Source organism: Lepus europaeus, chromosome 1, assembly GCF_033115175.1.
Source record: "Lepus europaeus isolate LE1 chromosome 1, mLepTim1.pri, whole genome shotgun sequence".
NCBI lineage: Eukaryota > Metazoa > Chordata > Mammalia > Lagomorpha > Leporidae > Lepus > Lepus europaeus.
The window spans coordinates 29,708,666-29,852,844 of NC_084827.1; positions in this window are offsets into that span (position 1 = coordinate 29,708,666).

The window sequence follows — 144,179 nt, forward strand, 5'->3', positions numbered from 1 at the left end:
CATTTTCCTTGAAATTTTTGAATGAACTTTCCTAAAGTTAACTACAAATGCCCATATTATAGAAATATTTCAGACAAATATTTTAATATAATCCTAAATACAGAATATAGATGAAAAATAGGTGAAAGTATTGGGCATAAAGTTTATTTTTATTTTAATAAAATAATATTTAATAAAATATCTTAAACATAGTCTTCCCAGTTCATTTAAATGTACAAGTTTAGGAAAAATGTAGGGGCTCAGTACTCCATCTTATCTGCCCTTTCAAATCTGTGATTAAACATATCCTATGCATATTAAAAATCCTACAGTTAATATGTAAGTTAGCAATATGAAGCTTATATGAAAGATTCTCAAGCATTATTTTTAAAGCCAAGATTGCTTTAAATTGTGTATGCTAAGAAAATTATTCAAATAAAGCTATACAGTTTTTATTTTACATTCACACTTCTCAGTGGCTTTGATCATCTATCAATAAAATATTTTTGCACATTATCTCATTTAATCATCACAACTTTTATTAGGTTACAAAACTTTGATCTCACCAAATTTGTTTTGTTAATGAAAACAAAACATAATAAATGCTTCAGATTTATTTTTCTTCTTTGAAACATGTTCATCAAATACAATTTTCAGAGACTAGGAATTTATAGTCTGATTACTTGCCTTTGGTATTTTTTTACAGATATATTTTCCTTTTGAGGATATTTACACTATGATTCATTTTCATATAAATTAAAAATATATAATCCCAAATATATTGGATTATACAAATGTCAAATTAAGTGATATTTAAATTGTAGTGAGCAGCAAAATTTTTCCACTCATGCATAGTCCATTTGGTTACCTAATGTGACTCAGTGTGCAGAAGGAAAGATTTTATACAATGTTTTAACAACAGCATTATTTTTGAGACATTAATTTGTGGTAAAAATATCAGATATCCCAACTATGTCTTTATTTTACTTTAGTTTTAATCAAACATAATTATACATTACAGGTAATTATTAGCAGTAAAATATATTACAAAATTTTTGTTTTAATTTGTTTAATGTTCAATGGTTGGTGAGTTTTCTTTAAATATGTAAGTGGTCTTTTTTTTTCCCAAAGATTTATTTATTTATTTGAGAGATAGAATTACAGATAGACAGAAGGAGAGAGAGAGAGAGACACCAAGCACTTGAGCTATCTTCTATTGCTTTCCACCTACATGAGAGACCCTGAAGAAGCTCCTGGCTCCTGTTTTTGGATCAGCTCAGCTCTGGCCCTTGCCACCATCTGGGGAGTGAACCAGTGGAAGGAAGACCTCTCTTTCAGGCACAGTTACAGAGAGAAATAGAGAGAGACAGAGGGAGAGAGAGAGAAAGAGAGGTCTTTAATCCCTCGATTCACTCCACAGGTGGCCGCAAGGGCCAGAGCTGAGCTGATCCAAAGCCAGGAGCCAAGAGCCAGGAGCTTCTTCCGGGTCTCCCACATGGTACAGGGGCCCAAGGACTTGGGCCATCTTCCACAGTTTTCCCAGGCCATAGCAGAGAGCTGGATCGTAAGTGGAGCAGCTTGGACTCGAACTGGTACCCATATGGGATGCCGGCACTGCATACGGCTGTTTCCCCATCACATCACAGCGCCAGCCTCAATAAAATAAATCTTAAACAAAAAATTATTTTGCAAAACGTTGTGGTCATTGTCAGATTTTCACATGAGACTTTCCTGTGTTTCTGGCTGTAAGATTCTCAATCGCTACTTTCTTGCTTAAATCAACTACTGTCTCTATTTAATGACTTAAGTTTTCAATGCCAAAGTTTCTTTTCATGTCAAGCCTTGTGGCAAAGCTAATGAAGTCACTGCTTTGGAGACTCGCAACCCTTATAAGAGTGCTGGTACAAATCCAAACTCCTTGTAATGTATCCTGAATTTCAATGGATCATGGTTCAAACGGTTGTCTCCCTGTCATTTATGTGGAATTCCATGTGGATGGGGCTCCAGGCTCCTGGCTATTGTGGGCATTTGGGGAGTGAATAAGTAGATGGAAGATCGCTTTCTGTCTTTTTGTCTCTTCCTGTGTCCCTGTGTAACCTTATCTTTCAAATAGACAAAAATAAATATTTCCAGAATTTTATTTTCATAATATGTGTAAAATATATGTTGTATGAAGTCATGCATATATTTGATACATTTTTGTACCCAAAATAACTGTACTTCTAATTCCATCACTACATGAACTTTTTGAAGTGACCCCTTAGTAAAAGAAATTCTTGGCAGATTATGACAACTAAAATCCTGACACCATACTGATAGCAATTGTTAGACAAATTCTATTTTGCAACTGTTAATGATGAAGAAAATCAAAGAAATGTACAAAAAGATCCAAAATAACAAAATGAAAGAAAAGATGGGAAAAGCAGTAAGCACTGTTTAAGAGTTGAACCTATCTATATTTTTTATTTCTAAAAATGTCATTAAGTAAAAAATGACTTGCTCTCTTAAAAATAGTGTCAGGATTAAATGTGAATAAAAGATACTTTGTTTCATTATTAATTAAATTAGAGGGATCAGTTTCGGTGCTGCAGTGAAGATGCTGCTCAAGATGCCTTCATTCTTATTGGGGATTTCCTGATTCAGGGCCCAGCCTCCTATGGATTTCTCGAGATGCAACAGTGATGATTCAAGTACTTGAGTCCCTGCCACCCACATGGAAGACTCAGCTTACATCACCGCCTCCCGCCTTTGGCCTGGCACAGCCCTGAGTTTCACAGGGATTTGGAAGTGAAACATCAGATAGAAGTCCTCTTTCTGCCTGTCTCTATGTCTCTCTCTGTCTCCTTGAATTTCAAATAGCAGGGAAAATAAATATGTAAAAAATATGTAGAAAATATATGAACAACAAACAAACCTATTCCACATATATTCAAATTTTTATAATAAATATTAACTGTAAATAAATGCCTTGCAAAAATGTTGAAATGAATTAACTCAATAAATTAAAATATATTATGACTTGAAATGAAATAGTGTGCTTTGAACGAACTTATTAGAGGGGTGCCTAATTACATTGAAGTTATGGAGCCAGAAAAGTGATTTTATTTCATAATCAGTTGACACATACTTAATGTTTCATGAACTACAAACTGTGTAATAGTCACACATGCATGCTTAACATGTCACTCATAGTGTTGAATCTTATCCAGAAATGACCTTAAATTTTAAAAAGTGAGACCAAGATATTAAATTTATTGCAATTTCCCAAGCCCTCAATAACTTTTCTCTGTTCTATACATTGTTTAACCTTCACGCATAGCATTTTAAAGAATTCATTCTTTTATTAGAAGAAAGGAAGAGGGTTATGAAATACAGAGTCTATTCTTACAAAAGGTTCACGGTCTTGCAGAGGAGAGAGACTAGTAAGCACAATATAATGCATTCTGAAGTAAGCACTAAGATTAAAAACATACCAGATGTATGATAACTATAAAAAGTAACACTTAACATAGCCTGGAGGGAAGGGAAGAAGAATAAAGACACAAGATATGAAAGAGGTGACCTCCAAACAAAATCACTAAGGACATACAGGATTTTAGAACATAAAGAGACAGTTATCCATAACCCAGTGAACAAGAGTGAGTGAGCAGCCATGTTCTGAGAGTTCCCAGATGTAGATATTGCTAAAATAAGCCTAAATCACAAAGTCAAATTGAGAATTCTTTGTATACTTCTAGAACTTGGATTTTTTCTTTTCTTTTTTTTTTTTTTTGACTTAGTTGCTTGTTCTTTGTGTCTTCTAAGAATTCATAGATGTATTTTTTACAAAATGATACTAGGCATTGCCGTCTGTTTTTAATAGAAAGGACATTCCCACAATCAACTAGGTGATAAATAAATCAAGTGTGAGCAGATGATGAAATGGAGAGGAAGAAGTTGCAAGGCTCCAGAATAACTGAGGAGAGAGAGGATAGGAATAAAGTATTCCTCATAAATAGCATGAATGTAGATGAATTTAAATACCAAGTATACTATTTTATAGCAGGTTCAAATTACTTGTGAGATCTCAAGTTTCTATACATAACATTGAAATAATACCATCTACTGCCCAGTATTTTTGAGTATTAATTTAAATAAACCTTAGGGTAGTACAGTATATAAAATTAACATTTGTGAGTAATTAAAAATCCTTTCATTAATCACCATTTACATTTTATTCCTGAAACCTTAAGTATAACCACAACACATATATTATGAGCCAGTGACCTTTCTTAATTATATTAAATCAAATAATTTAATTTACCACACTTTCAAATTATCCTTTAAAGCAATCAGTAAATGTACTGTTCTATATAAATATGTTTCTCGGAACTGTACACTTGATCATTACCTCTAATCCTCACAGGAGTTTGAAATCAGAACAAATGGTATATCACAAATAAATAAGTTGCATAGAAGAAGTATTATACAAATTTAGGCAAAAGAAAGGTGATTAAATATTGAGCTGATGCAGAGGTTAAAGTAAGAATGCATTTAGGAAACATAATAAGCAGCTGTGATGTTCAGAATGCTCATTACAGTGATAAGGGGGGGTACATCAAAACACATTCTTCATCACACAACAAAATTCTAGATTTCTGAGTTGAAGAAGATTCACAATTTCATAACTTAGTGCAAAAAGAAAGAGTATACTATTGAGGAAAATTCATTCTAATGCAAATCCATACTATCATTATAAAATATTTAATAAACATTTTTTCTAATTTTTTCTGCATGTGTTTTTGTGTAGCTAGTTCAGTCAGTTTGGTAAATACAATTACAAATGTTTTACATTTCGCATTATATATTTTTTCTTTGAAATTCTTTATTGTAAAGAATTCCTTAAAAACACATTCTAGGAGAAAATGTATGAGTATAAAATCTAGAAATTTTATCATATGAGATGCACTGAAAAAAAATGGTTGAGAACTTCGGTTTCTGAGTAAAAACCCCATTTTGCATTTACAAGATATATGCCATGGAAATCTCCCATTTCACCACTTTCTCATTTACAAAATCTGTATAATAAGGATATAATATGACTATTATAGTCAGTGAATGTATTGATATTTATAAAATCATAAATAATTCATGACATGTAATAAACACATTACATATACTAGGCATTAATATATAAGTATATTGGATTATATGTAAAGTATATATATTTTTCATGGATAGTCAAATTTTTTTTGGTTCCTCCTTAATCTGAATTGCAAAAAAAATTTCAGGCAGTGAGCATTACAATAAATGTGTACATATTTGTGTATCAATAATATATACATATATACATATATGTGTGTTTATATATATAAATGAGAAACAAGATTATTAGTGTTGTAACCATACTGGCGAAGGCCCCAAATTTGAAGGCAATGCATAATAAAAAGTAAAGTGAATGCAGATCAGAGTTTCTTAGAGTTCAGCATGCTTATTCCTAGCATTGCAGGGTGCATCACAAATACAATATATATGGTCATTCTCTGTATAAAAAATTAAAATGTATCAAAAATATATATGTCCATGGAAAGTATACCAAGTTATCAAAGATGATTTATATCATGGGCAGAGAAGAGGCAGATAAATACTTTACGTTCAATGAAATCAACGGAAGAACCTTTTTGTGTCTGTACATCATCTCTATCTATTGTATTTCCGCACCATCACTCTGTCATTGTATTTTGTAAATGCCATTTTTTTCTGAAAATTAGGGAAACAACAAAATTCTACTCTTAAAAAGACATAATTACCCAAAAATAAAAAAATAATTGTTTAAATATTCACCACTATTCCCAAAAAATCATATTAAAAAACAAAACACATATCACAAGGATATGCATTAATATAAAAATCATTAAAATTCATTTTTATAAATCTATGAAAATATCTAAAGAAGATAAGCCTCTTTTTGTATCTCAATTTTTATGCACATAAGTGGGCTTACATGATGATTTTCTATGTGATGAGATAGTTTATATCAATCACTACCTGTATAGAAAAAGGAATATTGTTGTTATTGGGGTTTTTTCTCATGATTTCATATATTTCAATGTTTAAAGAAATTGAAAGAAAAGTGAAATATATTGTAGTATAAGAGACAGATGGAAAACACTGAGGGAAAGATTAAAGAAAAGAGGAGAACACATGAAATATCATAATATGGTGTTGACAACGATAAGAAAAACCTCTAAAGGGTGCTAAGGTATTCATATTATCAACCACATTTATTAAGAAAGAATTGGCAAAGAAATGGATAATGATTGCCTATCAACTTCTCAAATCATTCTCAAAGCAAACTGCCTCTGAGTTATCTAACTCTATTTCAGGAGAGCATTCTTCCCAGGTACAGTCTTAGAAACGAGGGAGTCAGCAAGTTTTGAGTCACTTGAAAGTATCAATATTGTACATCTCACCTACATTGGCTTATTCAATTTCATAACAATAATTTGCTATGTGCATGTTCTTTATTTTATATATAGGAATCAAGTTATGCATAGGGTGTAAGTCACCCAGATCTTGTAACTATGCATAAGAAGAGTATGGAGCATGTGCTAATCAGACATGTTAGAAAATTTTTCAATACCCCAAGGAAACTGTGAGACCAGGGGAGACAACTGAGGCAGCTGAGTAACTTTGTTTCTCACAGAGGTCCTTCTGTGTTTCTCTCTTTTTTACATGATGTTAAATATTTATTATATCATTACTTTTGAATATTATAAAATTATTAATTAATTTATTTTATTAAAGATATAGAAAATCAGAGACAAAATGACAGAAATCTCTTATCTCTTGGCCCACTCCCCAAATGCCCACAGCAGTGAAGTTTGACAGATCTAATCTGGGAGCCAGGAACTCAATCTTGGTGCCAACAAAGGTGCAGAGTGTCCACCACCAGAGCCATTACCCAGTGCCCCATGACGTGAACGCTAAATGCAAAACTGCAATCAGGAATGGGCTGAGACTTGTTCCCAAGGGAGTCCTAATACAGTGACAAACACCTATGAATTTCATTGAAATTATAGTGTTCTAGCTTCCACATCCCATTGTTTAACAGATTGCGTGCAGTACAATAAGGAGAAACAACTGAGAAAGTAATCTGAGTGCCTTTTAAAAAATGCAAACAAGCCAGCGCAGCGGCTCCATAGGCTAATCCTCCGCCTTGCGGCGCTGGCACACCAGGTTCTAGTCCCGGTTGGGGCGCCGGATTCTGTCCCGGTTGCCCCTCTTCCAGGCCAGCTCTCTGCTATGGCCCGGGAGTGCAATGGATTTGGGCCCTGCACCCCATGGAGACCAGGAGAAGCACCTGGCTCCTGCCATCGGATCACTGTGGTGCGCCAGCAGCAGCGCGGTGCCGTGGCGGCCATTGGAGGGTGAATCAACAGCAAAGGAAGACCTTTCTCTCTCTCACTGTCCACTCTGCCTGTCAAAAAAAAAAAAAAAAAAGCAAACAAAAATCTAAACTTCCTGTACTAATAGTAAAGCTGTAGAAAAACTCCCTCCATGCTCCACACTCCTACCAATCTTGTAATGAGACTAATGGAGTCTTAGAAAATCAATAACCAAAAGAAAATGTTTCTCCACTGGAGATGATCTGGCCTACTAGACTGTGACTAGAACTGAGTTGCTCACTGCAGAACGTCTAGGGATTAGCACAGAGTCCTGGACACATAAACATTTCTTAGTTATTTGTTGAATAAACTGATGAAAGATTAAATAAAACAAAAAAGATTATTTAGTAGAAGTATGATGGATAGCTCATTAAAAGTCAATCTTGACAAAATATAATGTTTTTATTTTCAATGAAAATCAAAATTCTATGAGATAAAAGTAGCTTAAAAGAGAATATCGTCATAGACAGCAGTCACAGAAAAATTCAACAGAGTTGATCCAAGTTTCCGGGAGGCGGACTGAGGCAAAATTTAGTTAAGAAGTGACAAGAATTGCAGACACCTCAGAGAGCTGGATTGGTAGTGGAGCAGCCAGGTCTCGAACTGGCACTCATAAGGGATGCCGGTGCTTCAGGCCAGGGCATTAACCCACTACACTACAGTGCCAGCCCCATTAGTGTATTTCAAAAACATAAAACCACTGTATCAAAGAGATACATGCTTCCCTATGTATGTTACAGTACTGTTAATAATAGAAAAGCCATGTACTCACCAAGGTGACCATCATAGGATGGATAGATAAAGAAAATGTAGTAGATATGCACAACAGAATACTACTCAGTCATATAAAAGAAAAGAATCCTATGATCTTCAGCAAAATGGATGGAACTGGAGGAAATTAAGTTAAGTGAAATCACCCAGACATAGAAAGCCAAAGACAACATGCTTTCCCTCCTATGAGGACTCTAGAAACTAAAACTCACTCTGAACACAGAACATAGATTACTGGAGACCAAGAGCGTTGGGAAGGGCACAGGGTACCTGTATGAATAAAATAGGGCAACCTGGTTGCAGTTCATTAACGGTGAGACATACTAATATAAAATTTTAATGCCATGTTCCTTGTCATTCTGCCTTTCAAATATACAGAACAAATAAATATTTTAATATAAAACTAAGAACTTTTGTTCATATACATATGACATTAAGAAAGTGTATAAGAAAGCCTCAAATAGTGAGAAATATGTACATACAATAATCAAGCTATTTAGAACATGTATAAAGTACTCTAGAAAATAGCTAAGAAACAAAATTTTAAAATAAGATTTTTCAAAATGGGCAAACTGCACTAAAGTGGATATCTAAATGACTAATTGGCATAAATTGAAAAATTTTTCAATATCATTATTCATTCATTCTGTTATTCATTCTAAATTAAAACTACTATATATGCATAGCCCCTTCAGAGTAGATAAAATAAAATAATTGACAATACAAATGACAGGCAAAGATATAATGATTGGAATTCTCATACAGCTCTGGTGAAAACAAAATTAATATAACCACTTCAAAAATGTACTTATATACATTAACTAAAGTACAACATTTTATTCCCCATAAAGTATCAATTCATGAACAGATATAAATGTTTTATATTCACAAAACATGAATGTTCATCGAAGCATTATTGATACTTGTCCCAAAATGGGAAAAATGCAAATGTGTCAATAGAATTGAATGATTTTTATATATTTCCTTTCAATATGAATGAATACTTTGTCATGAGACACATGTTAGCCATATGCATCCTTGCTTTCAAAAAATAACATACATATATATTATTTACATATAAAACAGATATTTCAAATGTTAAAAAATTTAAAATCTAAAAAAAAAGAAGAAAACCAATGATTAACTGCTGTGTAGAGCAGTATAGATAAATTTCACAAAGTTAAATAAAAAAAAAAAAAAACCTCTAAATTAAAGAGCATACATGCAGGGGCTGGAGCTGTTGTGTAGTGGGTAAAGCCGCTGCCTGCAGTTCAGGCATCCCATATGGGAGCCGATTCAAGTCCAGGCTGCTCCATTTCCAATCCAGCTCTCTGCTATGGCATGGGAAATCAGTAAAAGATGGCTCAAGTCCTTGGGCCCCAGCACCCGCGTGGAAGACCCTGGCTACTGGTTCAGATTCGAAGCTCCAGCCATTGCAGCCATTTGGGGAGTGATCCAGCAGATGTAGGACCTCTCTCTCTCTCTCTCTCTCTCTCTGCCCCTGCCTCTCTGTAACTCTGTCTTTCAAATAAATAAATAAATCCTTTAAAAAAGAGCATACACACTTATTATTTCCATTTATATCAATTTCAAATATAAAACAAGTATAATATTTGATAATAAATGTCATAACTGATTATCATTATATATATCATTATATATATATTATATATATTATATATCATTATATATCTACTATGTAGAGACAGTAAGGAGTTGGATGAAGTTTTGGAAATTATTTGAGTATGTGTATATCTGTATGACATTTTCCTAAGATATAAATATAGATAGATATTGAGACTACATTTGAGATGCACATATTTGGGTGAATTTAATTTATAGCCTAATATGTAGAGAGGGAACTAAGCAAAACAAACAAAAATAAATGTCAAAAGCAGATAATATTCATTATGTTTATAATGTCAAAAATAGCTGAATAAAACCTCCTGGAGTAAAGAAGAACGAAATTAAATAAAACGGGAAAGCATTGTTGTGGTGAATTTTAAAAGAATAGCGTTCATTTTAAAATTAGGCTTCAATTATGATAAAAGCATTATATTCCTAAAGAAATTGACAGAAATGTTCTATCACTGTATAAATTAAGCATGCTAGACAGAGATGTTAAAACTACATATTTTGGGGCCTGCACTGTTGTATAACAGGTAGAGACACCACCCACAGTGCCAGCATCCCATATGGGTGCAGGTTTGAGTCCTGGCAACTCCTTCTCCAATCCAGCTCTCTGTTAAGGCTTAGGAAACCAGCATAAGATGGCCCAAGTTCTTGGGCTCCTGCACCCACATAGGAGACCTAGAAAAAACTCCTGGCTCCTGGCTCCAGTCATTGCAGCCATTGGGGAGTGAACCAGTGGATAGAAAATCCATCTCTCTCTCTCTCTCTCTCTCTCTCCCCCACTGTGTGTATGTGTAAATAAATAAATAAATATTAAGAAACTACATATTTTCAGGAATAATAGGTAAATCTAACTTGGATTTTTTTTTTGAGGGCCTACTTACATTTTATTTCAGCATTGAAACATGGGACATCAACTGTCCATTAAATTATCTTATATATTTTACAACAACTTAACTTTTTTCCATTAGACCTTTTATTTAAGGTGCAAAATCTTCTTGCATCTAATAATTACAACTTTAGGAACAGAGTGATTCTTCCCACCCTATTTGTCCTCCCACCCACACTCCTACCTTTCTTCCTCCCACCTCTCCTGTTTCTATTTTTATTTTTTACTAACATCTATTTTCAACTAAATTTATACACATAAGATTATCTCTATACTAACTGAAGATTTCAACAAATAGTATAAAAAAATTCCTCAACAGTTGTGATAAAAACTCTTCAAAGTCATCACATCTCAAACTCTCAATTTCACTTCTATAGATTATCTTTTAGGTGTTTTATGAATTACCACAGATCAGAGAGAACATGTGCTATTTGTCCTTTTTGGACTGGGTATTTCAGTAAGTATAATGTTTTCCAGTTTTCATCCAATTTGCTGCAAATGACAGGATTGCATTTTTTAACACCATATAGTTTTCCATTTTGTTCCATAATTTATTTATCCAGTTTTAAGCTGACAGATATTTGGGTTAACTTCATATCTCAGCCGTTGTGATTTTGCTACTATAAACATTGGGGTACGTAACTCTTTCATATGCTGATTTCATTTCCTTTGTGTAAATTTCCCAGGATGGGATGGCTGGGTCATATTGTAGGTCTATATTCAGATTTCTGAGGTATCTCTATACGCTCTTCCACAGTGGCTATACCAGTTACATTCCCATCAACAGAATAAATTATTGTTTGATTTCTGTTTGAAAACTATTCTAACAGGGGTAAGGTGAAACTTCATTGTGGTCTCAATTTGCATTTCCCTGATTGTAAGTGATTCTGAGCATTTTTTCATGTGTCTGTTGGACAATTGGATTTCCTCTTTTAAAAAATGCCTGTTTAAGTCTTACACCCATTTCTTAACTGGGTTGTTTGTTTTGTTGTTGTTGAGTTTCTTGAGCTCTTTATAGATTCTGAATATTAATCCTTTATCAGTTGCATAGTTTGCAGATGACTTCTCCCATTCTGTCAGTTGCCTCTTCATTTTGCTGAGTGTTTCTTTTGCAGTACAGAAGCTTCTCAATTTGATGTAATCCCATTTAACAATGCTGGTGTTGACTGTCTGTACCTCTAGGTCTTTTTTTTTTTTTATTTGACAGGTAGAGTTACAGACAGTGAGAGAGAGAGAGACAGAGAGAAAGGTCTTCCTTCCATTGGTTCATCCCTCAAATGGCTGCTATGGCCAGCACTCCAAAGCCAGGAGCCAGGTGCTTCTTCCTGATCTCCCATGTGGGTGCAGGTACCCAAGCACTTGGGCCATCCATACTGCCCTCTGGGCCACAGCAGAGAGCTGGACTGGAAGAGGAGCAACCAGGACTAGAACTCAGAGCCCATATGAGATGCTGGTGCCACAAGCAGAGGATTAGCCAAGTGAGCCACAGCACCAGTCACCTAGGGTCTTTTCTAAGAACTTATTGCCTATGCCAATGTCTTCCATGGTTTCCCCAATATTCTCTAATAATTTGATGGTATTGGATCACAGATTAGGTCTTTGATCTATTTTGAGCAGATTTTTGTGTAAGGTGTAAGGTCTACTTCATACTTTTGCATGTGGGGATCCAGTCTTTTCAGTACCATTTGTTGAAGAGACTGTCCTTGCCCCAGGGATTGATTTTAGCTCCTTTGTCAAAGAAAAGTTGATTGTAGATGTGTGGGTTGATTTCTGGAGTTTCTAATCCATTGCAATGGTCTACATGTCTTTTTTTGTGCCAGTACCAGGCTGTTTTGTTCATAACTGTCCTGTAGTATGTCTTGAAATCTGATATTGTGATGCCTCTGGCTTTATTTTTCTTTTATAAAATTGTTTTAGCTATTTGGGGTCTTCTGTGTTTCCATATGAATTTCAGCATTGTTTTTTTTTTCCCTACGTCTGAGAAGAATGTCCTTGACAGTTTGATTGGAATTGCACTAAATCTGTAAATTGCTTTCAATAATATAGACATATTGATGATATTGATTCTTCGAATACATGAACATGGAAGACTTTTCTATTTCTTTGTGTAATCTTCTATTTTTTTATTTAATGTTTTGTAGTTCTCTTTGTATAGATCTTTGATGTCCTTGATAATTTATTTGAAGGTACTGAATTTTTTGTAGCTATTGTGAATGAGATGGATCTTAAAAGTTTTTTCTCAGCCATGGAATTATCTGTGTATTTTTGTGTGTTGCTTTTATATCCTGACGCTTTACCAAACTCTTTTATGAGTTTCATTGGCCTCTTAGTGGAGACTTTGGGTTCACTATATAATGTATTACGTCATCTGAAAATAGGGATATTTTGATTTCCTCCTTCTGATTTGTATCCCTTTGATTCATTTTTCTTGCCCAATAACTCTGGATAAAACTTCCAGGATTACATTGAATAGCAATGGTGAGAGTGGACATCCTTGTCTGATTCTGGACCTTAGTGGGAATGCATCCTACTTTTCCACATTCAATAGAATGCTGACTATGGGCTTGTCATAGATTGCCTTGATTGTGTTGAGGAATGTTCCTTCTTTACCCAATTTTCTTAAAGTTTTCATCATGAAAGATTTTGTATTTGTATCTCTGCATGTATTGAGATAATCATATAGTTTTTGTTCTTAAGTTTGTTAAAGTGATGTATCACATTGATTGATTTGCAAATGTTGAAACATCCATGCTGACCAGGGATAAATCCCACTTGGTCCAGGTGAATGATCTCTCTGATGTATTGTTGGATTCAATAGGCTAGCATTTTGTTGAAAATTTTTGTGTCCAAGTTCATGAGGGAAATTGGTCTCTAGTACTCTTTCTCTGTTGTATCTTTTTCAGTTTTGGGAATTAAGGAATTAATTAATTTAGGAATTAAGGTGATGCTGGCTTCATGGAAATAATTTGGGAGAATTTCCTCTCTTTCAATTGTTTTGAATAGCTTGAGAAAAATTGGAGTTAGTTCTCCTTTAAATGTCTGGTAGAATTCAGCAGTGAATCTATCCAGTCAGTCCTGGAATTTTGTCAGGAGGGTCTTCATTATTTATTAATTATTATTTTATGTTTTAGTTTTTGGTCTGCTTAGATTTTCGGTGTTTATATGATTCAATTTAGGTAGGTCATATGTGTTCAGGAATCTACCCATTTCTTCTAGGTTTCCTGATTTGTTGGCATGCAGCTCTTTGTACTAATTTCTGATGTTCTTTTAATTCCTGTAGATCTGTTATTACATTTCATTTTTCATCTCAATTTTATTGCTTTGGGTCTTCATCCTCTTTTTTTATTAGTTGGGCCAATGGTATGTCAATTTTGTTTATTTTTTCAAACAAGCAGCACTTCATTTCACTGATCTTTTTTATTTATTTGGTTTCAATTTTGTTTATTTATTCTCTAATTTTAATTTTTATTTTCTCCTACCAGTTTTGGGTTTAGTTTGTTGTTGTTTTTCTAGGTCCTTGAGGTGCATTTTTAGCTCATTTATTTGGTACCTTCCAATTTCTTGATGTAGGCACCAGTTGCTAGAAATGTTCCTCTTAACACAGCTTTTACTGTATCCCATATGTTTTGAAATGTTGTATTGTCATCTTCATTCGTTTACAGAATTTTTTTTTTATTTCTCTTTCGATTTCTTCTATGATCCACTGTTCATTCAGGAGCATATTGTTCAGTCTCCATGTGTTTACATATGTTCTAAATACTCAAGTTGTTCATTTTCAGCATCATTTCCTTTTGGTCATAGAAGATACATGGTATGATTTTGATTTTTTAAAATATGTTGAGACATGCTTTATGGCCAAGCATGTGTTCCTTCCTAGAGTAAGTTCCATGCATTGGCGAGAAGAAGGTGTATTCTTCTTAGTTTTTTATCTTTGATGGCTTTTATCTTGGACTATGCCTCTGTGGCTTAACAGAGCGTCTGGTCTTTCAGTGACTCCAGAGGTGTGTGCTTAGAGTGGCCTGCGAGCTCTGTTCAGTGCTCTGGTGTGAGGGAAGTGTCCGTAGTAACACCCTAGTTGGGGATGGTTTGATCAGCTCCATTGGTATAGTCTCATTCTCACCTCCTCTCCTCCAAGGAGACCAATATCCAGGTGCTAGTCCCAGTGGGCACAACATTCATCCGTGCTGCCAGAAGAACCACAGAAAGGATCCATGCAGGCCTCAGTATAAGCATGAATGCTACAGTAATGAGTCTCACTAGGCAATGAGGGAGCCCTTAGCATGTGGAGCTGCCCATAGTGACTGCTCAGAGACCCAGTCACACCAGGCACTCTCCCATGCAACCACAGTATTTTGAGAGTCCATCCCAGTGTACAAGGCTCACACAGTCACAAGTGCCCAGCCCCCTGTCAATTCTCCCAGCCAGACACAGGCATCTCACCTCAGCTGGTTGCTGAACTCACGGGCACAAGCTGGCACAGCTGTTACCTATGTCCAAAATGGCACCAGCCCTCTCTCAGCTAGTTACAGGATTCCAGTGCTGGGTGGTTGGGGAGAGAGAAATGTGCCCCTCTTTTGTTTTTTCTCTAGGTTGGCAGGTACACTGCCCTTCACTGGATCCAAGCTGGACTCATGTCAGGCTCTTCCTGCAGCTTTATCAGCAGTGGCTTGGGATGCTGCAGTCTGATCTTACCTTACTATTCAAAGCTGGTGCTAAGGCACTCAGCTGCTGGGGTCCTGAGTTTTATGTCTCCACACCCTCCACATAGATCCACAGATCAACAGTGTCCCTCTAATTTACAAGGAGTTTCCTCTGCAGTTTTTCTTTTTCTTTTTTTTTTTAAACTATCTTCCCCTAGACTGGAGCAGTAAGCTCCCACCCTATTCTGCCATCTTTTAATTTTTCTTTTTTTTTTTTTTCTTTTTGACAGGCAGAGTTAGACAGTGAAAGAAACAGAGAGAAAGGTCTTTCTTTCCATTGGTTCACTCCTCATATGGCTGCTGCGGCCAGCACACTGTACTGATCAAAGGCCAGGACCCAGGCACCTCCTCCTGGTCTCCCATGCAGGTGCAGGGCCCAAGCACTTGGGCCATCCTCCACTGCCTTCCCGGGCCATAGCAGAGAGCTGGCCTGGAAGAGGAGCAACCGGGACAGAATCCGGCACCCCAACCGGGACTAGAACCTGGTGTGCTGGCGCCGCAGGCAGAAGATTAGCCAAGTGAGCCATGGTACCAACCCTATTCTGCCATCTTGAAATTTTCCTCATTGAGTTTTCATATCTATTTTGCATCACGTATGAGACTTAGCAACTTCCTAAACTGAATTTGTTAACAATGGAAAGAGGTTGACAGGAATCTTTCACTTAAGGAGCAGTGTAATAATTGCAGGAAGAACCCTAAAAAGATGCAATTTAAGTATTCTAAAACTATGTTAAAGTTACAAGCTTAGACAGTACTGGGAAATGTCTAGCCTACAGGCCTTACACAGCCCACAGGGTCATTTGGCGAGGGCCTGCCAAGGCAATCGCAGGCAGGGCACAAAATTCAGTGAATCTATAGCAGGCTAATTTTATGCTGATTTTGTGTGACCAAGGAAAGTTTTTATAAAAATCCAAATGTGCCTTAGCAGAAAAAAAGATACCTTACCCTTAATGGAATATGACAATTTTTGTGTTTTCTGTGTTACTAGAGACATAAAAAATTAAAATGCTCTAAAATGATCTAATAATCACTATAATTTACATATTAGATTAACTGTTTTTTCTTATTTAAAGTAATATAAAAATACCCTAAAACAAGATAGAAAATAAAGCATTTAAATGAACTACTATATTGCTCAAATGAAACTTGAGGTCAACACATACACATTCATTCAATATTTCTACAGTAAAATTGTAGTGATAGTACCCTAACAGCATGAATCAAGTCAAAGGCTTAGTTATGAGCTCTACAGAGCTTTAATTTAGAATTATTTTTACTATGGGATTGACATCATTTTAGGCACTGGGTAATAATAGTTTATTAGTTATGTTTTTATTAGTACAACAAGATACCAGAGGGAAGTTACTCAGAAAAGACAGAGGTTGATTTTGGCTCATGGTTTAGGAGTTTACAGTGCAAGATTAGGTGCACCCATTAGTCTGGCATCTGGTGCTGACATTCGAGTTGGCAAAGGGGGAAGTGTGCATGGGAAGGATCAATGACCAGCCAGGAAGCAGAGAGAGGCTTGACCTAACTCAAGTATTTTTGACCAAACTGCATATGAGAAAATATTTTCCATGGCTAAGGTGCCACCAGTATGCCTGACTCCTAAATACCATCAGTGAATCTTAGCACCATGAATTTAGAACTTTGTGGCTTAAAGTCATACACAAATTCAGAAGCCAAGTTCTGTAGAAATGGCAACAAGCAAAAGAAAAACTTTCCACCCTGTAGAACTCACATAGTAGAGGAATAACACAGATATTAAACAAATACAAATCTACCAAAGTAATGATTTGTACTTTAAACACTTAAGCTAGTTCAGAATGATCTGAAATAGTGGAGTATTTTTTTAAACTTCCTGTATATATACATATATACATATATATGCATACACACACATATATATGCATATATATATGTAAATTGATAGCTTATTTCTCAAAGGAGGGACAGGGATGCTATTAGACCAGTGGAAATCTTTTTCTGTGTAAATAAACCAAGACTCTCAAGAGGTGGGAGAAAGGAGTCCAGTTTGGATAAAGTGAAGTGAGGGAGGTAAATAGTTGCCAAACTGACTTGAGAAATGTAATTGGTTAACCTATATATTAGAGCACTATCTTATATGCCAAAGCAGTATTTTCAATTCTAAAATTTAAATTTTTATATAATATGGGTAAGGTAAGTATGACTTTTCTCCAGAGTGTAACAAATGACATATTTTCATTCACTCCTTCTAAAACTTTTTAGTACTATTGACTACTATGCCCAAAAAAATACATGAATGCTCCTCTCTTAATGGATTTTTTGTCATCAAGTTCAATTTCATTAGAAAAAGAGGAGGTAAAGAAGAAAAAGAAGAACATGAAAGTATTTTATAATTAATCAAATATATCTATATTGACATATCATTCATTCAAAAAAGAATTGATTAAAACTAACAGTACATTAATTATTTCCTTTCATAAATCTTAAGACTCTTTATTCACTCATGCTATGAATATCAAATATGTATTAATGTGCAAATGAAATGATCTGCTGATTCCAGTAATATACTGCATCTTAGTGTCTGTATCATTGGATTATGTCTCATTAATGAAAGCTTTGAATCATATAATACTTCAAATAATTTGATGATCCTAACTGAAAAATTTGCACAGTACTTACCATATAGATTGTACATTGATGTCTGCATTTTAATCACTTTTATTTTAAGTCCTATCCAATTTTACCTTAAATATATATATAATATAAATGAAAATTCAAAACATATTATATTCCATGTAGATAAACCAGGAATATTTTTCCACAGAAATGATATGAAAGAATAATCCAGCTTGAAACACAGTCAGCTATCACTCAAGCTTATGATCACTTATTGCTTGAGAAACCATCATGAAGTAGCAAAAATGATAATCGGAAAAGACAATGATATGTCAGGTTACTGTGCTATACTGCAATCTTATTCTAAACCATCTTTCACGAGGCACTACGCTATTCACTAAATAATTTGACATTTATATATTGTGTTTCATTAAAACAATTCCACATGTTGAAATCTTTATCCATCCATCAATGTCAGGGGCACTTAATGAAATTAATTTATGACAGCTTCAGCATATTTTCTTAAGCTAAAAATCGTTCTAAAGAATTTTCATTTGATGTTTAGAAATAAAATAAACCTGATTCTATTGATAATCAGAAATATGTAATACAATAGATAATATGATCCTAACATCCAATAGGAGCGCCTAGCAAGTATTTCATAGGGAAGCTTTCATAACTGAATCTGTTATTCTTCCTCAGTCTCTGGATCATTTATTACTGAGATAGTAGAGTTGGAAAATAATTTGTCTCAGTCTTATTGAGGGCTAATTAAAAATGCAGAGTACTAGGTAGGTCCCACTCCAACCATACTGAATCATAAGTTTCTGGATCTGGGCCTAAAATATGTGTTTTATTAAGATCTCAATGTGTCTTATATGCACACTAAATTTGAGTAGCAGTCCTTCAGGCAGAAATTTTTCAGAGAAACCATTTCACAAGGGGAGATTGTGCTGCCTTTCAAGAGATTATTTTGTGGGGACCTTACTATTAATTTAATTGGGATGAACCCTAGGGACATATTTAAAGTTATTTAAATCCTGCAAAGCAAGGAGTTTGATGTATGCTGCAGATCAGCACATGGATTTAATTTATTTTGGATGCTATCAGGAGAAAAGGGGACAGAATTAATGGGAAAACTTTTAGCATTTTCTATAAAACTGGCTGAGTTGAAATAATGTTCTTCAGAATAAGATAAGAGCTAGAGAAACTGTTTTGTTCTGCTTAAAAACTTAGTTTAATAAACTAATATTTCCATAAAATAGTACATTGGCTTGTGGGTTGCAACAAAGAACACAAGCAAATTTGACTGAAGCAAAGAGTGGGTGGTGAACCATGATATATGGAATGAGATCAGCATTTGATCTGGAAAGTTGTTCAAAGCCTCAGAGAGTTTCAGCTCAGCCTAGGCTGAACCCTTTCTAGTGTGTGTGTGTGTGTGTGCTTTTTGTATTTGTGTGTCTTATTTTTCACCAGCTCAAGGACGGTTTAATCTTGTAAATGTGTGTTTGCACATGAGCTGTGAAGAGATCTACTGGACTCCCAGTCACGCCATCCCCTATCTTCCAAATGTGAAAAATTCAGTTTTGTTTTTAAAGACTAGTAAGTGATCCTGTACCATTTAACAAAAGTAAAACATGATTTGCAACTTGTACACTATGTGAACTATTAAAACTGCTAGGATTTGTTCTTCAATCTCACAAAACTAAAAAATGAAATTAGAATTTTTTTCTATCTATAAACTAATTTTATTCTCATTGATTGATTTAACAAATATTCATTCATCCTAGTGATTTAATAAGGAGTTATCAGTAATTTGTTACTGTACTTCCTAAATATTATTCTATCTGAATTCTGTACAGACCCAGTGAAAAGATAGGATACAGAGAACAAATGAGCACGCATAACAACAATTTCTTTCTGGGGCATCTGTTATGATTAGTTCTGAGATTCTGGAGTAGGCTGGTGCCAGGACTCACTAGGCTAATCCTCCACCTGCAGCGCCGGCACACCGGGTTCTAGTCCCAGTCGGGGCGCCGGATTCTATCCCGGTTGCCCCTCTTCCAGTCCAGCTCTCTGCTGAGGCCCAGGAGTGCAGTGGAGGATGGCCCAGGTCCCTGGGCTCTGCGCCCGCATGGGAGACCAGGAGAAAGCACCTGGCTCCTGGCCCCAGATTGTTGCAGCGCACTGACCAAAATGCGCCAGCCATAGCGGCCACTTGGGGGGTGAACCAACAGAAAAAGGAAGACCTTTCTCTCTGTCTCTCTCTCTCACTGTCCACTCTGCCTATCAAAAAAAAAAAAAAAGTATCGTTCTTAATCTTAAATAATTCGTAAAAATAAATATGTTATACGATGTTCATTATTGGAGCACAGAAAGAGAAAGATTGCCGATACTATAATTATAAGGAGTAACAGGTTCAACTAACAGTGTTTTTGAGAACATGACAAATGTGTAAACTGAGGCTCAACTTCATGTTAAGGATAAATAATTTAAGTTGGGGTCAAGGCATTTTATATTTGATGTCTAGAGAATGCCTTTCCCAATGGTAGAAAAAATTGGAATTTTTCAGCCCCTTGTAGACCGTCTTACCTAATCTGTTCTCCAAATAATTTATTCCAGGTTTTACATCGTTATCATTACAGCCCTTACCATTACTGTTGTACCTCCATGACAAGCCCCAATACCAATAATACACATTGATTAGCACCACTGCCTCACTACCTATACTGTTACTGCCTCTACAGTCATCATTCTTACCGATGCCATACGATTATTCCATAATCAAACCAACCACCTGGCTACAAACAACTCTGTATTTCTATATTCAAAATCATCTAGAAGCACTAATTTCTACCATGACTTTTGTTACAGTCTCCAATAAACATTGAAATTCCACCTGAAAAATATTCCTGCAATTTTGCTATTATCCTGATTTAGCTTACCTAAGTTGTTTCTCTAACTTTGGGCACTTAGAAGATTTTTTTTTTCCTAAGAGAATAATCACTAGCTGATGGTTGATACCTGGTGATTGATGTAGCTGAGATAATGTTTTACATTTTATTAGCTAACAGAATTCAGATATAATAACAAAGAATTCATGTAACTTCTACCTCTGGTGAATATGGAGTATAATCATATTGGAGTACTCTCTGCAGAAAAGCAACCACAAAACTGTAATAAAATACAGAAGTGACTACCTAAAAGTACTGGAAAATAAAGAAACCCCTGCTGGGTTTATTTAGGAATGACTACATGAAAGACAGTATGTAGGAAGCTGTGTGCCCCTGCCCTTACAAAATTTTAGCCTGTAGCTAGCAGTGTGTGAAATAAGCAAAAATGTGCTGAAGGCACAGATGAAATATTCACAATTTTCCTTTCTGGGATACAGAAAAGATGAAAACCAGGAATATAGAAACAAGTGGAAGACTACAGCAAAGGAAAGAGCTAGATAGGCTAGAACAAAAAGTACCACTGAGGAAAGCAACAATAATGAATCTCCTCAACCTACTATTCAAAATGTCTTAGATCTAATTATAAAGAATGCATTCACATTCACAGATTTTAAAGAATTTTTTTAAATTTTAAAGATTTTAAAGAATTAAAGATTTTAAAGAATCTGTTGTTAAGTATTCCAAGGCAGAATAGTAAAGTTAATAAATGATAACCCCAACAGAAAATGCACTTAAATGGAAGAAAACTAAAACAATTTTAATTCAGCTTGAACTATCAGGAACAATACAGGAAACCTTCTACAGAGAGTAGTAAAATTATAAAAGAGTGAGAACAATGTTGATGACAGTTAATATCTGAGTATGTGCAAAAATATTCCTGTCTTTTGAATTTATCCCTATTTATAATTCTGTTAAGTCATTATAGCTCTTTCTTAATTTTTACCATGACTTATTTTCAATTTACTTTATACTCATAAGGTTAACTCTACACTAAATAAGGAGCTCAACAAATAGTAAGAAGATAAAAACAGTGCTCTTCAACAGTAGAGACAAGGTTATAAACAATCATCAAATTTCAAAATGTCAGTTTCACTTCTATACATTACATTTTTGTACTCTATTAGCTACCCATGATAAGGGAAAACAAACTGTATTTGACTTTTGGGGACTGGCTTATTTCACTAAGCATAATGGTTTCCAGTTGCATCTATTTTGTTACAAAAGACAGGATTCTTTTATGGCTGAGTAGTATTCTATAATATATATATATATATATATATATATATATGCCACAAATTTCTTTATCCAGCCATCAGTTAATAGACATCTGGAATAAGTCTATAAATGAACAATTATGAATTTATTTGCAATAAATATGAAGTAAAGATAACTTTCATCTGCTTATTTCACTTATTGGGGTAAATTCACAGTAGCAGGACTACTGGGTCCTATGGTATATCTATTTTCTACTTTCTGAGGTATCTCCATAACGTCTTCCATAGTAGCTGCGACAGTTTACATTCCCACCACTGGTAGATTAGGGTACTTTTTTATTTTTATTTATTTGACAGAGTTAGACAGTGAGAGAGAGAGACAGAGATAAAGGTATTCCTTCCATTGGTTTACCCCCAAATGGCAGCTATGGCTAGAGTTACACCGATATGAAGCCAGGAGCCAGGTGCTTCCACCTGATCTCTCATGTGAGTGCAGGGCCCAAGCACTTGGGCCATTCTCCACTGTATTCCTTTTTTCCCCACATCCTCACCAGCATTTATTGTTTATTCATTCTATGTGAGAGTCATTCTTCTGGGGTGAGTTGAAACTTCATGTTCATTTTGATTTGCATTTCCCCAAAAACTAGTAATCCTGAATGGTTATTTAGGTGTCTGTTGGCCATTTAAATTTTCTTTTTTTTTTTTTTTGAAAAGTGTCTTTCCAATTCCTTTGCCAATTTCTTAACTGGATTGTTTTCTTTGTTGTTCTTGGAAAGATCCCAGAAGCACAGGCAACCATAGCCAAAATAGACAAATGAGACTACAATGACCTGAGAAGCTTCTGCACTGCAAAGGAAATGATCAGCAAAGTGAAGAGGCAGACACTGACAGAATGGGAAAAAATATTTGCAAACTATCCAAGTGATAAAGGATTAATATCCATAATCTATAAAAAGCTGAAGACACTCAAGAAAAAAAAACAATTTGCTTTTTTTAAAAAAGTCATTTTAATCATTTTTGTAAGAGTTTGACTTCTATATACAGTGTCTATATTAGAAAGATGTTTAATCAAAATTCACAGAAAATCTCATACTTCATAAGAGTAGTTTGAAATTTCACAGGAATGACAAATACCACAAGCTCTGTCTTATCCATGGGAACTAAATTTCAAAAACAACATAAAACGAAGAAGAAATGTCTGTATCAGTATTGCTCAACTATAGTTTTGTAAAAATTAGTTTTATACCTTTTTGGAACCAATGGTTAAGAATGTTATACTACAGGGGCTGGCACTGTCCCATAGCATATGAGTCCTGGCTGCTCCACTTCTGATCTAGCTCTCTGCTATGGTCTGAGAAAGCAGCACAGCATGGCCCAAGTCCTTGGGTCCCTGCATTCACATGGGAGACCTGGAAGAAGGTCCTGGCTCCTGGCTTCAGATCAGCACAGCTCTGGCCATTGGGGCCAATTGGGTAGTGAGCCAGAAGATGGAAGACCCCTCTCTCACTCTCTCTGCCTTTCCTTCTCTCTGTGTAACTCTACCTTTCAAAAACTCAATAAATCTTTAAAAAAAAGAATTTTATAGTATATAGTTTTAATGATCTGTGATTATTTTAAAATTTACTGTATATGTGTGAAATGGTCATTTTTCCATTCAATTGTTGTTTATATCTGTTGTGTATATTCCCACTAAACTAGGATCTTTTTGCTTTTTACTTGTTAAATTTATGTGGTGAAGTATTAAGCTTTATTAGTGTAATGTAAATTTAAAATATGTTGTGTGAAAACTGAAAAAAAAAATAGAAAAGGGGAAGGGAGTCTCCATAAGGCTACTAAAATACAAAATAAAACAAGCTGAGTAATAAATTCATTAAGTTTCATGGAAATGGAATTTAAATACATTAGTGTATATAAAGGGGCTTCAAACACTCATGAAAATAGTTAAGGAAAAACTCTTCATGGATTTCAAAAATGTTTGTTCAAAAATAAAGGTATCTTTGAATTCCATTTTCCACAAACATTTTGAAATACCATCGTATTTGAACCTAAATATTTAAAATAGATTAGAGGTTTCTGAACCATCCTCAACAGAATCCTCTGTACTGACATAAAGGAAGTTGAAGGAAAGATGAAAAGGTTGGAGAAGTTTCAGTGACTTTGTTTGCGCTCCACAAAACATAGACCAATAGATGATCGTGATGATGATGAGAAGTAGCTATTATAATAACACTTATCAATTTCTTATGAAATCATTCCAGTTAAATTAAGGTTTTCAGACTATTGCTTCACTCTGTTTTCTTTAAAGAATGAGTTATGTTCTGTATATTTCCTTGTGAAAACCTACAAGTTTTCATATTTGTGAAAAATCAAATCATCTTATAATCAATACAAAATGCCCAATATTTATTTATTTATTTATTTATTTATTTATTTAATCTGAAAGGTAGACTTACAGAGACATGGAGAGAGAGAGAAAGGTCTTGAACCTAGTGGTTCACTTTCCAAATGGCTGCAATAGCCGGAGCTGAGCCGATCCAAAGCCAGGAGTTCAGAGCTCCTTCTGGGTCTCCCACACAGGTGCAGGAGCCCAAGCATTTCTGCCATCTTGTACTACTTTCACAGGCCATCAGCAGGGAGTTGGATTGGAAGAGGAGCAACCAGGACATGAGCTGGTGCCCATACGGGATGGCAGCATCAAACACGTTATGCTTAGCCTTCTGTGCCACAGTGCCGGGTCCCACTCAATTCTTTTTTATTTTCAGGAATTCCAGTATCCTGACAGTATCCTGTCAGCATCCTGACAGTGTCCTGTCAGCTTGTAATGTTTCCTTACTATCCTGACGGTCTCCGGAAGCCACTCACCAACGGAAGCCATTCACTCTGCTGCTCTCACGTGTGGCTGCCCTCTACCTTCTTCCTGAGATTGTTTTTCACATTTCTGTTTTTAAACAGTCATTTCCTCCACCGTGACTTTCTCTATGCTCATTTCTCCATTTGGTATTTCTGGCTTCTTTGCTCTTAGTGTCGGCATCGCATCAATCTACCTCCTGTATGATGAAGTGACTCATGGCACAGAATCAGGCACAAAGCCACGTAAAACAGTGATCAGGTGATATCAACATATGTTACTATCGCCAATTCAGGATCTGCCCGCTGTCCCTACCATGTAGCACTTTTTTGATTGTGCTGTCTTTTTTATTCACGTAATCTTGTTTTGAAGCTAGGAGAGCAAAGTAAATAGAAATTAAGTACATGAAAGAAATAGGTATTTAAAAATAGTAGAAATAAAGTAGAGATGGTTTTCAAGGTTTTTGAGCAGTGAGGGAAAACCTTTCACCCTTGGAATTGCATAGACAGATAGAAATTGGGCTTCCAAAGCCAAACTATGGTGATATGGGACAGGAAATGGGGCAGACAGTGCTATGGAAATTTAAACCTGGTCACAGATTTTTAAGTGACCTTTACTGTGAAAAATCATTGGAAAAAGCTATTCAGCTCTGCTAGATAATATATACTTCAGGTCTGGAGGACTGTGACTCTCTCAGCACATTGCATCAAACATTTCTAAGACTTACAGAAGCAAAAGAAAACCTGTATTGAGACTCTCCCCCCACCCCCACCTCCGCCAGGCAAGGCAGGCTGAAGACTACTGGTAAGAGTTTCTCAAGTACAGTAGCACCATGCACTGGCATCGTACTTGCAACCCTTCATTGCATGAGGACGTACACTCTGAAAGAGAAAGTAATTTCAAATTAACACAGCTTATATTCTTAGATTTGTGCACGACTGACTCTCAGAATGCAGTCAGTTATAAAATGTCAGTTCAGGGAAGGTTAGCCAAACGAAAGTTTTCAGCCCCGTAATCCGTTTTTCATTTCTATTTTCTGATACTATTGCCAGGTCCTAGGCCTGAGTATGAAGATTGACAAAAGGAATGGTGATTACTTAGTGTTCATAAAAATCCTTTTCTGATACTTAAGTGAAATGGGTGATTTGACAACAGCATTTTTTAAACCAAATAATTCAGATTTTCTTAAAAATCCCATTGTCTATATGCTTTATCTTAAAATGTATTTTTCTTTTAAAAATATGTATGTAGGGGCAAACATTTTGGTTTAGAAGATGAAGCCTCTGCCTGCAGTGTCAGCATCTCATATTGGCGCAAGTTCGAGTCCTAGGTACTGCACTTCCCACCCAGTTCCCTGGTAATGTGCCTGGAAAACCAGTGGAAAGTGACCCAAGAACTTGTGGGAGACATGGAGGAAGCTACAGGATCCTGGCTTCGGCCTGACCCAGCCTTAGTATTGCTGCCATTTAGTTAATGAACCAATGGATAGAAGATTCTCTCTCTCTCTTCTCTCTCTCTCTCTCCTCTCCCATCTCTGCCTTTCGAATAAATAAATAAATATATATATATATATATATATATATATATATATATATTCATTTGTTTTGAAAGGCAGAGTGACAGAAAGAGGGAGAAGAGAGAGACAGATCTCCCATCCTATGTTTCACTCTACAAAGGCCTAAACGGCTGGGACAAGGCCAAAGTGAAGCAAGGAGCTAGGAACAACATCCAGGTCATCCACATAGGAGGCGACATCCCAAGCACTTGAACCATCTTCTGCTGTCCTCTGGGCACATTAGCTGTAACCTGGATCAGAAGCACAGGGTATCTGAGGCCCAACTCATCACCAAAACCTGGGATATAGACATGCAAGCAAAGTTTAACCTGCTGTGCCACAATGCCCACCTTTGTATTTTCTTTCTTTCTTTCTTTCTTTTTTTTTTTTTTTTGTTTGTTTGACAGGAAGAGTGGATAGTGAGAGAGAGAGAGACAGAGAGAAAGGTCTTCCTTTGCCGTTGGTTCACCCTCCAATGGCCGCTGCAGCCGGCGAATCTTACCGATCCGAAGCCAGGAGCCAGGTGCTTCTCTTGGTCTCCCATGCAGGTGCAGGGCCCAAGCACTTGGGCCATCCTCCACTGCCTTCCCGGGCCATAGCAGAGAGCTGGCCTGGAAGAGGGGCAACCGGGATAGAATCCGGTGTGCTGGTGCTGCAAGGTGGAGGATTAGCCTGTTAAGCCACAGCGCCGGCCTCACCTTTGTATTTTCTATAACAATCACCCAGTTTTACTCGTCAGCTACTTCACTCCTAATCAGTGTGCAGGAGAAAGAATCATAAAGAGAGATCAAAGCAGATTTTTTAAAAAGCCATATATGTATTTATGTTCCCAAAACAACTGCCCCCTCACCATTTTTTCTTTAATTCAGTATCCAAGAACATGAAATCTTAACAGAAAAGTCAACCTCAGATGGAAGGATCAATTTTAATATTTACGTATATGCTTTCTTCATGTTAAAAGATAAAATAAATATCTCTAGTATTTTATTTATGATACCTTATAATTCACACTGCTAAACACCAATAAAAAGTATTTCACAAACCTATTTTAATAATTCATCTGACTATGATAAAGGAACAAATTTCTTGCATTTCATATATATAGTTTTATTTTTTTACTTTTATTTAATGAATATAAATTTCCAAAGTACAGCTTATGGATTACAATGGCTTCCCCCCCATAACTTTCCTCCCACCCGCAAACCTCACCTCTCCCGCTCCTTCACCCCTTTCATTCACATCAAGATTCATTTTCGATTATCTTTATATACAGAAGATCAGTTGAGTATATATTAAGTAAAGATTTCAACAGTTTGCACCCACACAGATACACAAAGTGTAAAATACTGTTTGAGTACTAGTTATAGCATTAAATCACAATGTACAGCATATTAAGGACAGAGATACTACATGAGGAATAAGTGAACAGTGACTCCTGTTGTTGATTTAACAAATTGACACTCTTGTTTTTGGCGTCAGTAATCACCCTAGGCTCTAGTCATGAGTTGCCAACGATATGGAAGCCTTTTGAGTTTGCCAACTCTGATCTTATTTAGACAAGGTCATAGTCAAGGTGGAAGTTCTCTCCTCCCTTCAGAGAAAGGTACCTCCTTCTTTGATGACCTGTTCTTTCCACTGGGATCTCACTCACAGAGATCTTTCATTTAGGGTTTTTGTTTGTTTGTTTGTTTGTTTGTTTGTTTTTGCCAGAGTGTCTTGGCTTTCTATGCCTGAAATACCCTCATAGGCTTTTCAGCCGGATCTGAATGCCTTAAGGGCTGATTCTGAGGCCAGAGTGCTGTTTAGGACATCTGCCATTTTATGAGTCTGCTGTGTATCCCACTTCCCATGTTGGATCGTTCTCTCCCCTTTTTATTCTATCAGTTAGTATTTTCAGACACTAGTCTTGTTTATGTGATCCCTTTGACTCCTAGTCTTATCATTATGATCAATTGTGAACATAAATTGATCACTTGGACTAGTGAGATGGCATTGGTACATGCCACCTTGATGGTATTGAATTGGAATCCCCTGGTATGTTTCTAACTCTACCATTTGGGGATTTCATATATACAGTTTTTAAAGCATAATGATACTTAACACCCTACTCTCCCTCCCTCCAACCATTCCTCCTTCTTTTCTCATTTTTCTTTAAAATTTTACCTTGACAAAACCATTTTTAAACCATTATGTTGACTGTATAAAGTTTTCAAATTTAAGAAAAATAAGTGCTGCAGACGTTGAATCAATACAATCCCATATGTAATCTATGATTTGGTGCTTTTTATCATCATATATCATCATAAAAGATAGATTTAGTTGGAAATTTTCTGTTGACAGTTGCAGATCGTCACTGGATAAGAAATATGAGAAAAAAGGTGTTTTCTCAGGACAGTTCTTGTCTTCCCCTTCCACTCCATCAGTTCCACCAAGTCTGAGTGTCTTGACTTTTAAGGCACTCTGCCACCTCCATCTGCTTACTCTCCTATTGGGAGTAAAAGCTGTTTGAGGATGAGATTACTTACTTAGGAATCATTGTATACTTGCTGATTATTTTATGTATGTTGTGTTCACTTGTGTGTGTGCTGTGCACACATTTATTCAGATGCTTAAAAGATGTAAAATGGAATATATTTCTAAAAGGCAGTATCATTTACATTAATTAGTTTGACATATGGTCTGTGAGTCCAGCCAAATCCAAGGTTTTGCTGAACAGCACGTATTCCTCCCTAATGTGAATGAAGGAAATGAGAAAATCTGTCTTTGACTATCGTACAGACTTTTTAAAGTCATTGTATCTTAGTAAGAATTGTACTTTATATGTTTTACTTTGATAGATTGTAAATTTATAATCATGTTACTTTCATACATTATAAGTCCTTTATTTCAAAAAAAAAACAGTCAAAATTATGAAACAGTTATCCAGTTGTTCTTATGAACATACACTTCAGAAATGATGGCCTGTACAATTCTTCAGGTACCTTTGAACTGCACACACTCGTATATACACACACAAATGAACCTTCCAAACTCTTTACAAAATTCAAATGGACAGTGAGAGAGAGAAACAGAGAGAAAGGTCTTCCTTTGCCGTTGGTTCACCCTCCAATGGCCACCGCGGTTGGCGCGCTGCAGCCGGCGTACCGCGCTGATCCGATGGCAGGAGCCAGGTGCTTCTCCTGGTCTCCCATGGGGTGCAGGGCCCAAGTACTTGGGCCATCTTCCACTGCCTTCCCGGGCCACAGCAGAGAGCTGGCCTGGAAGAGGGGCAACCGGGACAGAATCCGGTGCCCTGACTGGGACTAGAACCCGGTGTGCCGGTGCTGCTAGGCGGAGGATTAGCCTATTGAGCCGCGGCGCCGGCCAAAATTCAAATGAAGTTTTAAAATTATATTACAAATCTTAATGGAGGGAAAAGACGTTAAAACTAGGAGATGCACAGTGAAAGGCTCTGATGATAACAGTGCTGCTATGACATTTAGTTCCCATGGCAGTGTAACACTCTTTAGACACAGAAATGCTACAAACAGGCACAACTTCCTTCTGAACACTTAAATTCTACTGTGCTCCTACAATATAAGTGAGAATTCACCAAGATATTGAAAATAATCAAATTGAACTATGGTTAGTCACATACAATTGTATATTTAATAGGTAAGTTACTAAATGTTTTATATAAAGGTGAACCAGCTATAACATACTTTCTGATACACAAAATGAAAGGATTAGGCAAAATAAAATTATTTTATAAAGATGCATTAATTTATTCATAAGACAGAGTGACAAAGAATGGGAGAGAGATTATCTTTCATCCACTAGCTCACTCCACAAATGCTTGCAATTGTAGGGGCTGTGCTAAGCTGAAGGCAGGAGCCAGAAACTCCATCTGAGTCTCACACATAGATTGCAGGAACCTAAGAACTTAGGCCATCATCTGCTGCCACTGTCTCCCAGTACATCAGCAGGAAGTTGGACTGGAAGCACAGAGCAGTCAAGACATGAACAGGCACTCTGACATGGGATACTGACATCCCAAGAAGTGGCTTAACGGGCTGTACCACAATGCCCACCAGTAGGTAATTTTTTTTTTAATTTATTTGACAGGTAGAGTTATAGACAGTGAGAGAGAGACAGAGAAAGGTCTTCCTTCGTTGGTTCACTCCCCAAATGGCTGCTACCGCTAGCGCTTCACTGATCCGAAGCCAGGAGCCAGGTGCTTCTTCATGGTCTCCCATGCGGGTGCATGGGCCCAAGCACCTGGGCCATCCTACACTGCCCTCCTGGGCCACAGCAAAGAGCTGGACTGGAGGAGGAGCAACCAGGACTAGAACCCGGAGCCCATATAGGATGCTGGCAGCACAGGTAGAATATTAACCAAGTGAGCCACGGCACTGGCCCCACCAGTAGGTAAACTGTAATTTAAGGTCCACTTAAATGATGTTATATGTCAGGTGTTAAGAGGTAATATTAGATGTTTGCTTATTTGGGATGTTGAAATGAAGGGTCTATAATCATTCAATCAAAAATAACAAAGTAAAGTTATCTCAAAATATATTTCCAGTAGTTTTCAGATGATCTGATATGATAGAATCCATTGCTTCTCAAATGTGATGTAGCACATCAGGTGCACACTATTGGTAATTTACTCTAGCTTCCTGGTCTTCTATTGTACTTATTTCCAAATTACTAAGTTTAAATCTTCAATTTTACTTTTTTTACATTTCACAGATATTTCATACTTTTATGATAAATATGTAATGATTGTACATATTTATGATGTACAATGTGATATTTGAAGACATGTATATACTATGTCTTGGGGCTGGTGCTGTGGAGCAACAGGTTAAAGCCCCGACCTTCAATGCTGGCATCCCATATGAGCACCGGTTCTAGTCCTGGCTGCTCCAGTTCTGACCTAGTTCCCTCCTAATGTGCCTGGGAAAGCAGTGGAAGATGACCCAAGTCTTTGGGCCCCTACACCTGTGTGGGAGACCTGGAAGAAGCTCCTGGTTCCTGGCTTCAGATCTACTATGCTCTGGTCATTTTGGCTATTTGGGGAGTGAACCAGCAGATGGAAGACCTCTTTCTGTCTCTACCTCTCTCTCTGTAGTTCTGCCTTTCAAATAAATAAAATAAATATTTAAAAAAAAAGACTTATATACACTATGTCTTGATAAAGTTATAGTAATTACACTCTCCACCTTTATTGTTATTATCATTATTATTAGCAAGTAAAGTGAAAATAAGGATGATTGTAAAAGTAATTTTAAATTTATCATTTCCAAAAGATAGGAGCACAAAAGAAGCAACACTCTTCATTGGGAGAAAAACTTCCCATTCCAAGAAAATAAACACCTACATACAGATTAGTAATTTCCAGTGTTTAAAAGTTCTTTGTTGGTAGTGGGGGTTAGTTGAAGACATTTTGCTAGATCACCCTTAAAATGAAAAATAAAAATGTGATGACTGTGAATGTAAGTAACGGATGCCTGTTAGAGTCTCAGTTTCTATTTTAACATATGTCACACTATATCTGAACCTAACTTAATATTTCCCTCATCAGAAGAATATATAGAAACAGAAGCTCTTAAGAATGCCACACGTATCTCCTCTGTTTACCTCACATTGCTTTGCTTCCTTGTTTTTTCTCTTTCCTTATTGATTCTCTCAACTTAGCAGCAGTCTTATAATTGTTGACTGTTTCAGTAGCTCCATGACTCATCAAATAAAATACTCTGCAAAACTGCTTGTCCAGTCAGTCTACACCTTACCTAGAGGTTTCACATGTTAGGGCTGACAAATGGAGACCATTGCAGAGTTAAACTTAGGAGTTTAAACCAAGCTAAAATTCTACTGATAAAATTGCATTTTGTGAACTGAGCTTAGATGAACTAAGGTGATTAATTCCACATTTCTGAGTGTATGCCTTACTTTCAAAATGAGAGGATTAGGTAAAATGTTAGTTAAGGTCATTCTAAGTAAATAACTTGAATCAATCTTTTCATTTAAATGCTTGAATGAGAAAACTGTACATTCCAAAATAAATTTGAAATTAATAATTTTCTAAGATGTTGTAGTCTAATCGTCATCACTTCAAGTTCTATTTATAAATATTTTAACATGATATTTTAGAATACAATATAATTGGAAATGATCCATGCAGGAGAATTAGATTGATGCAAGTAAGTACTTTGTCTTTACCTTTATCAAGGTTCAAAACTCTTACTGTACAACTAATACTGAAACTTTAAGGCATATTTTTATTCATTATAAATACATCCAGTAAAGAAGTTAAAACAGATTCTTTATAAGAACATTACTGATTTGCACTTCCATAAATATCCTCCTAAGTACTGAACAAGGTAGAAAGTTGTGGGGCTGGTGTAGTAGCATAGCCGGTTAAAGCCACAGCCTGCAGCACTGGCATCACATATGGGTGTCAGTTCAAGTCCCATTTGTTCCAGTTCCAATCCGGCTCTCTGCTAATGGCCTGGGAAAGCAGTGGGTGATGGCCTAAGCACTTAACCCCCTGCACCCATGTGGGAGACCTGGAAGATACTTGTGACTCCTGGTTTTGGCCTGGCTCAGCCCCAGCATTTTAAGCCATTTGGGGAGTGAATCAGATGATGGAAGATAAGCTCTCTGTGTGTCCTTCCCTCTCTCTGTAATTCTGCTTTTCAAATAAATAAAATAAATCTTAAAAAAAAAAAAAAGAAAGACAGTTGTACAGGCTCCAACTATGTAACAAAACATAAATGGTTATATTTTAAAAGTGCAAAGCAGAACTAGAGTGAAATATGAATGACTTATGACAGTGTTAATTAAAGCTATTTGTAATCATTTCTTAAAACCCTACATCTGGCGGGCACCACGGCTCATTTGGCTGGTCCTCCGCCTATGGCACCAGCACCCAGGTTCTAGTCCCGGTTGGGGCGCCGGTTCTGTCCCGGTTGCTCCTCTTCCAATCCAGCTCTCTGCTGTGGCCTGGGAGGGCAGTGGAGGATGGCCCAGGTGCTTGGGCCCTGCACCTGCATGGGAGACCAGGAGGAGGCACTTGGCTCCTGGCTTAGGATTGGTGCAGCACACCAGCCATAGTGGCCATTTGAGGAGTGAGCCAACGGAGAGAAGTCCTTTCTCTCTGTCTCTCTCTCTTTCTCTCTCACTGTCTCACTCTGTCTGCCAAAAATAAATAAATAAATAAATAATTTTAAAAAACCCTACATCTAAGGTACTCTATACCAGAAATACACTAATGAGCTTGTATTAGTGATTTTGGAGACAGTTGTTTCATTGTTATTATTTTAAGTTATGGGCCTATTTCTAATATAGAGCTTAAATATTCCCCCAAAAGAAAACTATATGCAGTGTTTAAAGAAAATTGAGTGATACAGAACAAATACAGAGTATTATGATGTTTTCTTTATTTTGTGTTTAACAATGTATTTATTTGAAATGCAGAGAGACAAAGAAAGAGATCTTCCATCTGTTGATTCACTCCCCAAATGGTTGCAATGGCCAGGGCTGTACCAGGCCAAACTCAGGAGGCTGGAACCCCAACCTTGTCCCCTATGTGGATGGCAGAGGCTCAAATTCTTGGGCCATCTCCTCCTGCTTTCCCAGGCATAGTATCAGGGAGTTGGCTGGAAGCAGAATAGCCGGGTCTTGAACCAGTGCTCCATAGAAGAATGCCAGCATGGCAAGAAATGATTCAACCCACTAAACATAACACCAACCCCACAAACTTTAATTCTAATGTTATGTGTACACAAGTGTCTGTCCACTCATTCATATTTTAAGTAAACTATCGTATATGTTCCATAATTATCTGATTACCAAATTTTTTTTACCACCCATGACTTTTACCATAAATTACAAGGAAAATGCTGATTGTGTCATAACTGTTTGACATCTTAACTAGTACAGCATAGTTAAAAAAGCAATAATTTTCATAATGATGCTTTCTATTCAGATAACTGAACTGAGAAACCAATGCAACACATGATTAAATCCTTCTAACAGGATGGCTTAAACTTAATTGACTTGAGTTTTTAAAGGATATTTTGGGCCAGCACCACGGCTCAATAGGCTAATCCTCTGCCTGCGGTGCTGGCACACCAGGTTCTAGTCCCGGTCAGGGCGCCGGTTCTGTCCCGGTTGCCCCTCTTGCAGTCCAGCTCTCTGCTGTGGCCCGAAAGGCAGTGGAGGATGGCCCAAGTGCTTGGGCCCTGCACCCACATGGGACACCAGGAGGAAGCACCTGGCTCCTGGCTTCAGATAGGCGCAGCGCCAGCTGTAGCGGCCATTGGAGGGTGAACCAACGGAAAAGGAAGACCTTTCTCTCTGTCTCTCTCTCTCACTGTCCACTCGGCCTGTCAAAAAAAGAAAAAGATATTTTGATAAATAAGAGCATAGAGAACTCTGAATTTTTACCGTGAACACCTATCCACTATTCTTTAAAATGTCATTTAAACACAACCTACCTTAGTCAATTTAGCAAAAGCTCCAGGTTCTTCAGCATCCACCATTAATGATAATCTCAGCCTGGGCTCAACAAAACTTTTGTTAGCTTATGATTGCATAGAGGAGCTCTCTGTACTATCTCGGTAACTTTTATAAGCATCAAATAATTCCAAAATAAAAAAAAAGTTTATTTAAAAATAAAGCAAAAGGAAAGCAGTCCTTAGTTGGTTGGGGACAAGATACAGCATGATACATACAGTCAGGTCAAGTTCTCTTACTCAAATATCTCTCACTTTTCTGTTTAGATTATTGCTTATTTCCACACAAAATGCATTCCCTGAGGCCTATAACAGGAGAACTCATAACTATGAAAGTATGTCCTCTTTTCCCCACCACTGAAGTTTATGAAAACTAAGTTGTATTTGGCACCAAAACATCATCCAACTTATATTCATTTTGTTGCTTCCATCATCTATTTAACTACTATATATTTTCTGAACATAAAGAGCATTATTGTTTTGCAAACTGGGTTATTTTATAAAGATGCCAACACTAAATTTTTCTGTGAAATTGATCCTGACATTACAACTTTCACCACTGCAGAAAATAATGTTAGAACTGTAGTTTTATCTGTTCTTACTACTTCATAGTTTCAGTTTTCATTATCCCTTGAAGAAAATGAAAATTAAAGTATAGGTGTCACATTTCAGATAAGACAGAGCAAGAACAGTGATTAAATAAAGGATTCCTATCTAGCCCAGCAAGATCAAATTTCATTTAACTTTCTAGCTCGGTGATTGTAAAGCAGTATTAACACTTTCTATGGTTTAGCATCTGTACTTAAATTATTATAGAATCAAACTCAGAGTTTTCTGTAACTCAACTACTTTAATCTGTGCATAATAGTTAAATCAGTAGCAGAAAACATCATCATAATTTTTAGATGTAATTAACTTATTCAAAAAGATTTTGTAGAAATCCAACACAGAATTCTACCCTCAAAGAAACAGTTTCTATTATCACCCACTGACCAAACAATTTAGACTGCAAAGGATAACAAGGTGATTCCATGATAAATGGCTGTAGAAAACATGGCAATCATAATGAATACCAATGAGAAAAATTATAATAGCTATGGGGCATTTGAATTAAATTAATCTCATCTATACTAGGAAACATTTTTCTCAAATAGTATTAAAATAATCTCAAAAAAAGAAGCCTTAAAATTCAAACTATGCAGAAATGATAAAGCATAAAACTATCTACAGTAGTTTTACAATTGAAATATATAATTCAATATTGGAATTAGGTGAGTGGATTTGGTGATTCCAAAGATCTAGGAAGCATTTCACTAGTCTGTGATGACAGGGCTGGGTGGGGCTTCTTTAGTGAAATAATGTGTGAAGCCGCCACCTGCGATGCTGGCATAAGAGCACCAATTTGTGTCTCTACTGCTCCACTTCCGATCCAGCTCCCTGCTAATGTGCCTGTGAAAGCAACAGAAGATGGCCCAAGTCTAAGTGCTTGGGCCCCTGCATCCATGTGGGAAACTCAGATGACACTTGTTAAACCATAGTAAAGCAGGCTTAAGTCAGGACTACTGTGATGGGTGCAGGGACCATGGCAGTCAGGGAAAGGTTGGGCTCAGCTCTAAATACAGCATGGACAATTGGAAATGTGTAGCCAAGGAACTAGTGTGGGTGGTGGCTGCCATTGGGTAGAGCCAAGGACCTGGTGTGGTGGCTGCCAGTGGATAGAAATGACTAAGGGGTAAAATTAGAAGTTTTGGGAATTCTAGTTAATCCAAGCTAACATAAGTTTTGTTGAGCCTAGGCCAGGATTAACAGGAATGGTAAAAGTTGAGAAACCTGGGACTTTGGCTAAACTAAGGGGAGTTTTTGTTTAAATGGCATTTTACAGAGTAGTGCATTGGTGTTCATAAAAAAAAAATCAGGACCTTGACTAAAGTTTGGTCATGCAAAGCATCTTTATCAATATCCCCATGCACTGCCCATTTTTGGTCAATGAAGTGTGAGTGAAAGTAAAAGAAGCCCTTCCTACTATTAGGAACAAAGAATAGTGTTATTCTTTATTAACATTGATCACATGTATCATCCTTACTTAGGAAGTCATTGTAGCACAGTGGGTTAAACCGCTGCTTGGGCTGCCTGTGGCTCTCATCAGACTGCTAGTACGAGTCCTGGTTGCTCTGCTTCCAATTCAATTTTCTACTAATGTGTTTGGAAGGCAGCAGATGATGACACAAGTGCTTGAGTGCTTGCCTCACATGTGGGAGAGAGAGGTGGAGTTCTTAGCTCCTGGTTTTGGCCTGGCCCAGCCCTGACCTTTACAAGCATTTGGGGAGTGAACAAGTTTAAGAAGATTCTCTCACTCTTCTTCCCTCTCTGTCAGTCTGACTTTCAAATAAAAAAATTGTTCAAAAAATTATCCAACATGTACAAAATATATCACATAGTTATGATATTGCCTACTCATGAAATGTACAATCTATTTTCAATATAATTTATTCTTCACAATATGTCATAAAATTTGCAATAAAATCATATTTTCCCAAAGAAAAATATGCTAATTATCTCTTGATATATTTCATATAAAAGCATGTTAAAGGAACTTGTATTAGATATTTGACAAAGTTTCTTTTGAATTTCACATGACTCATATTTAATGAAGTTTATAGTATAAGCAGAGGTTTGCCAAATTAAAACAAGATACAAACACAACAAAAACCAGCACACTCCCACACACATGTACATACAACAAAAATGAGGTACTGTAATAATTTTTAAATGCTCCAACTTCTGTGGAGCATCTTGGTCCACATTCTGTGAATTGATACTTTTTTTTAAGAGATCACCTGATCTTGTTCAATATTTACACATAGTATTCTGAAAAATCATCTCATAAAGAGAGTGACTCGAACAGTATGCACTAGTGAGGCTGAATCCTGGAATTAACAGACAGAAGATGAAGACCAGAAAATAGAGTTGAAAATATTAAGTTATGGAACACATAACTGGAAAAAGAGTTGTGTGATTGAAGAAGAATTAAAATTACCAGAGAATGTTATACTTACTTAAAATACCATTAAGAACATTAGGTAAATGGATATTGGACAATGGGAGCCAGATGTCTCACTGTCGGAATGGAACTATGCAGAGAAGCAATGGACGGAAGCTAGGATAACAATATATTAATGAGTTGGATTTGCAGATATTAAATAAAACTCATGGTTAGTTTAACAATTTCAGATGGTTACATATTTGTATATATGTAAATACACAGTTTAGCATATGCACAAATATGGATAAATCTTTGTCCTGTGAGCTAGGAGGGCTCAAATAGCAATGAGCTCACCTACAGCCAGATTTTGATTTTTCACAAAGCGATTTGTGAACTGAACAAACCAGAGCATTTTGGAGAAAGGATGTTCCAGGACTTCAGTGGGAAATACACAGCATGGGAATGGAATATCTTGTAATACTAAGAAACAAAATGCTAAAAATAAGCAAACACTTACATATATATAAATACCTATATCTTAGAAGATGTCAAATAAAATCTAAGGTAATCAGAATAAAACGTGAATGTATATTAATAATATTAACTACTATGTATCAATGTTGGTTATTTAATTGTGACAAATGTACCATTCAATGTAAGATGCAAATAATAGAGGAAACAGGGGCTGGTGTTGTGGTGCAGTGGGTTAAAGCCCTGGCCTGAAGCACCGGCATCCCATATGGGATCCCATATGGGCTGCTCCTCTTCCGATCCATCTCCCTGCTATGGCCTGGAAAAGCAGTAGAAGATGGCCCAAGTCCTTGGGCCCCCACTCCCATGTTAGAGACCCGGAAGAGATCTGGCTCCTGGCTTCGGATCAGCACAGCTCCGGCCATTGTGGCCATCTGGGGAGTGAACCAGCAGATAGAAGATCTCTCTCTGTGTCTCTACCTCTCTCTGTAACTCTTCTTTCAAATAAATAAAATAAATCTTTAAAAACTAATAGAGGAAACTATGTTTTATATACTAGGGATTCTTGTTTATAGGAACTTAGTGTTTATATATATCTATTGCCACTCTAAAAATAAATACTGTTATAAAACAAAAACAAACTTCCACTTTGACAACATTATAATAGAAATGAATCCACCCTCTCTTTCATTCTATTCCTGTAAATTCCTTCCTGCATGGCTAAGTTTAATAAATTAAGATTGTAAGTGATGAAATTTTCCTAATAATAAATACATACATGTATTTCCTAATAATAAATACAGACAAGAAATAGAGGGCTGAAGTGAAATTTCAAGTAATAATAAATTCAAATGATTGCCTAAAAGTTTATCTTTGAAAATTACAGGTGATATATACCTAGTAGCCTTGCAGAGTTCCTTAAATCTGTATTTTGAATCTTCATAGCATAGATCTATATATTTGGGCAGAAGTTAAATAATCACTCTAACATGAAAAAATATGACTAAACTCCAATGATAAATTCATATAAGGGGGAACAGTAAAATGAAAGTGTGATGTAGGCTCTATCAACATCTGTATTTTAAGTAACTACATATTGAATTCAATTATGACATTGAACTATACAAGGGTAATCAACCAGTGGGAAAAATGTATTATCAATCTGGATCCGAGATGTATGCTCAGAATGGTCATGAAAGAAAAATGAGTAAGAGTCCCAAAGTTAAAAGAACAAATACTAATACATCATTCAGGTAATCTGTGTTATGATAGAAGATTGCAACAATTTTATTTTGCATCAAAAGCTGTATTATTTTTACTACATCAGCATTTTTTATTTTTTTTTAACTTTTATTTAATGAATATAAATTTCCAAAGTACATCTTATGGATTACAATGGATTTCCCCACACCCATAACTTTCCTCCCACCCGCAAGCCTCCCCTCTCCCCTTCCATTCACATCAAGATTCATTTTCAATTATTTTAATATACAGAAGATCAATTTAGCACATATTAAGTAAAGCTTTCAACAGTTTGCACTGACACAGAAACACAAAGTGAAAAATACTGTTTGAGTACTAGTTATAGCATTAAATCACACTGTACAGCACATTAAGACAGGTAGATTATAGACAGTGAGAGAGAGAGAGACAGAGAGAAAGGTCTCCCTTCCATTGGTTCACCCCTCAAATGGCTGCTACGGCAGGAGCTTTGCCAGCCCAAAACCAGGAGCCAGGTGCTGCTTCCTGGTCTCCCATGAGGGTGCAGGGCCCAAGCACTTGGGCCATCCTCTACTGCCCTCCTGGGCCACAGCAGAGAGCTGGAGTGGAAGAGGAGCAACCAGGACTAGAACCCGGAGCCCATATGGGATGCCGGCACCACAGGTGGAACATTAACCAAGTGAGCCACGGCACCGACACCTACATCAGCATTTAAAATCCATATTTCCCCCAAATAGTCTATCTTTTTAAAATTTTTGAGTGGCTATGCAATATGGGCATCCTTTTACCCTTCTATGTTCCGTTTCACAAATCTTCCAAACTGCTTTTGTTGCCAGATCACAGAGGATGAAAATTGTGAATCAGTTACCAATTTGTCATATGAAAACCCCAGTCAAGAAAAAAATTCTGTGCCCATAATAATACTGGCCTATAGAAGTAGCATAAAATTTCTATCATCTCCATAATTTAAGGTCTTTATTTAATACCAGAACAATTTTGCTTTCCCATGTCCACATTCTTCTTAATTTATTAGTTTCCTTACTCATTAGACTTTAGAATGAACTCTCAAATCTAAGAAAAGAGTCAGTGAGCTGAAGTTTATCTAAATAAATCAAGGACATAAGTGACAGAAGTAGTCATTGAATGTCTCTAAAAATAATGGACTTCTTCCTCTGCCACTCTGAGACTAGATAGAAGCTAAACACATTCTGAAATGAACCAACTAAACAAAGTGGCTTTCAGATTAGTGATTTTTCTTTTCTGCAGAATAATGTCTGCCGAAGCTGTTAGAGCAGTATTTAAATCACTGCGAGTGCAGAAATAGCCTGTGATAGCATGATAGGGGGATCTTGAGAAGAAAAGGATCCAGACACAATAAAGAACAGTCAGAAATAACCAATTTGTTGAAAATCTCTCATCTTTCAAAGCCCAGTCCTTGAGTTACTTCTGGGTGGATTATTGTGCTCTGTGTCATTGACATGATGTTTGGTGCAACACCATGGTTACTCTAAGGTACCCCTCCAACATGCTTCCTCTTTTTCACCCCATCTCCATTTTGGGTTGATTTTTTCCTTGGTCAAGACAATCTGTCAGATTCTCCTTTATCTCCTTTTTGTCAAATAATTTAGAAGAAATTTACAATTCCAAGCGGACTTATAAAAACATACACAGAGATAATTTGATTAAGATGGAATAGGGAGCTGGTACTGTGGCATGGAAGGTTAAGTATCTGCCTGAAGAGCTGGCATTCATATTGGCGCTTGTTCTAGTCCCAGCTGCTCCACTCGTGATTCAGCTCTGCCAATTCTCCAGGGAAAGCAGTGAAAGAGGGCCCAAGTATTTGTGCCCCTACACCCATGTGGGATACCTAAAGAAGCTCCTGGCTCCTGGCTTTGGATAAGCCCATCCCTGGCCATTACGGACATTTGAGGAGTGAACCAGAAGATAAAAGATTCTCTCTCTCTCTCATCTCTCTGTATTTCTGCTTTTTCAAGTAAACAAATAAATCTTTTAAAATAGCTGAAATAGGGCAGTGCACAGATATTATAACAAAATGTTCACTCCAAATAAATCTAATGTACCTTTGTTTTTTCATATAAAATATGAGTATTTTATTGAGAGCTTAAGAGTTTATGTTAGAAAGTTTTAAAATAAGTTTCTTTTTTTTTCAGTGTGGCTGAATGAAACCAGTACAGAGAAAATATGTTCAATAAATTAGAGGTAATAGAATAATTAATATTAATTTGCCTAATAAGTGTCCATATCTGGGACTGGCATTGTGATGTAGCAGAGTAAGCTAATGCCTGTGATGCCAGCATCCCATAGGAGCACCAGTTCAAGTCTGGCTGCTTGATTGCCATCTAGACTCCTGGGAAAGAACGTGGCCCATTGCCACAAATGTAGGAGACTGGGATGTTGTTCCAGGCTCCTGCTTTCAGCTTCACCCAGCCCTGGTGGATGTGGCCATTTGAGCAGTAAACCAGCAAATGGAAGGTCTCTCTTTCTCTAGCTTTCTCTCTGTAGCTCTTTCAAATAAATAAGTATAAAAAAAAAAGTCTGCATCATTAATTAAAATATTCCTACAGCAGACAGTTAACATGGGTGTCACAAGTAATAGCCAGCAAAATTAGAGAACATATTATGTTTATTTGCATTTAGAAAACAAAATTTGCTTTATAATATCACAAATCATAATTGCATGTATTTCCTGATCTTCAAAAAGAATGTCAAAGACATATAATGGGGAAGATTTTACTTTTCAAACAACTGATATTGCTAAAACTGGATATGCAAAATAATAAAACAAAGGGCCTGCATTGTGGTGCAGTGGGTTATGTCACCATCTTTGAGCCACTTCTGATCCACGTCCCTGATAATGGGTCTTGCAAAGCAGTAGAAGATGGCTTGAGCACTTGGTCCCCTAGACCTATGTGGGAGAATCAGGTGGAGTTCCAACCTCCTGGCCTCTACCTGGCCCAGCCCCAGCCACTGTGGCCATTTGGACAATGAATGAACAGATGGAAGAACTGTGCATATTTATGTATGTGTGTGTGTGTGTGTGTGTGTCCCCCCTTCTCTCTTTGGAATTCTTCCTTTCAAATTAATTAGTTAATTAAAAAACAAGAATTGGGCCAGTGTTGTGGTATAGCTGGTAAAGAAGTTGCCTGGGACTACGTCTTCCCATATGGGGAACATTTCTGGTTTATATTGTGTCCTTTCTGCTCTCTTTCAATCCAGCTCCTTGTTAATGGCCTGGGAAAAGTAGAAAATAGTCCAAGTATTTGGGCCCCTGGCAACCACATGGGAGATTCAGATGAAGCTCCTGGCTCCTAGTTTCAGCTTGGCTCAGTCTTGGCTTTTGAGGCCATCTGGGAAGTCAACCAACAGATAAAATGTTCTCTCTGTCTCTGTCTCTGTCTCTCTCTCTCTCTCTTGAAACCCTCGCTCCCTCCCAACCTCTCTCTTTCCCTCTCTCTGCTTCTGCCTCTGTGTAACTCTGACTTTCAAATAAATAAATAAATCTTTAAAAAAGTGAAACTAGGTACAACTTGAACTTTACACAAAAATAAACTCAAGCAGAATTAAAGACTTAAACACAAGATCTGAATCTTTTAACTGTCCAGAAAGAAAACATAAAGTTCAATGACATTGATCTGGATAGTGATTTCTCTGATTTGACAACAAACACACAAGCAATAAAAGCAAAGATACGCAGGACTGTTATAGCCTAGGTTAAACCAAAATTACTATTTTGGGCTCTTGATTTTTACTTAGAGAAGAATTCTAAGTACAGGCTCAAACAAGACATGCATCATGGCAAGGTTTAGAATTTATTTAGAAAGTGAGAAGAATACAGAGGATCATGATTGCTTTATTAAGGGTGAAAGGGCTAGGAAGTATAAATGGAGATCTCCTTACTAGCTTTTCCCAGGGCCCACATCACCTGATTATGGTGATGGTATCATGGATATATGCATTTATATGCATTTTTGCATTTAATTACACTTCAACAAAGTTTAAGAATTACCAAAATGATGTTTTATAGAAACAAAACATATTCTTAGACAGAAGGCAATTAGGATTTAGGAATCAAATCAATCTTGGCTTGTAAAGCCTGTGATAGGAGAGGCTGTCCGTCTGCGTTGAGGGGTCCTGGCTGTGTAGGAGGACTATCTAGTATGGGCATTCCTGTCTTTCTCTGCCTATTTCTCTTTGTCATTCTGACTTTCAACATACATACCACTTATAATTTTTAAAAAAGGACTAAACATAAATAAAAGGTGGGTTGAAGAATTGAAGGATGATTCAGGCTTGAAGAATTGAACTTAGTAAAGATATCAGATCTAGCATAATCACAATTTAAATGTCATCAAGAAAAATTTGTCAGCATTATTTGAAAGAATAAGTCCATAGTACTTAAACAAACAAATATTGTGATCTATGATTACTCTGGGACAGGATCTCTGTAAACTTTTTGTAAAGCTTCAATTAGTTCACTATTCTTTTCACCCAAACTTCATAGTAAATTTGATGTTTGTCGCATTTCCACTTTTACAAAATTCCTTTTGCTGTGATAAAGACTAATTTCAAAGTGATATTTTATCATTCTTATTGTCTCAAACTAGATTCTATTCAGACAGGTTATAAGGTAGTAAGTTTATTTTGGTGCAAAAATATTAAAATCTGTTCTTTGCACTTCACATAATATGCATTTTTCATTTACTCTTTGAAGATCCCTCTCATACAGCATTGAGAATGAATAACCTGCAATCACAATTATGTGGATGAATCTGATGGTGAAATGCTGAAAAATGTCTGAACAGAAAATATTGCATTATGACTGTGACTATCTTTATCAAATACAAAAATGGGATAACTGATGGAACTATAAGTTAGAATACTGATTACCTCTGGAGCAGTAGTGATTGGAGAGTAACTAAAGAGGAGCTTTGGTGCGCTCTTAGTTTTCTATTCCTTGATGCAGTTACTGGTTACACAGCATGCTCCATTTCTGAAAACTCACAGAGCTGTTTGCAAGGAAATGTTGAAGTTTCTTTATGTACATTAAACTCTAGATATCTAATCACACAGAAATGAAAAAGTATAGGGATGTAAACAATTCACTGGTGCTACAGAAGGTTTTCACCACAGCCCCCAAGAATTCAAGATCTGTAAGAGTACAGTACTGTGGGATGTTGAAGGAGTGAATGGGTGGGTGAGAATATTGTAGTCACCTCTTACTACAGTAGCCTTCTAAAGAGAACATCAGTTGTATCACTGTCAGCAGTATAAAAATCATCAATAATTCAGGTAAGCATTCCTCAATTATCTCATACTATAAAGCATCCTGCAACAGGCAGTCATAAGAGAAGTGTGGTACCTATTGGGAAGCAGGAAGAGAAATCTTAGAAGAAGAATTCGGGTGTGCTAGTCCAGAGGAAGCCTGCAGGCCTGTTCAGACTTGAAAGAGAAGCATCTCTTCTCAAGCAAAGTTCCTTTATGAAGAGGAAAGGCATGACAAACCTTAAAGGAACAAGCTTCTGTTACATAGCTAAATGCAGTTGAAGCTGTGAAGACACTGTAAAGGGCCTATGATAACAAAATTAGGAGAAGATAAATAATGTAGATGATTCTGTACTCCTACTTTCTTGCTCTAATTATCTAGCTTATTTTCCACATTCTCATCCATAAGATCTCCTAGAATTCTGGATTCACAATGAGGAACTGCAATTTGGCTTCCAGGTACCAAAAGGCACAAACCTTTATCCCTTAAACTTTTCATTCTCTCTTTACTCATTTATTCCAGGGTCTTTATACTCTCATCATGCTGTTTACAAAACCCTATTTTATAAATCCTGAGGTGAAAAACATGCAACGAACACATTCCACAGGAAACAAACGGTGAACAGATGTAAAGGAATGAAGCCAGAAGTACTGGCCGATGCTCATAGTCACGAAGAGTATTTGAATATTGATAAAGCAGAAGGGAAATGCAGATAGTATTCCATTTGTGGTCAGATAGTTCTAACCTTGCAAAGTAGCAAATAGGTTGTGAACAGGGAGAGCAACTAATTACCTACGGGCCTTGGAGATCAGAAAATTGCATTGCTCATTGTTAAGTTTACACGATACAGATACAACTCACAGGGACTAAGACATCTGTCCAATAGTATACCCAACAGTTGCTAAGTCAGCCAGGGAGTCCGTGAGTAATGTTTTACATTAATATATTCAGAAAAGATAAGATTGGAGTCTGACCTTTTGAGAAATGTCCTTGATGATTTTTAGTTCTTAATTATTTGAGAAATTCCTGAGATCAGAAACTCTACTATTTTTGCACAAAATCCTGATACTACTTCTTACATTACTAATGAAAACATAGAATTGAAATTTAACAGATACCTGCCTCATTAAAGAACACTAATGAACATTTTCAACTAATCAGTGTGATGAAAAATATAATGGGTTAGCAAAAGGTTCATTTTATGCTGCCTTTAAATAATTGATCTTTGGAGTGAAATTTATTTAAAGAGATCGCAAAATTTTTGATAATTTTATTCATGATTTTGTTTACAATAGTACTTTTATCAGTCTCTATGTGAAAAATATATTATCTTTAAGACCATATTTTATAAAATATACTAATTAATTAGAAGTATTGCAAGCAGACAGCAGAAAATTCCATCAAAACTATCCAAACATTTATGTAGCTTAAGAGTCATATAAATTGTTGACTAAAGAATTAATGAGATTGCAAAAAATATAGAAACATGCCATGAATTATTTATACATAAACATATATTGTAATATGTAATATATGTGTGTATATGCACACATGTGTATTTGTGTATAAAAGTGCCTGTTCTACTTTTTTTCTTCCTTACAATTTGCAAAGTTCTGATATTTTATTACATACCCATGCGTCTCAAATTTTTCTTCCTTTCCTGTTACAGTTATAAATCAATGTCCTGATTTCTATACTTAGGGTACTCTCAAAATCAATTTGTAGTAATTAAACTTTGTGTTGAGTAACAAGTTTTTATCAGCAGTACTCTTTAATAAATCTCTGACAGTATGCTCCACGAATGCTGCCAGCTGCTAATTATCTAACACCCTTGGAACAGCTGTTCTGTCTGATTTCCGTAATTGAAGCTCTAGATCCCTAGAACTTCACATCCTGTGGAGTTTGCACTCCCCTGCCCTCTTTGTGATCTATCTTTCTACTCTGTGACAGTGGGAAATGTGTCAAGAAAAAGATGCAGAGCTGTACATTGAAAAAGTATCATTTGTTGAGGGATTTTAATATGTCAAGTGCTGTTTTAAGTGCTTAATAAGCAATTGCTTATTTTTTAATTGTATTTTATATAATTTTTTTATTAGAAAAGCAGAGAGACAGACATCTCCCATCTCTAGGTTCACTCCTTAAATGCCTGAACAGCTGGAGCTAGGCCAAGGCAGAACCAGAAACTGGAAACACTGTCTAGGCCTCCCATGTGGGTGGCAGCATCCCAGCTACATGGACCATCACCTGCTGTCTCCCATGGTGTGCATCAACAGGGAGCTTGAATCAGCAGTGGGGCAGGAATTGAAACCTGGCCCTCTGGTTTAGTATGGGGAGGTCACAAGTTGCATTTACACTGCTGTACCAAGTGTCCATCCGAATATTTGCTTAATTAATCATCAAAATAATGATTGAAATATGTTTTCATATTTTGCTAATTAAGAAAATGAGGCATAGGTCAATATGTCTAAGACAAAAGTTGGTTGTGAATGAGTAGACTTTCCCAAGTCGCAAAGAGCTATGCAGTTTCTAGTAGCTTCCTGACTTGATAAATAAATCTAAACTACCTAGAAAAAAGTAATTCCTCTATATCCCTTAAAAACAACAATGGCATTGTCACAATTAACTTGAAAATTATATAAATAAAAATTTTATTTTAATAGGATATTTATTCACTGCTTCCTTATAAAGCAAAATGATAAACATACATGAGCTTTAGTATTTTATTAATATTCACACTGGTTCATTTCTATTGTGCTTATTTTAAAACATTTTAGAGTTGACAAAATATTAATGAACACTCACATATTTCACTATTTATCAGTAAAGAAATCTGAGTAATTCTTCATCAATGGAACATTTCTAAAGGTCTTTGGTTAAAATTTAAAATCTGAAAAAGTTGTTATTTAACTCCATTCAAACATCGTTGCATTTAGTTCACCATTGAAAATCAATCAATGGAACTTTATTGATATTTCTGTTCAGTAGCTTCTATTTTTAATTTTTGTTATATGAAGTAGTGCCTATTTCTGACAGAAGATGGACAAGGTGCTCAGGCTTCCCTTAAGTCTCATTTTCACTTGAAATATTTTGTCATAGAGCAATTAAGATCAATATTTTTGGCTCATGATGTGTTTTGGATACTTTCTGCCATTATTTTGTTTAACAGAAGGCATTGCTTACTGTTTGTTTGTTTTTTTGTTTGTTTGTTTTTTTTGACAGGCAGAGTGGACAGTGAGAGAGAGAGACAAAGAGAAAGGTCTTCCTTTACCATTGGTTCACCCTCCAATGGCCATCGCGGCACCGCGCTGCTGCCAGTGCAACGCACTGATCCGATGGCAGGAGCCAGGTGCTTCTCCTGGTCTCCCATGGGGTGCAGGGCCCAAGCACTTGGGCCATCCTCCACTGCACTCCCGGGCCATACCAGAGAGCTGGCCTGGAAGAGGGGCAACCGGGACAGAATCTGGTGACCCAACCGGGACTAGAACCCGGTGTGCCAGCGCCGCAAGGCGGAGGATTAGCCTATTGAGCCGCGGCGCCGGCCGCTTACTGTTTTGTACATAGCATGTTTAGATTTCATGTGGAACAAGTAAAAGCATTATTCAATAGACTCACACCATCTCTCTCTCTCTCTTTTTTATAAAAAAATTATTAAAATCACAGCAAAAATGTCTCAATACATGGCTTAAAGTGTCATAAAGTAGGCTGTGTTTTAGACCCTTATCGACAGTATTTCAGTATTTCATGAGTTTCTGCCCGAAATTCTATTATGTAGCCTACTTCATGATTGTTGAGAGCCATTGAAGTTTCTTTTTCCGATGATATTGTAATATGTTTCACATATCTGTCACATAAAGATATGCATATTTATTTAAAGTAAAAATCATATTTAGGATATTTAGTTGTTACTTTCTTATAAAATGATAAAATAAATGAGTTTTTATAAATAATTTAATAATATCCACTCTGGTTCAATTCTTCTGTATATACAGAAATAGATATTATTTTTCTTTTCTAACAAGCACAACATAGATTTCTTCATGTCTTATTTATTGGTAAGAGTGCAGGAGTTGTGTGATTTATGTTTTATGGTTTTCATCATCACAACTAATAAAAGTTTCACAACTAGCTGTATTCTATTTACATTTTCCACTTACTACAAATTAGTATATTATAATTTTTTCTAGAAGTGAGCAGAATTTGAATCAGTAATTCAAAGTTTCCCATCGACAAAAGCCCAGGCCCTGATGAGTTCCTTGCTAACTGCTACCCGCATTTAAAGTACAACAGAGAATACTTTCAGATACAAGCAAGCATCACCCTATCACTAACCCCACACAAATTTGCTTGACAAGAAAAGCAAAGCCAGATCCAATAGCACATTACAAAATCTTTCACCATGATCAAGTGGAATGTATCCTAGTGTTAGGATAGCTCAACATACTCAAATCTGTTTTCATGATATACCATGTAAACAGAATGAAAGACAAAAATCAGGGACAAGCATTGTGGCAAAGCAGGTTTAGCTGCCATTTGGCGTGCTGGGTCCAATTTTGGAGCAGCTATTTGAGTATCATCTGCTCTAATTCCCATCCAGTTCTTTACTAATGCACCTGGAAAAGTAGCAGAAGATGGCCTGGGTAATTGGGCCCCTGCTACCCACATGCGTAATCTGGAGTGAGTTCCTGGCTCCTGACCAGTCCCAACTATTGCAGCTGCTTAGGGAGTGAATGAAAAAAGCTAGAAAAGAAATAAATGGGATTACATTAAACTAAGCACTCCTGCACAGCAAAATGTATCATTAATATCTTCCAGTACATACATACACTCTCTCTCTCTCAAAAGTTTCTAGGTATCTAGGTATTTTTTGTCCATATTTTTTTAGCAAAATCTGGAAATTGTGATAGCATGTTGACCATATACATTCTCTGAAATGTGATTTAAGATTTTAAAATTGAGCCTTCTTGTAATATTTTGAATGACATCTACCAACACACTTATGAGAACATTTTTCACAGGCATTTCTACGCATTATTAAAGTTCACATGGCCTTTGCCTAACTTTGTGTGGTTACTTCATTTTACTGTTTGCTTCAAATTATTAAAAGTCACAGGAGTGTTTTTGAGAATCATTTGCTGAATCATTTTTTCAAATTATAAGCAATTTATCAGTTAACATAGTTTAAAAGGATATAAATATCTATAATCAAATAATTTGAAGGTTTGATAAATTTTTAATAAAGTTTATACATGTTTAATGACAGTGACTAGTAATCCTATACTAAGTAGTGCTATGAATTTTTATATTCAATCTCCATACCAAACTTTGCTGTTGAAAAGGTTGTTGGTAATAACTTTATGATGTCCACTTTAAAAAACTCATAATGATAACAGGGATCAACCATTAACTGAGTATATAGTACACAGTTTATGGTTGAGTTAAATATATATATATGTGATAATTGTGTTAACACATTATCGTAATACATTGTCACAAAAACTCTATATATTAGGTATTACTCTTGTTATTTTACAAATGAAGTAATAGTGTGTCATTTTACATGATTTTCCAAAGTCAGAAATGTTGAGAACCAACATTTTATGTTTTTGCTTTTACTATTTAAGTCTATTTTTCTGTAAATTTCTTTTGTGACTCACACACATTGGAAAATGAAGACCAATTGTATTAGGGAGCAGAGTTCCAGATCATGAATACAACAACATTAATCTGTACACCCTATCAATTTTGTTCTTCAGGCTGAAACTGGGTACAGGAAACTAAATCTAGGGCTCCCACATGGGTGGCACAAACTGAATTAATTAAGCCACCTGACTACTTCCCAGTATCTGCATTAACAGGAAGCTTGAATCAACAGCCAGAGCTTGGAGTTCAATACAGTTATTGTGATGTGGGACATGGATGTCTTAATCAACACATAAATCTTTAAGCTAACTTTCAATTCTTCTTGATTACCTCTTCCAACCATCTCCCAACTAAGTGGTATCAACATTCCATGGACACAATCAACTTTTCATTCTCTTTCTATCTTGATGCTCCTTCTCCACACTCCCAACCATAATTTCATACTCAGTCCTTACACCTATACATCATAACAGGACCTACATTCTGTCTTTTCTAATGTATTAATTATTGGTTCATCAGGTCACAACCATGGTGAAAAATAACATACATACAATACTCTCTGCTTTTTTCCTACACCAATAAATTGAATTAAAGCTAGGGAAAACTTTAGAACCATCACAAATGCACAACATTTATACGTATGGCCATGAAACTCAAGGGAAACTGAGTATGGCTGGGAAATGAAAATATACCATCGTAGGTTGCCAACTATTCTAGCAGTCTAGAAAAATATCTAATATCTTCTCCTTAAACATTTTACCTGCCACCGCAACCCTCAGCTACACTCAGATCCCGTTTCACTGAGCAAAGAGGATTTCCTCAAATGCGCACCTAATACATGCCCATCACCGCCATCTAATCCTCACATTCCAACCTTCCTTTCCATTTCCATAAATTGACATGATTTTATCCATGGTCCCATTCCAATTGACTTACTTAAAAGAACCATTCCAGGAACCCCTTCCTTTTTTTAATACATCAGCATTTTCACTATATTCCCTCAAGGACATAAATCTGCTATTGGTTTCATATTTTAAAATAAAGAAGGAGAAAAAAGTCAATGTGCTTTAACCCACTAGCACTCATATTTTTGCTGTTCCTTTTCAGCAAAAATATTCAAAGGTATTTTTTACATTCAGAAGTTTCCTTTCTTATCCCCTTCTCCTTCTATTTGAAACAAAGTAATTTTTCCCCACAGGAGTCCATTGTAGTCTCTTTCTAAATCACCAATGCTGTCCACATTATATAATCTCTAGGAAGCTAAATAATGGCACCCTGGAGATATCCAGGTCATAAGCACTTGAAGCTGTGAATATTTTTACCTTGCATGGTAAAAAGGAATTTGCAGGCATGATTATGTTAAGGGTCTTTAAATAAGATAATTATTCTGGATTATAATTTAAGGTTCATAAGCATATTTCAAAATTTTCTTCAGTCATGATATACTTCTACTTTTGGATATCACACTCCCTATATCTTTAACAGTGCATTTTTGTAGTTATTTCATGAAAGTTTCTCCAGCTTCATAAACTAGCAGAAATGAAAAGAAATAAAAATCTAAGACACAATCACATTTAAAATTATTCAAGAGAATTGAGTATCTGGAAAAAATATATTCAAGCCAGATTCTAATCTATGATAATGTTATATGAATGGTAACTTCCTAAGTTATACAATATGTTAACATTTATTATTGTTGGAGCTGGCATTGTGGTGTAGAAGTTTAAACCTCCTCATGCAGTCCCAGCATGTCATATGGGTACCAGTTCAAATCCTGGCTGCTCCACTTCCAATGCAGCTCCCTGCTAATGCATCTGGGAAGGCAGTGAAAGATGGCCCAAGTTCTTGGGCCTTTGCACTCACCTAAGAAATTCCTGGCTCCTGGCTTCAGCCTGGCCTAGCCCCAGGCACTGAGTCCATTTGGAAAGTAAACCAGTGGATGGGAGATCTTGTATCACTCTCTCTCTCCTTCTTTCTCCATATCTCTGCCATTCAAATAAATAAGTAAATACATTTTTTAAAGATTTATTATTATTTCATAGTTAGCAGAATAATTTTATTATTTAATTCCATTTCTAACATGATAATTGAGAAGTAGAAAAAATATTGTCCTAGATTAAAGGTTTGAGCTAACTGTTAGTGTTACTATTGTTGCTAACACTGAGTCCAGTTCCCCTATTTGATCTGGAGTCAGATGTGCTACCATTGCGCCACAAGGTCTCCAGTTCCGCCTCTATCTGAAAAGTGAAGGATTTATTGAGTCATCCAATGTCACTTAGAGAGATTAGTTAAATTTGTTTCATATAGCTGTATTTCAAGAAAATGATCCTTAAAAGTTGGTAAAGTATATTATTAACAGAACTATATCATTACTGTTGTTTTAACACAAATTTAGTCAATTTTAAAATTTTTTATATATTAACTTTTATTTTATTTGAAAAGCAGAAAGACAAAGAGAAAGAGAAGCAGAGAGAAATCTTTCATCTACTTGCTTACTGCCCCCAACAACCAGGACCAGACTAGGCCAAAGCCAGGAGCCCAGAACTCAATTCAGGCCTCCAGAGGGTAGGCTCCTAAATATCTGAGCCATCACCTGCTCTCTTCCAGACTACGTATAAGCAGGAAGTTAACTCAGAAACGGAGCTGGGACACGAAATCACGCATCCATTCCTCCTGGAGACGCTGGTGTCCTAAACACCAAGCACTCACCACTTATTTAAGTTTTGAGGATTTGAGAAATATAGACAAACAAGGTATGAAATTACTAATGGGTAATTTAAAGTGAGAATATAGCTCGACTTTTCTTGTTTAAATTATTATCAGTTCATGAATTAATAATGGAACTTCAACTGAGATACTTTAACCTCTGTCTGTAGAGGCCTCTAGAAACATTCATTTTTCTAAGAGAAAATGCTGAACTCACAAGGAAGAGATTTTTTAAATCTCATGAAATATTTATGAAGTTAATAAAATCTAAAATGTTGAACATCATTTTATTAAAAATAATGATTACTGAGGAAGCAGTGGAAGGTGAATATAATCAATGTTTTTGTCTTTTTATTTTAAAAGATTTCAAATAATACAGGAGAGTAGAAAGAAGATTTTAATGAGCATACAGTTTCATTAATTTTTAATATTTTGCCATATTTGCTTGACATGTAGCTATTAAATACATACATATGCATATTATTTGCAATTTTAAATGTTGGATTATAATTCTATAAAATGAATGTAAAAACAGTGTGATATTATTACAAGACAGAATATACTTGACCAGAAAACAACACAAATATTTGCAATATTTACAAAGAGTGTAACAAGAGAATATCTTCATAATGTGGAGAAATGCAAGCAACTCATGAGACTTCAAACTAAAGAGGTAAATACAATGATGGATTTGATCACTTCAAAATTAAGGAATTTTATTCCATAAGTCAAACATAGAAATACTAGCAGAAGGATGACAAAATGAAAGAAGATATTTGCAACATCTAAATTAAATATCTAAAACATATTAGAATCTTCTGTAAAGCTGTAACACAGGTACAGTAACTACACATGAGCACAGGGCATGGAGAGCAAGACTTGGAAATTCAAAGACTAACAATCATGGAGAGAGAAATTCAAACTCATTAGCAGTCAGAAATTTAAATAAAGAGGCCAACGTTATGGGGCAACAGGTAAAAACACCAACTGTGATGCCCGCATCCATACAGGTGCCAGTTTGTGCCTCAGCAGCTCAGCTTCCAATGTAGCTCCCTTGTAATGGTCTGGGAAACCCAGCAGAAGATGACCACGTGTTTCACCCCTGCCACCCATGGGGGAGACCAAGAGGAGGCTCTTAGATCTTGGCCTCAGCCTGGCCCACTCCTGGCCATTGAAGCCATCTAGGAAGTAAAGAAGCAGATGGAAGACTCTCCCCTCTGCTGCAACCTTGACTTCCACAATGAATAAATAAATGCTTTTTAAAAAAAATTCAATCAAAACTACAAAATGAATGGATATATATATATATATATATATCATGCTCATATAAAACAATTATATATATATATATATATATATATATATATATATATATGGCTGTATACTATCAACAGTTGACCAGGTATGATGATATGATGATATTGGAATCCTTATTTTCTACTGAGAGAAATTTTTATTTTTGCAAACTTGCTGTAGAGCAACCTGATATAATGGAGTCAAAATTCCTAATTTTAGTCTGCTAGATCAGAAATTGCATTGCAGACACATTGAAAAGAAATTAAACAAATAATTGACAGTGTTTGAAGATGTCCTGGGTTTTTAGCTTAAAATACACAGTAAATGTCATGTATATGAACTATTATAGAGTGCTATACAGCAGTTAAAACAAAGGCATAAATAATAATAAGAAGTTTATTACTGGTAATCATCTTTTCAAAAAAGGAAGAGAAAGTATTATTGATAACCCTGTTTGGTCAGTTTATGACTCAGGAAATACATGATTTCAGGACCTGAATATTTCCTAATGCCATGGGCCCAACAAAATAACTAAATGAAGCCTAGGTTATTGTGACATTTAGCACAAAGTCTTCACAAAATTAATTGCTAGGAGGGCTCTCCTTACTGCCCTATGTCTGTCTGGGTTCCGTCTTCCCTCTTTGGAAAGCCAAGCCCTCTCTTCCTATGCACTCACTTTGTGACAGGTACTCCCAATGTCAGCACAGCCTGAGTGCACCAGATCCAGTTCCTGTGTGGCTATGGCCTCACCAGCTACTGATCAGCAGGAAGTACATCTACATGTTCATATGTCACCACAGTTAATGCATACATGTCATTTTATGTGCCATTCAGGACCCCTTTAGCGAAGGAATAGGCAACTGAATAGAGGATTCATATGAGAAGATTTATGATAAAAATTTAAAGGTATTAGAGTTTTCTGGATTGGAAAATATTAGCAAAGTGTTTGAACAGAGGAGGTACTGAATTACTTCTTTCCTCTTTTCTTAGAAGTGAAAAAAAAAAACAAAAACAACAGTTCAAGTTCCAGTTGTATGATGAAACATTATGTATTTTTCATTAGACCAAAAAAAAAAAAAAAAACCCTCAAGGATGTGAGATGGCTACCTGGAGTTCCACTATATTTTCACTGTTTATCCATTTTCCTAACTCTCATCATTAAAGCATATAGGAGTCTAAGACGGTGCTCCTGTTCGGGAATTCTAATTGCCATAATATTCTGCATGCATGCATGGTTCAGTTCATATTCCTGTTTTACTGAATTCCTCCAATGTGGTCAGTCACAGGAGCAAAATCATGTTGACAAGACAACACAGAAAGGATGTGGGAAATGAGGAAAAATGCACATTTTTCAAGGAATTGCTATAGCAGTTTTGTTTTCCTTCCCCCTTTAGGATTCACTGTGAATTTTACTGCATATTTTAATATTATCTCACAAAGTATGATTTCCACACAGAGCTACTCAGCTCACAAAGGATTTCTCTGCAGCTATTCTTCCAGTGCTAACAATTGCTTCTGCCGAAACTTAATCTAAATTTGTAACAGCCACCTAGGTAACATTTAGCTAGCAGGTGTAAAATCTACCCGCGGAAATTAAGCCTTGGGAACCTGGCAATGCTGGTACAGTTGGCAAGGACTCCAAGCCCAACGTTGTCATTTCCCCCATCCATATTTCAGTGCTCCTAGTGTGAATACGAAGTTGGACACATTTTTATTATTTAATATTTACTAGTGTCCTCCAGCTAACTCCAAGATGCTGAGAGACAGAAACTGCATGCCAAACTATGGTGTTCTCAGGCTGGCCTTAAGCAATACAATGAAAGAAAAGAAATACACCTTTTAGTCACCTCCTCATTTGTATCCATATCTTCTACCTGGAGCTTGAACAGCTATCAAAATCTGGCCTGAAGATATGCTCTATTGTCAGTGTTTTTATTTTAGCTAGAACATGAATTCGTGCTCCCTCTCCGAAGAATACTGGATTTTTAAGTCTTGTTTCCCGTTGAGGGGTCAAATAGTACTCATAATCAAAATTATATCAATTAATAAAAGGTTATTATAAAAATACCATAAAGATCTGCTTCTGTGTAGTTTTTTTGCTTATTCACCAGTACACACATTAAGGAAACTATAACCAAAATCAGAAGTTTATATTAATTCAGGGCCAGCGCCATGGTGCACTAGGTTAATCCTCCGCCTGCGGCGCTGGCATTCCATATGGGCGCCAAGTTCTTGTCCAGGTTGCTCCTCTTCCAGTCCAGCTCTCTGTTGTGGCCCAGGAGGCCAGTGGAGGATGGCCCAAGTGCTTGGGCCCCTGCATCTGCATGGGAGACCAGGAGGAAACATCTGGCTCCTGGCTTAGGGTCAGTGCAGCACTGGCCATAGCAGCCATTTGGGGGGTGAACCAGTGGAAGGAAGACCTTTCTCTCTGTTTCTCTCTCTCACTGTCTAAATCTACTTGTCAAATTAAAAAAAAAAAAAAAAGAAGTCTATGTTAATTCATAAACTGTAGTGGTCAAATTCAAATGGAATTTATCTAACATAAATTATTATTTCTTGCTAAGTATTCATACTTTTTTTATTAAACTTTTATTTAATGAATATAAATTTCCAAAGTATAGCTTATGGGTTACAATGGCTTCCCCCCTCCCATAACTTCCCTCCCGCCCGCAACCCTCCCCTTTCCCGCTCCCTTTCCCCTTCCATTCATGTAAAGATTCATTTTCAATTCTCTTTGTATACAGAAGATCAGTTTAGTATATATTAGGTAAAGGTTTCAACATTTTGCCCATATAGCAACATCAAGTGAAAAAACTACCATTGGATTACTAATTATAGCATTAAATAGCAATGTACAGCACATTAAAGACAGAGATCCTACATAATTTTTTTTCAAATTAATTAATTTTCTATGCCATTTCCATTTTAACACCAGGTTTTTTTTTTTCATTTCCAATTCTCTTTATATACAGAAGATCACTTCAGTATATACTTAGCAAAGACCTCATCAGTCTGCGCCCACACAGAAACGCAAAGTATAAAAATACTGTTTCAGTACCAGTCATAGCATCACTTGGCTTTAGACGACACATTAGGGACAGATCCCACATGGGGTGTAAGTACACAGTGACTCCTGTTGCTGACTTAACAATTTGACACTCCTGTTCATGGCGTCAGTAATCTCTCTAGGCTCTAGTCATGAGTTGCCAGGGCTATGGAAGCCTTTAGAGTTCGCTGATTTTGATCTTATTCCGATAGGGTCATAGTCAAAGTGGAGGTTCTCTCCTCCCTTCGGAGAAGGGTACCTCCTTCTTTGTTGGCCCCGTTCTTTCCACTGGGATCTCACTCACAGAGATCATTCATTTAGGTCTTTTTTTTTTTTTTCCCATGATATCTTGGCTTTCCATGCCTGCTATACTCTCATGGGCTCTTCAGCCAGATCTGAATGCCTTGAGGGCTGATTCTGAGGCCAGAGTGTTGTTTAGGACATCTGCCATCCTATGAGTCTGCTGTGTATCCCACTTCCCATGTTGGATCTTTCTCTCCCTTTTTGATTCTATCAGTTAGTATTAGCAGATACTTGTCTTGTTTGTGTGATCTCTTTGACTCTTAGACCTATCAGAGCTATCAATTGTGAGCTGAAATTGATCACTTGGACTAGTGCGATGGCATTGGTACATGCCATCTTGATGGGATTGTGTTGGAATCCCCTGGCACATTTCTAACTCCACCATTTGCGGCCAGTCCGATTGAGCATGTTCCAAATTGTTCATCTCCTCCCTCTCTTTTTCCACTCTTAGATTTAACAGGGATCACTTTTCAGTTAAAATTTAAACACCTAAGAATAATTGTGTGTTAATTACTGAGTTCAACCAATAGTACTAGAACAACAACAATAACAACAAATACTAAAAAGGATAAAGTATTACATTGTACATCTAAAGTCAGGACAGGAGCTGATCAGTTCATTGTTGCTTATAGTGTCCATTTCATTTAACAGGTTTCCCCTTTTTTAAAAAATAGATTTTGGTATTAAGTACTAATTTCTACTTAACACTAGTTATTTTCACATGGAGACATTTATTATTAAATTATTATATAATTGTTGATGAATAAGAAAACTTTATATTTCCATTTTTTGGTATTTAAAATTGTACAAGATAAAGAGTAGAACTTAATAATTAAAACTTAATTACTTTGTGTCATCCTTCTAACTTAAAATAATTCCTTGACATCTCATATTGGAAATTCTAAGTATTTTCATCTTATGCTAAAAAATAGATACTTACAAGACATATTGCACTTTGATGGCTGCATAATACTAGTATACAATTGTAAAATTACCTCCAACTATATTTCAAAAAGACTACATATTTGTAAAAAGTGAAAACAGTAAATATTTTCTTATATAAAGCCCCTCTAAATCATCTGTGGCATTTGTAGATACTGAAAAATTTAATCAAGATTACATAAGCGCAAAGCAACAGTCATACTATGTTAGCATGCAATTCTGTGATGAACCCTACTGAAGAAGGGCTTAAAGAGAATATCCTAGCTTACCAAAGGGAATGTATGTTTACTATCATCCAAAATCATAAAAAAAGACAACAAAGTTGTACAATTGATATACTGTTACATAAATGCATATGCAGATGCACATATATATGTCACCATGTGTGTATATATTTACTTGTGAAAAAAAATATATATATGTATATATACTTGAATGCATATCTAAGTACCATATTTTAAAAGGACTTCAAAAAGTTCATAGAGAAATGGATATTTGGTCTAGCAGTAAATATTTTACAATTAAAAAGCCTGCATCCCATGTACTCTGAAAAGTGCATCCAGATCCAGATTCTACCTTCCTCCTATAATAGTGTTCCTGCTGATACATATAGGCCTGGAATGAGTCCCTGACTCCTGGCTTCATCCTTGACCCAGCCTCAGCCATCCAGGACATATGGGTAGTGAATCAGCATTGGGAGTGTTACCTCTCTCTCTCTCTCCCTCTCTCATTCTGTCTCTGACTTGCAAATAACTTTAAAATTATATGTTAAAGTTTGTGGAAATGGAATTCAGAGATAAGTTTATTTTGGTGCAAACAATTTTGAAATCCATGCACACAAGAAGTCTTCACAACAGTTAAAGAAAAATAGGCAGTATGAGAAAACTGTGTGGAATTAAAAGAATGTTTTTACACCAAAATAAACACATCTCTTAATTTCATTTTACATTAACTTTTGGATGTTCTCTCACATATTTACATATTTGACTCTATAGTGGAATAAGTGCCAGGTGATGTCCAACCAGACAATTATTGGGCAAGATGCATATGAAGACACAGGAAGCCTCATAGTCACCGGGTGGTTTCAGATTGTTGGGAGGAGAAAGCAACCAGAAAGCCTGGCCTTGACTCTGCTGTTTCTCTTTTATAAATGTGTAGCCTCCCGGAGAATGAATTAGATTCCTTGTGGAATCCAGAAATCATCGTGTACAAAACATTCCCTTAAATGAAGAATTAGATCCATAAATGCAGGGTCTTAGTCCACCGGAACGAGGATGGACTGGGTCCCAAGAAAGGTAAGTGTGCCGCTTGCCTGTTCCTCAGCCTCCTGATCCCGGAGACAATCAGACACAGCAGGGAGTCAAGTCAAGCAAGCAAGAACTCGGTTTATTGCACTTATAGCAAAGCCTTTTAAAGCCCAAGACCACAGGATTACTGGGGCAGGGCATAAGGACCAACCAATTACTTAAAAGGTCATTTTATGGGGCGACTTTTTACAGGACCAGCCATATGTCTGTACACTTGTCATCAGTTGTCGTCACCTCGCCTGATGCTGTGCGGTCAATCAGCTTTGGTGGTAAACGACTTTGGGTTCCACCCCCTTACTTCCTTTGGGTGCCATCTTTGAATTGCCATGTGTGTCTAATTTCCCTGCAGGCACCATCTTTGAATTGCCTCCTGTGCCTAATTTCCCCACACATAAATTGTGTCTTTGTTGAATAATTGTTCAGGCCCTAAGAATGAAAGAACTATGGCACAGCATGCAGTTTGGCTTCTCAGATCCCAGCTAGCTCCATCCTATAAGGACAGCTGTGAGCCCCTTTTCTGGGCTCCGAGGTGGGTTCTGAGGTAACTGCTGATATTAACTGCGTAGGGATTTACACTGTGTGGCCTCTTGTTCTAGAATGATGTCTTACGCTTGGCCAAACGATTCCTTAATGTTGCCTAACTTTGCCATGGAATGCACTAAGGAAAAGTATTTCTGTGCAGAAGGGACTCCTCCTAGCATTCCATAACCCACCAAAATCACCGCAGAAAATAAAAATATGCCCTTTTTTGTACTAAAATGTATTTTTTCTAACATTTTATTTAAAAACAGTTTTAAATTTATCAAACAAAAATTATGAGGTAGTAATACAAAGCATCCCCATATGTGCCTCACTCCATCCCCCCTTTCAACATCTCATTAGTATCTTTTTCACAATTAAACAGCCACACCTAGCTTCCCCTAGTTCAGTACAAGGAAAGGTCTACAGAAAACTTTCAGTATGCCAGTGAGCATCCTAATTAGTTACCATCACCTTAGTCCTATCATCTTGTTGTATTGAAGTTATATATTCATAGTCTTTCTCCTGACCCTTTGACTTTTTTTTCAGGGACACACACATTTGAGTCAACAACAAATTCTACTTCATGAATAATGTTGCAGCCAACCCAATGCATCTAAGAACCTTCATAGTTATACCTTCCTCTGTCTCAAGATGAAGAAGTTTCTACTTTTGAGAAAGTTTATTCAAGTACTCTATTTAAAATACTGTGACGTTTTGAACTTGAAAAAGGACGAGTAATATTTTTTCTATGGGATCAGATAAGGGATATTTGAAGTTTTGTGAGCCATAAGATCTTGGTCACCACTAGTCAATTTTGCAGTTGTTGCGTGAAAGAGGCAGTAGGAAAAAAGCACTAGTAAGTGAGTGTTTATTTATAAACACATGTAGTCAGACAGATTTGAACCTAAGGCTGCAGTTTGCACCTATTACCCAGATTTAACACATGTTGAGAATCACTGTAGTGTCAAGGGCAAGCAAGATTCAGTCCTAAAATAGCAAGACATAACAATCATAGTCATTACTTTGGTTTACTGAAGAAGCTCATTGTTTGAATTTACCTGTGTCAACACTTTAGAAATTATTGAGCAACATTTAAACTTAGACACATTAAACACCATACTCAATCTGGCCTTCAGCCCAATGTATTTACTGGAAGATAAAATAATGAGGAAACCTCACCTTGCCCTTTTACATATAGATCTTGATACATAAATGATCTAGCATCAAGCAGAATAGGGTTGAGTTCTTATTTCCAGGCTAATGACAATTTTTCTTTTTCACACCTTTGAGTCTGGATTTTCTTACCTGAGAAGTGTATGTATAAATAATAGTAAGCACTTAGCTCACAAAATCCTTTCTAATAATAGGGCCACCACTTCAGCAACTATATATAAACAATGTTGAGGTCAACTTTTTGATGATCATCATTGCCACATGTGGCATTACCATAATTCTGAGACCAGTTATGACCAAGGTCAGTTAGTGTTCATATGACCTTTGTTCTAGTAGTATTTCTAGAGAACAATCTAGGAGTCTTTTAAATTTTCTCTTTATTCTATGTGAATAAATTCTGTTCTCAACGATATAATTTTCTTTCTTATAGCTACTTTGGGTTTTTGTTAGATTTCCTTTTTTATTTGTTAAAGTGAAAACTCAATTTTTAAGATTTATTTTGTTTATTTGAAAGGCTGAATGACAGAGAGAGAGGGAAAGGTACAGAGAGGGAGAATCTTATTTTTGCTGGTTCACCCTCTAAAGGATTGCAACAACCAGAGCTGCCTAGGCAAAAATCAGGAGCCAGGAACTTTATTCTGGCTTCCCCTGTGGGGTGACGGAAGTCCAAATACTTTGGCCATCTTCTACTGCTTTCCCAGGCACATTAGTAGGATGCTGGATCAGAAGTAGAGCAGGCAGTGCTTGAACCGACAGGGTGCCAGCACTGCAAGAGAAAACTTAATCTGCCATGCTACAGCACTACCCTGAAACTCAGAATTTTTTTATTTTAACCTTTCCTCCTTCCTATCAAGCATTTAGTGTTTATTTATTTTTATTTATTTGAAAGAGGGAGAGGAGAGGAGAGATTAAAGGAATCTTCTGTTACTCCCCCAACTCTCAAAACAGCCAGGATTGCCCAATGGTGGACCTAGGAGTCAGGAATTTCAGCCAGGTTCCCCATATGAGTGGCAGGGACTCAAGTGCTAAAGCCATCTTCTGCTACCTCCTAGAGTTCATCAACAGAAAATGAATTGGAAACAGAGGCAGGACTCCATCCCAATCACTCTGATATGGGATGTGGGCGACCTAAGTGATGGCCTGGCCCTCTGCACCAAAACTCTCACCTCTCTAACATGAGCATTTAACTGTACTCTAGATATTACTAATTACTGCTTTACCTACAACATAAGTTTTAATATGTTGTGTATTATCATTCCAAAATACTTTGCAATATTTAAATTTATAGTTTCTATTTATTCCTTGACTCAAAACTTATTTAGGACTATGCTGTTTAAATTCTAAATGATTTCCTTGGTACTTTAATTACCCATAATTTTCATTTTAATTACCAAAAATGTTTGATTAATTCTAATGTGGTTACAGAACATTCTCTGAAACATATTATTCTTTAGAAATTGATTTAAACGATTTATGGCCAAAGACATGAAACATATTAATGAATATCCCATGAGCACTTCAAGGAATTACACATTTTATCACAGTGCTGGGTCTTCAAAATGTTAATTAGATCATATTGATCAGTTTGTTGTTCAGATTTTCCCTTAATATTTTCTTTCCAGAAATTTGATTATAATTTGTTTAGGTTTTATTTCTCTGTTTTCATCTCATTTCAGGTTTTATATAATATTTCTTAGTGCTGTGCAATGATGTTTCATTAAAATATGGGGAAATTTTGATAATTATTTCTTCAAATGTATTTTTTTCTGACTCATTCTCTCTTTTTCCTTATGGGGCAAAACTTACCTATATGTTAAGCTACTAGACACTTGCATGGCTATACAGATCTTTCTGTTCATCTGTTTGAAAATTCTATTTGTGTCTTTCAGTTCCCTGATATATATCTTCTTTCATAGTGTCTGATATGCTATTAGCCCACTCAGAGTTTTTTGATTTTTTGCTTCAAATATTGTAGTTTTCTGTTTTTAAATTTTAATTGATATTTTTAGATTCAGTGTGATTTGTAGATACAATTCTAAGAACCTAATGATATCCCTTTCCTCCTTCCATCCCTCCAGCCTCCTCTCCCCTTCCCAAACTCTTTCTCCCATTCTTTTTTTTTTTTTGTCTTTGAGATAAGATATTTTAAAATTATATTACAGTAACATGGCTTAATATTTCACCAATAGTTTTTTTTTATTTTATTTATTTGAGCAGTAGAATTATAGACAGAGAGAGGGAGAGACAGAGAGAAAGGTCTTCTGTCCCCTGGTTCGCTCCCCAAATGACCACAAAAGCAAGAGCTCAGGCAATCCAAAGCCAGGAGCCAAGAGCTTCCTCCGGTTCTCCCATGGAGGAGCAGGGGCCCAGGTTCTTGGGCCATCTTCTATTGCTTCCCCAGGCCATTAGCAGAGAGTTTGAATATGGAGGAGCAGCCAGGGCACAAAAAGGTGCCCAAATGGGATGCTAAGGGGGGGAGGCTTAGCCTAAAACACCACAGTGCTTGCCCCCAGTAGTTTTATTTTCAAGAATAATCCCTATCTTATTTTGATACATCCTCTCCTTGTTTTAGTTGATATTTTCAAGGGGCATTTCAAAAGACATGGGAAAACTGAATAAAGACAGGTTTACTGGGGCCAGTGCTGTGGTGTAGTAGGTTAAGCCTTCGCCTGCAAAGCCAGCATCCCAAGAGGGTGCCAGTTCGAGTCCCAGCTGCTGCACTTCTGATCCAGCTCTCTGCTGATGTGCCTGGGCTAGCAGAGGAGGATGGCCCAAGTGCTTGTGATCCTGCGCCCACGTGTGAGACCCAGAAGAAGCTCCTGGCTCTGGCCTGCCCTGGCCCTGACCCTAGTGGCCTTTTGGGGAGTGATCAGCGGATGGAAAAACCTCTCTCTGTGTCTGTCCCTCTCTGTCTATAACTCTGTCTCTCAAATAAATAAATAAATATTTTAAAATAAGTTTATTTTGGTACAAAAAATGAAATCCATGCAGCTTTCATAATATCCATTTTTCATGGGCTTTTCAAAGACTCTCATACAGCTCTTAACTGACAATATACATTCTGCTTTTTAAATTGCTAAATACATAGTTCTTTGTAGTTTTAATTTCTTGTCTTCTAAGCCAATACCTGGGTCATTGCAGGGTCAATTTATAATGCATTATTTTATTAAATGTCATAGTCCCTGATACTTTGCATATATAATATTTTTATTAATTCCATGCTTGTTATTTTGCAGTATACACTATAATTACATTTTCTTACTTTAAAGAGCATTGCATATGCTTTAGGAGACAGTTTCACTAGTCAATGATCCTACAGTTAATTTCAAAGTTCATTTTCCACTTTGCTAGGACAAGCATATTTTGGCTATTTTTAAACTCCCAAAATTTGGCAAAGACTGTTGGACAGGAGCTAGCAAAATAAAACTACAAGCCAAATGGACTGCTTTGGGTTTATTTTATTTTGTTTTCAAGGTCTTCTGGGTTTTGCCTTTTGCAAATACCTATGCCTATTTGTTTATGTAGTGTGTGCAATTTCTTTTACACTAGGATTGCAAAGTTGAGTAGTAATATTTATTACTTGTCCCTTTATAAAAGCTTGTCCCTTTATAAAAACTCTATCAACTGTCATTTAGGGCACAGTCTTTATCCCTAAAATGAAAATCTTTACTTTCTGAATTGAATGCATAACATCTCAAAGAGTTATCTCAACTCTGTTTAGTTTGGAAGTCTGGAATCTCCAGTAGTATAATCCATAGATGTTTAGCACATAACCCTGTAGCAATAGCTATTTTTCAAAGTTTCTTGGTATCTCACTTTGGTCATGCACAGTATGGCTCACAGCAAAGTCTTTAAGAAGAACCACACAGAGAGGTTAGTGTTTTGTTCCTCTGCAGCTCATGTTTCCAGTATAAAACTCCACAAATTCTAGCCAATTTAGAATCCTTAAATTTTGATCTCTGCTTAGCTCATTAAGAGAACTGTTCTCCACTCAGCTTTGAGATGAAAAGACAGGCTTCTGCCTTCCTTTTTTCTCAAGAACCTTACAAAACCTGGGAAATGTCCTCTGTTGTGGTCTGTTCAGTGCAGTTTTATATCATAAAAATAAACCTAGCACAATTTCCCCATTATGTCTGGAAGTGTAACCAGTAACCGTAATTCGATACTACTTTATGATGTTAAAAAGTGATAAACTTCTATGACAACTAATTAGTGAAATTTTTCAGCATGTTGTAGATAAATTGTGTCCCTAGTTACCATGTGTGAAACTGCTGGCAATCTGTCAAATGAAGAGTCAAATTTTGAATCCAGTCTACAACTAAACTAAACTAAATACACAAACTAGCATAGTAGCTCAAATATATCTCTTTTAAAAGCTATGTCTTGATCATTATATGTTGGAAAGATGCATTCATGAACCATAATTAATTCAAGATGTTAAGTCTGACATTTCTAAAGAGATATGTTTATATTAATAACAACTTTAAATATGATGAATGTCAACACTAACCACTAATAATTACACTCAAAAATGAAGCATTGTTAATTTCCTGAAGAATTGATAACATGGAAAATTACAGCTAATGGAACTAGTAGCACAAATTAATTCTAGATTAAAATGACAGAACAGTGTGTATTTTACATTAGGAAGACCACATTTTCAACTGAATAAACTCATTCTTCAATCTGAGATCACTATAATTAGCCAAGTTTTCCCAATAGCCATGAATCTCAATTAAGCACATTGTATCTATAATTATCTTATTGAATTAGCCTTTGATGCTTCTGGGTGTTATAATCTTTAAAATGTCAAAGTACAAAAATTAATGGTATCTATATTTTAATAATCATTCAGGAGTATTTTAAATTTTAAGAATTATTATTTGATAAGGTTTTCTATGCCATTCAATCACTAATCTGAATATTTAAAAATTTTGTACAATTATTTCTGAACATAAATATTACCAAACTGACAGAGTATTACAGATAATTGGTGAATATTGTCCAAACATTTTTGGTAAGATTTTAGGAAGGCTATTTATTTGTTTACTTATTAGATGATATGTTTCCATGATTTAGGAACAAACTAAAATCTGATAGTAAGGCAATTTTTATTATATTATTAAAGAAGTTAAATAATATACCAATGACTAACTACTTACCATTAAACAATGTTAATTTCAGTGTTTATATTTTAGTGATTTTCATTTACATTTACATTTTTCTCCCTAATATGCAATATAGGAATAAATCACACAAATCATAATCATATTTTATATACACACACCAGATAGCATATACCTCCTTGGTAATTTGAAAGTAACTGTGGTACCAATTATAGACAAAAATAAGAAGATCTGCCATGTGAAAGCTAAAAATTTACTTCCTGACTTTCTACACAAATCACATAGCCAAAGCTCTTCCAAAGCTTTATATAGCACTAGCTTACAAAAAGGCTTGTCAAATTTGACCTCCTAGAGTAGCTTACAAAAACAAACAAAAGAAAACCAATAAAATAAAAAAAAATGTATGGAATCAATGACAATGAGTCAAACATTTAAGTTAGAATGGTAGCACTGGTTTTAGAGTCTCAATCATGGACTGTACGTACTTTCTATCAACATGAAAAACTAATAAAATACATTATAGAAAAATAATTTTTAAATTTTTGTTTATCCATCTTGTCAGGTTAGTAATAAAAAATGGTGTGTCTATGGTCACCTAATATGTAAGAAGTATCCATCTCCTCATATAATGTTTTTTAATCAAAGAGGCAAAAGAAAGGAGAGAGAGAGAGAGAGAGTGAGCAAGTGAGAGATGCAACGAAAGCTCCCATCTGCCAGGTCATTGCTTAAAAGCCCTCAACAGCCAGGACTGGGCTGGCCAAAGCCAGAAAATAAGAACTCAATCAAGATCACCCCCATGGGTAGCAGGGACTCGACCACTGGAGCCATCACCACTGTCCCCCAGGGTCTGCATTGTCAGGAAGCTGGAATCAGGAGCCTGAACTGGGAATCAAACCAAAGCACTCCAATATGGGATGCAGGAGTCTCAACCATTAGGCCAGATACCTGTCCATATTGAATAGAAATGTAGTTAACTGAAAGGTATTTTTTTGCCTCAGGGTATTGACCCTTTCTGAAAGTTTTTCACTTGTAAATTTAAATTTAAATTATATGTTGTTTCCTTATTTTGCTTATTACTGATAGAAGCAAGCTATATGTCTATCTATAAAACATATACAAATTAGCCATATTTCCATTACTTAATATACACCAATTATATTCAAGACAGAGATTAAAAAGAGCACTCAGGGAGAAAAACATGCAATAAAATTCTAAGTAAAATTCTAATTATAATAAAACCTTGTGGAAGAAAGCAAGAGAAACAGAATACTTGAACTACCCATATCTTACACTATTTAATAAATATCAAGTGAGATGAACAGCAGAAAGATGGTGGAATAAGACCTCCCAGAACACATCCTTCCTGCAGAAATATCAATTTGCATAACCAGCCACACTAAAAAATACCTTCACAAGAGCTAAGGAAACCCAATGAGAGATTACAGCACCTGGATGGTAGCACCTGTATGAAAAAATACATTGATGTGGAGGAAGACTGTTTTATGTTACACACATCATTGCTTTCCCAACCTCAGGCAATAAACAATGGAGAGATAACCTCTTTTTTTTTTTTTTTAAATTTTTGACAGGCAGAGTGGACAGTCAGAGAGAGACAGAGAGAAAGGTCTTCCTTTTGCCGTTGGTTCACCCTCCAATGGCCGCCACGGCCAGCGCATCTCGCTGATCCGAAGCCAGGAGCCAGGTGCTTCTCCTGGTCTCCCATGTGGGTGCAGGGCCCAAGCACTTGGGCCATCCTCCACTGCCTTCCCGGGCCATAGCAGAGAGCTGGCCTGGAAGAGGGGCAACCGGGATAGAATCTGGTGCCCCAACCGGGACTAGAACCTGGTGTGCTGGCGCCGCAAGGCGGAGGATTAGCCTGTTAAGCCACAGCGCCGGCTGAGATAACCTCTTTCTGAGGGCAAGCAAAGGAAAGTGGGAATTGGATCATCCTTGGGTCCCAGCACTGAGCCAACACTTGAAATCCTAGTCCTTAGGCACATAGCCTTAGTATGACCCAGCCTTCAGGTTCACCTCTGTAGACATAGAGTCCAGGGCTGCTCAGCACCAACTTGTCCCTGTAGACTTAATCTCCAGGCCTTGTTGAATATTCAGACAATCTAAGAAACTGACCTAAGTTCATGCTGAACTCAGTGCCTGGACTGAAACTTTAGTAAGACACAAAGATAGGAACCATGGACACAATTTCTGGAGTGTCATGTGCCCAGATACCCCAAGAATTCCCACCCATAAAGTGAAGCCCCACACTCCAGCAGACCCAAGGTCCAGAGTTAGCCATATAGATCCTACCTCTGAGCCAAGCCTCTAGACCCAGAATGAAGGGCAGGACCTTACACCCAGACTCCAATGTTCCAACAGGCCCAGGTTCCAAACTAGGTCCCAAAGTCCCAGACTACAGAACAGCCCCATATCTTCAGAAAGTAGGCCATAATCAGTGGCCTCTGGATCCAGACCTACCCTCATAGACCTATACATCATCCTTACTGCAGGCTACCGGGCTCATCTCACGTTCCAGGACAGTCTCTATTGTCCCAGGCTCCAGTGGATCAAGATCCAGGCTTGTATTGAATATTCAATATTTTGGCTTGTACCAGTCATTCATCTTGTCAGGATGGCTTCCATGGATAATCTAGGACTACCAATGAAGTCACAGTTTCAAAGTCTGCCTCCAGAGATTCAGTTTCCAGGCCCAACCAAGTACCAGGCAATCCTACGATAGGTTTAAACAGAGCATTAAGATGTTGTAGAGTCATCACTCAGCAGCCAGGAATGGATGGGGCCATATATTATTATCTCCACAGTTAATATCTGATTTTTAATTACCTCATGGACTCAGGCTCTGGGCCCATCCTGGAACTGGCTGACTCCAGCAGCAAAAGTTCAAGGTTTACTCCAGTGTCAGGTCTATTCCTGTGTACCTAAGCTTTAAGCCCACACTCATGGATTCAAGTTCCAGGTCTGTCCTTTCACACCCAATCAACAAGTCCACTCTAGTGAATACAGGCTAGAGACACACCTACAGAGACACAGTTGCCTGGTCCACCCACCTCTCACCCAGCAGACAGCAAGCTAGCTGGCAGAGGGCTTCAACAGCAAGCTACCAATAGACCACACAAGGTGGCCTGTTCAGAATCTCTAAGTGGGTTGACTGGAGACAGGCTTTCCCAGGAAAAATCATTCTGGGATGAATGGATCAGACTTTACTTCTTCAAATGTATGCATAGCAGCTTACGGCGAAAAGAAACACGAATCTCAAACACAATCGGAATGACATCATCAAAATGGCAGAATTCTGTGGCTCTACTCCCAACTATCAGAAGTCCAGCTAGGAGTTATCCATAGGAAAGACTGCTTTCAGACAAAACAGACACGTTCAGAGTAGTAAGGAAATGAACAGGAATTTTTCAAACAATGAAATACAACAGAAACACGGAAAAATGATCAGGATCACTAGCCATCAAGGAAATGCAAATCAAAAGCAAAATAAGAAATCACCTCACTCCAATTAGAATGGCTATTATCTAAAAAATAACAAATGCTGGTGATGTTGTAGAGAAAAGGTACCCTAATAAACTGTTGGTATAAATGAAAATTGCTACAACTGTCATGGAAGACTGAATGGAGATTGCTCAGAAAATCAAAAATATATCTATAATATACGCCAGCTATCCCACTTCTGAGAATATATCCAAAGAAAATGAAATAACCATATAAAAGAAATACCTCTACTTCCATGTTCATAATCAGCTTAATTCAAAATAGCAAAAATATGAAATCAACTCATATTTCCATCAATAGATGATCAAAGAAAATGTGATATATGTAATGATGGGGTATTAATTAGCCATAAAAAAGAAAGGAATCCTGACATTTGCATAGAAAATGGATGGAACTGGAGATCATTATGTGAAATGAAATAAATCCAATCCAAAAAGAGAAAATCACATGTTTTCTCTTATATGTGAAAGTCAATATTGATATTATAAAAATTTTGTGGATATCATATAATTTGGTATTTAGGAATAAATATTGCTTCACTGAATCATGCCATGTAAAAAGCAATACATTCTTCCTTCCCCATGTTAAAATGAGTGGAAAGTAGATGATCAGCTTCCCCATCATTCTGACATCCTTTCCAGTGAGTTCATTCTTATATTTAAAAAAACATTTGGAGTACTGGCAGGGCTAGATATATGGGGTAAGTTGGAGACAAAGAATGAAGCAGAATTCACAATTACCAGCACACAGATCTTGGCTATTGTTCTGTATTCTAGACAATGGAAGTGTCACAACAGAGAGAATAGCCAAATTGCATTGTTTTCCAGGAAGCATCATCTACAAGACCACTAGTCTTGAGCCCCCTATCCAACTTCCTCACAAAATACTGATGCTTTGTTACTTCTCCCCCAGGCCAGGAGGCAACTTCATGTCAGCAATTACTTGTGAGGGAAATATCTGTCTCTAATCAACTCCAGGGGCCAAGATGTGAACCAACTAAACCCCCGTTCTATCATTAAGTTTTCCACAGGGCATAAGGCACCTGAAGGTCAGAGATTAACTGTGGAGATAATAGCTGGCCCCATGCAACGCTGGCTGCTGAGTGATGATTTACCATGCATTGACGTTCACTTAATTCTACCCTAGGTTGGGAGACAAGGTCAAGTACATACCATGCATATCTGTCCCCTTCCACTCCACATCACTAGAAAACATCTGCATGGATTTCTCCAATTCTCATAGCCTAGCATTCAACCATATCCAATACACATCAGAGAAGACAACTTGCAATCCTGGCAAACCAGGGATCATCACAGAGACCATCCAATACTCTCTTTGGACTACAGAGTAGAGTCAGCAGATCACAGGCAGGAATACATTCAATTAAGGAACTCAGCTGCAATGTCTGGCTAAGATAACTATGAGCTGGCTCATTCACAACCCCAGGCTAGTCTACATTGTAAGAATCTATCGTAGCCAGATATCTACAAAGTTCAGAAGAGATGGCTTTCCCATCAAATACACAAATTTCAATGGAAGGACACATAATGAAGCAAAATAAATATGGTATAACTAAAAGAAACTAATAAACCTCAAAAATGGATTCAGAACCAAAATGGGGTGGGGGGGATGCTGAAAATATTTCAAAGTTAAATGGATCTACTGGAGTAGACTGTAAAGAAAATGCAGAAAGGTCACTTTTCAGCAAGGTCCTAGTGTCATAAGAATTGGCAAGAATCTATAAATTCTGGAGGGGATAAGTTGGTCAATCTTTTTTAATTAATTAATTTTGAAAGGGAGAGTGACATGACGGGGAGAGAGAGATATCTTCTACCCACTGGTTCACTCCCCAAATGCGTGAGTAGCAGGCATTGGGCCAGGCTGTAGCTAGGATCCAGGAACTCCAGTTGTGTCTTCTACATGAGTGTCAGGAACCCAAGTACCTGGCCATCCTGTGCTGCTTCCCAGGTGCATTAGTATAAAGCTGGATTGGAAGTGGAAGTAGTACTTAATGCCTGGCAATCATATATGATCTGTACCTACCAAGTGGTAGCTTTACTCACTATACCACAATACCTGCCTCAGACTGGTCAATCTTAAATGCTCTTGGCACTATATGCTGTATGAGTATTGTTGATAAACCCTGTGGCTACATCAGTGGTGGGCTTCTGGTGTAATACACACTGCCAGGAGCAGTTTCTTCAGTGACCTCTGAAGATTTAATTGCTAAGAAAGTGAAAGACTTCTGTAAAAACTAATCCTGCAGACACAATGATCCATTTCTCATGATCCAAACAAGATTTCAACTTTGAGTCAGCAATTTGGGAATAACATGTCATGGATTAAAATGATAAAAAACACAACAAAAAAATTCAACATTTCCTAGGAAATAACCTTCAAAGTAGCCAATCTATGTGAGAGTAGAAGTGTGTAAAATTATTCAACCAATCAAGCTGTCAGAAATTTAAGGTGACAGCTTTTAAAAAAAAAATAGACTATGATTTACTACTCAAAATATAATGAATGCATACAGTGACTGGAAAAAAATACCTCCACCTAGTAATTATAGAAGTAATTTGCACATTTCTTTTCTCTATTCAGAAAAGGTACATTTTATATTTCATCCCACCTGCATTCAACACCTGCACAAGTCTCTTCAGCAGTTACTTAGTTGTATTTTAAAGACAAATAGAGCATATAATTATTACTTTAAAAATAATTTGCACTAACATTTGAATTTGGATTTGAATTTTAACAATACATTAAATAGAAGTTGAAGACAACTTAACTTGTAGAATGTAGCTATCGCTGGCAGAGGGGAAAAAAGGTTCTTAGAAAACCATGCATTGAGTGAGCAATTAATGGTTGATGCTATGACAACTGAGCAGGAGAATTTCCAACAGCCAATTCCATGCCCTTTCTATCTAACAAAATAAATTTAAACTATGTAGCTTGTTTTGAATTTGACAATGAAATAAAAGAAAGAAAAAATTTGACACAGTTGAAAGGGATTTAGAAAACACGCAGGGTTAGATCTAATTTCAAGCAATGAGATCCATGTCAAGAAAAGTCAAAGGTCTTTTGCAAAGTCATACAACTAATAGCTGAAATAATAAAAACTAAACCACAGTTTCCTGATTCGCATTTGAAAATATTCCCCGATAAAAACATCCATTTCAAAAAGTTTTTTGATTTGTGTATTAATTATACCTATAGAAGGTAATGTGATCATGAATGTTGGGATTCTCTGACAGATCCATTTAATGTATATATCAATTCGTATTTTCCGACCACTATTTTCCCTTGTTTAAGCCATTTAAACAACCTCAACTACTTTCATTAAAGATTTCACTCATAATAAATTGTGTAGGGCCAAACTTCTGCCAGGACAATGGAGGAAGCAGATAAATGCATTCACAAGGTGAGAGCTCTTATAAAAGTATCGCAAGGTGATGGTTTCTCAAGGGTTAATCATAAGCATGCCTTAATTTCCAAAGTAATTTATTCACATTTATAATACATAGCATTAGATGATCTTTGACATATTTTACATCACTGATATTTTAAGAAATCTTTGTTATTTCAGTGTTACTTAACCTTCAATGAAATATGACATTCCTTTTTATTTATTACCATTGATTATTTTTAGGACTACAAAAGGAGTGACATTTTTGAAGAAGAGTGAAACTCCACTCATTATCTAATGTCTCAAGCAACATAACTAGCACATTTCCAATGATGGAAGCAATTGCATCTATCAGTATTCACCAGGGGTCTGCTTTCACCTCTCTGGAGCACTTAGCATTTCATCCTGCATCATAGCTATTTATTGTCATGTCTCTCCCTACCATTTTTTTGACCTCCTTGAGGGCAGAGTGTGTATTTTACTTTATATATATATATATATATATATATATATATATATATATACATATATATATATATCCTAGCACCACTACAGTTTCATATGTAGGAGGTATGTCCAGTCAAATTAATGAATGAATGCCATTAAAAAATCTGTGCATCAAACCGCAAAGAGTAGCAAGATAAATCAACCAGTCACATATGCAATTTTAGGATAGTATTATCATTTCTATAACACTTAAGTTATATATGATGAATCATGATGTAAAACTGGCTGTACTTTTGGAAACATTGCTTAATGGTTCATTTATCCATTAAATTCCAAATATTTATAAGAATAAAACTAAATTCAACCTCTAGAGTAACGAAAGGTATGGTTATGGTTTGTGATTGCATTAAAATAGTCTGAATACACTAACAAGATAACAATATGGTATTCCTAATTTTTTATTTTAACTTAAGAATAAAAAGTAAAGCTTGAAGGAATTATTCAGAATTAATAATTATTTATATTGTGACAATCTTGCACAATATTTTGGAATGATAATTTGGTAAATATGTTGGAATAATAATCTAGCAAAATCATAAACATTTTTGTATAATTTTTCTAATTTATATGTAAAATATAAGGCAAATTTTACTATGAAATTTTTGAATGTTTTATTTGCAGGACTCTTTATCATAGTAATAAACTTTAAATCTATCCCTAACCCAGGAGTGTGAAAGGTTCTGAAATTTAGGATACATCTAGAAAATAAAATCCAATTTCTGTATAGTTATTTAAAATATTTTTGTGTAAGAATAGTTAATAACATAAAAAAGTTTAAAATTTAATATTGAAGTAAAGCCCTGAAAGAATATGTTAAATATTCATAAATAAAAACTAAATAAAATGCTAACACAGGTGAAATTTCTTGGGGAAATTATGATGTAAGTTTCTTATCTGTATAATCTGCATTTTCTATACTATTTATATGTTTTAGGTTTTAAAATATGATTTTGATTTATTTGGTAAGAATATATTAACTTTGTATTCATTTATCTTCATCCTACTATTAATTTGAATGTCATTGTTAGTTAGCAAATTTATGAGATTTTATAATTCACAAAGTCTAATTAAGTAGAGACTCAACCCAAGTAGTTGTATCAATGAAGATGATATAATCAGATAAAAATCTTTTTCCTGTTTAATGACTCTTCATATGACCATTACTGTGGTGTTGACTTTGTAATGGGTAATTTTAAAATATTTATATAAAGGGAAATTTTTCGTGTATTTAATATATACACTTTTAAGATTATAATAATACTTTCCACCCTACCTTTCCTCCCTCCCTTGTTCACATTCTTCCTACTTCTTTCTTCATTTTCTTTTAATTTTTGCAATGACATATTTTTAATTTACTATAATCACAAGCCTAATCCTCCATTAAATAAAGATTTCAACAATCAGTAAGTGGAAAGACCATTGTTTTTCAAGAGTATAGACAAGATCTATAAACAATAATCAAATCTCAAAATGTTAATTTCACTCATATACAATACATTTTTGTATTCTGTATATTAGTTACTGCAAACCAGAGTAAACATATTATATTTGTCTTTTGGAGAATGGCTTATTTCACTAAGCTTAACCATCTCCAATTGCATACATTTTGTTGTGAAAGACAGGATTTCATTCTTTTTTACAATTGAGTAGTATTCCATTAGCATACCACAATTTCCTTATCTAGTCATTAGCTGATAGACATTTGAGTTTATTCCACATCTTATTTGTTGTGAATTGAGACTGAGGGTACAGATAACTCTTTCATATGTCAATACCATTTTCTTTTGGTAAATTCCCAGGAGTGGGAGGACTAGATCATATGGTAGATCTATTTCATATTTTTGAGGAAAATCCACTCTGTATTCCATAATGGTTGTACTGGTTTACATATTCACCAATAGTGTATTAGAATATCTTTTTTCTACAAATACTCACCAGCAGTTGTTATGTTTTGATTTAAGGATGATAGTCATTCTAACTGGGGTGAGGTGAAATCTCACTGTATTTTCATTCACATTTCCCTGAGGGCTAGTTATGCTGAACATCTTTTCATGAATCTATTTATCATTGGTATTTCATTCCTTGAAAAATGCATGTCCACACCCTTAGTTCATTTCTTAACTGGATTGTTAGTTTTGTTGCTTTTGAGCTTGTTCAGCCTCTTATATGTTCTGGTTACTAGTCCTTTATCAGATGTGAGCTTGCAAATATTTTCTGCCATTCTGTCAGTCACCTCTTCATTTTGTTTCCTTTGCTGTGCAGGAGTCTTCTCTTAGCTTGATGTAATCCTATTAGTCTATTTTTGTCTTTATTTCTTGTGCTTCTGGGGTCTTACCCAAGCAGTTTTTGACTGCCAATGTCTTGCAGTGTTTCCCCTGTTTTCCTCTAGTAGCAGGTAAATATTTTCCGGGTGTCTAACTTCTTGTTTTAAACTCTTGTCTACCAGAGGTTATTAGTGGAAGTCTACAAGAATACATGTAGGAGTAGCTGTGAAAAGGAAAAGTTACTACAAAAATATCAGGTTGAAAGAAGCTGTAAGAACAGACTGTATAGTTAATTTGTGCTTTATGTGTTTTTGAGTGTTTTAGGAAAGTGGCTCTTGACATAAAAGATGCTCATTTCCATACCCACTAATTGCTGCTCAAGTCTCTCAAGCCTCCCAAAGAATCTGTTTTCATTCATCATATTGCAGAGCTTCAGAAAGAGGCTACTCAGAAAGTCCCTGCAATATTCTAAGACACATACACCCATTTGCCCCCTTGACGTTCTCTTTATTTATATTAAATTGCCTTGGATTCAAAAGTACAACAAAAATCGTAAGTGGAGCCTATAGTTGCTCAAAAGTCCAAATGTGCTTGAAAATTTGTGGGAAGATATTATAGACACCAGATCCCAAATGACCTAAGTGTCTCAGCCATGGATTATGCCAGTTGTGTAATCTGGTGCAAGGAACTTGTCTACATTTTTATGTGACTTTTTTAGCTTGGCACATAAGTGCCATATCCTTGGAAACTCCTCAGTTGCAAGAAATGGATTATTTGATTCTCAAGTTATTATTGGATATTAGGGGTACAAAAATAAACAAATTTCCACATTGAGATACACAATGGTCAGCATAATCCATTGATGATACACTTAGGTAATATACATTAAAATATTTTTGAAAATGGATTACTAGTTATTCTTCAAATTGTGAAAGTTTATTTTTATTTATTTATTTATTTATTTATTTTTTGACAGGCAGAGTGGACAGTGAGAGAGAGAGATAGAGAGAAAGGTCTTCCTTTTTCCATTGGTTCACCCCCCAATGACCACTGCAGCAGGCGCACCTCGCTGATTCGAAGCCAGGAGCCAGTTGCTTCTCCTGGTCTCCAATGCGGGTGCAGGGCCCAATCACTTGGGCCATCCTCCACTTTACTCCCAGGCCACAGCGGAGACCTGGACTGGAAGAGGGGCAACCGTGACCGAATCCGGCGCCCTGACCGGGACTAGAACCCGGTGTGTGGGGGCCACAGGCGGAGGATTAGCCTATTGAACCGCGGCGCCGGACAGCGAAACTCCTATTGTTACCATGCTAATGTAACTGATAGGTGTGTTGATGTAACCACCACTATTGACCACTATTGTGGTATATTTTACACTCTTCTAAAATCGCTATACCATCAAAGCCTTCCAGGATTGTGCAACTAAAATATATATACTAAGAATCACTTTGTCAATCTAAACTTAGTGAAACTAAGGCACTATGCTAGTTTATTTTCCATATAACATAACTGCCCTGTTAATGAAAAAAGTCATTTTGCTTGTTGTGGTACAAACCAAGAGGTAAACTCTACTGCATTCAAAGTGCCAGATATTTTAATGGTGACTAAGCATATAGCACTGTCTACTACAAATGATATCATAGTCACTATTAAAAGTAGACAGTGCTATATATTTATTTTCTGTGTGATGCAATAAGGATGTTAAATACTAGGCTGTTTTAGCTTAATATAGAATGCATATACCTGAACCATACTGATATGTAGATATTTCTATTCCATCGTAATATATTATATATATGGTATTATTATATTATATGATAAATTATACTATAATAGAACTTCAAATATCCAAATATTTATTTATATTAGTGATATGAGAGCATCTTGTATAAAAGAAAATACTCATCCTATATAAAGTGCTATTTAGTCACAATTGAGGAGAAAAAATGGGCAGGCTGTGAACTAGGATAGAATCTCTGATCAAATTATTCTCATTAAACACGTGATTGTCTTACCTATTTCACTGATGCTTAAATAAAAATCACTGGCTACATGTGCATCCATTGCCATAACAAATGAGGCCCCAAAATCAATTGTCATATTTGGATATTAGCAACAACATAATCAGCACCTGAAACTTTGAATAATTCCTTGATTTTCCAAGTAATCAGACCAATTTGAGTGCAATCCTTTGCAACAGGAAATGTTAGCAATAATTCAATAAAGAAGAAACAAGCTCTGTAATATGTTTCTTATGCAATAAACTAAAACCTATCAGTGTCCATTATTAAAATGAATTAGTGTATTCAGTAATGATGATTTTTTTTTTCTGATTTCAGGTCTCCTTGGGCTTTTTACTTGAAGATTCCAAATTGTTGCTAATATATGCTTACTTTTTGGACAATGACTCATCCTATTCATGGAATCTAAAGGAAAAATATAACCTCATCAAAGAAAAAGTCAACATTCTCAGGAATGATATACCCAGCTTGCAATGACCTCCCTCACTGAATCAAACTCCTATAAATGGGGACAAGCCTAGAAAAATGACATCATAGAATAAACTAGTTTAGCAAAAAAAAAAAAAAAACCTAATGTCAAGGCTCTCATTAACAGTTTTATTTGGGTGATGCTTTTGAGTGTGACAGCCTGAAAGAAAAGGACAATCCAGTAATATAACATCCTATCATCGATGAGGAAAATTCAATGGAGTAGATAGAAACTCCATCTTGGTCTCCCACACAGGCCGCAGGAACCCAAATTCTTGCACCATCATCGGTTGCATCCTAGGTATATTATCAGGAAGCTAAATCATAAGCAGAGTCAGGACTCATTTCCAGACATATGGAAATAGGATACTGGTGTTCTGTGAGGCAGCTGAACTCACAGTGCCACAATGCCCACCCTCCTCTCTCTATTTTTAAAGAGCATCCATCATAATGACAGAGGTTCTACTGTATGTATTAAAAGATTTTAACAAAAGGAATTTTGTCAACTTATCATGAATGAATTAAGAATGCATTCTGTATTAATGTTAAAAACATTTGATAGGTTCCATCATCTCAGAAATTTTAATAATGTTCAGAATTGGTAGTAAGTAGGACCTAATATAGTTACCAGCATCATAAATATAGGAGTAGCACTGGGATGCCTACTCTTGTGTAGCAAGACCAAGAAAAACTATAATGGTCCCACATAATCTTGCAGGAAATAAAGAAGTAAAAGTAAGATTCTGAAGGAAATCAATCATCTTATAAAAAACAAAAGTATCAACAGTAATCATTAACAAATAAGAGTTCAACACAATTGCCAGATACACATATAACTAACAAAAATCGATAGTATAGTTATGTATCTACAATAAATACTTAGAAAATATAATAGAAAGCAGAATATACAATAAAATACACACTGAGATAATATGATTCTTTAAAGATTATAAAGAAATGCTAGTATAAATGCCAGGCTAATGGCTTCAGCTACTTAGTATTGTAAGTCTGCCAGTTTTTTTCAGCCTAATTTAGAATAGAACTCAAATTACACCTGGAGAAAGAGTTTAGGCAGCTTATTTTAATATATATCATATTATTCAACTTCCAGAATTTATATAGGTTGGAATATTGAACATTTCTCCCTTTCTTCCTAGAAATTGTTCTCAAAATATATACAGGTAGGAAACATAAAAATTCAACTTATTTTTTGATAAAACTATACTTTATTATGGAGAGCCAAGAGCAATAGTATGCATTCAAAATATGTTTACAAGAAATTGGAGAGAAATTGAGAACAGATTCCAGATGGAGCATATCACAAATTACAATATCTGAGGAGGAAACATGACCTAAGGGCAAAAAGAGAAGCAAGGTGTGAGAAAGTATAAAGTGAGCATGTCATTGGCAGAGAATGTTGGCAGGAGCCCTTTCTACCCAGTGGAAGATTATTCTAAAAGCCATACAAATAAGCCAGATTTTCAGGAAGCAGTGTGTGTTTGTGGTTACTGAAAATGAGAAAAAAACAATTGCCACTGTAAAAACAGGCTATCCTGAAACAGTTAATTTATCATTCCTTAACAGCAAGAGGATCTAGTAAACACAGGATCAGAGAAAACAAATTCTTCCTATGGAAATAAAGAAGGAAAGAACTAACACAGCACCTGCAAAAACTTAAGAGTACAAGGAAAAGGATGTAAACTGTTAGGAAGATGAATTTCCTCATGAAGAAAAATTATCAGAGAAGTTGCTATGCTGGGTGCCTGTGTGCAGTTGTATATATTATTACAGACAAAAGAAACCCAAAATACATGTAAAAGATATACGGTAATGACCCTACCAAGATTTCCTTGATGAATGAAGGAGTCATTGCCACAGGAGGTGCTGTCATTGTCAGGAAATATGATTTATCTGTGAACTTCTTTGGAAATTGCCTCAGTCAAAAAAAAAAAAACTAAATTGATCAAAGTCATAGTTGTTGCAGAAGAGCTTACACTCAATTACTATTCAAATTACGAATATAGAGGTACCACTTTTATGTCGCAACTCAGGGAAGATATGAAAGCATCTCAAAGCTTCAGCAGTCTTCATCCAGCAACGTATGCCCTTCCTTTGGACTGTCCACTAACTCTTTTTTCCTGCCCAAACCTGCTTCTGTCATTCCTCTCCTATATGTATCAAAACTAATCACTCCTCAATGAAATCCTCTTTTTCACCATCTACTCCCAGACAGATTCCAATTTTGGCAAATGTAGCTAGCAAGTATAATGAAAAAGAGCAGATGTTAATATTGGATTTTATGTACATTGCCCACCCTCCAGTTGGCAATGGGAATCCCATCACCTGTGTTATAAGAGTTACAGATAATTTCTGGCATAAGACATCGGAATGACTTTCAGAATGTTCACCAATATGTACCAGGATGTTACATTCTTGGAAAGAAAGGTATTGGCTGGTACATTTTAGACAAGTGGTAGAAATAGTAAATAGAATTAAAATACAGAGATTAGATTTCTTGACAATGGCATGCTATCTGCAGTGTTTAATTACACAAGTATTTAAAAAGCACTTCTTAGCATGTTAATGGAGACTGATTGAAATAGCACTCTTGACCTAGAATACAACGGGTAATATGGGAATTACTACGTATTGTGAACTTGGTTTCCCAACTCATTAGGCCATGACATTGAGGAAGACCAGAAGAGCAACATCATGATGTGGAAATGTGCAGAATCCAACAGTAGCAGGACTGTAGCAGAACACAAGCAAGCCACATGAGTAGATAGCCTAGATATCATTGACACTGGAACATATTGCATAGAAGGTTCCCATTCAGAGAGAATGACCCAACATGGGAAGTGGGATACACAGCAGACTTATAGAATGGCAGTTGTCCTAAACAGCGCTCTGGCCTCAGAATCAGCCCTTAAGCCCTTAAGGCATTCAGATCTGGCTGAAGAGCCCATGAAAGTATTTTAGGCATGGAAAGACAAGAGACTCTGGCAAAAAAAAAAAAAAAAAAAAAAAACCTAAATGAAAGATCTCTGCCAGTGAGATCCCAGTAGAAAGAACAGGCCATCGAAGAAGGAGGTACCTTTCTCTGAAGGGAGGAGAGAAATTCCACTTTGGCTATGGCCTTGTCGGAATAAGATCAAAGTCAGTGAGCTCAGGGGGCTTCCATGGCCTTGGCAACTCATGACTAGAGCCTGGGGAGATTGCTGACGCCTTAAACAGGAGTGGCAATTTGGTAAGTCAACAACAGGAGTCACTGTGTACTTACTCCCCATGTAGGATCTCTGTCCTTAATGTGTAGTTCAATGTGAATTAATAATATGACTAGTGCTCAAGCACTATTTGGCATTTTGTGTTCTGTGTGGGAGAAACTGATTAAATCTTTACTTAATATATACCAAACTGATCTTCTGTATATAAAGATAATTGAAAATGAATCTTGATGTGAATGGAATGGGAGAGGGAGTGGGAGATGGGAGGGTTGCGGGTGGGTGGGAAGTTATGGGGGGGAAGCCATTGTAATCCATAAACTGTACTTTGGAAATTTATATCTACTAAATAAAAGAGAGAGAAAAAAAAAGGATCCCATTCAATGCCCTCTTGAGGATTCTCGGGAACATCATTTATGGACAGATAACAGAGGAGGAATCTCTAAATTTCTCATGAATAATCAGCTCAGTATGTGGGTTGTGACTGCACTACAGCCCCCTCAGATGTACCCAGTAGAGATACTGCTGAAGCATTCTATTCACCAAGAGCAGAGATTAGTACAGTGTACCTGAATATCAACTCTGAATGGAAAGAGGACTGGTTGAGGCTTAGGATATAAACTTCTGAGTGACAGTGTAGTGAATTTTTGTTCACTTAAGTAATGATCCAGAAGGAAGAGGAATAAAAGATCTTGATAATAGAGGACTGAATTTGAGGCAAGAATTGAACCTGTGGGAATAAAACAATGTATGGTGATCTTCACCATAGAACTGATATACAACCTTCAGGCAACATTGCTTGGCCAATAGACTTCAGTGACCACAAGGTGACATATTATATACATGAATGAAGTAATAAATATGATGACATGGATGGAAGTGGTTCAAAGGATCACTTACAGTGTTTCTGAATTGTTGCAACCAAATGTCTTATTTGCCAACAACAAAAATCAATGCTAAACCCAATACCTTACCACCCATGGAGAATCAATTTGGGTAACTGGTAGTAAATTGATTACATTGGAGTTCTGGCATACTAAAAAGAGAAACAAATACTTTGTCATGAAAATACACATGTTCTAGACATAGTATTTCCTTTCATGCTTAAGACCTAAGCCAACAACACTACCAAAGGGCCTAAAGGGAGTTTAATACATGGATTCATGATGCCACACAAAATCACTTTATATTAACAGACATACATTACAGCAAAAAAAAAAAGAAACATTAGTTCATAACCTTCAGATTCACCATTAAATTATATATCATACTAGAAAAAAACTTCTAACCAAGTAAAATATTAATACAGCCTATGGAATGCACAGAGAAGTTTTCTTAGGTCCCAACAGCGCTCTATAACTTGGTAAGCATGGGAATAATATGGGTATGTTCACTTTGCGAAAATATACCCAGGTGCACTTTTGAGTTTTCAGTACTTTCCTTTTTATGTATTATACTTAAAAGTAAAATTGTTCAAAAAAGGGTGAGGATTGCAAATTTGAATATCAAACAGAGTGAATTTTAAGTCAGGAAGCATTAGACAGAGAAAGCAGAATATTTTCATACTATTAAACATTCAATTCATAATTCTGAGACACATATACATACAGGAATCTCCAAAAAGTTCATAGTAAATCTGCATTATGAAACAAAAGCATGGATTTCAAAACATTTGCACCAAAATAAACATCTTAATTTCATTTTAATGAACTTTATGAAGTTCACTTTTATATGGAAAGAGACAAAGAGACAAGCAGACTGGGAGAATTTCTCCCCACCTACTGGGGAGAAAATTAACATAATGTAGGCAAAAAGAAAATTTCCTATTTACCACAGTCCTTCTTAGAATCCCTCTTCTGTAGGAGGGGTCAGACTATACTCCCAGAAAGAGTAGCCACATAGAGAACTGCAAAAAATCTTCTAGTCATTTTCTTTGTACAGACGTACCAAAGTGAATGAACTTTCATTGGAAATACTTTCTTTCATTATACATTTTTAAATTTTATTTTACATGTCGAAATTTTTTTGTGTGTCAAATAACCAAAAATATATAAATAAATAAAAAGATCTTTCTCCAAACCCTCTTCCCTATCAATGTTGCTGTAATCCCAGCAGGTAACAACGGCTGTTAAATTGTGTTGAAAATAATAGAGATTGTCATATCCTTCATATGGAATCTGCTTTGTTCATATGGCATTATTTTAAAAGTCAATTTGTACATTTTTGCCCGTTTCAAATAGAAATGTAACTTGGATATGTTTTCTCAAAATGTAGTGTGAGGGTTGGGAGAAATCAGCAAAACACTGAAAATATTGCACAACCCAAGAAACTGCCAGCCAGCCATGTCTGTCATGGCAAGTGAGAAAAAGATAAAATGGAAATTGAAGACTGGGATAACAAAGGCATAAAAGAAAAAAATATCATAAATTTTAACACTGGGTATGCTTACATCCCATACAATTACAGCTCTGATACAGAAACATTTTAGGGCAGGAATTTTGTGACAACAGCTGTCCAATGATTCTATTTCTGCCACAAGTCAGGACAATCTCAATTTCTGGACAAATGTGACTTTTCTGGCTTTGCATTTTCAAAATGCAGGATGGCTTTGTAGTTTGGGCATCTATGAACACAAATGGAAAGTGCATTCTGCAATGACTGCAGAAATGAAGAAACTTTAAAAATAATAGAATTTTGGAATTGAGATGTTGACATGAGAACTAGCTGAAGGAAAAATATCCAATGCTTGTGCTAAGAAGACAGAGAGAATGTACCTTGCTAGCAGGCACATTCTTGGTGAATTCTTGTAGCCTTTCAATGTCTGCAGATAAGTTATATGTATAGGTTCAACATTGTCACCCTGTAAGTCTCTGACACATTCTTTTAGGGCTAGTATTATACAAAGACCACTATTGCTATAAATGCTTAAAAAATAGCAGAACAGCAAGTTTACCATGGAAATCTGTATTTGTGGCCTTGGTGCCTGAATTCTTTTCATAATGCAAAACCTTAATGGATAGAATAAAAATAGCAATAAAAATGGAATGAAAATCTAAAGACAATTTCGTTCTTTAAATCTGGTAGACAAAAAGGAAATTGTCTTTTCATTGTGGAAATTTTAATGATTCAATTCATTAGAAATGGATGGGGCTCTCTAGCATTCTCAGTGAAGCAAATATCATGAATAAATATACTCCCTTCTGCTTTAAGTAATATCAAAAACAAAATAAGAATGACAAATGAAATATGCTGTTTGTAGCTCTGTTAATAGATGGCAGGTGAAACCTCAATGCACACCAGACTTCAATCTAGACTCTGAAAAACTGACACTAGGCAGATTGCAACTGGATGCCTGGGGAGGTGTGGCAACTGCCCAACACAGAATCTGAGCATTGTGAAGTAGCACCAAAATAGATATGTCACCTCAGAGTAGGGGGTCAGCTTGGTCTTCTCTCTTGCCCACAATGGCAAACATCAGGATAAAATAGGCCTAGAGAGAATAAGTTTGTTTGTAATGAGATAGTGTACAGATACTAGGATTCTTGAATAACTTAGCAGGGTGAGTTCAATCTGAATGAATAACAAAGTTACATAGAAGGCTGCTGTCTCCTAGAAATACCATCTGAAAGTTTTAAATAGAATATATCATTGGTGATGAAGAAAAGAATGAAAAAAAAAAAAAAAAGGAAAGCCATGCATCATTGAATTGCTTCCAGGAATATTACCTTAAGAAGCTTGCAGCCATTACCCTATAGAATTCTATACCTATCTGATTATCAACTAAAAATAAATTCTATTCAATAGGAAGACATTTATAGGACATAGAGAAATCTTTTAACGTGACAAGGAAGATTTTTCCAGCAGAACAAACAAAAAATTGAATTCACACACTAAAGTTTCACTCCATTAAGTCTGTTGTCTTTATATCAATACTACAATAAAAAAATTTAAAAATTCAATATTCATGTAGCCACAAGAAATTTTACTTAAAACATTTCAGAAAAAACCATAGGTCACGTAAATGTGGCATACTTAAAAATTAGATTGTGGATGCTCATCATGCTGCTCTTTAAATGTAAATAAATGGTCTACTATGTTAATGATAATAAATAAAAATGCTCAATTTAACACATCACAGTAAGATTGGATTGTTTCATCCTGGTATTTGCTTCAATGCTCTAACTGGAAAATGTGCAAAATCTTTAGAATGTCTGACATATAAAGCCGAATATTTCTATTGAAGATAAAGCAGTGTCTGTGTGTGTGTGTGCATATGTTGTGCATATTTGTCAGCTTACCTTTACCATAATGTAATATCTAGGACAAGTTACTTAAGAAGTAAGGAGGTTTATTTTGGTTTGTGGCTTTGGAGATCCACAATCCACCATTAAATGGACCCCACTGATTTAGCATCTGATGCAGCCAGTTCGGCAATGACTTAGAACCCATGGAGAATGGATAACATGGCAAACAAGCAATCAGAGAGACATGGAGCATACAAATCTGCCTGTATATACCATTATTCAATCACAGTAGCTCTACTCAGCAACTTAAATTTACCTAATCTAATCTCTTTTCAGTGGCCCCTAAATTCAGACATGATAGTTGGATTGTTTCTACCATTAATCATTTTACCATCAATATAAAAACTCGGGGCTTTTTTAATACATGGGTCTTTGGGGGACACCCAAACTAATATTCAAACCATAGCAGTGCGGATACACAAAATTACATGTATGTTTCACATATATCTGTGCATATTATTTGAAATACTGATTTGTAAAATATCAAAAAGTTAAAATTTGTTTTTTTGCACCAGAATAAGGTTTTTAATGATTTTATTGTTAAGCTTTAAATAATAGAATTTAGTCTATTTACTTAGTGTTTAAACTCAAGTCAATTAGGTGGTTTTTTATAACTTACAGAAAATAAAAATATTTGCAATCTATTTTTTCAATGGACAGGACAGAAATGAATAGGAAACTACACCAGAAGTGTTTCAGAACAAGTTAAATTAACATAGACTTTAAAAATAAGATATTTATTAAATATTCCTCAGAGTTCAAGGAATTTTTGGAAAACTTTGGAGAGGAACACTCCTCAGAGGTCCTTACACATTAGTATGGATCACGATTACCTCGAAATTCCTTGAAACACAGATTATTACAGGCCCAGAGCTCAAACATTCTCATTTAAGAGGTCTTAGGTAATGCTAATTAACTTGTTTTCTAAAATATTGTCAATGACAGTGCTGTAGCCATCCCTGGAACACATTTGGGTAACACTTGATTCATCGAGTCCATCTAGACAGAGAAACTAGACCCTAACATTCTTTTTTTTTCCTTTAGATATATTTATTTGTTTGAAACTCAGAGTTATAGAAAGAAGGACACAGAGAGACCTTCCATCTGCTGGGTCACTCTGCAGATGGTCACAATGGCCAGGACTGGGCCAGGCCAAAGCCAGGAGCCAGGAGCCAGGAGCTTCATCGAGGTCTCCCATGTGGGTAGCAGGGGCCCAAACAATTGGGTGACCTTCTGCTACTTTTTCCAGGCCATTAGCGAGGACTGGGATCAGAAATGAGGCAACTGGGACATGAACCCACACCCACATGGGATGCTGGCATTGCAGGCAGCAGTTTTACATATTGCACCACAATGCCAGCACCAATCCTCACAATCCAAGAAACTATGGGATTTAACAACATCTTTGCAAGAGATACAGTTTTAGAAAATTAATTATACATTTTAGTTTTCAGACACAATCTTTCAAAGAAAGTAATTTTGGTGGAGAAAATAATAGTGTGCCTATGATAATTTCATTAATTAGTGAGACTAACATAGTCACACAAACTGAAAGAATCTTATTTTACATGTCAAAATTATGTTCTAGTGGGTACAGCATTAAACAGCATGTTAAGTCACCACTCATGATGTCAGTATCCCATAGTAGAGCTGGTTCGTGTCCTGGCTGCTCATCTTCCAATCCAGCTATGTACTAATGGCCTAGGAACATAATGGAAGGTGACCCAAGTACTTGGGCCCCTGCAGCCACTTGGGGACTCTTGGCTCCTGGCTTCAGATCTGCCATTGAGGCCATCTGGGGAGCGAACCAACAGATGGAAGACCTCTCTCTCTCTGTCTCTCCTTCTCTCTGTCTGTAACTGCTTCTCAAATTAAAAAATCCTTAAAATAAGTCTTTAAATATTCCATTGCATGATAGTGCTTAAAAGCACTCATGGAAAGTAGGATTAAAAGACTTACTTTGATGCCAGGCCGGTGCCACAGCTCAATAGGATAATCCTCCGCCTTGTGGCGCCGGCACACCGGGTTCTAGTCCCGGTTGGGGCGCCGGATTCTATCCCGGTTGCCCCTCTTCCAGGCCAGCTCTCTGCTATGGCCCGGGAGTGCAGTGGAGGATGGCCCAAGTGCTTGGGCCCTGCACCCCATGGGAGACCAGGAGGAAGCACCTGGCTCCTGCCATCAGATCAGCAAGGTGAGCCGGCCGCAGCACGCCAGCCCCGGCGGCCATTGGAGGGTGAACCAACGGCAAAGGAAGACCTTTCTCTCTGTCTCTCTCTTTCACTGTCCACTCTGCCTGTCAAAAAAAAAAAGGCTTACTTTGATGCCAAAAAATTGGAATCTGTGTATAAATTGGAAAATACGAAAAATTCTGTGCATGGATTTCATTCACATTTGTATCAATGAGGTATATCTTAATAGATTGAAAACTCATTTTATCTCACAGAAAATATCACTGATGGTGTTAGTCCCCTTCGTTTTCAACTTCTTTTTCAATTGTTAAAGACAACAGTATTTTATACTGTCCTTACTTCACATAATATGTAATACATAATTTATAGCATGAGGTAATACATTTTTGCTTTCTATTGCCAAAATATTTATATTTATAATGCCTGTCTACCCATCCTTCCATCTGTAATAGTGCCATACATTACACATTTCTACCCTAATTTGGACATGTCAGTTAGCACTTTATTGCAGCTCAGTTCTAAAAACATTTTTCATTGCTTGTGAACTCTTGTGCCAGCTGACAAGATGTTGAAACCTTGCCAGTAGATGGCGCCTGCAGGACATTGGCCGAGAAAGGGACTTCCTGACTGGAGAGCTTCCGTTATCTTTTTTCCATGATGTCGCAGCTGTGAGGCAGCCAGTGGCACGCACTGCTGCACGTTCCAACAGTTTCATAGTTGGGCAGGTGCTTTGGCCTGTGACGGCTCAGGAAGATTCCTGCCACCCAGAGCTGGAGTAGTGCTCCTTGCAATGAGCCCTGGTTGACCACAGTGAGAAGGAGATCTTCTGGATTTATTCCTTCCTTTGGGGGCCTGTCCCAGCCAAGCAATTAGTGGTCGTTGTTCTTTTTATTTATTCTTAACAGTTCCTTGCAATAAATCCCTTCTTGCTACTTAAAAACTCTCTATATTGAAGTTTTATTTTTATTTTGATTACTATTTATGTCCTTGAACGTTCACTAATACCACTAGTTTCCAGATTTTCTGTTTAACAATGTATTGTGCATGTGTGACTTCTCCACATTGTAATATATTGAAAGACATTTTCAGTAGAGTATAACTCAACATGGATTCAATAAATCTTTTTGTTTGTTAAATTTCTGCATTTTTCAAACACATCAAATCAAAGAAACATGCAGTTAGCTTTATGATTTGCAGACTTCAGAAATGAACCTAAGTTGAGTTAAACTCATGCTCTTTTCAGCATAAGTAGTTTTGTAAAGTACACATGTTAGTAAAAAAAAAAAATCCAATGCTTGACTGTATTTTGTTTTGATCTTAAGGCTTCATGCAAAATATTGAGGAAGTAAAATAATGTCTGTATAATTAGCAATACTAACATTCCAGTAGTGATTGGGAATGGAATCTCAAAAGGTGATCACTTTTGGCTTCCTAGTTTCTTTTTTAAGTCAGTTGTGCTCAGTTGGGTGAAAATACAACTTCCCTTTTCACATTTCCTGACATGGGCCATTTAGGTCCTCTCTCTGGAGTCCTTATTCCCTGCCACTGGATTAAATGTCAGACTGTCTCCATAGCCCTTCCAGCCTTTCCAAGTCATATAAATAATCATATGGGAATAATCAAGAGAATTCTGAAAGTGATCACAACTTCCAACTCTTCTCCAGCTTAAAGTTTTCTTCTTGACACAGCTATAATACCTGCCTGGGAAAGGATAAGGAGAGTTTAGCTGGGCACTTGTTTCTTCAAATTGCACTTAATCCCTCACTCACTTAATGCTTTTTTAAAAAAATATTTATTTATTTACATTTATTTGAAAGGCCAAGGAATAGAGAAAACAGACTGGTAGATGGAGATGGTTCATTCCCCAAATGCCAACAGCTAGGGCCGTGTCAAGTTAAACCCAAGAGCTGAGTATCCAATCCAGCTCTCCTTTGTGGGTGACAAGGATCCAAGTACTTGAGCCTCAGCTACTCCCTCCTAGGGTTCACATTAGCAGGAAGCTAGAATCCCAAAAAGCAGAGAATGACATCCAAGCACTGTAAAACGGGACACAAACATGCCAAGTGGTATCTTAACCACTATACACAATGCCTGTTCCTGAAGGTTGCTTCTAACTGAATCCTGGATTTCAATGGAACTGGGGAAGGAATCTGTAGCCAGACGTCCAGATGTGTGTGTTCATATATGATGTACCCCACTTCATGGGTCACTTTTAGAGGTCCTTTTGCTATCCCAATAGAAAATGTATGTGTGCATTTGCTTTACCTGCCAATCTAGCCACTTTGAGACCCTTTCCTCAGCCTCTGGGCCTGCAGCCATCTACCCTTTCTTGGGAAGCATCTGCTCACCCCCATGGATGACATCCTTTTAAAATGACCCACTGCTATCTCTGCCTTGTATCTTCATGGACAGCACTGGGAGATGTGCAGTTTGCCTTGTGAAAAGAAAGACCTCTTGCAGGCATTTCCGTAGACTCTCCCTGCAGGGGGAGGTATGTCTAACCACAGCTTATGACTGTTTAATCCTTAATACTTGAGTCAAACATAAAACCCTCTGTTCTTCAAGCTCCAGGGTATACTTGTCAAGCTTTATGATTATTTCCTCTGAAGGACCTCCTGAAAATAAGAGAACTGGAAGCACCATTGTCTTGCCCTTGAAAAGAGAAGAATCTAGCACATTAACAATCCTCTCCAATGAAAACTCTCCTGGTGTTTTCAACCTTTTATGTAAACGGGAAGTAATAATTAGTAAATCCGAGTGGAACCAGCTTTTTTTCACATTCTTAACATGTCCTAAATGGATGGGATGATTCCCTTTATTTCATTTTATAATGTGGAGTTATTGCAGCCTGTTGCCCTATTCTCCATTTTTTAAGGTTCTGATAGCACTGAGATAATAGGGAGAACTACATTTAACAATATGTTATATTTGAATAATCAGAATGACCCTAAATCCTGGTGACCATATTGTTGTATATAAAAATGCTGCATAAGAACAATGGATAAAATAATTATTTCAACTTCTTGGCACTGTATATTTCCCTATAACCCAATGCATAAACTTATTCCCAGACAACTTTGTAGAACAGGATGAATTATTAACAAGATGTCCTTCCTGCCTTGGAAGGGCTGTGAATTGGAACTGGTGACATTCTATCATATTACCCAACAGTAAAAATATGTTGTTTGATAGTCACTGCCTAATGTGTGAAACTTACCATTATAAATGAGTCAGACTCTTCGATATGCATTATTCACACAGAACTCTCTTCAAGTTTTAGGGAATTTGTGCTAACAACCAATGCTACCTAAGTCCAATATTCTGCTTGTTTAAAATTAACACGATGTCATATAAGAGTGTTATTAGGAACTTTGTTTCTTATTTTTAATTAAAGTTATAATATAGAAAGAACTTTGAACTACAATTCTCTTGCTTTTATTAGTGTTGACAATATTTTTTGAAAAGCATACTAATCTCAGTGGTTTACAAAGAAATTATATTTATTTCATACAATGAAAACATGAATTTCACTGAATTTCAAATTACAGTCATCATATGCATAGTATGTGCAGAAAAGGCCATCCAATGATGCACCAATTATGTAGCATAACTGTTGTGTAACTATATCAACAGCAAGTCAAATTATTGAACATTTCAATTTAGACACAAGAAGGGCTATAAATGATAAGATTTTCTCTATTCATAAGATTTAGTAAATCTTCATGAAGAAAATTTTGATGTTTCATGAGCTTCAAGGGATTAATCTGCAAGCTCCATAACACTGGGGCCAAATCTGGTTCTTTCTTTCTGTCATTGTAAACATAATACCTAGCATAGGGTATGAAAGAGCTAATAAGTATTCTTAAATAATATTTATTAACTAAACAGATGGTTAGTGTTTCATTATATCATTTACACTTGTTTAGTAGGTATGCTTCACGGAGCAGCTCGTAGAGCAATGACATATAAAACCCCAATAAATGACTACGATGAGAGGTATGAATGTGGAAACCAGAAATTTATTTTTATAGAAAAATAACTGCTTTAGTCCTCCATCTTATCCTCTAAGAGATAAATCACTCGGTCTAAAATCATGACATGCATTCTAAGACAATGGGGGTGGGGAATAATTGACAAAACACAGGACATTAAAAAGGCAATATATTTTTCTTCTCTATCAGTCCTGGTAACACTGTTGCTGGAAGGCGGGTGAACTTTCTGGGGAGCACATTAGACAGTCAAAAGTGCTGTAATATTCATAGAGCTATAGCAGTTAGTTTTGAACATGATGCCTTCTGGATTTGAAAGATTAACGAGGAAGCAATTTTGCACAGCTTTGAATGCGTTCCTTATCATGTGCTTGCTCCTCTCCATTGCGAGTGTACCTTTGAGAAAGAGCCCTAAAGGGTCTGTTTCCAGGAGATCCTTTCTTAATGTTTATTGCTTAGAGATTTATAACTGCCAAAGCAGTCTACCAAACTAATACACAAAGGTGCCTTTTCAGGGAACCTCCCTAAATACATAAAAAACATCCACTAAAACAATAGACAAAATAACCATACACAGAAACCAAAAAAATAATAATAATAACCTTCTTCATGAAAGAGTATAAACGTATGAAACCTACTATAAAAAGAACAGAGGATATTAAAAAGAAACAAGTTAAATTTTAAGGAGAAAACTGGCGAGACTTAGTCATGACTAATCAATAATAATCTTGAGTATAAATGAACCAAAATCCCCAATTAAAAGATACAAACTGGCTGAATGGATAACAAAACAAAATATAGCAATAAGCTACCTACAAGAAACATATTTCACTAGAAAAGATACAGAGAGACTGAAAATACAAGAATAAAAAAAAGATGTTCCTTGCAAATAGAAATCAAAAGCAAGCATGGATGTAATGATGATGTCTGACAAAATAGATTTTAAGGCTAAAACTGTTCAAAGAAACAATGTGTTTCTGTACTGATCAGCGGATCAATCAATAAAAAAGATACTACCATCATAAAGGTAAATTCATCTAATGTTGGAGCAGCTCTTTAAATAAAAACAATTTCAGTAAGTGTAAAGGGAGACATAAAATCCAAAACAATTATGTATGGGACTTTTTTTTTTTTGCTTGAAGAACACAACTTCATGCATTTAATATGTACAGATTTGGTAACATGATGATTCTTCTCCCCCTACCTCACTTCCACCCATACTCCCACCTTTCTCGCTTCTCCCTCTTCCTTTCCCACTCTTTTACAGAGATCAATTTTTCAGTTAATTTTCATACTTATAAAATTAACCCTAAATTAAGTAGAGAGTTCACCAATTAGTATAAAGAAAAAAGCAAAACAAAGCAAATAAACAAAAAATGTTGTTTCTCCAGTCAAGGCAAGGGCTGTTCAAAATCATTGTATCTCAAAGTGTGGGTTTTGCTCCTATGATTATATTTATGTACTCCATTTGGTACTGCAGATCAGAGGGACCATATGGTATTGTCTTCTTGTGAGTGGTTTATTTCACTAAGTAGAATGGTTTCCAGTTGCATCCATTTTCTTGCAAATGAAAGGATTTCATTTTTTTTTTTTACTACTGTGTATTCTTCCATAGTTTGTATCTATCATAACTTCTTTATCCAGTTTTCAGTTGATGGACATCTGGGTTGATTCCATATCTTAGCTATTATAAATTGAGCTGAGATGAACATGGGAGTATAGCTCACTCTTTCATATGCTAATATCATTTCCTTTGGATAAATTCTCAGGAGTGGGATGGCTGGATCATAGAGCAGGTCTATGTTCAACTTTCTGCGGTATCTCCATACTGTCTTCCACAGTGGCTATACCAGTTTACATTCCATCAACAGTGGATTCAGATACCCCTCTCCACACATCCTCGCCAGCATTTGTAGTTTGCTGATTTCTGTATGAGGGCAATTTTAACGGGGGTGAGGTGAAACTTCAATGTAGTTTTGATTTGCATTTCCCTGATGGCAAGTGAACCTGAGCATTTTTTCATGAGTCTATAGATCATTTGAATTTCCTCTTTAACATCCCGATTTCATCAATGGACAGATCAACTAGACAAGAAATCAACAAAGAAACTATTGGTAATCTGAACTATAGGCCAAATGGACCTAATAAACATTTACAAACTATCCCACCCCACAGCTGCTGAATGTATCTTCTTTTGATCAGCATATGGAACATTCTCTAGGATATACCATACAATAGGCCACAAAACAACTCTCAATAAATTCATAAAAGTTGAAAATATATCATATGTCTTTTCTATCCACACAATGGAATAAAGGTGTAAATTAACAATAACAGGAATTATAATGCATTGAGGCTGAAAATATGCTCTTGAATTAAAAAAAAGATGACTGAATAAAAAAAAATAAGAAATTCAATACCTTGAAATACCCTGAAACTAATGAAAATGGGACCACAACATAACAAAACTTATGGGATACAGCAAAAACACTCTTACAGGAAATTCCATAGCAATTAAGTGCTGACATTAAAAAAATTAAAAAGTGTTGAATAAATGACCTAACAAAGCATTTCAAATGCCAGAAAACAAAAATTGAAAATTAATAGAAGGGGGCTGGCACTATGGCTTAGCCAGTAAAACTGCCACCTGCTGTGCTGGCATCCCATATGTATGCCTGTTCAAGACCTGGCTGCTCTACTTTCGATCCAGCTCTCTACTATGGCATTGTAAAGCAGTACAAGATGGCCCAACTGCTTGGGCCCTTGCACCCACATGGGAGACCCAGAAGAAATTCCTCACTCCAGGCTTTTGGCTTCAGATTGGCACAGCTCCAGCCATTACAGCCAATTGAGGAATAAACCAGTGTATGGAAGACCTCTCTCTCTCTGCCTCTCCCTTTCTCTGTGTGTAACTCTGACTTTCACATAAATAAATAAAATTTTGAAAAAAAAAGAAAATTAATAAAAGGAAAGAAATAATAAAACTAGAGAAGAAACAAAAGTTTAAAAAATACAAAATAATGGCCTAGCATTGTGGCATAATGAGTAAAGCTACCACCTGCAGTGCTGGGTGCCAGGTAGAGGCCTGGCTGCACCATTTCCAATCCAGTTCAAAATATTTTATAATCAATAAATTAAACTTTTTGGATTTAACATTAAAAGTACAGGCAAGAAATGTAAAATTAAACAAGTGGGAATGTTTCAAACTAAAAGGTATCTGGATAACAAAGGAAACAATTAACAAAATGACTAGAAAACACACAGAATGGATGAAAATATTTGTAAATCATGTTTTTTGATAAGGGACTGATATCCAAAATATATAAAGCACCCATACAAATCAACATCAAAAACGATACTTTTAAATAGCTGAAATAGACATTTCTTAAATATTTTTCTGAAGCAAATTTATGAACACTGCATTTGCTACAATGGTTTTTTAAATTTTCTATATTTATTTATTTATGAGACAGAAACACACAAGAAAATCGAGTTTCATTCTTCTGGTTCACACTTCAAATGATTGCAATAACTAGAATTGGCTGAGGGTTGAAGCTGGGAGACAGGAACTCAATCCAGGTCTCCCATGTGGGTAACAGGGACCCAATTAGTTGACTTATTAGTGGCTGACTACCAGGGTCTGCATTGGCAGGAAGCTGGAGACAGGAGCCAGACTGGGAATCAGACCTAGGTGCTCTGATGTGGGATAGGCACTAGGCTAAGCGCTCACTTCATGAATGACCCTGTAAATTGAACACATAGATTCTTGGACTTGCCAAACATTAGGGTTAATGTTCTTATCTCAGTTTCTTCTTTTTTTGCTTTGATGTTCAATGTTTTATTTTTCCTGTAGTCATTACAGTGGTTCTTTCAATGCTGGAATAGATCTCATCTTTTCTCCATTACTAATCTTTTCCATGGTCATTTAATACTCATGGAGCAGAAGCAATTGTTATTCAATGATTTTCTACCTTTAAAGATCTATAAGTCACTTAAATATAAAATTAGTGATAATAATAGACAAATTTATATTTTATAAATATTGTGCCAGTGCCAGTAACCTAGCATGTAAAAACTTGAACTCAACTTTGATTTACTTCACCACATCCCACTAATTTGCCCTAAAGACTCTACATAAATTCTCATTTATGCTGTTTGTTATTTTTCTGCCACTGCACAGCGTTGCCCAGTTTTGACACTATTGGCATTTCAGACAGACTCTTATTCATTACATCTGCCTGTTCCACATATTTAACACAACTGATATATTTCTTTCTTGTGTGAAAAAACACATAGCATGAGATTTATCATAAAATTTTAAAAGTCCAATATGATTAACCATGTGCACAAGGTTGTAGAGCAAGCAGATCTATGAGAAATTTTTAATCTTGAATGACTGAAACTCCATGCTTGTCTTACAACAACTTACCATTCTCTTTGCCTATAGTCCTTGGCAAACACCATTCTCCTCTCAGTTTCTATTAGATAACTCATGTAAGTGGAATCTTGCAGCACATTTCTCATGACTGGCTTATTTCACAAAACATAATGTACTCAAAATATTTTGTAGCATATGACAGGATTTTCTCTTTCTTATTCTACAATTGGAGTGTTACAAATATCATTTTCAAGATCCTGATTTCTCTTCATTTGTAATAATGGCACTGTTGGATAATACAGTAATTCTGTTTTTAATTTGGTGGGAACTTCCATACTGTTTCCATAAAAGTTGTATCTAAAAGCACAGAAAACAAAAGCAAAAGTAGAAAAAAACATGATTATATCAAACTAAGGACCTTCTGCACAACAAAAGAATCAACTAAATATGGAGGTGGCACACAGAATTTGAAAAATTGTTGCAAATGTATCTTATAAGTGTCTAAGTAACTGAAATATTTAAGGAATTCCTACCAGTAAATAGGAAAAAAAAATCACAAATATAAAAACCTGAGTAAGTAATGGACAAAGGATTTAAACTCATATTTGTCAAAAAAACATACAAATAGCCAAAATATATATGTGAAAAGATATTACCACTAATTACTCTGGAAATGCACATCAAAACCAAACTGAAATATCATTCTACACCTGTTTGCATGGCTATTAACAAATAAGGTAAAATAGAATAAAATAAAATACCAAGTTTTAACAAGGATATGGAGAAATTTGAATATTTATGCACTGTTTTTGGGCCTATAAACACCCTCTACTGATAACACTAAATGTCAACATATACCCTAGATATTATGACACCCAAAATAGCCCTATTTTCCAGAAACATTCAAGAAGAAGGATACTCACCCCAGTTGAGAAGAAGCACTGACACAGTACTATTCTTTTAAAGAGTCATAACTATCGGCCGGCGCCGTGGCTCAACAGGCTAATCCTCCGCCTTGCGGCGCCGGCACACCGGGTTCTAGTCCCGGTCGGGGCACCGATCCTGTCCCGGTTGCCCCTCTTCCAGGCCAGCTCTCTGCTGTGGCCAGGGAGTGCAGTGGAGGATGGCCCAAGTGTTTGGGCTCTGCACCCCATGGGAGACCAGGAGAAGCACCTGGCTCCTGCCATCGGATCAGCGCGGTGCGCCGGCCGCAGCGCGCCAGCCGCGGCGGCCATTAGAGGGTGAACCAACGGCAAAGGAAGACCTTTCTCTCTGTCTCTCTCTCTCTCTCACTGTCCACTCTGCCTGTCAAAAAAAAAAAAAAAAAGAGTCATAACTATCTGAAATATGAAGGAGACAGACTGATGGCTAGAACTGATATAAAAACATGATCACATACATTGAAAAAAAAAGTTACTTTGCCTGAATCATGAGGAAATGTCTTCAATGTTTCTTCTTTAAGAAGGCATTCATTTGGGGACTGGCTCCATGGTGCAGTAGGTTAATCCTCCACCTGCAGCACCAGCATCCCATATGGCCACTGGTTCTAGTACCAGCTGCTCCTCTTCTGATCCAGCTCTCTGCTATGGTCTGATAAACCAGTAGAAGATGACCCAAGTGCTTGAGCCCCTGCACCCAAAAGGTAGACCAGGATAAAGAACCTGTCTCCTGGCTTCTGATCAGCACAGCTCCAGCCATTGTGGCCATCTGGAGAGTGAACGGAGGGAAGACCTTTGTCTCTGTCTTTCCCTCTCGCTGTCTGTTACCCTACCTCTCAAATAAATAAATAAAATCTTTAAAATAAGGCTAATTTGTAGGCAAATATAGTAATACAAGTCAGGAATAATGTGATAGCCTAAACCCAGATAGATATGTGGAAAATGGGAAGATTAAAAATCATTAAGAATTGAGAATCAATCATACATACTTTAAGGAGTTGTGGAATCAAACAAAATCCCAGATTTCTGGTTTAGATATGTGTAGCGAGCATGACCATTCCCTAATTTAGATACACTGGTTCTAGTAGAGCAAATATTACCAGAGTGGCAGTACAAAGGCAGACACAGTGCCTTTATTACTTTATGCATTTATTGGATGGATTTTATGAAGCTCCTTCTATTTTTCACCTTGGCATAAGTACACATCACTGATTTTTTAGAATATATAAATGCCAGAGAAATTAGAAATTAAGAGGCTGAGCATAGATGATGAGGGTTGTCATTTAGGAGCCCATTTAATAGAAGAAGGAAGAAAGAAGATGGAAGAGGAGGGACTGGCAAAAGAAGGTGAGGAAAGGGACCAAAAGTGAGGAGAAAGTAGAGGAGAGAGAAAGAGACAGGGAGGGAGGGTGAGAGAGTCAACTGCTTATTGGGAGAAAGAGTCCACGAAGCTAGCTGTAAATAGACTTTCCTCTGCACATCTATTAAAATGAGTATATTGTGTTCAAAAGAGGCTCTAGAAAAGGGGTCCTCATGGTTTAGTTTCCTGCCTATGATAACAAACCACACTTCACCATCTCCATATTCTGATATAAAAATGTAACAAGTTCTGCACAGGAAATGAAAACAAAAACAGATAAGTGGGATTTGATGAAACTAAAGAATTTTACACAGCAAAAGAAAACAGTCAACAAAGCAAAGGGACAATATATAGAATGGGAGAAAATATTTGTAAATTGTACATCTGAAAAAGGGTTAATATTCAGAGTATATAAGGAACACAAAAAATTCAATAACAAAAATAATAATAATCTAATTTTAAAATGAGCTGTAGATCTAAACAGACATTCCTCAAAATGATACATGCAAATGTCCAAGAGGTATGTGAAAAAATGCTGAACATTGATAATCAGGAAATGAACATCAAAACTGCAATGAAATGTTTCCCCACTCTAGCAACATTGGCTATTATCAAAAAGATCACAAGTGCTGGAGAGCATGTGGAGAAAGGAAAACTTTGCACACTATTGATGGGAATGGAAATCAGTACAGCCATTTTGAAAAAGGTATGGAGTGGCTCGTGCTGCAGTGTAGAGGGTAATACCACTGCCTGTGGTGCTGGCATCCCATATGGGCGCCGGTTCGAGACCTGGCTGCTCCACTTCAATCCCACTCCCGGCTGTGGCCTAGGGAAGCGGTGGTAGATGACCCAAGTTCTTGGGCCCCTGCACCTGCATGGGAGACCCGGGAGAAACTCTTGTCTCCTGGCTTCAGATCAGCTCAGCTCTGGCTGCTGTGACCTTTTAGAGAGTGAACCAGTGGATGGAAGACCTCTCTTTCTTTCTCTCTCTCTCTCTCTCTCTCCCTCCCCCTCCCTTCCTGCCTCCCTCCCTTCCTCTGCCTCTCTGTAGCTCTGCCTTTCAAATAAAAAATAAATACATATTTAAAAAAAGGGTATACACTTTCTTCCAAAAACTAAAAATAGAAATATATGATCTACCAATCCTACTCTGGGCTATAAGTCCAAGGGGAATGAAACAAATCTGTCAAAGAGATATCTACACTCCCATATTTATTGCAACACTATTCACAATAACTAGGAATTGGAAACAACCTAGGTGTCCATACACCAATCCATATATAAAGAAAATAATATGATAAATAAAGTAAAATATATCCACCTACATACATACACACACACTCGTGCGTACAGACACACACATACACACACACAGAGTGGAATATTACTCAGCCATAGAAAGGATGCAAGGAACTGGAAGTCACTATGTTAAGTGAAATAATGCAAGCATAGAAATACAAATACCCCAATAATCTCACTCATATGTGGATGTAAAAAAATGCTCATCTTAAAGCCTTCAAAAATATAAAATATAATGATTGTTACTAGAGGCAGGGTAGGGAAGAAGAGGGAGATGGATGAGGAAATGTTTGATTGATGTGTAACAGGTTGTAACTAGATAGGAATAAGTAGTTTCAGGGGTCTAATGCAAAACAGGGTGAAGATAGATAACACTGATTTACTGTATATTACTCTATTAAAATCTAAAAAAATAGGATTTGGGGTGTTTTTATTATTAAGAAATGTTAAGTGCTGAATGGATACATGTATTTACCTGATTGGACATTAAACAATGTGTACATGTAACAAAATATCACATGGTACCCCATAAACATGCATAATTTTATGTCTGTTAGATGTTTGTAAATATAAAAAATTAAGTTATACATTCCAAAACTTTTTTGGATATTTGTAAACAACTTTATGCTTTATTGAAAAAGAAATCATTTTGCTTTTTTCTGTGCATGTACTATGTAATTATGAAAATTACAATTAAAAACAATATTTGCTATGCAACACCAGGTCCATTTAATATCAATTCATTTGTAAGGATAAATTGAATAAGAATTATTAACCAATATAAAAGGGCTTCATATATATTATGCACATATGAATATCTATGTTTTAAAATATATAGATATGCTAAAACTTAACCTCATTTTTATATGACACTTGGGAAAAGCAAGTTATTTGAAGTAAGGCCTGTTGTAACACTTAAAGGAAACATTATCTTCAAAACAATGTGAAATTCAGATGAGTCTTCATTCTTTTCTTAGGACTACCTTATCAGAGGAAATTTATTATTTAACATACATTAGTTGTTACACCAAGAACAATTAATTCCATAGGTAAAAGAGTTTTATCTTTGAAAACAAAATGACACAAAATCAAAGTAAGCATATGTTTTTAATTTTATATCTATTATCTCATAGGCAATTGAGAAAATTCTACCTGATATAAGTTGAAGCTAGAAAAATCATTGGGAACATTAAATATTTTCAAAATATTTGTTTTGCAAAAATAAAGGTGCAATTAATGATTATTTAATTTCAGCTTGTTTTTGCTGATTTTTTAAAGTCATCAAAATTGCCTTTCAATGAATTTCTCCATCAACATTAAGATCATTGGAAATATCTCAGAGAAGGAATCATGTAGTAGCAGTAATTTTAACATCAGGAGATTATTAGATTTAGAAAACATACTTGACATGACAGTCTTTATTATTCACTATTAGATGTTAATAAACAACTTTTATGTGGTAGAAAAGTACAAAGAAATTTGGAGTGATTTACACATGATCTCAAATCTGCACTGAGCAGCTTAATTTAGGAAAATCACTTAGTTGCCCTGAAATTCAGCTTTCTTGTCTATAATAGGATAGTTACAGAGACCACATACATTTGGAAAGGAAGATTGAACAGAAGTTTCAACCATGTGGAAAATAAAACAAAGATTTTAAATCCAGATTTGTAGACTTTTAATCTAAGTTTTGGTTTTTTTTTTGTTTGTTTGTTTTGTTTTGTTTTTGTTTTTTGTTTTTTGTTTTTGACAGGCAGAGTGGACAGTGAGAGAGAGAGACAGAGAGAAAGGTCTTCCTTTACCGTTGGTTCACCCTCCAATGGCCGCTGCAGCCAGCGCGCCGCGCTGATCTGAAGCCAGGAGCCAGGTGCTTCTCCTGGTCTTCCATGTGGGTGCAGGGCCCAAGGACTTGGGCCATCCTCCACTGCACTCCCTGACCACAGCAGAGAGCTGGACTGGAAGAGGAGCTACCGGGTCAGAATCCTGCAACCCAACCAGGACTAGAACCCGGGGTGCCGGTGTCACAGGAAGAGGATTAGCCTAGTGTGCTGCGGCACCGGCCAGCTTTTCTACTAAACAATGGTGTATACTTGTGTTGAGTTACTCAGCCTTTCCACATACATGTCCTCTTCTGAGAAGTTGGAGCAATTTTAGATATCCAAATCATAGGACAATTGTGTTTGTTGAAAATGTTAATGCCATTCACTGCATTTAAAACGGATATTGGTACATGATGAACATTTTATATTTGGAAACTCATATTATTAATAAGTGTCTCCACTCACTTTACCCAAAAATGCCTGGAGAAGAATCATGCTTTGATTCTTTTACAAGCTCCTCATCTAATTCTACTTTTCTTGTAAGGTTGGGAACTATTGGTGCAACATGATCACATGGATATAGTAAAGCATGAAATTAATGGAAATTTAATCATTGGAGCACAATTTAAAAACATAGAGCTTAGGAAAGAATATTTTCCTACTATTGCAATTTACAAAGAACTATATAAAATTATATACAAATATAATAATACTTTAGAGCTGGTGGATAGACCTTATATGATATGATTCTATCAGCACATTAAATAAATTCATTAAAGCCTACTTTTATTTCATGAAGACAAAACTGTAACATTCAGATAGTGTAGGTTCACTCTCTTTACGATCGTATGAAATGCTTTGCACTCCTTTGTCATTTTTTAAATAGGACAAGTGAAGAGCGCTAAATAATATTCTTAAACTACAGAAAAGCATATAATTCACGTCCAGATAATCATTTGTCCCTTATATTTTCAAAAAGTTACAAATACTAAGAGCAATCCAAATAATTTGAAATGTTCATTTGTTATTTATTTTCATCTACTTGAAAGGTAGAGTGAAAGAAAGAATCTTTCATTCACTGCTTCTATTCCCAAATGCATATAATAGCCAGGGCTAGTGAAGTCAAAATCAGGTGGCTGGAAATCCATCTGATCTCCCACAGATGTGACAGGAGCCCAAGCACTGGAACCTTCATCTGCTACCTCCTAGGATGCATTAACAGTCAGCTGGGTTGGAAGCAGGGTAACAAGGACTCAAACTGACCCTATAATTCACCTTAAAATGCTCTGTCACAGTGTCCACCTGAAGTAGGCAGGCATACAGGTTAAAATTGATCAGATTTGTGAACTGGAAGACCATGCCTTCGCCACACCCCTGTGTGGCCCCATGCCCCTAACTGATGCCTTTGCCACGCCCCTGAGTGGCCTTTTTCCCCTACCTGGCCACACCGGGGTGCCCACCAGCCAATCAGGTTAATTAACCACTCCCCTTTGGAGTGGGTTAAAAGCCTAGGGCACAGTGTGCCAAGCCCTGCTCTTTTTCCCTGGCCTCTTGCTAGGAAGGGGCTTGCTGTAGCCCGGTGCCTCCAGGGCTCATGGCCTTCCGGCCATGTGCTCTAGGCTTCCTGGCCTAGATGCTCATCCACGTAGCTAGTTCCTGGTGCTCGGTATGAACCCCCATTCACCTCTCTCCCCTAAATAAAGCTCTCACTCTCTTATGCATCTTCCTTACTAAATAAAAGCTTAAAAAACGTACCATGCTGCCTCATTTATCTGTGCCGGTATTTAGAATTCTTCTCTAAATATTAGGCAAGAACCCTCTTGGGCTTATTTATATTGGGGATTTAGTAATAAGCCCGTGTTGAAATCATAAGGCACCTCAAATTCCGGTAGTGCATGTGGCACCTCGGATAGCATTTCTAGGGAACCTTAAGGGGCCACATTTCAGGGTAAATTTTAGGGGGTCTTTTTCGATTTCACACCCACTAAGTTACTTAGTAAAGAAAAATTCATTGTAAATTTTTGTAGACCTTATTGCTTATAGTCATTATTAACCAAGTATCAAATAACAGAGATTAGTTTTTATATAGTAAACCCAATACCAGTTGTAATATTCAGGGCATTTGTGAATCAAAAATTGTGCTAAATTCTGAGATTAATATATTTTATTTCATGCATTATAAAGGAATATTATACTTCTATGCATATCTAACATTATTTGTTACTATCTTATGGGCAGCATAGTCTGAATAAAATTATAACAAATTCTGAATAATGGAAATTTCATAGCGCAAAATTTCTAAAAGTCCCATCTTAAATATCCTAGTTAGTCCTTAGAATTCAAAGCCAAATAATTTATATATTTTAACTAAATTCTTTTTTAGATATACATTTCTATGTAAAATAGGGCACCTTGAAAAGTTCACAGAAAATGCAACTAAAAACTAAATTTGTTTTGTACAAAAATTTTTGTAATTCAGGTATAATTTTTCAAAACACATTTCCATGAGGTTTTTGAATATGCCTTGTATGCATGGATTTTAATTTTTCTGTCTTAGACTTCTTTTATTCCACTTCCCCTGAACTTTTTGAAATACTCTCCCACGTGGTAAAGAGATTACTTATTCACACGATAATTGAATAGGCAGGCTCCTAGTTTATAATGGTATGTTCCAGAATGACTTTGAAAAAAATAATAATGCCCTTTCCTCTAAAATGTTCTTTTCCAGGCAGTTTCATTCCTTATGTAAACTACAGAAGGCAAGAAAGTCAGTTGTGGCAAAATAATATGGAAAAATATCAGCCCTTCCTATACTGAAACTGTCCATTAAGGAAGCAGTAGTAGAACTAAATGAGTGTTTCAGAGCCTGGAGCATCGGTCTTCTCACTTTAATTTTGCATCTATGCCTCTGGCTCTTTGCTGCACAGTTAGTATTATGGAATGCAGTATTTTATGTTTTCTCTTAGGGCCTCTTTGTCTTATTTTTCCCTTACAACACAGAGCTATTACTGATATCTTTATGTTGTTCAGTTTTAGCTACAAACAGAATTTTGATCAATGAAACACCAAGGAAAAGCAACATGTTTAATAGAAACATTATGCATTACTAAAACTTTCAAGAGTTGAAAATGATGGAAGTTCTGGGTACTTCCCTACTCTTAAAGGTTTTCAGTATGCTATGCCTGACTACTAACTACAATCTATATATGAACACTTAGTTCATCCATGTAGAAACACATTGACTTGGAAGTTACTTAATGCAACCATATAAATTTCCATTTAAATTTATCTGTAGTTCCATCCTGAAGTGTACAGAATAATGGGGCAGAGCTAGCAGAATGATTGAATGCCTTCTTCCAGAAACAGCTCAGCCTTTAGCAGGAAAACCAGAGTTTAAAGAATAAAAAAGGAAAAAGAATGGAAACGAAATTGCTAACACATTCTCCCTCAATGTGAGCTCTCACAATAAAAAAGCTTGGTTTTCTTTATAAAACAAATTCCTGCTAAACAAAACACTAAAATAATTTTATTATAAGAGTATAATACTATTATGCACCAAGAATTTGTTTGGACAATAATTCCTGTTCTTGCCCTGTGGGTAGTTTAAGCCTGTCAAATTAGTAATTGTTTCTGACATAGTAGCCTAATTGTTTTATTCTTACTTCATAAGAATAACTCAGTAGGAATGATAGTACACTGCACAGTTTTCTAAAAGTTCATTTTGTGCATTTCAAAAATAAGCCTGGAAGTCATTTTATTGTCTTTACTAAAAAGGAAAGCTCATTAAGATTTGAGCATGAATATGTGTAGGTAACTTTCCTAAAATATATAAAAAATAAGTGCTTAAGGCACCCAAGTCAATCCACTAAATAGCTTAGAGTACAAGCGGTACCAGAAGAGGATGCACTGGTTGGATCCTCTTTTCAACCAAGGGAAAATGTTACAGGTCATTTGTCAGGCAATGTCAGCAAAGCATGGTGTCCAAAAAGATGGACACAGGAATTTTATTGTACAAGAGATCCCTTGAGAAAAGAGACAGCACTTGAACATTTGTTCAGAAACGCATTTTGGTTGCAATGGTATGGGCTTTCCTGTATTTTACCATCACTTCTAGTTTCTAAAACTTATATTTATTAGCAATGACATTTATATATTTCATATTTGAGACTAACAGAATTGAATTTAAAGGAAATTCTAAACAAAGAACATGAAATGATTCTTTCTTCAAATGTTTCTGAAAGCATTTCTCTAAATAGACTTGTGTTTATATCCTAGTCTTAATGTCAGAATTATTGCATGCATCAGAAGATGAAAAGCCTATATAACTCATTTAGGAATTCAACTTTCACACTCTTCCCAGGAGAACACTATACTACCTAAATTCACCGTTTTACAGTATATGTTCTCAGATTTTCCCAGTGACTGAAGTTACTATATCTCCACAATATTCTACCTGTAAAGAATCTGAAACAAAATGAATCAATGATAAAACAAAATCTTCTAAATGATTGAGACCAAATATCTGAGAATGATTAGGCTTTTTTCTTTTTTTAAACAAGATAATCTTTTAAATAACAAGATAACAAATACTTCTCTTTACACTGAATCATCTGAGTTACCTTTGTTTCAAAATTGCAGAATATACAAACAGTAAAATACACAAATATTGAGTATGTATCCCAATGAATATTTATAAACACATGAATGTACATAAACATATTTATAATGCATTAATCCGATGTAGAATTAACATACTAAATGTATAAAGAATTCTATGTAGAGCAGAAAATATATCAACCCTCTTAAAAATGGGTAAATGAGTTTAAGAATTGTGGTCCCATGGGATACTCTGCTGCTTGGGATGCCCACATGCCACTTTGGGGTGCCTAGTTATAGTCCTACCTCCACTTCGGATCCAGCTTCTTGGGCTGAGCACTATGAGAAACAACTGATGATGACCCAAATACTTGGAGACTGGATGGAGTTGCTGGCTCCTGGTTTTGGTCTGACCCATTTCTCACTGTACTGTGCCCTTGGGGAACAAAATCGCACATGCAGAATCTCTCTCTCTCTCTCTCTCTCTCTCTCTCTCTCTCTCTGTCTCTCCACCCTCTTCTTGTTCTGTTTTTCAAATAAATGAAGATAAATATTTTTAAATGGGCAAATGACCTGAACAAACTTTTTTTTCAAAAGAAACCATACAATTGTTAAATATGTATAGGAAACTAATCATAACTAATAATAAATACAAATTAAAACCACAGTGAAATATCACCTCACACCTTTTAGAAAGTTATTGTTGAAAAAACAGACTATAAATGAAATATAGAAAAAGGAAACTTATGCATGCTGTTGTTGGGAGTATATATTGGTACAGTAATTATGGAAAATGATATGAGAGTTAATTTAAAAAATAGATCTGCTAATGTGGCCCAACTATCCAACTTCAGGGTATAGAGATCCAAAATTTCAACAGACTTGGTAAGAAGACATGTCATGAGCTTCACCTCTTTTTTTGGGCTTCATTGAAGGACAACATGTTGAAGAATCCAGTCATTCAATCTCACCCTACCTATAGTCAAATTATTTTAAGATGTAATTATTGAATTCCTACCAAATACAAATGCTTTAGGGAATGAAAATCAATAAGCAAGCAATTGCTTATTAGATTAATGACACATTAAAATAATTTAATATTAATGCCACACAATATACATATGTAATATGAATATTATTAATAAGATAATTTCCTTGTAATAAAATAAGGTTGGCATGTTACACTCAATAGTCTCTTCTTATAGGAGAACAATTTTGCTCTTTTTTACTGACTGATGTTTGGTTAATTTTTTGGTAGACTTTTTTTTTTTTTTTTTTTTGACATTCAGAGTGGACAGTGAGAGAGAGAGACAGAGAGAAAGGTCTTCCTTTTGCCGTTGGTTCACCCTCCAATGGCCGCCATGGCTGGCGCGCTGAGGCCGGTGCACCGCACCGATCCGATGGCAGGAGCCAGGTGCTTCCTCCTGGTCTCCCATGTGGATGCAGCGCCCAAGCACTTGGGCCATCCTCCACTGCACTCCCGGGCCATAGCAGAGAGCTGGCCTGGAAGAGGGGCAACCGGGACAGAATCCGGCACCCTGACCGGGACTAGAACCTGGTGTGCCGGCGCCGCTAGGTGGAGGATTAGCCTATTGAGCCACGGCGCCGACCTGGTAGGCTTCTCATAGTAACAATTTCTTCTTTTAAAAGGTCTAAGTCAAAGTTATCACAGAATAAAACATATTTTGTGGGTTTATTCAGATGTCATTTCATGTTTCCCTTTAAATTTTTGCTATATTCTCTGTAAATTGGAAGTTTGAATAAAACTATTGGTTAACCTCCTATTTACTGATAGTAATAATACTTTATAGGGCTTTAAATTGCATCAAATTAAAGAGTGCATCATGAGATTGACCCTAAATATTAATTGTAAATGGTTCAATTAAGCCTTCTTATTGTATTATATAAATTTTGATTCATTATACTTTTCTAAGTAATCATGTAACAAATCTAGATTTTTGTTTTGCAAATTTATCTCATAACTTTTTAAAACATGCTATGTTTCAATACTTTTTGGTATTTTTCCACAGTGCTTTTTTTTATTAATCACATTACAAATTGTTTTATTTACTTTAGTAAATATCATTTAAGGAAAAGTCAAAATCAAAGAATTCTATGGCATTCTATCAATTAATTTCTTTTTTTAAAAAGATTTATTTATTTATTTCAAAGTCAGAGTTACACAGAGATGGGAGAGGCAGAGAGAGAGAGAGATAGGTCTTCCATCCGCTGGTTCACTCCCTAATTGGCCACAACAGCCAGAGCTGTGTCAATCCAAACCCAGGAGCCAGGAGCTTCTTCTGGGTCTCCCACACTGGTGCAGGGTCCTAAGGACTTGGGCCATCCTCTACTGCTTTTCCAGGCCATAGCAGAGAGCTGAGTCAGAAGTGGAGCAGCCTGCTCTCAAACCGGCGCCCATATGGGATGCTGGCACCTCAGGCCAGGGTGTTAACCTGCTGCGCCACAGCACCGGCCCTCAATTAATTTCTGTTTTACTATTTTTACTTCTGCTTTCTTTTAATTTATTCTGTTTGTATTCTATATGTTTCTTGGTGGGATGTTTTTAGTTTAAATTTATGTACTTGCATTTTAACTGACATGAAAACTAGATGTATTTATGGGGTACAATGTGGTACCCCAATACACTTATATGTAGTACAAAGTCCCATCCAGGCACATCTCTATCTTGTCATATTCAAATTTCATCTTAGTAAATACATTCAAAATCCTTTCTTTTAGTTTTATAAGAGAAATATACAATATTATATTATGTATAGTTACCCTACTATGCAGTAGAACTCAAGAATTTAGAGCCTATTAAATATCCCTGACCATTCGTTCCCATCTTCCTCGTTTTCCAAGCCTCCAATCACCACCATTATTTTGAACTTCATGAGAGCTACTTTTTTATATTCCATGTATGAATGAGTTCATGAAGTTTTTCTGTGCTTTGTTAATTTCACTTAAAATAATTACCTTCATTTCCATCTATGTTGTCAAAATGACAGGATTGTATCCTTTTCATGGCTAAATACTATTCCAGGGTGATATACGCCACATTTTAAAAAAAACTGTATGTATTTGTGGGATACCATGTGATTTTTCATTGCCTGTATATATTTTATATTGTCAACTCATAGCAATAACTTTATCCTCTTAAGTATATACCATTTCTATATACTAAAAGCATACAAAATCCTGTCTTCTAGTTTTTTAACAGAGAAATATACGGTACAATATCTGTAGTCATCTTACTATACAAGAGAAACACAGGAATGTTTTCCCCTAAGTAGCAATAACCTAGTACTTATTAATTAACTTTTCCTCACCCTCCCACCAACCTTTGGTAACTATTATTTTATTTTAGCTTCCTTGATATCAACTATTGTTTATCTCACTTATGTGAGAAATCATGTAATAGTTGTCTTTCTATGCTTGGCTTATTTCACTTAACATAATGTCCTCCACTTCCATGCATGTTGTTGAAAGATGACAAGATTTGATTCATTTGTATGACTGAGTATTATTATATTGTGCTTATGTCCTATATTTTCATAATATATTCATTCACAAATGGATATGTAAGTTGTTTCCATTTCTCAGCTACTGTGGACAGTACTGCAATAAACAGGGGAATGCAGATATCTCAATAGGCTGATTTCATTTTCCTTGGATATACAGGTAGTAGTGGATTACTGGGTCATTTGGTCATTCTGTTTCTAGTTCTTCTAAGGAATATTCATACTGTTTTCCACAATGATGGTACTAATTTAAATTCCTACCAACAGTGTGCAAGTGTTCCCTTTATTCCACATCCTCACTAGCACTTGTTATCTTTTTTTCTCTTTGCTAATACCTAACTTGAGTGATTTTTTTTGCCTCTCCCTGAAGATTAGCAATGCAATGCATTTTTGGTGTATCTATTGCCCATTTATATGTCTTCACTTGAGAAATATCTGTTTAGACATTTCTATTTAGACCTGCCCATTTTTAAATTGCATAATTTTGTTATTTGTTATTCAGATGTTTGAGTTTTTATATATATTCTGGTTACTAACCCCTGGTCAAAATATGAGAATTATTTTAACCATCTGTATTCTGTGGTGTTCTATGATGTAAGTAATTCTAACTTGCCTATCCCTATAATCACAACCATAATTGGATCAGATAGATATTAAACATTCAGGATTTTCATTATTACTGTGCTTTATGAATTCTGTAATCTTGATTTGATTTCGTTTGACCCACATGTTGTTTACTATAATTTATTTTTCTGGTTGAGATTATTTTAAGTCAGGCATTTTAATAGTAATAAATGTAATTTAAGTAACATTTTTAAACAAATAATTAAATTATTGTTATAATAGAATTAGATGAACAGAAAAATCATGATGATAATAAAAGGAATCCCTGTATACTCAATACACAGCTTCCACTATTATGGACATCTTAAAGTATATTATGCATTTATAACATTGGTGGAACCACTGTAAATATATTAATAAGAATAAAAATCTATACATTATTCAGATCTTTAATTTTTAGTTGCATTTCTCTTCTAGGACCAATTGCAGCATATGAACTTGTATTTAGTGTTCTTATCTCTGTAATCTCCTCTGGACTCTACATTTTTCATACTTTGTTCATTTTTGGATGTTGATACTGCTGAGAAATACTGGTCAGATATTTTGTGGAGGCTGTTCTAATGGAATCTGTCTCATACTTTTATCATTATTAAAGCGAAGTTATAAGTTTAAAGGAAGAAAATCATGCAGTTCAAGTGCCTTTTTGATCACATTTGTTATGGGTACCTACTATCAACATCATTTTTCACTATTGATGATGTTAGTTTTGATTAACTTGAAGAGCTATTTGGATTAACTTTGAAGAACTGTTTTCTGATTATAACTTTACCCTTATACACATTCTACTCTTCCCATATTGTAATCATTTGAAAGAAGTCACTATGCACAGTTCAATTTAAGAAGTAGGAAGTTGTAGTCTGCCTCAAGGAGAGCAACATTTTTACATAAATTACATAAATTATGTGAAAATAGTATAAGAGATATGACTCTTATACTATATCTGTTAATTAATTTTAAAGAAATTTCTCAGATATGTGAGGTATTTAACGAATACAATCTAATGTAAAATACATTTAGACAGTGAAATGGCTGCTATAGTGAAGCAAGTTAACATATCACTTCACATGTTACACATTTTTGTGTGTGTCAAGAACTAAAATCTACTTATTTAGCAAAAGTCTCAAGTGGAACGAAATATTTTTAACTACAGTCCTCATGCTGAAGATCACATTTCTAAACTTGTTCATCTGCTTGCTCAGTTGTATCTTCTGAGCTACATCACCTCATTTCCTCCCACACTGTGTAAACAGTTTTACTCTTTATTTCCACAAATTTGACTTTTAAAAGATTCCATATGTAAATTTGATCATGCATATTTTTCTGACTGTGTCTGCCTTGTTTCACTTATAAGACTCTCCAAGGTCATCCACACTGTGACAATTGCCAGGATAGCTTTCTTTTATGAGGCTTCATGATATTCAGAATTTCTTTATCTTTTCGTCCTTTGGCAGCTGCTTAGGTTGTTTCTATATCTTGCCTTTGACGAATAATGCTGCATGGAACCTGGGACTGTAAATATTTTTACAGGACAGTGATTTCATTTCCTTTGGGTACACACACAGAAGTAACATTGCTAAATCATAATTGGACTTGGATATGACACCAAAAGCTCAGACAACAAAAGAAAAAAAAAAAAGTAAATGATGTTGTATCAAACCAAGTCCTTTGCACAACAAAAGAAACAATCGACTAATCAAAAGGAGACCTATGTATTGGGAAAAATCATTTTCAAATTTTATATCTTCATATAGGTAATATCCAAAATGTATAGAGAACAAACAAAACTCATAAGCAGATATATAAAAAGATAAAAAGTGGTTTAATATCATTAATTAGGATAATCTAAATAAAACCACAATGCTATATCACCTCACAGCTGTTAGAGTGTTGTTATCAAAAGGAGGGAAGGTAAAAAGTGTTGTGGAGAAAAGGGGCTGTTGGTGGGAATGTAGCTTGGGGCTGCCATCATAGAATATAGCATGGAGGCTCCTAAAGTAACTACAAATGTATTTATACCAATACAGACACTGGTTCACTTCCCAGACAGCTGCAACAGCCTGGGCTAGGTCAGGCCCAAGCCAGGAGACTAGAATTTCTTCCGTGTCTTTCATATGGGTGGCAGGGACCCAGCACTTTGGGCCATTTTCCACTGCTTTTCCCAGGCTATTAGCAGAGAGCTGTATCAGAAGTAAAGCACTGGGACTCAAACTGGCACCCACATGGGATACTGGGGTCTTGGGTGGTGACTTTGCCTGCTATGTCACAATGCTGGACCCAAAATATTTTCACAGAAAAGAAAAAAAGGAAATCCTAAAATCTGTGTGTAACTACAAAACACTAACTAGAATGGAGACTGTAAAAGGACAGAAAATTTCAAACAGGTAGGAGTAATAAGTTTAAGGGTGGCTATAGTAAATAAATATTTTAAATTATGAGAGTACATTTAAGAGATTTTACCATAAAAAAGTTAAGCAAGATGATGAATATATTGATCAGTTTAATCACTCCACATTGTATTATTTATATATGTAAAATATCACAATAAATTTAAATGCTCATTTTTTCATTTAAATAAAAAATAAACCATTAAAATTTAAAATTATAGAAACAAAAATAGTACAGGGAATAGATAAGTCAGGTAAAGATGGATGTGAAGAAAACTGTTGGTGGGAATTTAAACTGGCAGAGCCTGATGGAACAAGGACAAAAACCTCAGCCATTCTTGCTCATTGCCCAGAAGATAAACATTGGAATGTATTACTTTCTCTTGAATCTCAGTTGGGTCTCATAGCCTATTGCCTTCATAGCCCACCCGCCAAGCCAAGACTACCTGAAAGACCAGTTGCTCTGACACTTGGAAGACCAGTTCCAGGAATTCCCCTCTGCTTGCTGTCCCCTACCCCCACCCCCCATCTCTAGCCCTCATAAAATATAAAAAGGCCTGGCCTGAAGGGTTGGAGGGTCGAGACCTTCTGCCATGTGTTCAATCAATGTGCATGTGGGCAGTTGATCACCCACTTCTGCAAATTTATTTTCTCTAAATAAATTCGGTCTGGCTATAAAGTCATACACTGCCTCCTCTCTATTCTGCACCTCTTTTCCTAAGATTTTGGTGCCCCATGTGAGGAGGCACCAATCTGCAACTCTTTTCCTAACATAGCCATTATGGGAAACAGTGTGGAGAGTTCTCAAAACTTTTTTACAAATTACCCTATGTTCCATCATTCCTACTTCTGGGTACATACCCAAAAGAAACAAAATTAATTGCTTCTATAGACATCTGCATTCTCATATTCATTGAAATACTACTTAGAAAAACAAAGACTTGGGAGCAACTAAGCATTCATCAACGGATTAACTGAAAGAAAATTTCATATAAATATATACCAAGGAACATTTTTAGTCAACCATAAAGCTGAAGAAAATCCTGTCATTTCCAATAACGTGGATGAACCCTTAAGGCATTGTAGAAAGTGAAATAAATTCCCCTGACTTGTGTAATCTAATGTAGAACTCATAGAGAGTGAAGTTGTAGCTGCTAGAGTTTGAGAAAGGAGGAAATGGTGGGATCTTGGTGAAAGGGTACAAGTTTTCAGCTATAAAGTTAAAAGTTTGGGAATTTAATGTTCATCATGGTGACTGAATAATACCATATGACTGAATAATACCATGTTTATAGTTGAAATTTGCTAAGAGAATCAATCTTAAATGTTTTGCCATAGACACAAAAAATGGTAAAGTATGTAGGGATGGATATGTCAATATATGTTGTAATGGATATGTCAATTAGCTTCATTTACAACTTCTATTTGTCAATTTTACATAGTTAAACTTTTAAAAACACTTAAGCTTAGACATGGTTTTATACCTTCTACTGGTTCAATTCAGAGTCAGCAACTATGTGCCCTTACTCATGGAGGACCTAGGATAGTGGTCATATAGCAGAGGGAATTCTACATTCTATGATCATTTTTAAAGATTTATTTGTTTATTTGAAAGTCAATATTATAGACAGAGAGGTAGACATAGAGAGAAACATCTTCCATCTGCTAGTTCCCTCCAAAAATGGCAGCAACATTAAGGACTAGGCCAGGTGGAAGCCAGGAGCCAAGAGCATCATCTGGGTCTCCCACATGGCTCAGCACCCTAAACACTTGGGCCATTCTGCACTGCTCTCTCAGGCCCATTAGCAGCTAGTGGGATCAGAAGTGAGGCAGCTTTGCCCATATGGGATGTGAGTGTTACAGATGGCGGCCATAACACCCTGCACCACAGCTCAAGCGCCGGGAATTCAACACTTTAAAGAAAGGGACAGCATTTGTTCATTATCTTATTGTTATAGTTTCTGACCTTATTGAATGAGACTTGGACTGTACCCTACTACTAATGACCTAAAAGTCCAATAGGTAATCACATTTGCTGGCTTTAAGAAGCAGAGAACAAAATGCAGGACACTCACATGTACTGAAAATTGAAGTCCATTAAAAAGAAGGAAGTCAGAATGGGAAAGCCAAAGTCACTTTTTGTAGTAAAACAAATAATTTATCTGTGTTTTATTACATTTTTGGTGGATTATGGCTTTTCTTACAGTGAAAATTTACACTTAGCCCCCTCACATTAAGAATTTAAGGTAAACTATTGATTGTGACTTGATTAAACCAATTCTTCATGGTAGTCTTTATGATTTATCTATAGCATTTCTCTTTCTCTTCCTTTTAGGTACAAAGAAGGATTGCATTTTACTCCAACAGCTAATGGGATATGAGCAGAAATGACATTTAAGATCTCTGGAGTACCATGTGGAAGAATTAATGTGCCTTTTTCTACCTTCCCTCCAATTTCTATAGTTTCTAGTGGTATTTCAGGTGGTAGTCTTTCTGAGAGAGTGCAGCATAGGGACAAGGAAAATAAACCATAAGGAAAAGGAAACAGAGGAAAGTATAATCTCTATATAGACACAAAAGACAAACACATCCACAAACTAAGAGTGGAGGGCAAAACCAAAGGATGTAGGTTATCAAGGGAAAAACAAGCAAGAAATTGGACAAACGTTTGGCACAGTAATTCAGATGGTGCTTGGGATGGCTGCATCCCATATATGAGAGCCTGGGTCAAGTCCCACCTCTTCTGTTCCCATTCCAGCTTTCTGCTAATATACACACTGGGAGCCAGCAGGCAATGATTCAAATTAAACAGAAGATTCATAGTTCCCGATTCCTTTTTTTGGCCTGGCCTAACCCTGGTTGTTGGGGTGGGGGTGGGGGGTGAGCAAAGAGATGGAAGATACCTACATCTGTGTTTTTCAATAAAATTTAAGTAAGTAAGTAAAACGTTTTTAAAACAGAAAAGAAATAAGAAAATATATAATTAGAAATAAATGAAAATATATCTGGTGGATATTGTTTGAAGTCAACTAGGTAAACAGGATTGATTATTTGCATTCAATATCTGTACATCTGAAACAGGAAATGCTCACATGATCTTTATAAAGATGTCTCTTCACAAATTCACATGTGCTTGTCAATTTAAAAAGTGTTTTTCTAGAACTCTCAATCATACAGAAAATATGAAAAAAGCTGTCACATTTGCCAAGCAAAATGTGCTAAAAACCATCACTTTTCAGTATGGTTGAATATCATTTCAATACTGAAAGCTAGTGGAAAAAGGCTTACTTCCACATGGTAGCTGTAAGTTGTAGAGAAGAGTTATATAACTGGTGCTTTAAGAGGAAAAGTCCCTTTTAATTTCTTTACATAGTCTCCTGCCCCAGATAGCATGTAAAGGAAACTAGGACTTAACAGATGAATAATTATTTCATTTTATTCCAAAATATTTTTGGCTGTAAAATATTTACAATACTTTCTCTTTTTATTTATTCCTAGAAATAAAATTAGAAGCTTTGAATAGTGCAGAAAAGTCAACCAATCTCTTACAACATGATTCTTTTCTCCATATCAGGGCACAAAATGATTTCCCAAGTTCAAAGAAAAATGAAAGTAACTGGGCCTCTCTAAATAATTCGGACCTCACATGCAAAATAGATAATTATTGTGCTTATACTAGAAATGAACAAATCTAAATAAAAAAAAGTTCTGATAATACAAATTCACTACCTCACTGAATGTGGCACTAGGGAAACATAAAATGTGAGAATATTTGAGGAAAAAATATAACTATGGCAAAGACGCTCAAATGATCCCTCCATTTTTCAATTATATATTTTAAATTTTCATTGTGTATGTGTGAGAAAAGAGATTACAAATAAAAAAATCTGAAATATGTGAACATTTCATTCTTTCCTTACCTGCTTGACAGTTTACTGTACAATGGAATGTGACAGAAAAGTTTTTTTCTAGACATATTTAGCTTGGTTGGACACTCCAAGAGCATAATTTTCTATTTTCTTGTGGGCTAGCAAGTAGGAACCTCACATATCAGAATTCTGAAAGAGCACAGGTCTTCACTTGTAGTAAAATGCATTTTCTCCCTTGCTGCTCTATCAAGTTTAGTTATGCAAATACTATTGAGTGAAAGTACACTGCCAGACTCCCTGTGCAGTCCTGTCCATTAATGTTGCCTATATAAAAAATGTTCAAATGGTTCCTGTGGAAATGTTTAGACAAGCATAATAACATTTTTTTAAAAAACAGCTAGAAAGAAAAGGTAATCAAGAGGAGAAAATCATCAACAATTTGGAAAAAGTGCTCTGAATATTTTCAGCTAAAGAAGTGTTTAAGTTTTTTGTCTGCATATCCAAGTTCCAGGTACTCTGTGTCATTCAAAAAAAGTCTGATATGAATTTTGCATGAAAGAAACCATATATAGGAAGTTCTGACTCAGATAATGAACACTAAGCACATCAGAAGCAAAAATAATTAGGAGGTTTTTGATGAAAGTAGGGGGCTATATCATTTGTCACACATTCATTGCTTGCATCTTATGACCAAAACAATGCATTAAAACTTGAGAGGGGATAGACATGGCACAGTAGGTTAAGATGCTGCTTGGGACACATATCCCATATCAGAATGCCTAGATTCACATTCCACCTCTGCTTCTAATTCAGCTTTCAGCTAATGTGAACTCTAGGAGAAAGCAGATGATGTCCCAAGTTTAATTTACCAATTTATATTATCAAAAACATCCTATAAATTCTTAAAAGAGATTAATCTAATTAAAGAAAAGTAATCACAGATCATTAAATCTATAGTAATGTAACTTTTTTTAAGATTTATTATTTTTTATTTTTATTTTTATTTTTTTACCCTGGCCAGCCCGCCCTTCAACTGACCCCTCCCCCAATAAACCGGGCCTCGCCTGGTCTGTGCACGTTTAAAATATATATATATATATATATATATATATATATATGAATTCATAGAAGTCATAAAAGTATTTTCATACTTTTAATGGCTCAAATATTTCACATTCCTTTGTCATTCCTTTTCATCCCTTTGTATATGTGCCCCTACACTAGATAAACCTGACCTTCATAGACAAACTCAGGAGGACTTTTGGAGAATACTGTCTGTCAATGAATATGATTTCTAGCTTTGTCTACTATAATTTAAACTATCCCACTTGAATGGGATGAACTAGAAAATCCTTGGGTGGAATTATGTAATTATTTTTTTAATGTTCACAGAACTTGAAAAAGAGCCTATTGGTAGATGTAGTGACAGAAATTTCTTAAGGGATGTCTAGGTTATCATCAGAGTTGCTAGTATTTTACTAAATGAATAAAAGTATATATAATTTATTTACTTGGAAATATTGCTTATGTTTATGTCTGATTTAGTGGCATGCTTTTCTTCCTGTATTCTGATTAAGAGCTTTATTCTTTTCACAGAGACTATACTTGAAGATGTAGACAAAGTCTAGCAAGGCACCTGATAGAGTTCTACTCATTGTAATACATTCAGACTAAGTCCCTTGTTCTCTAAGAAAATTTACCTAACTGTTATATCGAATAGAGTAGGCTGACCTAACAAACCAAAATTGTAGTAAAGGCAGGGGACTTAACTTTTGAATAATGCACAGAGCTTAATATGAAGCCACGTAGCATCAATGCCAATGGTATGGAGAAGGTAACAGTGGATCTGCATGGATGAAGCAATCAGCAGAAGCTCAGCACTGCAGGAAGAAAACACAGAGCCATTACAGAAGAAGAGGCACTGGAGACAAGAGACAGGCTCTATTGGCAGAGTTCGAAATAATAATTCATCAAATTGCTCACGAGGGTATCAGAACAGAAGGGACAGGTGATCACCGTGTGTTTTATCACAGTTGTACATATGGGGAAAATAATAGCCACCAGAGCCATCAGAATGAAGGGCAAACAAATAATTATAATATAAATAAATACACATTCCTATAAGGGTACATTAAATCACTAGTCCTAGACACTCTGGTTGATTCTATGCCATACATGTGTACAATGTTATATACTTAATATAATGTTATATGACATAATTATAATATAATATTATCTTGCACTAGATGAAGAAACTCTGTAAGTTCCAAGGCCCAGCTATTTATCTGAGCTATAGTGATGTCCAGTTAATATTTATTGAATGAGTAAATATTGAATCATGAATTTAAACTCATACAATTGTCCTTCACATGCAGAGGTTAGAAAAGAAAATAAAGAACTTACAGATATTCATGTAATTTTCCCATTCTAATACCTTTAATTCATTTTTATATGCAAAATTAATAATTATAAAACATTTGGAATATAATAATGTTTCCACCACCCTGAAAAGGAAACATTTCAGTGTTACTTTTGCTTACAAATGGGCTATATAGTGTCTTGAAGTATGATATAAATAGTGTCAAGTCCAATAATGTTAACTGTGGGAAAACTAAAAGTAGGCATATCATAAGGATTACAAAAGATTGTCATGTTTCTTCTATTTTATTTTATTTTTTACTGGTCAATGAGCAAGAGATGTTGAAGCAATTGCACTAGTAGATCTAAAATTCCACCAGTTACTGGAGAATGTAGAGATGGAAATTGATAGTAATACAAACTTCTGGCCACAGAGTAAAGGTTTTGAATCTTGCTCTTGCCAGTTCACACATAAGTTTTGAGGAAAACAGAAAAAGAAAAAAGGTTGGTGGTATCAAGAGATTAGAGGAAAAACACTGGTGACTACAAGAACAAGAACAAGATAGATAGTACCTTACTATAAAGGAGAACACAGTGAAGTGAATCACACACTGTCATTTTCCTCTCCAAAGCAATTTCTAGCATGTAAGAGTTAAAGAAAAAGGAATCAATATTTTAATAAACAGAATACAGTTTTCATGAATTCTAGCATGCCAAAGAAAAAGGATTGCATTTCAGTCCTTAAAAGGAATATGGTAGGGCTGGACATCAATCAGGATCATGACTACTGTCCAAAGAGACAGTGAGTGTTTTTGAGGATGTTGTGAAATGGGAACCCTTCTAAACTCTTCGCGGAGTGTAAATTGGTACAGCTATTATGGAAAAAAATGTGGATGCTCCTCAAAAAATGAAATGTAGAAGGGTGGGCATTGTGGTACAGCAGGTTAAGCTGTTGCATGTCCTGTATGAAGTGCCTGGGATTCAGTCTCATCTCTCCTTCCAATCTGGCTCCCTGCTAATGCATACCCTGGAGGCAGGAGATGATAATTAAAGTGTTTGTGTCCCTGTCACCCACTAGGGGGACCCAGAAGGAATTCCAGGCTCCTAGATTTGGCTTAACCTAATAACAGTTTCATATATGTGGAAAGTGAACAAGTGGATGGAATATCTCCCTCTCTTTCTGTCATTCTACTTTTCAAATGAATAAAAATAGTAATAAATATTTTTACAGTATTTCTAGTTTTAATTTTTTGAGAAAACTCCATGCTGTTTTCCATAATGCTTGTCACAATTTATAGTCCCATCAAAGGTATTCAAACATTCCCTTTTCTTTACATCCCCACCAACACTTGCTATCTTTTGACTCTTTGCTACCAGCAGCCCAGTAGGTAAGAGATGACATCAAACTGTGGTTTTGCTTTGCATTTCCTCTTGAATAGTGATGTTGAGCACTTGTTCACATACCTGCTGACCACCTGTGTGTCTTCTATGGAAACATGTTATTCAAGTCCTTAGCCCATTTTTTAAAAAATACTACATTTTTTTGCTGTTGAGATATATAACTTCCGTATACATTTTGGATATTTAGTCCTTAATTGATAAATAAGCACAGTTAGCAGATTTTTCTCCCATTGTGTAGGTTAATGTTCTATTTTCTTGATCGTTTCATTTTCTGGGGAGAATTTTTTTAGTTTAATGTAATCTTATTTGTTTAACTTTGTTTTTGTTAGTTGTGCCTTGGGGTCAAATCCCAAAAAATCATTGCCAAGGCCAATTGTCATGGAGCCTTTTCCATGTTTTCCTGTCTCAGCACTTGCATTTAATACTTTAATTCATTTTGAGTTGATTTTTATAGATGGTGTAAAATAAGAGTCAATTCTCTTCTTTCTTTTTTGTTGTATAAAAATATCCAATTTTACTAAAGCCAGTAATTTAAATTTTCTAAATCTCGATTGTTTTGTGATTTTCCATTTGATTTCTTTTTTTATTGTAAACAGTTATATTTAGTAAATATAATTTTCCAAAGTACAGTTTATGGATTATAATGTCTTTTCCCCCCCATAACTTCCCTCCCACTCACACCCCTCCCATCTCCCGCTCCCTCTCCCATTCCATTCACATCAAGATTCATTTTCAATTATCTTTATATACAGAAGATCGATTTAGTATATATTAAGTAAAGATTTCATCAGTTTGCACCCACACAGAACATAAAGTGTAAAATACTGCTTGAGTACTAGTTGTAGCATTAATTCCCATTGGACAACATATTAAGGACAGAGATCCCACAAGAGGAGTAAGTACACAGTGACTCCTGTTGTTGTTGACCTAGCAATTTGACACTCTGGTTTATGGCATCAGAAATCTCCCTAGGCTCTAGTCATGAGTTTCCACGGCTATGGAAGCTTCTTGAGTTCGCTGACTTCAATCTTATTTAGACAAGACCATAGTCAAAGTGGAAGTTCTCTCCTCCCTTGAGAGAAACTGGGATCTCACTCACAGAGATCTTTCATTTAGGTCCATTTATTTATTTATTTATTTATTTATTTTTTGCCAGAATGTCTTGGCTTTCCATGACTAAAATACTCTCATGGCTCTTCAGCCAGATCCGATTGCCTTAAAAAGTTAACGACAAATATACTAATATGAGACATTTATAAAGAAAATGAGGTGAAGGGTATACAGTAACTTGTATTATACCTCACATTTTTTTAAATTAAAAACTGTTCTGTAATAGTTAAAAATAGATTCTTTAATTTGATTAAATATAGAGCTATCAGCAGCAGGTGTTTGGCTGTTGGTTTAAGACTGCAATTAAGGGGGTGGTGCTGTGGTGTAGTAGATAAAGCCACAGCCTATGATGCTGGCATCTCATATGGGCACCAATCCAAGTCCTGGCTGCTCCACTTCCGAAGCAACTCATTGCTCATGTCCTGGGAAAAGCACCAGATGATGCTCCAAGTGTTTGGGCCCCTGCCACCCACTTGGGAGACCTGGATGAAGTTCCTGGCTCCAGCCTGGACCAACACTGGCTTTTGTAGCCATCTGGGGAGTGAACCAGAAGAACAGAACATCTCTTTCTCTCAGTTTCTCCTTCTTCCTCTGTAACTCTGACATTCAAGATAAATAAATAAATCTTGTTTAAAAATAGAAAATGACTGCAATTGAAATACTCTTCCCCCAACTCTGGAACCAGATTTCAGCTCCCTACTACTGCAGACCCTGGGAGGCAGCAGAGTGGTGCAGGCAATTGAGTTCCTGGACTTTTCTTGGGAGAACTAGTTGAGTTCCCTGCTTCTGGCTTTGGATCCAGATCAGGATCATTGTTGGCATTTGGGGAGTTACCAGTGGATGGGGATTCTCTCTTTGCCTCTTAAAAAAAAGCAATTAAACATTTAAATAAAATAGAGCCATCATATCTCATAATCCCACAATCTTACCTCTGGTTAGATATACTTGAATCAAAATCAGCAGTATGAAGAGACAGTGGCAAGTCTACATACATGGCAAAATCACTAACAATAGCCAGAGTTGTGGCAGAATGGGTTAAGCCATCGCTTGCTGTATCAGCATCCCTTATAGGAAGACCAGTTAAACTCCACTCTACTTATCCAGCTCTCTGCTCATGTGCCTGGGAAAGCCGTGGAAGACGGCCCAAGCACTCATGCCTCTGCAACTCAATGGGAGATCTGGATGGAGTTCTAGGTTGCTGGTTCCAGCCTGGATGAGCCCTGGCCTTTGGGGTCATTTGGGGTGTTATACAGTGGATGCAAAGTCTCTCCCTCTCTCTCTCTCAATCTCTCTCTCTCATCACTGCATCACTTCACTCTGCCTTTCAAGTAGCTGAAAATAAACAATTTTTAAAAATTGATGTTGACTTCATAGTCACATCACACAAAATTTAATTCTATATAAATAACAATTTCATAGGTAATTTCATTTAAAAAATAACTAATATGTATGCTTATAATTTGTATCCATTTCAATATGCATCAATACTAACCTTAAAATATCTTTGCATATCTCCTTCCAGTGATTTCTGTCTACACAAATGTTCTTACCTAAATATTCTCTCAGATTATTGACAGTAATGTTAGTAATAATGTAAAGCAGTAATCTCTTATTAGGAAATTGTTGTACATTCATTATAGAAAATTAAGTAATAAATTTATGTGACTTTTGTATGCTTAATTATGTAGTTTAGTTATAATAGTACGGTCTGCTTGTTAAAGGAAAATGAGTTGTTATAGTCAATGTTGTCAGAAGGAATTTAACTATTGGTGATTTTATGACAAGTATTTGCAATGGGTTTATCAGTTTATGTATCTTTCTCAATTATAAATATATTTCAAACATTCAATATTAGTTTTAAAATGCAAGTTACAATAACTTGGCAAGGAACTGGCTGTTCTGTGATGGATTTGCTTTTCATTCTTACCACTGCACGCAAGTTTTCACTCAGTATTCCCTTATCTAGGTCTCTGATCCCATTTTATCTCTCCTACAACTTGATATCTTATTGAATTATACTTCTGCCACGAAGTGAAAAATCTTAAAGGATTTTACATAGGATGTTTGTAATTTTCTAAAAGATAATTTATAAACAAATACATTTCTATATCAGAAGATTACAAGATTATACTTCGCACACTAATCTGCAATTTTAAAAATAATACCTTCATTTTAATATAATATACATACCATAAGTTTTGCCCACTCAAATTTATATAACATTACTTTTAGCATACAGTTATATGTATAGTGCATATATTGTAAATTGTCATACAGCTGTGCAACCAACATTACACTGTAATTTTAGAACATTTTTTTACCCCTAAAAAGGAACCAATTAATGGTCACTCCCCATTGCTTCGTAAGCCCCTAGGATTCATAAATCTACCTTATTTCTTATTTTCCTGCTTTGAAAATTTTATAAGTGGCATTTTCAATACATGACTTTTAATGATATCTGCCTCCTTCATTTATCATATTTTCAAGATCCACCCAAGCATGTACCAGGATTTTATTCCTTATTATTCCCTAGTAATATTTTATTGTATGACTGTGTCATACTTTATTTATCCAATAAACAGTTAATCAGCATTTGGGTCAAGGTCACTTATAAATTTTTGTCTACTATAAAAATGATGGAAATCTTCTCTGCAACATTTATGAAAACAGATGTTTTTAATTTTCATGAATATCTGCCTGTTTGTAACATTTTGTGGAACTTTCAAGTATGTACCATTTACCATCATAACAATTGTCTAGAAGGGTTTTGACTTCTCCAAATTCTTGACAGCATGTACATGTTTGTGTGTCTTTTTAATTTTTCTTAATTGAGCCATTCTCATGAGTATGAAATGAAATGTTATGCTTTTGATTTTAATTTCTCTAGTGCTTACTAGTGTTGAGCATCTTTATATATGTACATATTGATGATTGTATATTGTCACTCGGAAAAAAAAATCCCCAGATCATTTACCCATTTTTAGTTGTGACATTTATCTTTTTATTATTGAATTGTAATATTCTTTATTTTTTTGGAAACAAGCCCTTTATTAGGTATATGATCAGATCATGCATATTTTTTGCATATTTTCCCTCTTTTGTTGTTGTAATGTTCTTTGAAATATAAGAATTTATAATTTGGTGAAGTCAACTCAATCTATTTTTTCTTGTTTTGCTCCTGATGTTGATGATATAGCCAACAAACTATTACCTGCAGGAAATTTATTCCCATATTTTCTTAGAAGATTGTTATAACATCAGGTCTGACATAGAGGTCTATAATAATTTGGGTTTTTCTTTCTTTCTTTCTTTTTTTTTGCATGTGGTATATAAGTGGAATCAACTGTCACTCTTTTTTTTTTTTTTTGGACAGGCAGAGTGGATAGTGAGAGAGAGAGAGACAGAGAGAAAGGTCTTCCTTTTTGCCATTGGTTCACCCTCCAATGGCCGCTGCGGCTGGCGCATGTTGCTGATCCGAAGCCAGGAGCCAGGTGCTTCTCCTGGTCTCCCATGCGGGTGCAGGGCCCAAGGACTTGGGCCATCCTCCACTGCCTTCCTGGGGCATAGCAAAGAGCTGGCCTGGAAGAGGGGCAACTGGGATAGAATCCGGCACCCCAACCGGGACTAGAACCCGGTGTGCCAGCACTGCAAGGCGGAGGATTAGCCTATTAAGCCATGGCGCCGGCCAACTATCACTCTTTTGCATGTGGATGTCCATTTGTCTCAGTACCATTTGCTATAAATATTATTCTTTTCCTATTGGATTGTCTTAGGGACTTAGTCTAAAATAAACAGGATACAAATAGAGACTTATATTTTCATTTTATCAGCTTTATCCTCAAGTCTTTCTATATGCATGTCTTTCTTTACACATCACTACAAAGTTTTTGAAGCTTTTTAGTAAAAGCAGAAACCTGGAAGGGTGAGCCCTCCCCAATTTTCTTCCTTTGAAAGATTACATTGAATAATCTCAGTATCTTATATTTCCGTTATAAGTTTAAGGTTCAGTTTTTCATTTCATACAAAATGCCAATTGGGATTTTGAGAAGGTTTTCAATTATTAGATCATTAGCAGTTATTCCCATTTTAATAATATTGTCTTCTAATTCATAAGCATCATGTTTTAGTTTCTTTTCATTTAGGCCTTCTTTAATTTCTTTAAACAATATCTTATAATTGTCACTGGACAAGTCATGAATGTGCTAGTGTATTGCTATTTCCTTTTTCTTCATGCTAATATTAATGGGATCATTTCCTAAATTTCATTTTTGGATTGTTTATTGCTATTTCATAGAAATTATTTTTACATTGGTGTTATATCCTGAAATCTTGACGGATCACCCTGCTTATTAGGTCAAAAGTTTTTCTGTGTGTCTATGTGTGAATTTCTCAGAATTGTCTATATATGATCATTTCATCCATGAATACAGACTATTTTTTCTTCTTCTCTTCTAATCTATATGAATTTTATTTATTCTCCTTGTTGTATATAGAACTTTTAATAAAATATTGAATAGACTTGATGAGGGTAGATATCCTCATACTGTCTCTTGTCGTAGAGGAAAAAGTATTCAGTCTTCACCACTGAGTATGATGTAGAGAAGGGTAGGTATATATTACATGACTCACCAGATTATGAAAGTTTTCTTCTATTTTTGACTTGTGGTTTAACTTTTATCATAAATGTATATTGCCATTTATCAAGTGATTTTTCTGCATCTAATGAGATGATTATGTGTTTTGTCATTTATTCTATTAATATATCAAATTGATCTCACTTATTCATGGTGTATAATCCATTTTATGGATTGCTTACATTTGGGTTTTTAGTATTATGTTGAGGATTGTTATGTCAATATTTACAAGAGTTACTAATCCACAATTTTCTTTTTATATGATATATTTGTCACATTGTGGTATCAGGGTATTTCTGCCTTAACAGAATTAGTGAATCTGGAAGTCAACTTACAATTTATCAAAGAGTTTTAAAGGACTGATATTAATTCTTCTCAAGGATTTCATAGAATTTCTCAGTTAAACTGCTAAGTTGACCTTTCTTCTACAGAACCCCTTTATTATTAGTTTATATTCATTTATTGCCTGCTTATAGTTGCCTGCTTATAGTTATATGATGGTGTCATATGGAGACATGCATTTGAAAATTGTTTTTCATGTCTTTACAGATTTGTGGATGATTATTTGATTAAACAATGGGGAGATTATTCTGTCATAAAGTTAGGCCCTAAATACTTTCACAATATCCTTATAAAAGAGGCAAAGAATGACTTGACGCATCTGAATGAGAGGCAGACATACCCAGAGGAGGCAGAACAGAGAAAACATGAAGCTGTTGACTTGGAAATCAGAGTGAAGCAGCCACAAACCAAGAAAAGCTGGCATGACCCAGAACCTGGAAGAGACAAGGAATGGGTTCTTACCTAGATAGAGCCGTTGGAGGATGGGATATTTTTTGGTACCCTTGTTTAGGCTCAGTGATCCTGATATCTGGACTCCAGAGACCTAAGGGAATAAATTTATGTGGTTTTAAGTCACTAAGTTTATGATAATTTGCATTTGTTTCTTTATTGTCTTTTTTATTTTTAATTGACAAAATAGTACATTTGAATATTTATAGTATATAGTATTTGTGTGAGGTTGGTATTAATTTTTCATCTTTTATTTCTGATTTTTGTCTTTTGAGGGCTTTGGTTTTTTTGTCTAGGCCACAAAATTAAAGGGAGGTAAAAAAGTATGAAAGAAAGGGGGGTTAGGGGATGGAGGGAGTGAGTGAGGGAACCATGGTTTCCTTCTTAGAATTGTATCCATGAAATACATGAGGGGCCAGTGCTGTGGCATAGTGGGTGGTGCCGTCGCTTGCAGTGCCAGCATCCCATATGGGTGCCAGTTCGAGAAACGGCTGCTCCATTTCTGATCCAGCTCTCTGCTGAGGTCTGGGAGGGCAATGGAAGATGGCTCTGATCCTTGGGCCCCTGCACCCTTATGGGAAGACATGGAGGAAACTCCTGGCTCCTGGCTTCGGATTGGCACAGCTCCGGCCTCTGCAGCCAGTTGGGGAATGAACCGGTGGATGGAGGACCTCCCTCTCTCTCTCTGCCTTTCCTTCTCCCTCTGTGTAAGTCTGACTTTCAAATTAATAAATCAATCTTAAAAAAAAGAAATACATGAAATCAATCCTCTCTATATTAATAAAAATTAAAAATTGTCAATTTTAATGATAAATTAAAATAACAAGCTCCAGTTTCATTAGTTTTCTTTGATTCGGCCTTCCTATTTCTTGTCTAGTCTTATTATTTTCTTCCCAATGCCTACTTGGGGTTTAATTTGATCTACTTCTTTAGTTTCATTTTTAAGCTTTATTATTTGAAAGACTGAGTGATAGGGGAGGGTAGGGGAAGAAGAAGGAGTGAGGAGACAGAGAGAGATCTTCCATTTTCCTGGTTCAATCCCACAATGTCCACAACATCTGGATCTGGTCCAGGCCAAAGTCAGGAACCAGGAACTACATTCAGTTCTCCCATGCGAGTATCAGGGACCAAAGTACTTGGGACATGTATTGCCTTCCCAGGAGCATTAAAGCAAGCTACATCAGGAGAGAAGCAATCAGAACTTGAACCAGCATTCTAATATGGGATGATGGTGTCATATGTGGCAGCCTAACCTACTACAGCACAGTGACAATCCATTTCTAGTTGTTGGGTTTGTTTTTTTTGTTGTTGTTGTTGTTTTGTTTTGTTTTGTTTTGTTTTTGTAAACATCCCACTCAGCACTACTTTACCTACATTGCATACCTTTTTATAGTTCATGTTCTCATCATTTCATCTCATAGCAATGTCCAATTTTCTTGTGTTTTTTTTTTCTCCTTAGTTACTTAGGGGTATCTTTAATTTCCACATATCTCATAAACAGAGTAAGGATTCATTTAACTATCAGTGGTACTTCAGATTGTTTTCTTTTCTTGCTTTTTTTTAAAGATTTATTTATTTATTTGAAAGGCACTGTTGAGAGAGAGAGAGAGAGAGAGAGAGAATCTTTCATCTACTAGTTCACTCCCCAATGGCTGTAATGGCCACAGCTGAGCCAGGCTAAAGCAAAGATGCCGGGAGCTTCATCTGAGCCTCTCAGGTGGGTACAGGCACCCAAGTACTTGGGCCATCTTCCACTGCTTTCCCAGATGCATTAGCAGGGAGCTGGATCAGAAGTGGAGCAGCTAGGACTTGAACTGGCACCCATATGGGATACCAACATTTCAGGTGCAGCTTAACCTGCTGTGCCAAAGCACTAGCCACTCTTTTCTGGCTAATCTTCAAGCAACTTCTCTATGAGGATCCCCTAGACAGAGCTCCTGAGCCTCTCCACCTGTCCTTTGCTACTGGTGTAATTTGGTGTTACCTGAAGAGCTTCTGCTGCACTCAACTCTCCCCTGTTCTGTCATACTGCTCTACTTTTTAGAAAGAGTCAGGCTCATTATTGCCCACAATGCAATGCTCAGTTTTCCCAAATAGCTCTTGCATAGTCTCTCTGTCAAATCAGGTTCTTCAAATCTTGAATGAAATGCTAATTAGTTAGGAAATGTCAGCTCCAGTGATTTCTTCTGAAAGCAATGAGGAAAGAATTCATTCTGTGCCTCTTTCCTTGGCTTAATGGCAATCAGCCTCTCCCTGTGTCCTTGTCCATTTTCTACTGCGGAACTTCATACCCAAATGACCTGTTCTTATAAGGACATCAGTCATTTTGAGCTAGTCCCACCTTAATGATCTCATTTTAATTTAATTACACTTTAAAGCCCTTATCTCCAAATATCATCACATTGTGAGGTACTTTGAAGATTTAACTGTAACATTTGGATTTAGGGGTGAAAAATTTGGCTGATAACACTATGTCTTTTTCTCCAAGGAATTCATAAGATGTACAAGTGCCCCTGGTTGTGTAGCTCAATGTTTTTCCTGTGATAACAGGGCATAACACTTCCAAGGATCTTGATGGATATTTGCAAAATGAATAAAAAGTTTCTATGTATTACGTGAAGATACTTAAATGATTAAAGGACCATCCCAAAGTCTGTTACAAAGACATTCCTATGAGTCTCTCCAAGGAGAAATCATGAAATTACTTCTGTCTTAGAAATGTTACAATTTCTTAGGATGGGAAATGTAGCGGAGCAGTTAAGTCACTTCTTGAGACTCCTGCATCCCTATCAGATTGTCAGTTTGAGATACCACCACTCTGCTTCCAATCCAGCTCCCTACTAATGTGCCTGAGAAAGCAGAAAAAAAAAGACCAAGTATTTGGGCCCCTATCATTCAAATGTGAGACCCAGATGGAGTTTCTAGTTCCTAACTTTGCCATGCCCAGCCCTGGCTATAGCTATCATTTGAGGTGTGAACCAGTGAAGAGAAGATCTCTCTCTCTCTCTTTCTCTCTAATAAATAATTAAATCTTTAAAAAAAATGACAACTTCCAAAACTTGCCAATTCTTATTTTACCTATTTGAGAGGCAAATTCATGAGGCAGGGTTGGTGGGAGGGAAAGAGAGAGGGAAACAGAGGGAGAGAGAGGGAGGGAGAGGAAGAGAGAGACAGAGAGAGGGAGAGGGAGAGAGGAGGAGGAGGAGGAGGAGGGGAGAGAGAGAGAGAGAGAGAGAGAGAGAGAGAGAAAGAATATTTTCCATCTGTTGGTTTACTCCCCACATGTCTCTAACAACCAGGTCTGGGCCAGGCCAAAGGCAGGAACCAGGAACTGCATCCTGGTCTCCCATATGGGTAGCAGGCACCCAGGTATGGCCATACTGATAGGAATCTGGATAGGAAGCATTGTAGTCTAGGCTCAAACAGGAACTCTAACATGGGATGCTCTCCTTGCAAGTAGGAGTTCACCCGCTGTGCCACAACACTGTCCCCATGATTATGTTAATTCTGATAACAACTACCACAGCTTATTACATTTTCAATTTTGTTTTTAATTTTTGAAGGCAGTTGCAGTCCTTTCCATTTTAATAAGTATAACTTGCTTAATTTACAGTCCTCCACTCTACCAACTGAGTTATCGAAAGAACCGCTAAAAGCTTGCTTAATTTAAAGCAGTAGTATATCATAGTGATGAAGAGTGGAGGCTCTTGAACTGACTTCTCAGGTTCAAACATCTCTGCTACACACTACTGCTATGATCAGGGAATATTCATTTAATTTCAGTGTCATTTACTTTTCCCACCAGTAAAATGTGGGAAATAATAAGGTCATTATGAGAATTAAGCTAAGGGAATTAGACATATGCCTGCCATGTAGAAAATAATGTAAACTTGGATATTCAGTACTTTGAGTTCCTTTGCATGATGGTGAGTCAGGTGTGACCAGAAGAAGGGACACAGGAGAAATCGCAGGTCCTTGAGACAATGGGCTCCATACAGTATGCAGGGCCACATCTAGGAAAGCCCCAGCTTTAGGTCAGAGGGAGACGTGTAAGTAGTCAAGGAGACACTAGGCAATGACCTTTCCTAGGGCTTCATCCAGAATGGCAAGGCAAGGCAAGACAGAATAAACAGTTTAGGATAATTGGGTGATTTCAATAATTCTAGTGGGCTGCATGCTATAAGAGTAGACCCTCGTTTCCTGGTACATGTGGGCCTGGGATGATGAGGCAAAGGAATATTACCTGTGAGGTGCATACACAAGATACAGGAGGTTTGGCTGTGGAATCATAGATGACACAAGAAATGGCAGCTCTGTGCTAGTTCTAAGAATTTGCTTGTCCCAAGAAGCCAGTCTTTCCCAGTAAGAAAGACTGTAAGATGTCCACAGAAAATGAAGAAACTAAATAATAAATAAAAATATCATATTTCAATTCATCATTTACCTAAAAATAGTCAGTGTATTTCTAGTTGACCTTAGGAGACTGCCATTCACCAGAGAAATAATGGAAGCCAGATACACATATTTTCTATTAGTCATCTTCAGGACACCAAACAGGTGAAACATCATTTTAAAATGTGTTGTATTTAAACAAATATTTCCAAAATATTTCTGATGTCTTATCAATTTGAAAACTGTAGCATAAAGTTACTATATTCCTTTCTAATTTACGTTAGCCACATTTTAAGTGCTCAGAGACACCTATGACCAGTAGATGCTGCATAGCAAACTCTATCTTCTGGAATTTAAGTGATACCTTTTAAGAAGCTGACTCCTCCCCAGGCCCTCCTGATTTACTTCTCAGGAAGAATCTGTTTACATGGACCTCAGCTGCTCCAGGGTTTATCAGGTTCTTAGAGCCTTTGATATCAGAAAGAGAAACACTTTTCTGATAGAGCTGCCTAGAAGTCTGTGCCGGGTCCCCATTTGCCTACCTTAGACTGCACGCCTGATACTGAAATGATGACTGCGGAGAGTTGCACTCATTGCTAGCTGCATGTTAAGTTGTGGGGATCTCTATTACAGCTGAACATAGGTTTACCTATATCCCAGAAAACTGATTTCCAGTGGAAATGCAGACACATGTCCCAAAGTATGGGCAAGCATGTTCATAGGAGCACTATTTGAAATGTGGCTGGGATGGTTCATTTTTTGTGTCAACTCTACTACAGCGTTTATTTATTAAATCAATACTAATCTGTTGCTGTGAAGAAGGAATTTTTCAGGTGTGTTCAACATCTATAATCAACTGATTTTAAGGAAAGGGGATTAATAATGAGCAGTGGGCCAGTGGACCTCATACAATCAATTGAGGACCTTAGTAGGAAAACCTGTGATTTCCCAGCCAAGACAAGAACTCAGCCTCTGGATTGCAGCATCAGATCTCATCTGAGTTTTTGGCCTATTGTCTTGCCCTGCATGCTTTGGGCTTCCCAAGCCCCAAAACTGTCAGTCAATTCCATAAAATTATATATTTATTTCCTCCTGTTGATCCTGTTTCCTGTATCTCAGAAGAATATAGGTCCCAAACTGGAAACAATCTCAAGAGGCTCATCACTAGTTTTCAATAATGCTACAGTAAAACCAAGCAATTTTTTATAAAGTACTGAAAAACAACAATCTAAAGCTATTACAACAACTTGGAAAAATTTCGCAAAACTAGTGAGTCATCTCACTAGTCCAAGTGATCAATTTCAGTTCACAATTAATCACACTGATAGGTCTAAGAGTCAAAGGGATCACACAAACAAGACTAATGTCTGCTAATACTAACTGATAGAATTAAAAAAGGGAGAGAATGATCCAACATGGGAAGCAGGATACACAGCAGACTCATAGAATGGCAGATGTCCTAAATAGCACTCTGGCCTCAGAATCAGCCCTTAAGGCATTCAGATATGGCTAAAGAGCCCATGAGAGTATTTTAGGCATGGAAAGCCAAAACACTCTGGGGAAAAAAAAAAAAGGAAGAAGAAGACCTAAATGAAAGATCTCTGCAAGTGAGATCCCAGTGGAAAGAATGGGGCCATCAAAGAAGGAGGTACCTTTCTCTGAAGGGAGGAGAGAACTTCCACTTTGACTATGACCATGTTGGAATAAGATCGAAGTTGGCAAACTCTAAAGGCTTCCATAGCCTTGGCAACTCATGACTAGAGCCTAGGGAGATTATTGACGCCATAAACAAGAGTGTCAAATTGTTAAGTCAACAACAGCAGTCACTGTGTACTTACTTCTCATGTGGGATCTGTCCTTAATGTGCTATTCATTGTGATTTAATGCTATAACTAGTACTGAAACAGTATTTTACACTTTGTGTTTCTGTGTGGGTGCAAACTGATGAAATCTTTACTTAATATATACTAAATCAATCTTCTGTATATAAAGATAATTGAAAATGAATCCTTGGCCGGCTCACTAGGCTAATCCTCCGCCGGGTACTGTCCCGGTTGCCCCTCTTCCAGGCCAGCTCTCTGCTGTGGCCAGGGAGTGCAGTGGAGGATGGCCCAAGTGCTTGGGCCCTGAACCCCATGGGAGACCAGGAGAAGCACCTGGCTCCTGCCATCGGATCAGCGTGGTGCGCCTACCGCGGCGGCCATTGGAGGGTGAACCAACGGCAAAGGAAGACCTTTCTCTCTGTCTCTCTCTCACTGTCCACTCTGCCTGTCAAAAAAAAAAAAAGAAAAGAAAATGAATCTTGATGTGAATGGAATGGGAGAGGGAGCGGGAGATGGGAGGGGTGTGAGTGGGAGCGAAATTATGGGTGGGGGGAGGAAGCCATTGTAATCCATAAACTGTACTTTGGAAATTTATATTTACTAAATAAAAGTTTAAAAAAAATACTAGTGAGTAAAAAGAGTCAGAAAAGACTAATTCCAATATGTTTTATGTACATGTCAAAACCATGAAAATTTGAAATATTTATAAAATTAAGGTAGTGCTCATTTGGAAGTGAAGCAGCATGAGAGGGGGCCTCTAAGTTGGTCATATTCTATTATTTCATCCTGATGTTTCTTACTCTGCTAAATAGTCTATAAATATTCACTGAATTGAGTTTTTAGAATTTTCTTGCTTCTTTTTCTCTCCTTTTCTTACTCTTTCTGTAGAGTATTTAGTAGCATCGTGTTGACCATAATGTAGTATTAATTTGAATTTCCTAATGACTAAGAAAATTATCAAACACAGAAAAAGTGTCCTATGTGTTCCTTCAGAAAAGGAGATTTCTGATTAAAATGTGCAGAAAACTTAGAATGTTGGGCTAAGGGAAAACCCTGAGAAGATAATTCACAACTGTGAAATAGAGAATTCCAGAAAGTTATTTTCTGTTATATATTTATATTTTTTCTTTGTGTGGGTGTATATATTATTCCTTCTTCTTTTTGATTTTTTAGAATTTTTAGTTAAACAAATTGCATGGATTTCATATAAAGATATTTAGGAACATGGTGATATTTTCCATCCTTCTCTCCCTCCCACCCACACTCCCACAATTCTTCTTCCTTTGTCTCTTATTCCCTCTCTTTATTTTTAAGAAGATCTACTTTCAGTTTACTTTATAATCATAAGATTGACTGTATATTAAATAAAGAGTTCAAGAAATAGTAAGAAGAAAAAAAAGAACCTTTCCTCAACTGTAGAGACAAGGACTCTAAGCAATCATCAAATATCAAAATGTCAATTGTGCTCATATACATTACATTATCTTGTATGATATTAGTTACCACAGATTAAGTAAAACATCCAGTATTTGTCTTTTTCAGACTGGTTTATTTCACCAAGTATAATGGTTTCCAGTTGCATTCATTTTGTTGCAAGATGCATGATTCATTCTTTTTTATGACTGAGTAGTATTCCATACCATATATATATATATATATATATATATATACCATATATATATATATATATATATGTCATAATGTCTTTATCTAGTCATCAGTTGATTATATGTTTATGTTTTAAGAGAAAATAACATCCTAAAGTTAGACCTAAAATAACATCCTAAAGTTAGACCTAACTTTAGAACCTGAAATCTGCAGACATCAAAGTCGTCTGATAATTAGAGATGTATTTAGCTTCCAGAAGGTTACAGTAAGAATCCAGCATTTTCCTCCAATCTCCATGGAGTATAAGTTTTATCTGTCTTTTCAGGTAGAGGGACAGGTGTCACTTTTTCCTGTACATCAGAAGAGATAATATACGTTTCTCTAACTTTTTCCTACAAAAGTTCTGGGCATTTGAGTGATTTGTTTTCCATCTTACTTTTATGAGCTCATCTCAGAGGTAAGCACTGGGGCAAGGGTTGCTAATATAGTTGTTGTTATTGTTACATAAATAATAACCAATATTTCTCTTTTAAAAATATATGTTGGGGTCAGTGCTGTGGTGTAGCGATAAAACTGCCACCTACAGTACCACCATCCCATATGAGCACTGGTTCCTGTCCTGGCTGCTTCACTTCTGATCCAGCTCTCTTCTATGGCCTGAGAAATCAGTAGAAGATGGCCCAAGTTCTTGGACCACTACATCCACCTGGGAGACCCAGAAAAGGCAACTGGCTTTGGATTGGCCCAGCTCCAGCTGTTGCAGCCATTTGGAGAGTGAATCAGAAGATGGAAGACCACTTTCTCTCTCTCTGACTTGTAATTCTGCCTTTCAAATAAACAAACAAATCTTTAAAATTTTGTGTGTTAATATTTTCAAGAAAATATTATAGCCAGACACTATGAGCCCTCTTTTCATGTATGTATTAGTCATTTAGAGTCCTAAACTTTTTACTGAAAAAGATTCATTTTATTTATTTGAAAGGCAGAGTTTACAGAGAGAGAAAGAGAGAGAGAGAGAGAGAGAGAGAGATAGTCCTCCATCCACTGGTTCACACCCCAAACAGTGGCAACAGCCAGAGCCAGGCCAGGCCAAAGCCAGGCGCCAGAAGCTTCTTTTGGGTCTCCTAAATGGGTGCAGAGGCCTAAGGATTTGGGCCATCTTCCACTGCTTTCTCAGATGCATTAGCAGGGAACTGCATCAGAGTGGAGCACCTGGAACTCAAACTGGTGCCCACACTGGATGCTGGTACCACAGGTGGTGGCTTTACCCACTGTGAACCACAAGGCTGGCCCCTAGAATCCTAATCTTTGAAGTGCCTGTGGAGAAATTTTGCTCATTTACCTATCAGACTCCTACTGATTTCAACTGTAAGTTTTAGTTAATGGGATAGCACTTTAACAACAGGTGAGGAACTCATAGGAAAGAGAATAAAAAGAAAAGATGAAAAGAAACCAAAAGAATAGGAACATAGAGAAGAATTCCCATATGAGTAACTAGAAAAAGATCTATGTTTATTAGAAAACATGTGAGTAACAGCTAGGATTCTTCCTTGTTTGTGAGTTTGGACAAAGGATAATGATTTCAAAGCTTACAGCCAATGTTTGAAAATACTGCTATTTAAAGAAGATCAATGATTTTCCAGACTAATAAAGAAGAATTGATTTTGTTTGGATAGATGATGATTCTAATGGGAATATATCTTTGAGTGGTAGCCACTTTGATGCAGTTTGCTTCTTATCCAGCATCATTCTTTGCACTTGATGGTTTATGATGGGTTAAATAAATAAAATTAGTTACTGTATTAAACCTGTTTTAAAATTGTTACGTGTGGTAGAAATTCTTAAAACACATTTTAAGCACAACTGATTTTGTTATGTGAGGTTCAATGTGCTGTTGTAATTTTATCTTTCTGGAGGGGAAAAAAAAGCCCTGCTGTTATATAGGACAAAGGCTGCAAATAAACTGAAGCGATGGTATTTCCCCGGAGAACAAGTATTTCAATAATAAATGTTAACAGCGTGAGTGAATTCCACCGTTAATGTGTTTGATTACTATAAAATCATTCACTCCCATCAGAAGCAGTTGCCACTTTGCCACACAGTGATACAGTTCTATTCAAGTAATTCCATCTTCCTCCCAGGGCAGAGACAAGAACTCCACTTTCACTGCAGACTCAGTGCCAGTAAGAGTCAGATAGTCAATATTATTCAAATAATTCACCTGATAATCCTTTTCCTGTTGTGAAATGCATGATTCTCTTTTGTGAACTACATTCAACTAAAGAGCATTATTACTTAACTTGGAGTTTTGAAACTTTCAAATAAGCATATACTAAACCCACTTTAAAATTGAGCTGTCCATTACAATTAAAATTTTGTTTACAAAGGATCTATGTTTTGTGTGTGTGTGTCTGTGGCACAAATATCTTCATGCTATTGTATGGGAATTTGTAAGTTTAATGAAGTCTAATTTATCAATCGTTTTTCTTATAGTTAATATTTTTGAATCTTGTGTAAGACATCCTTTCCTATCCTCAAATATGGAGCTATTTTAAGCTTTATTATTTCATATTTCATATTGAGATACATAATGATGCTCAAATTAATTTTTGTGTTTGGTGTTAGGTAGGATCCAAGTGTTTTGTCTGTTAGTGTTTATGTTGTGGTTGTTCATACAGCTACTCAGCCGATTCAGAAACATTCTTACGAAAGCCCACACTTCCTCATTAGGTCTCTTTAACTCTCCTTATATCACCACTGTACAATATTCTCATGAAAATGTAAAAATAATAAATAAAAGGTGAAATGACTCAGTAAAATACGAAAAATTATTTTAGATTCACTTGAGGCAGACATAGATGTAGTGATAAAATTCTATTGGTTGTGTTGGGTTAGAACTTCATGGTTATCAACTATGTTGCATCCTAAATTTTATGTTTATATATTCCCCAATGAGAAAAATATAAAACGAAGAGTAACCTTTCACGTTGGAAAAACAGTATCAATTCAATGGAGACACTTAAGAAAATGATTACAACACATGCAAATGTGTTTGATAATGTGTTAACAAGTGGAAACAACAAAACATGGCAGTTAATATTTTCAAAAATTACTTTCAAAATTATAACATAATTCTAACTGAAGAATGATTGACTTCAAGTTTTAGTGCAGTGCTATTGATGAGGATGCATACCTGAGTGTAGCAATGCTCTTTTCACACATTTCCTCAGACAGCAATATGGTACTTTTTAATAAGTCATCATAGTTCTAATTAGGAAGAAGTTATTTGCAACATTCCTTTATTTTTAAAGATTTACTTATTTATTTGAAAGACAAGCTTACACAGGAAGACAGACATACAGAGGGAGAGGGGAAAGGGGAGAAAGTGTAAGAGAGAGAGAGAAATATCTTCCATCCATTGGTTTACTTTCCAAATAACTGCAACAATCAGGACTAGGCCAGGCCAAAGCCAAGAGTCAGGAGCTTCACTGGGTCGCCCAGGTAGGTGGCAAAGCCCAAGTACTTGGGCCATCTTCCACTACTTTCCCAGGCAGTTTATCAGGGAGGTGGATCAGAAGCACAGCAGCTAGGACTCAAAGCTGTGCTCGTATGGGATTCCACCAACGAAGGAAGCAGCTTAACCTGCTGTGCCACAGCACTGGTGCTGTGATACTCTGCTTAACTGATACTCTTCCTTGTGGTCAGAATGTAACAGAGAACAAGGGCAAAGTTGGAAAAGCTCATCCAGCTAGAATGCATCTACCAAGCTATTAAGTGACACAGCAGGACTCCAGACAATCTGGCTCCAGCGTCCACATTTAACCCTGGACAGCCTGTTTTCTCCCTACAATATATGCTGATCATACGTTTTTTCATATGACCCTACTTTCTGTAAACGAGTTTTGAGAAATTCAGTTAGTTTAGAATTTCTCTTAATACATATATATTATATAGTGAATCAATCACCATTTCTAAGTCAAGTAAGGATAAGATTCACCTAAACTTATACAAATGCCTAGGAAGAAAGCAACCAACATAATGTTAATTTTAATTTAAATAATAAGATGTCATTCATAGAGGGAAAAAAATACAAGGTAATTATGATTAGTTATTGCAAAATGTAAGATCTTCTGAATGTTAGAGCATGCTATATCCACTACAATAATACTTCTCTCTGAGCTACATATCTTTTTATGTTCCATACTCAAAAATGTATTTCCCCCAAGAGAGTGATGCCTATGGCAGGGCAGGTGCACTTTCTCTAATGTGTTTCACTACATGAACATCTGACTGATTCATTTTTGTTCTGCTGTCTCAGCTGTTGCATGTAAATAACAATTATGTAAAGATTGTAAATGAAAAGGATGTCCTTTTCAATGGGCCCCATTTGATAATTCCCAACTCTATAAAGAGAATGCTTTTCAGACATCCATCTGTGCAGATGTCTAAGGTGGAAGCTATAAACTCTAAAATCATTGACATTCTATTTGAAAAGTGAAGGTCTATTAAAATCTGTTCAAGGAGGGAGTCATTTCCCATTGACAAATGTACGTAGTAATGGAAGAGGCATTTGTTCTACTGTCATTTTTGGAAACTAAGGGAAAAGTTACAGATCCGAACAGCAGGCATAAAAGAAAAAGTTGGTATATACCCTTCGCATTTTTAAACTTTGGAGTAGATTTAATAATAGGGGAATAACTGTAAGCATGTGCCATATTTCCAATAATTATTCACACACCCATCTCATTATTCTAGGTAATTTGATGTTCCTTCAAAAATAGATTTTATTTATAATAGAAATATATCAAATGAATTAAAAGAATGTGAGATTAATATTTAAAAATTAAAACAGATGGTCATAAGCCAAAAGGGGAAAATTCTGAATAACATAAGCAAAAGCATTTAGAAATATTTTCCAAGACACCTATAGCACAATTTACTGAATAAATCTATGGTAGAAGTGGACATGTGGTTTGTCACAGCTATGGAACATCTCAGATGAGACAAAAATTTTTTTTTCTCTTTTGGGACAAATTATTTTTATCAGTAAGAATAACCTCACTGAAATTCATGAATAGTCTATAATATTTTAAACAGAGCAAGATTAAGTAATTTAATGTGAATTACCAAATCACAAAGAAATGTTTGGACTCATTGTAAAGTTGGGCCAGGGAAATACTTGCTCATTTACCTATACTCACAGAAGTATATATTCAAAAAATTGTTTTATACTTACATATTTGAGATGCAGAGAAAATGACAACTCCCATCTGCTGGTTCATTTCCACAAAGGCTCACAATAAGCAGGAATGAGTGAGGCTGAATCCAGTAGTTAAGAACTCAATCTGAGTGTCACACATTGGTGGCTAGGTCTGCACTAGCAGGATGCTAGAATCAGGGAGACAGGTATTGAACCAGGTATTATAATGTAGGATGCAGATGTTTTAATTGTTAGGTCAAATGCACATTTCCAGAGGTATATTTTGAACTCTGATTCAATACAAGTAGATCCTTAAGAAAATTATCTATATTGAGGGCAATTGTTTTAACCCAACACAGCAAGAAACATAAGGGTGTCTTCTTCCTTCAGGTATTTATGATAACTATATGAAAGATTTTTAGCCACATAACAGCTTTAAAGATGAAAATCAGGTTAATTGGATCATGTCACCATTCCGGATACCAATCAACAATGACAAAATGTTACTCCATTTTTCATACTGATATTACATTATTATTTATTATTTCATAGCACACACTGTCTTCAAAGCCTGCTTGTAGTGTTTGAGGCATTTTGTAGTGTATGAGAAACTTAAAAATCATGTCTGTAATTGAGCCAAATAAATCTCCCTAAAAAGGAAAAATATATAAGACTAGATAAAGTTTTATAGGACAATTTTAAAATGTGTCTAGCTAATAAAGAAAATAATTTGGGGGACTATGAATTGGAATATTGGAACCTCAAGGATACACTGGCTGCTATGGATATGTTGAAGAGGACCCAGAGCTTGTGTGGATAAATCAGTCTGAAGATAACCACAGAGGTCATAGTACCATCTATTATTGTGTTAGATTCTGGAGAGATACTTTTGTGAGATAACCAGAAACTGGATGATAAATGGAGATTGGGGGCAGGTATTTGGTTCAACAGTTAACACATTGCTTGGGACAGCGGCTCCTGTATCAGAGTGCCCGAGTTCAAGTCTGGGCTCTGTCTCCAATAACAGCTTCCTGATAATGCACACCTGGGAGGCAGCAGATTATGGCTCAGGTATTTCAGTCCTGTTAATTACATGGGATAACAGGGTTGAGTTCTCAGCTCCTGACTTCAACCTGTCTCAGGTCTGGCCCACGTGAGCATTTACAGAATAAACCGTGGGTGAAAAATCTTCCTCTGCCTATCTGTCTCCTTCTCTCTGCCTCTCAGTCTTTCAAGTTAAATAAATAATTACATACAAGGAAGCAAACACACATACATACATAAGGAGGTTAGAGGAAGAAGGTGACCATGTCTAGGAATTATGTCTTCAAGATTTGGACAGAAATGGTAATATATATTCTGATAAGAAATGTGGAAAAATATATTTGTAAGAGTGATAGAAGATTATAAGGTTAGTTTTGGATATGGTGAATTTAAATTCACTGGGAACTTCCAAACAGATATGCATGTCTGAGAACTCAAAGCAGAGATCCAGCGTGGTATTCCTTGAAAGTACTGGCATTATCTGCAAGAATGATGTTACATCAGTTGTTACTTACAAAGGACATCTAGTAAATATTTTCTAAGTTAAAGGAGGACAAATATGTTAGTATAAACAAAATTAAAAAGAACTCAAAAATGACCATTTTGAAATGTCAGAAGAAACATTCTCTCTCTCTCTCTCTCTCTCCCTTCCTCCCTCCCTTCCTCCCTCCCTCCTTCCCTACCTTCCTCCCTCACACAGAGGAAGAAAAAAAAACAATGAAGTACATATCAAAATTCTCATTTAAAATGCATAACTCATGACTAAGAACACAATCTACCACTTACCTTAATAACAGACATTGTAGATTGAGTCATAAAGCGAAAGCTACCTCTGATGAACGATGACAGAAGCCTCAGCCATTTGAGGTTCATGTTACCCCTGCCTTCTTTCAAGAGACCAGTTCAGTCTCACATCCTATTGTTCCCCACCCCTCCACCTGCATTCTTCCCCATGTTTGGAAGCTAGGGAGCACAAACTTGAAGAACTTGTATGAAGGAATTCACCTTTGCATACTGTCCCCCACCCCTGACCCTACCCCTAGCCCACCTAAGGTATAAAAAAGCACAGCCCCTGAGGTCTGAGCCCTCTGCCACGTGTTCAGTATGTGTGCACACGGGCAGTTGGTCACTCACCTTTGCGGATTTATGTTCTTTGAATAAATTCGGTCTGACTGAGAGTCCATATTCTTCCTCCTCTCTGTTTCACGCCCTTTTTCTTACAACCTCTATGCTATATAGAAAACTAAAAGTAAAAACAAATTAGTCTAGGAAGCTAAACATCAAAAGATAAAGAAATATATACTGGAAAAAAGTAAGCATGAGAGAGGAGAAAAAAAAGAAGAGATAAAAGGAACCAATTTAAGATTCAAACAGATTTTAAAAAAAGCACATCATGAGAAAGAGATGCATAAACCAGAAAACAATGCTGGAAAATAGGTTTTTAGTATATACTGGTAGTTTCTCATGGAAAGTCTGGGTAGGAACAGGCACTCTCTCACTATGGCATAACTCCTTATGGGTGGCAGTTGGCTAATAACCTTCCTTGTTATTGCTCTCTCATTTGTCCTTGTCCCTGTGCCCAATCCTTTGTGGTTATAAGAGAAAGAGTTCTAACATTTCTAACAATGCAGCACAGAGAAAATTCTGTGACATTATGCTTGTTGATATAAAAATAGTATTTAAAGACAGTGAACATCTGAATGGGTAGAGGGGCAGTTATACAGATGTACAAAACTTTTTACCTTATATGTTTTATACTTTTTATATTTTATTTTTTTAAAGATTTATTTATTTGAGAGGTAGAATTACAGACAGTGAGAGGGAGAGACAGAGAGAAAGGTCTTCCTTCCGTTGGTTCACTCCCCAGATGGCTGCAAAGGCCAAAGCTGCGCCGATCCAAAGCCAGGAGCCAGGTGCCTCCTCCTGGTCTCCCGTGTGGATCCAGGGGCCCAAGCACTTGGGCCATCCTCCACTGCCCTCCGTGGTCACAACAGAGAGCTGGATTGGAAGAGGAGCAGTTGGGACTAGAACCAGTGCCCATCTGGGATGCCG